The sequence below is a fragment of the Tursiops truncatus genome, chromosome 4 (genome assembly GCF_011762595.2).
Source record: "Tursiops truncatus isolate mTurTru1 chromosome 4, mTurTru1.mat.Y, whole genome shotgun sequence".
NCBI lineage: Eukaryota > Metazoa > Chordata > Mammalia > Artiodactyla > Delphinidae > Tursiops > Tursiops truncatus.
The window spans coordinates 126,301,658-126,445,836 of NC_047037.1; the positions used below are offsets into that span (position 1 = coordinate 126,301,658).

At 37.8% G+C, this 144,179-nt stretch overlaps 1 protein-coding gene across 1 annotated transcript; it reads right to left on the bottom strand.

Moving 5' to 3' along the window:
• Positions 1 to 43,559: 43,559 nt before the first annotated feature.
• Positions 43,560 to 94,823, bottom strand: ADAMTS5 (ADAM metallopeptidase with thrombospondin type 1 motif 5). The gene is made up of 9 exons (XM_019922266.3): positions 94,358 to 94,823; positions 92,177 to 94,038; positions 80,792 to 80,924; positions 68,740 to 68,907; positions 60,046 to 60,329; positions 58,406 to 58,589; positions 57,857 to 58,032; positions 55,736 to 55,911; positions 43,560 to 50,253 (listed from the first exon to the last, which is right to left on the bottom strand). The coding sequence occupies exons 2-9, from the start codon at positions 93,284 to 93,286 to the stop codon at positions 49,686 to 49,688; spliced, it is 2,799 nt and encodes a 932-aa protein (XP_019777825.2). The 5' UTR covers positions 93,287 to 94,038; positions 94,358 to 94,823; the 3' UTR covers positions 43,560 to 49,685.
• Positions 94,824 to 144,179: the final 49,356 nt, after the last annotated feature.

Below are 144,179 nucleotides of genomic sequence, written 5' to 3' on the forward strand. Positions count from 1 at the left end.
AAAATAACCAAGCATAAAATCTGAATAAAATGGGTTTATTAGTAGATTAGACAAAGGTGAAAAGCAAATTTGTCAACTGGAGAGAGATAGTGGAGAAATTTCCAAGAATGTAACAGAGTCCATTGGATGGAAAATAGAGAAAATAGGTTAAGAAAAATGGAAGATGGAGAAAGCTTAAAAATAAGAAATTGATACCTAAACATAATAGTAAAAATTCAGATGACCAAAGTTAAATAGAAAATTTAAACCCCAGCAAGCAGTACAGATAGTTACATTTAGAGACATGACAATTATTCTGAAAGATTATTTCTCCACATTAACAATAAAAGCTTGAAGAAAGGGAAATGATATATTTAATATACATACTGAGAGAAAATATCTGTCAGTGAAGAATTGTATGCTAGAAAAATGACGGGAATGGGAGCAATAGAATGAGCTTTTAAGATAAAGAAAACCTGGAATAGTTTGCCTACAATAGACAGCAGGAAGGAAAACCTCAAATGTGTAGTTTAGGAAGAAGAACCATCATCTCGGATGGAAGTTTTTTTCTGGGGAATCGATTAATAATTTCAATATTAACATCAATGATTCCAGATATATAAAAAAGAAACAACATTCCAGTTGCTTATATGAGAATAGCATAAGTTTGATACCAAAATCTCTCAAAAAGAGTGAATGAGGAAGAAGATCTCAGGCCATCTTAGCCATGACACTGATGCAAAACATTTTTTTTTTTTTTTTTGCGGTACGCGGGCCTCTCACTGTTGTGGCCTCTCCCGCCGCGGAGCACAGGCTCCGGACGCGCAGGCTCAGCGGCCACGGCTCACGGGTCCACCTGCTCCGCGGCATGCGGGATCCTCCCGGGGCACGAACCCGTATTTCCTGCATCGGCAGGCGGACTCTCAACCACTGCGCCAGGGAAGCCCTAATTTTACCTTTTACATTTAGAGTCATAATCCATTTTTAATGAAAGTTTGGAGATGTGAAGTGTATTAGGGACTACATTTTATTCTTTTGCATCATGATTATTTGGGTCAGGGATCCGGAAGGGTTTGGCAAGATGGTTCATTTCTGGTCTATGTTATCAGCGAGGGCCCCAGAGCCTGAAGGATCTACTTCCAAAATGGCTTCTTCACTCGTGTGTCTGATGCTCAGGTTCCTTAACCTAGGTCTAGAAATTGTCATAATGTCACTTCCTTCATACTCTACTGATGAAAGTGGTTACAGGAAAGCTCAGATTCAGGGGAAGGGATCACATCTTGATGGAAGGAGTGCCAATAAATTTGTGGCCATCTTTTATCCACCACAGAGTGATATTGTAAAGATCATTCTTTCCCCATTGAATTGCATTAGCATAGTTATGATAATTTAAGTGAACATTTGTATGTGAATCTATTTCTGAAAGCACTATTCTATTCTTATAAAGTTAAGTATATACTTACCATATGACCTAGCAATCGTATTTTTCAGTTTCTTCACAAGATAAATGGAAAACTGTACTAATATAAGTCTTTCCATGAATGTTTATAGCAACTTTATTCATAATTATCCAAAACTAGAAACAACTCAGATGTCCTTTAACCAGTGAATGGATAAAGAGACTGTAGTACAGCCACACAATGAAATATGTATTTAGCAATATAAAGAAAAAAAAACTATTGATTTATACAATATAGATAAATATTAAATACATTTTGCTAAAAAGAAGAAACCAAACTCAAAATACTACATGTTGCTTGATCCCATTTATATGGTGTTATTGAAAAACAAAGTTATACGGACGGAAAACAGATCTGTAGTTGCCAGGGTTAAGGAATGAGGGGAGATGTTGACAACAAAGGGGCAGCATGGGAGAATTTGGGGGGTGACAAAACTGTTTTGTATCACAGCTGTAATGGTGGCTTCATGACTTCATTTTTCAAAAGCCTTTGAACTGTATACCACAAAGAGTGAGCGGATAATTAAAAGCCAACTACAAAACAGCATTATACAGAATACTGCACTGTAATTAGTAAATTTGTTTCTCATAGAGGTGTGGGTTAGTAATTCTGAAACTATTTTCTGTGTCTATGATTGAAAAAAATAAGTAAATATTTTGTAGAAAATGAGAGCTGTTTCTTTCTTATTGAGAAAAAGGTTACAGAAAAGTGAACCCAGGCTTCCCTGGTGGTGCAGCGGTTAAGAATCCGCCTGCCAATGCAGGGAACACGGGTTCGAGCCCTGGTCTGGGAAGATCCCACATGCTGCGGAGCAACTAAGCCTGTGCGCCACAACTACTGAGCCTGCGCTCTAGAGCCCGCGAGCCACAACTACTGAAGCCCCGCGCACCTAGAGTCCGTGCTCTGCAACAAGAGAAGCCACCGCAGTGAGACGCCCACCCACCGCAACAAAGAGTAGCCCCCACTTGCCGTAACTAGAGAAAAGCCCACGTGCAGCAACGAAGACCCAACGCAGCCAAAAATAAATAAAATAAATAAATTTATGAAAAAAAGTGAACCCTGTGGTATTGCATTGGAGTTGGAGATATCTGTATGAACTTGTATACATATATATATTTAGCTCTCATTTTGTACAGTATATTTACTTATGTTTTCTATATATATGCACACAGATAAATAGATACAGAAGTAAATGTAATGTGTGTGTATGCATAAGTTAGTATACCTACACATATCTTCACAATACATACTACACTGAGAGGATCTAAAAGTAATGAAAACCCGGTAGCAATAAGTACACTTGGAGCCCAGATCTTGATTTCTAAATACCATTCTGCAATAAAAGGAACCAAGCCTCCTTGATGAAGTAGTTGATTGGGCAGGGAAAATTTGAGATGTACTTAAAACATTTTGTGGTACCAGAAAATAAGATAGGTCTTTAAAATATACTAACATGGATTAATTATATAAATATAATTTTGAGCAAACAAAGGTATATTGCAGAATACATGCAATATCATTCTATTTATAAGAAGTTTAGAAACATTCAGAAGTGAACATATTGCAAAGGATGCAAGCATATGTGGTGATTATCTAAAGAAAATCCAAGACATGATAAACATGCCATTTTGCATGCTAATTTAATTCGCTAAAAAAAAAAAAAATCATTGAACTTTCAACTGCTTAATAGCTTTCATAATCAGGAAGACTTCCTTTATCTCACGTACATCTTTCCACTGTTACAATTAATTCCATCTGTTTGGGTTCAGTAGCTCTAGTGAGTACATCCTCTGAGTAGTAGCCAAGCTTAAAATTGAATATTCATTTCAGCTTTCTTTCTCTAGAGTAAAAGATTAATAATTCCATGTCTTAAAGATCATGTTCTCTAATCATTTAACCATATTTGCATTTTTCCTCCGGTCTTCTCTGAGTTTTCCTTATGATATGGCTTGAAAACCTTGTTCTGTAGAATGCTGTGAAATTGACTACTCGAGTATATGAGTATACGGTGTTGGTGAACTCTTAAATCCTGTGTGCTATAACCTCTATGATATGTTTGCAACCCATATATAATGATTCCAAATTCAATATCCAAAAAAAGTTTTTAATAAGGTAGCTCTCTATTCCACAACTGCTCAGATATACCCAAGCCTTGTACAGTTGAAATCTCTCACTCTCTCTCTCTCCATTTTCTCAAATATTTCAGAGTATCATCTCTATCTATGTAGACAGCCCTTTTTTTCCAATTCAGATAGTTTGCAGTCATGGACACATCTTTCTATAAAATGTGCAAATAATACTATAATAAATATATAGAAATATAAATTCTACTTTTTTAGAGCATGTAAGAATTCATTATTTCAATATTTTCATATAATTTTATGCTTATACAATAAACTAAAAGTAAATTAATAGATACTGAGAGCAAGATGAAAATAATAATTACACTAGAGGTACTAAAGTTACTAAAATCAGAGACACATTTAAAATTTTTCTCTAAGTTTTATAAAATCTCCTGGCAAATAAGTGTATTAGATTTCTACTTATACTATATATTTTGATAATAATTTAAAGAGTGTTTATTATATTGCTGGTATTTATCTTCTTTATCCAAAATAAATGTAAACATGCTTTTATTCAAAATAATGTGATAAAAAATTGGTATAGACGATCTTACTTACAAAGCAGAAATAGAGACACAGACGTAGAGAACAAACGTATGGATACCAAGGGGGAAAGGGTGGGGGTGGGATGAATTGGGAGATTGGGATTGACACATATATACTATTGATACTATGTATAAAATAGATAACTAATGAGAACCTACTGTATAGCACAGGGAACTCTACTCAATGCTGTGTGGTGACCTAAATGGGAAGGAAATCTGAAAAAGAGGGGAAATATGTATACATATAACTGATTCACTTTGCTGTACAGTAGAAATGAACATGACATTATAAAGCAACTATACTCCAATAAAAATTAAAAAAAATAATATAATGAAAGGTAATGAAGCATCCTGGATTGGGTCCTGAGATAGAAAAAGATTATTGGAGAAACTAGTGAAATCTGAATGAAGTTTTTAGTTTAACAAATCAATGTCTCAATGTTAATTCATCAGTTTTAACAGCTGAACCACGGTTGTGTAAGGTTAACATTAGGGAAATCTGAGTGAAGAGTATATGGGACCTCTCTGTATTTTCTTTGCAACTCTTCTGCAACTCTTCTAAAAATCTGGAACTATTTAAAATGAAAAGTTTGTTTGAAAATAATGTTATGTTATTCTAGAATAAAATCTTTATTCCATGTAATTGATATATATATTAACTTTTACGTTTTTTTTTTTTTTTTACTTAAAAGGAGAAATTGAGTATGTTTCTAGAAATTCAGTTTCTAGGTGAATTATTTAATATTATAGCTTAATGGAAACCTTCATCTAGAGATTTTTCTATTGTATAAACTTATCCTACATAGTGTAAGATAATGAGTAGGCATTTTTAGTTTTGAAATAATGCTTAAAACTGTATTTTCTGAAAATTGGTTGACAGGTAATGTACTTTTGTAATTAGAAGTCATATAATATAAATGTTTCTTATTTCAGCAATATAGAACATATAATTGACTATGGAAGACCTAAATCTACTTTTGATGGAAAACATTTTAGGTGAGTCCAGTTATATATTCAGGATAAAGTTCCCTAAGTATCAACTAGATCCTCTATTTGGGGCCAAATGAGTGGTACAGATAAATGTTGATGTTCTTTAAGATTTTAACAAATAGATATGTAAAATGTAAAAACAGCATATAATTTGAGTGTGATTTCCTAAAGCTTAATAAGCAAGTCATTTAAATGAACTTGGGAAAAATCAAGTAATTTCTGAGCCTGCGTTTCCCTATTTGTGAAAAAAGATCAATCAAATATATTGGAATTCTCTGATATGCTATGAAGATAAGTCCAAGAGGGTGTTTAATCACTGCATGAAGATTCTATTTAAGTATAAACAATAAACTAACTGATTTGTAGCATTTGCAAATAGAAAAGAGAACTAATATTTTATCACAAATGCTGTGTTTTTATTCTACTACTGGTAGTAATAATAATACTAAAAAAATAAAGAGAGGGCAATTAGATTTGCATGGTTTCAATGTGTGTTTATTTTTAAAATTAATACTACACTGAATTTAAAGCAAATAGACTCTGAAAACTTGTGAAGTGAAGTTTTTCCTATGTTTATGGACATTTATGTTGATTCACAAGCAGAGCTGTTTTCTACTCTAGGGCGTGAAATGTGTAGCACATCACTGATTGGCTTTAATTTTTGTCAATGTACAAATCCCAAAGTGAACAACCTACACTTCCAGAGGACAAAGCCTTTGAAATAAATTTGTGTTCATCACACCCTGTGGCACAAGTAAAATAATCCTAAAGGTGAGAGAAGCTCAGTGAACATGATGTTCTCTTGTATGGAATGCATTCCTTCATATAACTGATTAGAGATTTGTACTATTCCTTTACTCTGGTTACTCCTTTCTCACACTGAAGCAGTGTTTCTCAGAATGGCTATCCAATCAGGAGGGAAGAACTGGGCCCTTTCTTAAATGCTACTTCCACCTCTGGTTGGCCAAGTCTGTAGTTCACTGCAATGAACTCCTCAGTATGTGACCACTTCCAATAAGACACCTTGGTAAACTCCTGATAACCCAACTTTTCAGTCAGACCCAGGAAGCTTCCTAAGCCTTCTCTTAAGAAACTTTAACTCTGGTCATATCTCATTGCAAGTCTGCCTGCCTGTCATATCAGCATTTAAAAAATTAATTTTTAATTTTTTATTGAACTATAGTTGATTTACAACATTGTGTTTGTTCCAGGTGTACAGCGAAGTGATTGTCATACATATATAATTCTTTTGCAAATTCTTTTCCATTATTGGTTATTACGAGATATTAAATATAGGTCCCTGTGCTAGACAGTAAATCCTTGTTGTTTATCTGTTTTATATATAGTGGTACATATTTGCTAATTTCAAACTCCTAATTTATCATTCCCTCCCCTGCCTTTCCCCTTTGGTAACCATATGTTTGTTTTCTGTGTCTGTGAGTCTGTTTCTGTTTTGTAAATAAGTTCATTTATATCTTTTTTTTTTAGGTTGCACATATAAGGGATATCATGAAATTTGTCTCTCTCTGACTCACTTCACTTAGTATGATAATCTCTAGGTCCATCCATGTTGCTGCAAATGGCAATATTCCATTCTTTTTAGGCTGAGTAATATTCCATTGTACATGTGTGCCACATCTTCTTTATCCATTCATCTGTTGATGGACACTTAGGTTGCTTCCATGTCTTAGTTATTGTGAATAGTATATAAGCATGTTTGATACATATCTTTCCTCTACTTACTTGCATTTGCCATCATTTGCTTTACCTCTCCTCTGGCAACGATTATCAATGGCCTCAGCTAAGACCTGTGAAGTCTTGGAAGGCTCATGAGCAGTTGGCTCTTCCACGCTGCTCCTGTCTGGTACTAGGTCCAACAACCACAACCTCCTTGCTGGAATTCCTGAATTAACTCCTTACATTTGGCACTTGAACTTTATCCAACAAGATTTAAGACAATTTGTAAAAGAAAACATAACATAAGGAAGAACAATTTGGAATAGGAACAGAACAGAGGTCAACAACGAAGAGCAGAAAGAGTAAATGTGACAAAGTCCCTGAGATGATCTGATTATTATAATTGGGCACAGAGTTTAATTTGCCTGGAAGCAAAGAGATTTAAGCTAGTTTTGTTTATATAGTCATAATAATTTAAATGCTACAAATTCACTTGTGGTGGGTTTTTTCTTAGAAATCAAATGTAAAATAGGTGTTTGTATAAGGAACATTAAGTTTCAGTGGTGAACTACTATGATTTTACAAAAATCTCTAAAACATGCTTAAAGAGATGATGTTTTTACTGGCCTGAAGGCTGAAAATTATGTTATAAATTTGTTAAATATTTTCTATGTCAACTAAATTAATAACTTTTAGGTCTCTTATTTTTCAATGATCTAATTAGTCATAGAAACAGGACTTTGGGAACCTAGATGAATGGGTGGGTGACATGCTAAATAGACTCTTTAATGAATGACTTATATGAGTAAATGGCAGGTCCTGGGTCACAGTAAATGTTGTTTTCCAGTTATAACCTAAATCAGAGAGATCCTTGATATTGGTCAAATTCAGAACTGTAATTTTAAAAGTAACAAGATGTGAGTGAGCAATTCTGTTATTTTGTTGTGAGATTTTGAGAGCGGATTTCTCATCTCACTGGAGTTAAACTCACTCTGTCAAGATAGGAGTAGCAGAAGATGTTTGTTAGAGCAAGTATTTTCTTTGAAGTGGGTAAATGTAATCCATAGAATTAGAATTAGACCTGGGTTTGATTTTAGTTCCATACTTGCAGATCATGAAGCATCAGAAAAGCAGCTGTCTCTGGCTGTGTCAATGAATGGTGCAGCTCCTGTAAACATCATTCCTAAAAGGGAAAGAATAGACATAATTTAGATCAAACTTTATATGAATATGAGTACTAGGATTTGTGTTGGGAGACAGGGATAAAATGGATGGGATGGACAGGGGTTGAATTTCATGATTCCATAAACTCTAATAAGGAAACATTACAACGCCTATTTTATTACAGAACATAGTGAATAATGTTTCCATTTAATAAGCTGTACAGTTAGGGTGAAAAACTAAGGGCATACACTTAATATGTTAATGTGCTACAGATTAACACACACACACAAACACACACACACACTGAATTTCCAGTTTTTTGATTTTGATGTTATGTAATAACAAGACCACCCAAAAGGTGGCACTAAAAAGCAGATAGTCATTATATGACCTTCAAGTAAACGTAATTTAATGAGAAAAAAAGACAAAAGAGATGGTAGATACACTTCAGTTTTGTTTTCTGTTTAAATGCATGAGTCATCTTCTTAGCAATTTATAGATAATAAACAGTAGAGATGCTGAGGAATGGCTTCTATTTTCAGTCCAACATAAAACATTTAAAATTGATTTATATTGTAGCTGTATATGTTTAATTCAATATCTTTCAGCTTTTGACTAGTGCTTTTTTTGGCATCAGAAGACATTGGCATTTGTAGGCTAATTTGATTTTCTTTGGAGTCATGCTTCTACTGTAAACTCCAAATGGAGAGATGCTCTTATCTGAATCCCAATTTATACATTACTGCATGTCTATGAGTTATAGAAAATGCTAGTAGAAAATGTTATCTTCAAGCTGATTTTTATTTTTTGCTTTTTGTTGTTGTTTTTGCCTGTGTGCAAACAACCAAGTCATAGTACAAGAAGATTAAGAATATAATGCATGTATATTGACACACATTTCAAATTGCTAATAAAATTTTCTATGAAAAAATTGCAGTAGTTACACATTCTAATAACTGACAAAAATGTATTAGTATCACTGCATACGAAAGTAGTAGTTGTAGTACAATAACAGTAAAAAGAGCCTGTTATAAATATTGATGACAAGTATATTTAAATAAATAACATAAAACAATATGCTACTTTTGTGGTTATTTGGGGGATGCAATAAATTGTACCGCACCTACCCATTCAGATTCTTTATCAGTTAAGAAATACAATGAAGGAGTCAACATATGGAGGACAAAAAATCACTCTTATTACAACTAAAACTGAAATTAGAGAATGTGTTTTGTGTGCGGGAGAATGTGGGCTTCTGAACACTGAGCCCCAAATGTATACAAACGTACTTAACTTGTCTCAGGAGTGCTTGATGGCGCAGGTTCTCTATATGAGAACAGAGCTGGCCCACAGAGAAGTAAAACAGAACCTGTGCGCAGCTGTTTCTCAAGGGAAAAAGAGAAGGAAGATGCTGGTTCCACTGGCCCAGGTCCTCATTCCAAACTTACCAGTTAGATCGGCTGCTCCCAGTTAGATAAGCTGTGTGGGAGCGAGTGAGAGGTGAGGGAAGCTGGGAGTATGATAAAGCTGAATCACTCTCCACCTAGAAGGAAGCACAGGGAGTAAAGAAGTATTTCCCATCCATCTACAAATGGTCTTTCTAATAAAGGTTCTTGTCCACTATGAAATAGTCTTGAGTATTCCCTGATAATAAGGTCCTGGAGTGATGGGGAAATTTATCTTGCATAATGTCTGTTCTCACAGAATTCTCCCTAATTAAGGAGAACACATGGATACTTGAATCAATGAAATAGCAAAACATGACAATTGCTAGCTCCCAGTTTTTGTTCTTCTGGAGGCTCAAGGTAATTTGGCTGTAATACATCAGATACATTCTAGGTCATCTTTATTGGTCAGCTTAGCTCTACATCAGTAAGTGGTAGCCTTTCATCCATGCTGAGTAGGGAGCTCCTAGTGGCCCTGGGCTCTTGGCCTTAAGATTTCAAGATAATATTTCTATCTTTGCTATCTTCCATCTGGTCTCTGACAGCAGGAGATATAAGTGGGTCTACTCAGAGAGATAGTCACAGGTCTCAATTTTTTCCTATAGGTAGTAATGTTTCAATGTGAAACACTGCAATGTTTGGGTTGAGAATTTCCCTTTCTATACCAGTGAAGCTGAGATGATTATTACAAATTTATTGTGATAGAAACAGTAAAGCTCACTAAGTATTGTGCTGCTCCTCTACATTTTATGGTCTACTTGCAGTTAGGTTAAAACCATAGGAGCTGAAATGAATTGAGTCACTTATAATCAGAGGCAACGAAAATCCTCTGCACAATTTTCTAGTTTCTCTCTTTGCCTGCCATAGCAACTGAGGATAATGCAGTACCAAATATTAGGGCTCCTGTTTGCTGGGATAACTGGGAGTTTGTTCAGTAGAGCTGCCAGATGACCCACATGGGAGTGAGAAATAAACTTCTGTTAAGTCTCTGAAATTCAGGGATTGTTTATTAATACAGCTTGAATTAGCCAATTTTGATCAATAATTATCAAGAGCCTTAAATATAAAAACAATCCAAGTTAGTTTGTAAGTTTCACTGGAGGTACTATGATTTTATTTTATTTTTTAAAATTTATTTTATTTTATTTTTGGCTGCGTTGGGTCTCTGTTGCCGCACGCGGACTTTTCTCTAGTTGAGGCGAGCGGGGGCTACTCTTCATTGCGGTGCGTGGGCTTCTCATTGCTGTGGCTTCTCTTGTTGCGGAGCACAGGCTCTAGGTGTGCAGGCTTCAGTAGTTGTGGCACGCAGGCTCAGTAGCTGTGGCTTGTGGGCCCTAGAGCGCGGGCTCAGTAGTTTTTGTTTTTTCTTTTCCCCAGAAAAGGATATTTTTTTACTCAAGTAACTGCAAATAGGAAACCAGAGGGTGGGGCCCCAGGCTGGGACAAATAATGGTTACCTCCCCTGACAGAACAGGGGAAAATGTGGCCCCTACACTGGACGGTCAACACAGGCCCCCCTCCTTACTCTGCTGCAGCATCCTAGGGGCAGGTCTCCACCTTCCCTGGGACTGGGGTAGTCAGTAACCCAGCCTGCTCTGCCCCAGGCCCCTTCCCCTAAGAGCATCTTGGGGGAGGCCATGAGGATGAATATTTGGCACTGCTAGCAGCAGAAATGATGGATGTCTAAGAATGAAACATTGAACAAAAAACAACACAACTGTCCAGAGATAGTTTGTAGAGAGGAAAGATGGAACCAGAACCTTGGGAGGTGGGGAGGAGCAGAAGGGTGGGAGTGGGCAAGGGTAGCTCCATGTTATTAGTGTCCTGAGTGAGGGAAGGAAGGGGAAACCAAGGTCTAGAGTGGAAGCAGACAGAGCACATGGGCTAAGTTGCTCCACGGCATGTAGGATGTTCCCGGACCAGGGCTTGAACCCGTGCCCCCTGCATTGGCAGGCAGATTCTTAGGCACTGTGCCACCAGGGAAGCCCACTGGAGATATTATTATTTTAGCAGAAAGGATTCAATGGAATCCTTTCCTTAATGGTGAAATTGTATACGTCTTCATAAATGTGAGGTGATAGAAAGTTTTTAGAAGGCAGGTAGACTTTGGGATAAGTTGAGAAATTCGTGAAGTCATGTTGAGCTGGGGACTCTCAGAAAAGGTGTGGTATGGCAAAACTGGCTTGGGTGTAACAAGAAGTTCCAGTTATATTTATACAAGATGAATTTATAGGTGTGATGGGTCTAGAGTCAGAAAACAATCTGAGAATCCACATGATGTCTTTGAGGAAGATGGGGAGTGGAAGTGGAAAGTTGAAAGCAGTAGGCAATAGGTCAGGAAGATGATGTTGGCAGTGATACAACATCTCAATAAGATGATATTGCACCTAATTAGCTAGTGTCAGAAAAAAATTGTATTTTGATGGGTACTTTATAGCTACACTAATTGATTTCCTGGAACATTCAGTGATAGGAGAGAGGGAGAGAGAGAGAGAGAGAGAGAGAGAGAGAGAGAGAGAGAGAGAGAGAGAAGGACCAGATATAAAGTATTAAAAAAAGCTAATGGCATGATATTGGAAGATCAGCATTCGTCTCTGCAGAAAGAGATGATGAAAAGAGGAACTAATATTAGGTTGGAGATGAGTGATTCACTCTGAATAAATTTTGTTTGAGATCATGGCAAGCACAATGGACAGTAGTATATATTAAAAAAAAAACACTAACATTTAATTAGAAGTGAGAACAGGAGTTACAGATTTGGGATTAATGCTGAGTGGTGGTGATTAATGCCCTAAGATTGTAATTATAGAGAGAGAAAATCATCTTACTGAGGGTCACTATGTAGAGACGAATAGGCAAAGGGTTGATGACTGAGGACTGTTCATGGTAGAAGAAGGAAGACAAGTTCTTAAAGGATTGTATTGTGTCTTTTGTGACCAGAATATCTTGTGCTTTACCATATGCATGTTGCCTTTTTTCGTTACAGATACCTATGAAACCATGTGTAAGTGTTTGCAACTTTTATTCCATTTGATTCCATTCTAGGAGAATATCTGCCATAATAGTCCTATCATCCTCCCATTTCTTGTACAACTTTCCATTATTTTTGTCTACATTCATTTACTCAGAGAATATTGTCAAAAATGTTTTATATTTCTTCTTTGACTCTCTTAATCTTCATCCTCTTCTTCTATAAAACCAATTCTATTGGACTGCCTTATACTCCAAGTGTGCTTGATGTATTAATATATGAAGTGTTGTCCCACAAAATCCAGAGCTTTGTGGACATCTGTTGTTTTTTCATTGTTTCTATGAGACTTTACAAATTGATTGAATCAAGAGAAACTTTACATAAATCTAGAAAGTTTTATCTGTTTGTCATTGAAATACATTTGTTATAATTCAGGCCTGGCATCTTTAGAGAGTCCTGAAACTCTACAATGTCTTGGTAGAAAGAAGGTTCCCGTGTTTACAAATAGAATGACTTAAAATATATTCCATCTAAATCTTCTCTGTTATTTGGATCTGTGTAACAGATACTGTATGCATTATTTCTGAAAATATTTTATGTGTCTTCAGTCAATAAAACATTTATTGAATGTTTTCATGTGCTTGGTGTTCTCCTAATCACAGAGAAGACAAAGATGAATCAGATAGAGTTTCAAACTCAAGGAACATAACCTGCCTTCTAGAAGGGGTGGCATACCAAGGAATAGAAAATGATATTATAGAGTGATAGATTTTGTGCAGGAGGGATGCACAGAGTGACTACTGTGCTAATACAAAATAGGATCAGCTCCCCTTGGCAGGGAGGGTGGGAGTGTAGGAGTTTGTCTGGTAAAATGAGGGCAGGGAACAGGAAGGGCATTTCAGGCAGAGAAGCAGCTGATGCCAGGGCCAGGAGATGAGATGATAGTGCTGGAAGGACCTGTAAGGAGCCCAATATGCTTGTAGCACAGGGTGGTGAGAGATGAATCTGGAGAGATAAGCAAGAGCCAGATCATGATAGGCCTCGCCTTTTCAATTGTTTGTTTAGTTACAGCTCACTCTTTTCCAGAAAAGTTTTCAAGTGCCTTGAAGGGCTGTGAATACCATGCTGAGACCTTGGACCTCTCCCAAACATGATGGCAAGTTTCAGAAGGGGAGCAATATGATCACATTTGCACTTTAGGAAATAATTGTCTTCTTATGGGAGAATGAACCACAAAAACAAAGTCAGAGGCAGAGGGGCCAGTTAGTAAGTTGCTGCAGTGTGAGGGGCTGAATTAAGGGAGAGGCTTTGGTGATGGAAAGAAGAGATATAAAGTAAACACAATCAACATGGTGTGCTAGTAAATATTTTCTCAGTGAATGAAGTGTGACTAATTAGATATGTGTGGTGAGGAAGAGGGAGAAGTTGAGCATAAATGACAGGTTCAGGCTTCGGAAACTTAATGGGTGACAAGAAAAGTCATTGCTTGGGTAGTGAATGCATTCCTTCTGAGTTCTTTGTGTTCCTGGGAATTGTAATTGTTGCGTATGGATTAATCTTAACTATAGAATAAACACAATAAGAGTAAGCCAGTGTCTTTCTTTCTTTTTCTTATAATTTTCCAGCACCAACAATAGGATTGATCACACAATTATGACTGATCAGTTTCCTTCATTTAATTGATTACAATGTAATGAATCCAGCATATGGTGCTGTTCATCAAAGAATGACTGACAGGTCTCAACTGACTATCAGTTGGGATTTTTGGTTGCATGCAATAGAAAGTGATTTTGACTAACATGAACCAAAGATGATTGTGGTGAATTACTGGAAGTTCTCAGCTTGACATAAAGTCTGGAGAAACAGGCTTGGAAATCAGCAGGTAGAAAAACAGATGCAGAGAACTGAACAAGAACCACGGGATAAACCACAAGTTTCAGTCCCTTTGTCTGCTTAATATTCAGATTCCAGAGAGTGCTAAATTATCAGTAATCTTGAGTAACATCTCCACTGCTTAGCTAGGGGAAGGTTGGGCCCCTAATTACAGCCCCACAATAAGGGAAGGGGTAATTCCCCAAACATTTAGAAATCACGGTGTTCTTAGGAAGACAAAAAGGCTGCTCACCAGCCTTTGTAAGTAAATTACAAATGTAAAATGTAAATAATTACAAATGTAAATTGTAAATTAAATGTAAATTACAAATGTAAATAATTACAAATGTCCAAATCAAGCTGGTTTGAGCTTTTATATTTTCTGTTTAGAAAAATTCTTAAAAACAAAAATGAAATTTTGTAAAGTATGGGCATGAGAAATTCATTTTCTGGCTAAAAGGAACTCAGATCTTTTTCAATTTAGCTACTCTCTTTGACAAAGGATTTACTCTATTATTTAGCTTCTAGAAAGTGAAACAGATATTTTAAAAATAGTAGGACATAAGCACTAAACTAATGAGACACAATAGGAAATTCTAGAATTGGAGGGAAATTTTATATAGGTCTTGCAGAGAAATTTGAATAGGTAGGGGGCGGAGTGGGAAAGAAAAACATGTGAGAAAAGGGAGGAACACACACAGAAAAAAAAAATTCAGTCTTATTTGGATAAACGTATTTGGATAAACTTCAGAGCAACCAAATTTCTTCAAACCAAATCTCTAACTCTTGAGTGTCCGGAGGAAACACCCGCCACTAATTACAGGACTAAGGTATGGAAGAAGCCACTTCAGGCTGTGGAATCAGTCATCCTGATGGTGGCTTTTAAGATGTGGCTGTGGTTGTTTGTTTGGTGGTAGAAGAGAGTTTAAATTTATTTCCACTGGCCTTGGTAGATGTTGATATTTCTTTCATCTCTCATCTTACTCCAGAGCTAGGGAGATAACTGTGCCAACTATGGCTTTGTTTGGTATGCCAGACAGTCCTGGTGCTGCAAAGTCAAATCACCCTGAAGGATGTTTATGTAAATGGGGGAAGAAGTTTTGCTTAGAGATCACTGTGATGATTCCCTACACTGTCCTTTTTGAGAAAATAAGTTAAAGGGGCTGGTTTTATGACTGATTCTGAAAACTCTGTAAGAGTTTTAAGTTGATGTGTATTTGAAATCACAATTTTGATGATGTCTCTATTTTCTTTCATTTCGAATAACTTTTTTTAAAGATTATAAAAATTTCTCTTTTTCTGCAAAGATAAGCTCAATTTTGAGATGGCCCATATTCCTTTGTAGGGTAAAATAAAGATGAAACATTAGACATGATGGGTAAAAAATACTTTTTGAAAATCCAACTAGCATTTTCTGTGAGAAATGTGGTTATTATATTAGACATGTTATATCTGGCTTAATAAATCTGTACAGTTGATATTATAATTTTCTCTAGAACTTTTCAGTTTTTCTTTTCTTTTTCCAAGCTAGCAAGATGTCCTAGACAGTAATGAATTATAGTTCATTTATTTACTTTTATTATTTTACTTCTTGTGGGTGTGATTTTTTTTCAGTCTCTTGGTAGAAAAGATGATTATGGAAGTGCAGATGAGAAGGAGTAATTCTGCAAAATTTGGAAATCATATAGCAGAGCTGCCTAAGGAGTAAATTTAAACTATTTTAATTTGTCACACAGAAAAAAGACCTGACATATTCCTCTGTTTCTGAAATGTTTTTCTATCCTTACTGCTAGGAGAATTAATACACTGACAGGGGTACTATTGAGCACATTAAACATCAATTTGTGAGCTGGACTAGACAATTTCTTAAACTCATTCCAAAAATGAATACAGTTGTTCCTAGGTGTCTGTGTGGGATTGGTTCCAGGATCCTCGTGGATACAAATGTCCGAGGATGCTTGGATCCTTTTTATAAAATGATGTACTACAGTCAGCTCGCCATATACATGGTTCTGAATCTGGGGATACTGAGGGCCGACTGTATCTATGTTACTGGTGTTGTCAAGGTTGTGGTCAAGGATGTGAGCCAGACTGCCTGGACTTGTTTTTTTTGTTTGTTTGTTTTTAATTATTTTTCTTTTCTTTTTCTTTCTTTTTTTTTTTTTTTTTTTGCGGCACGCGGGCCTCTCACTGTTGTGGCCTCTCCCGTTGCAGAGCACAGGCTCCGGACGCACAGGCTCAGCGGCCATTGCTCATGGGCCCAACCGCTCCACAGCATGTGGGATCCTCCCAGACAGGGGCACGAACCTGCGTCCCCTGCATCAGCAGGAGGACTCTCAACCACTGCGCCACCAGGGAAGCCCTTAATTATTTTTCTGTTTGTTTTACTTTGTTTTAAGTTTAAAAAAATTTTATTTTATATTGGCATATAGTTGATTAACAATGTTGTGTTAGTTAGTTTCAGGTGTACAACAAAGTGATTCAGTTATACATATACATGTATCTATTCTTTTTCAATTTTTTTTTTCCCATTTAGGTTATTACAGGGTATTGAATAGAGTTCTCTGTGCTATACAGTAGGTCCTCTTTGGTTATCTATTTTAAATATAGCAGTGTGTACATGTCAATCTCAAACTCCCAAGATGGCCTGGATTTGAATATCAGCTCTCAACCATAGAATCAGCTACCACCCACAAGTTGCAAACAAGTGGTTTTCTGTAGAGCTATAACCATATATACTAGTTGATGCAGAAAAATCTTGAAATTTCACTTTATCAGTTGGCTTTTCATTCGATGGTTCTGGAGAGAGTTAGAAGTATTTGTGTATGTCTTGATACTACCAGGCTATCTAAGAGGAAAACTTTGGTTGGTTTTTATAATGCTGCTATTCCAATCCATTTCACGTGGAATACAGTTACAGCAGAAACCACTTTGCGCTAGCTGTTTTGTATAGCATAGTCCACTACTTTATAATACGGATGAGATGAGCAGGTGGGTGGAGATCAAATGGCATCCAAGATAGACCCTCATTTGTCTTGTGAGTCTTTATTACAGTCTGGGAAAGAGGGTGTGATGGAGGTGAATATTGAGATATTGCCCCATAAATGGCAATCAAGATCCCTTCTGATGTGGGATGTAGAATGTTATGCTGGTGATGAAAACTTGGTGTTTCTTCTTGGTCAAATTTTTACACGGATTTACTTTAGCATTTTCTTAGTCATGTCCACCCTCCTTTCAGGCTGTCATTAATTGAAGGTGATGAAACACATGTGATAACTTGGACAAATTCCTTGAACTAAATTAATTCAGACTACCATTGGCAATAAAATTGTGTGACTCTTTGTGCATTGGGGGATTATTTCAGGAGAGGTTTGAAATGGAAGTTACTGGACCCGAAGCCATTTTGAGCTCTCTACCAAAATCAAAAGTTTTATTCCCTGAGAAAAGCCTACAAAATTGTACTTTACTCAATTATATTTCCTGATAATTTTTCATGGATAGTAGGTGTCCCTGATCTTGTAATAGAAGAATAGATTCCCAACTACAAAAAATTTGTCAGACACAGTTTTATTCCAATATGCAATAAGTGGACTTTGTATGATTCTCTCTATAGTTCTTTTTTTTCCCCCCAAGGGTAGTAGGAGGAGTGGAGAAGGAATTAAAATAAGTGAAATAAGTCACCATAAGAAAGTTTTAAAATCTTGCCTTATTTTTAGAATTCACATTTCTTGTGTTACTGCATCTTGATTTGGGCTGGATAATACCAATGGCACTTTTTTGGAATCGGAGAAGTTTATACCTATTTTTCACTCTGATATACATATCAAAACTACTTAGAACTCTCTAAATTTTTGTCATGGGTTCATCATCTCTTCATGCAAAAGTGAAAACATAATTACTATAGGGCAACACATCTGGAAACTGAGTGGCAAGATCAGGTTGAAGCCATGGAACATTCCAGAGAGGCCAACATTCTAAATAAAAGCAGCTTAAACTCAGAATGCTCTTCAGTAAGGATGATGGTTTTGGCTTCTGCAGTGACCTCATTGATGATCTGCCATTAAGAAGCTTTCAACAAGTAAATTTTTAAAAATTTGCCCTTTGGAAAGAGGATGAAGAGTTTTATTAACAGTAAACATTAGATACAGCTATTCACTTAATTCAGAGTGCTTTTCAGATAGTCTCACATTGTCATTCTTTGCTTCTAGCACTACATTGTTCTATATAATCGTCATTAGCCACGTGTGCCCATTGAACACCTGAAATGTAGCTACTGAGACAGAGAAACTGAATTTTCAATTTAATTTAATTTTAATTCCTTTAAATTTACAAATTGAACATCAAATATCTCATGAGTATTTTAATATTAATGATATGTTAAGATGGTAATATTTTGAATGTATTGGTTTAAATAAAGCATATTATTAAAGATTTCACCCGTTGCTTTATACTTTTTTGTCGATGTGACTACCAAAATATTTTAAATTACATATGTGGCTTGCATTATATTTCTATTGGACAGCCCAGTTCTACTTTGTACTTGTTAGTGGCTCAAAGATGTCTAAATTACCTAGATGCACAATCTCTCCTCATTTTCTCTCACATAGAGTGATGATTATATATCTGTTTTTCATTAATTGATTTATAGGTCATTCAAGAAGAAATGACTTTGATTCTTCCATGTAATTTCCCAGTTTCTTGGAGAATATCTTGGGTTTTTTTTCTGAGAACAAGTTCACTATTATCAAATAGTCAGTCACCAAATGTTCCCCAGTTTCTTTCTTCCTTGACTGTCTTTAATTCTCCAGCCTAACACATGCCAACAATTGTAAGCACGTTGTCAGAATTTTTTTTTTTTTTGCTTATATTTTCAATTAAATAATGCCTCCAAGATCTCTTAATTTAATCTGCTTCCATCCAGCTAGTGTATTAGCTCCTCTAGATTTCTGAACTTGGCCTTAAACCTCTGCTCTCTCCTTGTCACATCCCAGATCCTTTTGTTGATCCTGATTTAAATTACTTCCCATGGTTTCCTCAAAATACTGCTTCTTAAGCAATGTCTTCCCAATTTCACACCCGGATTCTTGGGATCCAGGATATATCAGACTGGATGCAAAAGCACTGTTGCCATCTTACACCCTTCCAGGTACTGCACATAGCACTGTAGAGGATGACAGGGCTTCTGATCTCATGTGACCCACAGGCTAGTGGGAGAGGCCCAAAATAAACACTTGTGCTTTTTCCAGGCTGCTGGAACCTGCCTTGCCTGCAAGCACAGAGAGGGGAAATGCCTGAGAATTTAGTTCTCCCTGAGAACAGCTCTTAGCCAGTGGCTGATATGTGGGTGAATATAAATACTCCATCCCTTAATCAGGACAACTCTTCCGTGAGACTTCATGGAACACAAAGTGCCTCTGAGTTATTGAATTTAAGTTACACTCTGTGGAGCTTTCATTGCTACCACACACTTTCTTCCCCTCCTTCTTTTTCTGGATCCACATCGTCACTTGTATCCTAGAAATATGTCAAAAATATTGCTTTCTGAAAATTCCTCATCTCCTTATTTGATTCTGGGGAATCCAACCCTATGTCAGTAATCTTACTAGAATTGGTTCTAGGAAGCTGACTCTCAGGATGAGATCCTGGAATTGGATCACTCAATGGCCAGATGGCAACAGACATCCTGTTGTTTGTGGTAAGTGAAGGGGTGATAACCTCTGGCCTGCTGTGGCATTACATTTGTTGATACTTTTACCTGCTGTGAATTGGGAAGGGATGCAAGTGAAAGGGGATTCACTGAATTATACAATATCTAAAGAACTGGATAGTTATGATAGTTATAAGAAATATGGATGAATAAAAAACAATGTCCTACTGTATAGCACAGAGAACTATATTCAATATCCTATGATAAACCATAATGGAAAGGAATACTTTAAAAAGAATGTATATATATATATATATATATATATATATGTATAACTGAATCACTTTACTGTACAGCAGAAATTAACACAACATTGTAAATCAACTATACTTCAGTAAAAAAATATTAAAACGGAAACAAAGAAAGATGGAGCTGTTTAGTTGCTGCTAATTGATGTACTGGAGAGAGAAAATACTAAGCCTTGGTTGGCCAATTATCACTTCATGGGGGAGGAAGAGATCAAGAATTCTATTTTATAGATGTTTAGTTTTATCCAAGGAAGATTTCAAGGAGAGGTTTATGTGACTGTAGATGAGGTCAAAGCTAGAGATATAAATTTTCAAATCATTGCTATACACATGGTTGATATAATTTATATTAATCAGAGTTCTTAGTACCAAACAGCAAAAACTCGAAGAAACCATTTCAAGAAAAGAATATTGAATGGATGTTGGGTAACTCACAGAATTGCCAGAGCGGCTAAGAATGAGGCTCAGGAAATTGTCATGAACAAAGGAATCCGGAAGCTAGCCAGAACTGCACAGACAACGATAAAGCCACAGATCCTGTCCAGAGAGGACACTGCTACCACCACCACTGTACAGTTTGGTTTCTCAGATTATACAGCCTCCACTTCTAGCTCTGATTCCTGGATGCCACTGTAGGCACCACTGCTACTGGTGCCCTGGAAAATGGATGTAGCTGCAGCTGGCATTGGAGCAGATTTCCTGTCATCTCTGTTTCTGCATCTCACAAGCCCCAAAGTTGAAGAGTGGTGGATTCTTCTGATTGGACAAGCCTTGGCCATGTGCCCGTGGGTCATGCACCAGCCACCAGTACGGTATGTGCCTTCTGAAACTTAGGAGTATTTTGGACATTCAACCATGTTATTGCGTGTATCATGAAGCTCCTTCCTTTCTATTGCTGAGTAGTATTCCATTGTACTGGTATGAAAAATTTGTTTATATTTTAAAATATCCTTGTCTTCATCAAGTTCTCAAATAGTTTTTTTTCTATGTTTTCTTTTGGAAGCTTTATAACATTAGCTTTTAGGTTTATGATCCATTTTGAGAAAATTGTCTATATGGTATGAAATAAGTGTTTTTTTTTCCTCCAGTGAAAATTAATTAAAAAATCATCATGCTTTCCTTGTGGCACAGTGGTTGAGAGTCCGCCTGCTGATGCAGGGGACACGGGTTCATGCGCCGGTCCGGGAAGATCCCACATGCCGCGGAGCGGCTAGGCCCGTGAGCCATGGCTGCTGAGCCTGCGCGTCCGGAGCCTGTGCTCTGCAACGGGAGAGGCCACAACAGTGAGAGGCCTGCATACCGCCAAAACAAAAATAAAAACAAAAACAAAACCATCAAAAATATAATAAAATGCATTATTTATTTCTGATTAAATAAAACATGTTCATTGAAAAGAATTTGGAATACCGAGAAAGACAGAATCATGAAAACTAAAGTCATTCATTATTCAACTACCTAGAAATAAAACTATTAACATTTTTGGAAAAAGAATAATAAAATAAGTGTTGAAGTTCATTTTATTCCCATATATATATTCAGTTTTTCGACCATAATTAGTTGAAAAATTCCTTTCTACATTGTTTTTCCTTAGCACATACTGAAAATCAAATGACTGTATACATGTGGATATATTTTTAAGATTTCTATTATATTTCATTGAGCAACATGTTTATACACTTGAAAACACCACCCTGTCTGATTACCAAAGCTTTGTAATAATCTTGAACTCAGTACAATTTCTCCAGCTTTGTTGTTTTCAAATAATTTTTGTTGGCTATTATGATCCTTTGAAATTTCAACCAGATTTTGAATCAGTTTGTTAATTTTTATTTAAAAAAGATCCCTGTTGAAATTTTGATTGGAATTATCAATAGATTGATTTGGGAGAACTGATATTTTAATTTGTCTTCTAATCCATGAGCATGGTATATCTCTCCATTTATTTTTCTTAATTTCTTTCAATAACGTTTTATAATTTTCACTATAGAAATCTTACATGCCTATATTTATACCCATACCTAAGTATTTTATGTTTTTATGCTACTGGAAATGATACTTAAACATTTTATTATTCCATTATTTGTCACTAGTATATAGAATTATAATTGATTTTATAATATTAGTTTATAAATATTGATCTTTAATACTGTACCCTGTCACCTTATATTATTGTAAACTTATCAGGATGTTCTAGGTAGAGTTTTTGGGTAGATTGTTCTTTTTTAATGTGTGCTATCGTATTGTCTTCAAGTAAAGACAGTTTCCTTTTATTCTGTTTGCTAAGAGCATTTATCATGAATAGGTGTTGAATATTGTCAAATGCTTTTTTTTGCTTGTTTATTGAGATAATATATTGTTTCCCCCTTTTTCTGTTAGTATGGTGAATAACCTTGATTGCTACTGAATTATTGTTATATTTTTTGGGGGGTGTGTGTGTATATATCTTCTCATTTTTGTTTTTTTCTTTGGATAAATACCCAGAAGTGGAATTGCTGGATCATATGGGAGTTCTATTTTAATTTTTTGAGGAACTGTTTCCATAGTGGCTGCACCAATTTACATTCCCAGCAACAGTGCACAAGAGATCCCTTTTCTCCACATCCTTGCCAATGCTTTGTTTACCATAAAGTCTGCTTCGCCTGATATTGATGTAGTTATACCAGCATTCTTTTGGTTGATATAAAAGTTAGTGTATCTTTTTCTTTCCCTTTACTTTCTGTGCTTATATTTTATGTATATCTCTTATATAGGTATGTATCTGGGCTTTGTTTTTTATTGAGTCTGACAAATTGTCTTTCCACAGGATAATTTAGTTCTTTTAAATTGAGGATGAAGATTGGTAATATCTCGATTTTTAAATTTTTTTTAAAATTTTATTTATTTTTTTATACAGCAGGTTCTTATTAGTTATCCATTTTATACATATTAGTGTATAGATGTCAATCCCAATCTCCCAATTTATCACACCAGCACCTCCCTGCACCAGTTTCCCCCCTTGGTGTCCATACATTTGTTCTCTACATCTGTGTCTACTGAATTATTAACCAAACTTGCATTCTTGTGATAAATCCCAATTGGTCATTCTGTGTTAATTTTTAATTGTTTTATTAGATTTGCTAATCTTTGGCATGGATTTTTGTGTTTATATTTATAAAGAAAATTGGTAGTTTTCTTATAATATCTCTGTTTTTGGAATCTGAGCAAAACTGGCACCATAAATAAGTTGGGAATTGTCCTCTCCTCTTGTCATTTCTGGGTTTATGTAAGATTATTATTTTCTTCCTACAATGTTCAGTAGAATTCACCAGTGAAGACGTTTGAGCCAAACAATTTTTTTTTTGGATGCTTCTCCTTTTCACTGGTTTTCAATAATGTGATTAAGACATGCCTTCTTTTGGTTTTCTTTGTCTTTATCCAATTTTTTGAATTTCCTAGATCTGTGGATTTATAGAGGTATTAGCCAAAGAGTGCAAAGTTTCAGTTACGCAAGGTAAGTCCTAGAAATCTGCTGTACAGTATAGTGCCTGAAGTTAATAATACAGTACTGTATATTTAAAAATTAGCTAAGATGGTAAATCTTATTTTGTGTTCTTATCACAAAAATAATAAGAATAAATAAAGAGGAACGTTTTGGGGGTGATAGGTATGTTTATGACATAGATTGTGGTGACAATTTCATGGGTATATACTTATCTCCAAACTCATCAGGTTGTATACATTAAATATTGTTGGTCAATCTTACCTCTATAAAGTGGTTTTAAAGACATTTTGAAGAAATTTTGGCCATTCTTTTTTTTTTTCTTTTAATCTTCCTTTTCCTCCTCTTTTCTGGAAGTCCAATTGTTCTGCAAGTAACTGAGGTTCTGTTTATTTAATTCTCAATTTTTCCCCTCAGTACTTCAGTTTCCATTTCTATTGTTCTGTCTTCAAGTTTATTAATCCTTTTTGTCTTGTCTCTAATCTGCTATTAAGTCCTTCCTGTTAAATTTTCCTCTCAGATATTATGTTTGTGAGCCCTGTAAATTACATTTTTTTAATCTGTCATTTCTCTTCTCATTAGGTTCTTATTTTCATTTAAATCCTTAAGAATATTTATAACCTTGTTTTAATGTATTTGTCTACTAGCTGCATCATCTCTGTCATTTCTCAGTTAATTAATAAGCAATAGTCCTCCTGATTATCAGCTATGTTTCCCTGCTTCTTTTCATGTTCAGTAACTTTTTATATGATTATAGACATTGTAAATATTATGCTGATATGTATATGGAATTTTCTGTCTTCATTTAAAGAATATTGAAGTATATTTTAGCAGGAAATTTAGTTGCTTATGGATTATTTTGAACTTACCTTTTAGCTTTTCTCAGAGTGACACAGAGTAGCCCTGCAATGAAGACTTCTTCTGGGGTCTCTGTTGAATGCCTCAGGGGTTCAACAAGGTTTCTTCCATTTGGGTAGTCGATACAAAATAGTCCCTCAGCCCTGAGTGAGCTTTTGATTTATTCAGTTAACAGCTCCCTTGTAGTTTATTATTTTTGCCCAGTTTCATAGGCATTATACCCTATGCATTTCTTAGTTTTACCCTTCACGTATTGCTTAGTATTCAGCCAAATTATCAAGAGGCCCATGCAGATTCCTGGAGCTATTTCTTTGGGAGCTTTCTCAACTTTTGTACTCTGCCCTGCATATCCAGCTTTCTCAGCCTCTTCGAACTTTAGTCTCTGCCCCAACAATTCAGCAGGACTGCCATGCTTTGCTTGGACTCCTTTTCCTTGCTTTGAAATTTAAAAAATGCTTTCAGGAAGAAAGTTGCAGTGATCATATAATTCACCTCATTTTTTTCTTTTCTCTCAGGTAACACAGTCCTGGACTGCCAGTTGTCCAATGTCTAAAAACAGTAGTTTTGCGTATTTTGTCAGTTTTTATCATTGTTTATAATGAGAAGGCAAGTCCAGCTCCTGTGACTGTGTCACAGGCAGAAGTGGCAGTCCTTTGTTAAAATTTTAATCTATTTTGAAATTTAAACCTGTGTTGAAACAATAATTTGGGGTAGTTTATTTCCAAAACCCACAGGCTCCTCATATATGCTGGTCTTAAGTGGAATTAGTAACAGAAGCTTTTATTTAGGGAATCATTAGATAGCTCTGACTGTCAGTATCACAGTATGGTCTCAATTTTGAGGATAAATAAAGGAGAATAAAACCTTTTAGCAAACAAATTTCCAAAAGCAGCCTCAAAACAGCTAAATGTGTTCTGTTTGTTTCAGTTTTTCATTTATAGTTTTAAGAGTAAAATTCATGTTCTCTAGAATGAGTTAGTACCGCTGGAAGTTTTTCATGCCTCTATCTTATTTTATATACTAGAATAATATTCTCGCATCAGATTCCAACACAAATAAAAAGGCACGAAAAAATCAGAACATCAGCAAAATAATCCTGTATTGCATCTAAACTTCTTTCCTCTGTTCATGAATATTTTGCCATGCAGGTAAATAACACAAAAGGACCAACTAAACATTAGTGCCTCTTTCCTGGAATATAATGTATAAAGATGAGTTTCCTGGCATATAATGTGTAAAGATGAGTTTCAGTGTTACACTTTGGAATCTTTAAATAGTGTTCTATCCCCAAACAAAACTTTAAAGAGTTCCCTTGTGGTTCAAAGTGATGTCTAATCAATGCTTCTAACATTTGTCACAGTCTCATTTTGATTTCTTTATCTGCTTTCACTCCTTATGTTCTATCTGTTCTTGCTCCAAATCAGACCAGCACATCACAAAGACAGCACAGGGCTTTGTGGCTGGAAAATTCCAGGTTTCCTAGTGAGGACCCGAAGTCCTATGTACTTGGCGAGTCCCTGAAACTCAAAGTAGTGTTAATTTTGGTCAGTGTCTGTGGTGGAGAGGAAGCCAATAGCGAGGTTGGACAATGGTACCATGCTTGCCATAGAAGAGCATGCTGAAGTGACATGGAAATGTGAAGTGTTGTGAGGACATGAATAAGGACCTGATCCCTTTGAATCAATAGGTGAAAGGATGTTGTTAACAGCACTGGCAGGTCATTTTACTTCTAGTCATGAATTATTGATCTCTTCCTATAAAAATGCAACAGGGCAGGTGACCACAAATTTTCTAAGTAGTTTTGGCATCATCAGCTTCTGGTCACCTCTCTGTGTATGTGTTTTCTTCCACAGGTAAATAAGCTAACTCCAGCTGTTCTGGTGTGTCAACTCTTCCAACAAGCTTGGTTCTTAGCTCTGATTTGACTGCATGCAATCCAACCACTGTCTCCAACATAATATTTAGTTTGACTTCTCATTTCCTAGGTCCATAATACACATCATAGATTCTTGTGTGATTTCAATATATTTTTATTCAATTAAGCAAGCATTGAATCAACACTCAACTTGGGTCAGTAGGACAAAAGATGATGCAGTATTTGAAAACATTTACAAAATATACACGGTACTATTTTATGTGTAAAGAATTTTATGTGTAAAGAATTATCATTTTACTATCATTTATCAATTTACTTAATAAATTATCATTTATGTAGTAACTTGAGGTTTAGAAGTATCTTGAGGTACTTAGAACATGGTAGGCATTAGCATTATCTAGGATCAGGATGTAATATTCTGATCATCTTCTCAAGTCTTCTTACATCTTTGGTCAACATTCAGGGAAGTTAACAGTAAATGATTATAGGTTGAGCCAAGATGTAAAATTGTGGTTTAAAGGATGGAGATGTGACCATTTTCAAGGCATTTTTACTTGGAAGTCATTATTTTTCTGTCTGGCTGCTTTTTTTTCCTTCTAATTTTCCTATTGCTACTAAGTTACTTACCTTAGTTCAGAGTAATGCTGTCAACTGATAAAAAATGCACAACGTGAGAGTTGCGAGTTAAATTTTATTTGGGCCAAAATGAGGACTCTAGCCCAGGAGACAGCATCTCAGTTAGCTCTGAGAAACTGCTCCAAAGAGGTAGGGTGGGGAAGGTCAGTATATATGTGATTTTGGTGAAGGGGGAGTATATGTAATTGAGCACATTTTTTTGTGGAAGGTTTCTGCTAGTCTCGGGAAGGTTACTGCTAGTTAAGAGGAGTGTACATCACCATGAAGGATGTTAGTGCTTTTCTAAATATGAGGAGATGCAAGAATTGGGCTCATAAAATCTTCTCCTGAAAATATCTAACTATCTGAAGACCTGTTCTGCCAGTTTCTCCCAGAGCGCAGAGTGCCTCATTTCTGCTCTCCACCTGAACTCCTTTCAGGGGATGTTGAAGGTCAGCAGCTGCAGCAGCACATGATTTAATCCTTGTAGAGATAGATGGCAAGTGCCAATTTGTAGTTGACAGTACTTTCGTACTTTTTGCAAAGGTAATAAGAAAGATACAGAGACATTAAATTTTAAAAAAAATGAAAGGGCATGGTGTGGGAACAAAAACTAAAAAGGTGAGCACAATTGGGGCCTGGGGAGTTTGTGGAAGAAAGGAAGTCTAGACCCAATTTTGTTTGATGTTTTGAGTAAAGCTTTATCATTGTGTACTTCTTAATTCGTCTGGATAAGTCTAGTTAGTACTCGAATTCAGTTCATTGTAATCTCATTTTCGTTTTGTGACTTTTAACACTTACATTAACAATAGATTTATCAATGTGTTGGTGTCATTTGTGGACACCAATTTTATGGAATGATCTACATGGACGTAAATTTGGCTTTAACTTCTAAAGTCTTTAATTCTCTCAGATACACACATATTCACATTCAATTTAGGGAAAACTATATTTTTTAAAGTTTTGTCACCGGAGGTCACAAGAGTTAAGCAATCATTCTTTCCCAACTTTTCCTTCTCATATTCTTTCTGTTTTACTCAGTGTGCCTCTGTCTCTCTTTAGTTTTACTCACGAGTTGATTTTGTGGGTATATTCAGTTTGCCGTTCATGAAATGTGACTGGAAGTGAAGTTCCATTAGAAGTTTAACACAAACATGACTGGTTTATTTCAGTGTAAGCCCATCAACGAAAGGTGGAAAAAGTTCCAAAAAATTCTGTTTGCTGGAAAATTTGCTAATAAGCTTTTCGTTACTCGAAGGCTTGCTCACAATGTGGGATTTGGGGGTGGGAGCCTGGGTGGAAAGAAGACAAAATATAATAAACACAACAGAAACTCACTGGCATCAAACTGATTGGAGTGCATTGGGAAAACAGCTTATGAGAGAACTATGAAAACAGGCTTTGTACTTTGTAAAGTGGAGCGTTTCAGAGATGCCGATTATAAAGATTGGAACTAATAGCAGTGCCCCAAAGTGAGGTTTCTGTTTCAGGCCTGTGTATGCACATTTTATTCTTCATTCATAAAGAAATCTTAGTTTGCAAACAGGATGTATACCAGACCCCTCAAGGATCTAAGAATTTCGTCTACATAGAGAATTAATGTAAACACATGCCGTTCTTTTAGAGTGAGAAAAAGTTAAGCTAAAATGAAACAAATGGCATTTAGCTTATCTGACGTTTTACAATTAAAAGGAAAAAAATGTATGAATGGAGAATCAGATTTTTTAGTAAAAACATATTTTAGAATGTTTTCTTTTGGGGGATTTATTTGCGTCCATTGGTTGACTCCACTGTGAATTTAAATAAGTTTTTGGTGTGTTCTTGGTTTATTTGACTTTTGATTTTAAAAGGCAAGGGATAAATTTCAGTCTCTAAATTTGGAAGAATGTCTTTGGAGTGAGGTCCTTCCAGTTTCCTGGAGGAAGTGGCAATTAACTTGGCCCTTAGGGAAAGGGCACAATTTCAATAACAAAAGGATGGGGTAGAGTCGTTCCAGACAGAGGGGATGGTATCTTCGAATGCAAGGATATGGGTAGAGGGCCAAATCATTTTAGATGAGTGAGGTGGCCTTATGGTGCAGGACAAAGGCAAAGGGGGAGAAAAAGTGTGAAAATTAGGCTTATACATGGCCTGGAATGCCAGGACTAAGTTTTTTTTGGATAATTGGCACTTAGTAGACATGGACAGTTTTAAGTATATCGCTCCATGAAGAGAAAGTGGGTAAGCTAGAAAGGAGAAATGAAGAAAGATCAAAAGTTTACAAAGCTATTCCTCTGTGCTATATATTATATAGGAATGTCAAGTTTTCCATTATGCAAAAAAGGGAAACTAGGGCTCAGGGATGTTGGAAACTTACTGAGATCTGTAGGTTGAGCATTTGGAGCCAGTGTTGTTGAAAGAACAGAGCCTAAGGTTCGTCAGTGACAAGATGCAAGAGATGCTTCAGATCCTGTGATCTGGCATAAGGCATAGAGAAGGGGGCAGGGATACTAGTTGGGAGCCTCTAGCCTGAAACTAAGTAGATATCATACATTAAATCTAATGGTACAGAATGGAAGGCAGACACAAGAATTCTAGTTGTATTCTATCTTTTTCTGATTATCAAAGTTAATAGGATTTTAGGGTTAGCACTCTAGACATGCTTAATAATATACCTCATCTTAACTTCCCATGAAAATGCCCATAATGATACCCAGAGTGGCAGTAACACTATAAATTAAACACAAGAAGAGAACAAGGGCAGAATTTTCTCTAATTGCATCTCTGGCATCTCTGGTGTAGGGGATTTGAAAAGCTTGGTCTTAGGCTATGTATGCTAGGTTCCAATCTCTGAACTCGGACAAGAAAGAAGCCACCAGAGCAAGTAGGTGCATTAACTTCTGAATTGTAAGTGTACTCAGATCCAAACTAATTCAATCCAGAGCCCAGTTCTTTTCTCACTTCTTCTATATGCATCTGTTTCTCTCTTGACATTCATTCAGAGATTACTAGTCTCAGCACACAAGAGGCCAGGAAGTAGAGGAAGCTAGAGGCAGGCAGAGATGAGAAGTGGAGCACCCTGAAGATTGGAGAAGGGTTATGAACTGCATCTGATTCTCACATTGTCATAGCAACCTACTCTTAGTGCTGAAGAAGATGCAAACTCACCAGGTGCCCACCAGATAAATCCCTGCCATATGCCACAAGATGAGCAAGGCATGTTGTTCCTTTTCTTGGCTTTTAGGTTCAGAGAGACAAACTCCCGAAATTCAAATGGTTTATGGAAAGGGCTGGTACTGGTTGTCCTCTTCATTGCCAAAATCATGTATGGATAGTCGTCAAACATGAGTATCTAAAAACAAAACTAACCAGAGCATGCAGCCTATGATAAGAAGATACAGAATTAGGACTGAGAACACTGCCACAAAGATGTGCAGAAATACTTTATTTCCCTGGATGCACAATAAATCTCCTGAGGAGATTTTAAAAAAATACCAATACCTGGACCTCAGTCCCAGAGCTTCTGATTTAATTGGTGTGGAGCTAGGTCTGAGCATTGGTATTTTAAAAAGTGCTTCCAGGTGACTGTAGCAGCTGAGATTGAGAACCACCAAGTTAGAGCAAGAACGGCTCTCCACAAATAATTTCCTTTCACTTAGTCTTGGTCTCCTTATCTGGTAGAAGAGAAATCTTCAATAAGGCAATGAATCATTGTGTTTCTCCTTCCTTCTTGGAAATGCTGTTACTTTCCTGTAATGTTTATACTGTAAAATCCTCCAAGGAAATACATATCCTTGTGACAGCCAAACAGCAAATGAGATAAACCAAAATTGCTTCTAATTGACGATTATTTCTTTGTGTCTTTTTTACTTTAGAATGTATTGCCATTCCAAGATTGGTTGAGTTCAGACTGATACAAAGCATTACTAATAAGGACAAGGACTTTGAACTGGGTCCAGTGTACAGGGAAGCCTATTGGACTTTGCTTATAGCCACAGATCCCAACAGCTACCTGAAGACCTGGCATTACCACCAAAAAGAGAAGTGAGAGTGTAAGCCTGGACCACTTTCTCCTAAACTCCCTGGCCCTCAGGTGCTTCATCTATATGATGAAGAGGGTGAATGATATGATTTAAAGTTCCCTTAATCCTCTAAACTGTACATTATATTATTATTCCTATTATTCGATATCAGATTTCATTAGCATTGAGGACAATAAATAAAACAAAAAACATATTTTACTAACTTTTTAGCAGTTATTTTAGATGTCATGGAGATTCCATCTCAGAACCAGGTCTCTGATGAGGTGAGTGAAGAATTTGTCAGCAACCCAAAATTTAAGGAGGGGGTGGGGTGTCATAAAAGATTCAATAATCAAGGAAAAGAATATCTAGTATTACATTAAAAAAAATCAGAATGAATGCAAAAAACCTATGAGAACAAAGCATCGACAATCTACATAAAGCCATTGCATTTAAAAATTTAGATTTAGTATTATAAATGAATATCTATAGTGTTTGTCCAAACTAATATTCAAATATACACTCATGCAGTCATTCAGACAATAAGCTGGCAGTGATTGCAAATATAAGGATTTGAAAACATGGGTTTTTGCCTTCAAAGGACTTATAATTCAATGTGGGGTTGTAAAATCAGTGAGGTAGGGAAAGAAGCAAAAATAGAAGAGTATAATAATATAGGGACCCAAATGTGGGCATTTAGAAGACATGGTAACTGATTTTGACTGGGAGTGTGTGTGTGTGTGCACGCTTGTGTGTGTATGTGTGTGTGTGTGTAGTAGATCTGTACAGTCTTCATGAAAAATACGACTTTTAACTGCAAAGGGTTTTGTTGGGAGGCATGATGGAAAAGCAACCAGGCTGAAAGAACAACGTGGCAAAAGGACAGACACTTGGGCACACAAAGAAAATTCAAGAAAAAAAAGGCAGGTTTTGTGGCAGAATTATAGGTGCGTATGATCAGATATGATAGTTGGACGTGTGGCTGGAAAAATTGGTTGGATTTGGAATGCTATGAGTAGCCATCATCTGCTGGATCCCAGAGTCAGGCCCTCTAGGGTGAAGAACTGAGCTGTAAATACTCTTCAAAGTGCGGAATCCCCACAAATGAGAACCCACTGTGTTACTAAATGCAACAGTGTTTTGGAGGTTTGTAGCTCTGACCTAGTAAATTTAGCCAAGAAGATTTAGTTAGACATCCAGGAAAAACATGCTGCCTCCAGAATTTAGCTTTGAACTGACAAAAAGGAATTATTCACTCTCCGATCTCTGTCACGTGCACAGGGAGTCAGAACCAAGGTAACACATTTTTATTTTTTAATTTTTTTTTAAATTTAATTTTATTTATTTTTTATACAGCAGGTTCTTATTAATTATCTATTTTATACATATTAGTGTATATATGTCAATCCCAATCTCCCAATTCATCCCACCCCCCACCCACTTCTCCCCTTGGTGTCCATACGTTTGTTCTCTACATCTCTGTCTCTATTCCTGCCTTGCAAACCGGTTCATCTGTACCATTTTTCTAGATTCCACATATATGCATTAATATATGATATTTGTTTCTCTCTTTCTGACTTACTTCAGAGATGGTCCTCAGTTTTGATGGCTTGTGTGTGTTAACATACCAGTCATAGCGTATCACGTTTTGCCTTGAGCCAAGACTGACTCTTATGATTGAAAATCATTTCTGTGTGAGAAAAACAAAGCACATCAAAGTGCAATCATTTTTAAAATTGTACACTTGCTTCTAAAGATGGAGTGTCTTTGGCCTTGACTTGAAAGCTGTGGTGTTGAGTCTTTTAGGAGGTGGAAGGTAATGACTTGGAACAGCAGAAATAAACAAGAACCTCAGGAATCCTTCTGGTTTGGCAGGATGGGACCCAGTGGCAAGTACACTGTATATATCTAAAAATGAATAATAACTTCATGAAAATGTAAGAAGAATTTCATAGTGTGTCCTCCCCTAATCTTACCTGCTCTTAACAACGTTTGTGAACTTCCCTCTCTCTCTCTCATTCTTCCTAATCTCTCAGATATTGTGCGTTGTGGCTCATTTTTGGTTTTGACCATATTTCTAGCTATTGTGATATTGGTGATTTCCTTTCTAAGTTAGGAAATTGTGGTTGAAAAAAAGAAATAAAATTTTTTAAAAGAACTTTTTTAAATTTAATTTTTATTTTATATTGGAGTAGAGTTGATTTACAATATTGTGTTAGTTTCAGGTGTACAGCAAAGTGATTCAGTTATACGTATACATATATCCATTTTTTCAGATTCTATTCCCATACAGGTTATTACAGAATATTGAGTAGAGTTCCCTGTGCTATACAGAAGGTCCTTGTTGATTATCTATTTTATATATAGTAGTGTGTATATGTTAATTCCAAACTCCTAATGGATACTTCCCCCCTCACCTATCCCCTTTGGTAACCGTAAGTTTGTTTTTGAAGTCTGTGGGTCTGTTTCTGTTTTTTAAATAAGTTGATTTGCATCTTTTTTTTAGATTCCACAGATAAGCGGTATCATATGATACTTGTCTTTCTCTGTCCAACTTAGTTCACTTAGTATGATTTAAAAAAAAAACAAAAACGTTTTTTTCCCTCTGTGGTCAATTAGAATATCATTTGGGCTATTTTGAATGCCCAAGTTTGAGAATGTGTATTTTGGCATGAATCTTCATATATAAGCCTTTATCTAACTCTTATTCTTAAACAAAAAACCAATATCTATAGCTAGTGACTCATGGAAAACTGAATTCGGATTGTCTGTTGTACTACCATGTTTTTGCATTTCCTAGAGTTTTTGTATTTCTAAAATTCCTTAGAAATTAAAACATGCTCATTTACAGCAGTTACTGTTTAAATATATATGTTATTTGCACCTAAAATAAAACATTGTTTAAAAATGCCCTTGAAGGAACAAAACTTTCATTCTTCTCAATTCTTTTCACTTGGCTATATGGGAAACATTCCACTTAGCTCATTCAGAAAATGTGCAAACCTGGCTTTGGGCACAATACTCATTTTCTAAAATGGATGGACCAGGGCTAGTTTCCTCACATTTCTTACAATCGGTTGCATGTGGCTGGAAGTCAGACTAAGGGTGATTTATAGTAATTGCCTGTCATCAGTCTATGCCATGCTTACCTGCATAATCCACCAATTGTCCCGCAAATGCCCAGAGCTCATAACCTACCTAAGGTTATTTGGTTCTTTTATGAAGAAACACACACAAAATGCCAATGTTCCAAAATGAAGCACTGGCTCCCAGCTGCTGCTGCTCCAGCTTTCATAGCACTAGGGAGAAAAGAGTCACAGACATGTTGACTCACATCTAGTTAGAAAGTAAGAAGTAGTTTCTTGAGAATATGTATTCCACAGGCAAAGCAGGGTGGGAGTCATCTACTATGGTGGTATCTCTCAACCTCAACACCATTGACATTTTGGATGGGATAATTCCTTGTTATGGGGGGGTGGGTCTGTACTTTGAAGCATCTCTTGATTCTACCCATTAGATGCCAGTAGCATCTTGGCCCCTGCACTGTGACAATCAACAATATCCCCAAGCATTGTCAAATATCCCCCTGGAGGAAGGGGTGGATTTCCCCGTAATAAGAACTACTGTACTAGGGAAAAGTAAAACTAGGCTTTTATAACTGGCCAACATTGTGTCATGAAGTATACAGTAGTCTATAGGATGAAAGGGAATAATAAGATAATATTTATTGAACATACTTACAAGTTATATATATATATATATATATATATATATAAAACACATATACATATTTATATATCCCCAAAGCATACACCGACAGTTCTGGAAAAAGTCATTGGGGAAGGGTAATGGTAAAAATAAACCTCTACAGTTATGGTACTTCTAGAGCACCTGTGTTTGGAAGAAAAATTAGAGTGTGAGATTGGTAGAAACTTTTGCCTACATTGGTTTTTACTTTGACCAATTCATTGGTTTTAATTCTATTCTTCTTGTTATGTAAAATAATTATAATTTTTCTTCCCCATGATAGCCCATCAACTATTTGAAAACATATACTATTTTGTTCTAAAGTCCCTTTCCAACTTTTTTTCTAACTATACAAAATAAGACATAGTTTTTTGGGTTTTTTTAAAAATAAATTTATTTATTTATTTTTTGGCTGTGTTGGGTCTTCATTTCTGTGAGAGGGCTTTCTCTAGTTGCGGCGAGCGGGGGCCACTCTTCATTGCGGTGTGTGGGCCTCTCACTATGGCGGCCTCTCTTGTTGTGGAGCACAGGCTCCAGATGCGCAGGCTCAGTCGTTGTGGCTCACAGGCCCAGTTGCTCCGCGGCATGTGGGATCTTCCCAGACCAGGGCTCGAACCTGTGTCCCCTGCATTGGCAGGCAGATTCTCAACCACTGCGCCACCAGGGAAGCTCTAGGACATAGTTTTAAGTTCCTTCAGTTTTCCAACTTCTTTCTCCTAAAGGAGCTTCAGTCTGTTTATATTATTTTTAAATTAGTATTCCCAGGATTGAAATGGGAACTTTAGTCAATGAGAAATGCTTTTGTCTCAACAAACAGAAAATTCAGTAAGGATTTAAACATTCAAAAAAATGTTCTCACAAAACAAGTATTCCAAAGATGGTTGATTGTTGGCTTTGGTTCAGCTTCTCAATGACCTAGTCTTGTCTGCCCTACAATTGTTAACATAGAGCAAGGAGGGAGGGTGGCATATGTTAACATTAACAGTGTCTGCAACATGCAGAATAGGAGGACAATCATTGTATGTAACTGTATTAACACACTTCAAGAGTCTTAATTTCTCTTCCGCAACTATATTACACGATTGACACTGTATTTAACTGTATCAGAGAAACTGTGACACTGCAATACAATTTCTTTGTCACCTATATGCACCTTGGCTTTAGGTCCTTGAGGAATTGTGAATTATTTACTATTGCACCCTGATATCATTACAAGCTATATTATTTAAGTGATCAGTAAATATTTTTTAAAACTTATCAGTGTATACCAAATATATTCTAATCTTAACAGCAAAATTTTCACTCGCAAAAAGTTGTTTATTAGAACATTTCTATTTATGACATATTTATTTTTCTTTCTGTTGCATTGGATTTCTTGTTTAGCTTCAAAGGTCCATGAATTCTCTAGAAATTGTACATAATATTTTGTGTGCACAAACCATAATTTTAATCAGGGTCTTAAAGTGGTTTTTGTCTCAAGAAATTTAAACTTCTTATACAATATAGGTTAAAAAAAAGATAAATGGAAGATCAAAAGAAAATTACTCTGAGAGAAAAATTATTTTCAGGAAAATAGAACAACCAGAAAGGGCCTATTTTGGAGAGATCTCTGTCTTCCTATGACCCCAAAGTAAAAAAAAAAAAAAAAAAAAATTGCATCTGCAATGGTAGTCATAGATTTCATGTCAAACTCTGTCTCCGGACTCACATACTGGAGTCTTGTCTATGTCAAAATCCAAAGAAGGTTTAGGACTCTATCTCTTCTGGATTATAAGAATAAAAATAGTGGGCTACAGAAATATTCCACCAATATTGAAACAGTTTTGTTCTTTCATTAGGAGAAAGATGCAACATACAAGCTGTGCTTTCTATAAACTCCTGACCCCTTTTCAGCAGTAGATGCCTTTTGAAGTCTGTGTTGATGGGTTCATATTGATTCATCCATAGTCTCTGACTAGCCTTCTGTAGGACCAATGGCAGAGGAACTGATAGGATTAGGAGTGAGGTCTATCACTTTAAAGGAGCTAGAACTTGATGGTGGCTGCATTAAATAGAGCCAAATTAAGGTGTTATACACATTTCCTAAACAGCACATTTCCTAAGTCTTCATCCTCCTAATTAGAAGGACTTTACTTCCTTATGAAATGACCTGCAGATGACTGAACAATTTATTATTCTATTGTATACATCTGGCTTAATATATTTTAGAAATGAAATATTTATTTATTCAATTCCACATGTACAGCTGATATTCAAAACTTTCTTTGAAATATTAAATTTGAGACCTCCTTAAGTCAGACACTCGTGGTCCACAGAATGACAACTTTTTAGACACATTGAAATGTTTTTTCAGGGAAAAGCAAGCAGAGTGGGAAAACAGCAATAACAAAAACAAAGCAGAACAAAACAAAACAAAACAATAAAAATCAATTCCTCTTCCCCAACCAACCAGAAAGATTCCCCAGAGTTAGGGCTGGTACACCAAGTTAATTACAAGACTGTGTGACTTATTGTCTGTAAGTCACTGATTTTGTACTCAAATGAATATAAAGGATAATGATTTCCACTTAATTGTTAACTATTATGCCTTTGTAATTCTAAACATTGTTGTTTCTGAAAAGAAAACTTCCATATATTTGTGTGTATAAATGACATGGTTGCACAGAAGAATTAACTTTAAAAGGTTGATAAGTACAAAGAACAGCATATTGTATAATCTTTCAACTTTGGATGAATCAAGGAAGGATCTATGAATGTTGCTGAATCACGCATTGTGAAAATTTTAATTAGTTGTGTTAAAAAAGAATGTTCTGGGACTTCAAAGTCTTTGCCTTAAGAAACCTTGTAGATTCCACCTGGTTCTCTGTAAACACCTACTCTTGGACCCCTGAGCCACCTCATAAGAAGACTGACCACAACCTGCTGAAAAGACCATGGGGAAAGGCCTGAGACTACAAAAAAAGGAGGGTCCCAGCTGAGCCTGACCTTCTCATTGTCCTTGCCAAGATACCAGGCATGTGAATGAACCTATCTTGGACCCTCCAGTCCAGTCCAGCTACCAGATGAATCTCATCACATGACACCAGTTGAGGTGTATCTCCCAACTGAGTCCTGAGTCACAAGATCATGAGGTTCAAAAAACTGTTGTCTTAAACCACAAAATTTGGGGATGGTTTGTTAATAGTAATACAAAATCAGAACATCCTTATTAAAATTTTAACTTATTTGATCAAAACCTTTATTTATTTATTGCCAACAAAAGATTTCTTAGCTGCATTTTGGAAAACATTTTTCCAGGCAATAGATTTCTTTATTCCATGAACTCCTATCCCTTTTGCCCCTGTTTTTAACCTGTTTTTGCTTGTTCTTATCACTGTGGCTACAGGTTCTCATTTCCCAGCAAGCTTTTAGCTAATCCTGTCCTTGAGTCAGGGTGTATATATGGATCACTGTCCAGCAGCCCAAGTGACTCCATATCAAAGTTAGTTTAGATGAGGGTCTGACCTCAAGCCTTTGTGCCCGTTCTAGCAGGTTGGACTCTGTGTTTTTCTTGTGTTCCCCTTTCTCATAATGTAGTCCCAAGAACTGGTTCTTAACCTTGTCCATTCTGATTAAGGGTCTAAACTGGTAGACTTTCTAATACTCCACTCTAGATTGGGATCTTTCCTTGTTTTCATTTTCTGTAAGTGCCATATCAAATTGCCAGACATTTGGCAGCTTAAAATAACACTAATTTATTATCTTACAGTTCTCTAGATGTCTAGGTTCAGCATGGCTCTGTTGGGTCTCTGCTTTGGGTATAACCAGATTGGAATCAAGGTGTCAACAGAGCTGCATCCCTTTCTGGAGGCTCTGAGGATGACTCTAATTCCAGGCTCCTTCATATTGTAGCCAGAATCCAGTGTCTTGCCGTTGTAGAACTGAGGTCCCTGTTTCCTTGCTGGCTGTCAGCCAGGGGTCATTCTCAGCTTCTAGACACTGTCTACATTCCTTGGCTTCTGGCTCCCTTTCTCCATCTTCAGAGTCAGCCATGGTGCATGGAATCCTTCTTTTGCTTGGAATTTCGCTGGCTTCCTCTTCTGCCTTTCTTTTCTCCTTTTAAGAGTTTATGTGATTACTTGAAGACCCCCAGTTAACCCAGGATAATCTTCCTATATTTTAAGTTAGGGGAGTTAGTAACATTAATTCCATCTGCAAAATAGTTTTAGAGCAGTACCTGGATTAGTGTTTGACTGAATAATCAAGGGATGGGAATTATGGAGGGGTATCTTTAGAATTCTGTCTTTTCAATATTCCATCCTAGGAACTAAAGATCTGTCTTGGAACCAAGGAGCTGAGTTCTTGCTACCACCCATCTACCCTGGCTCCCCTACTTCCCTGGCCTAACCCTGGCTTGCCTTTTGTCTAAAATGTCAGTGTTACCTGTTTAAAATATTTTCATTACCATGTTTTTTCCCCACTTGCTAAGATAACTTTGACCATTTTCTGAATCCCCTTAATGATGATTATCTTCCTGGATTGCTATCCATTCCTTCCTTCCTTCCTTCATTCGACAAGTACTTATTGAGTACTTATTATATGCCAGGTACCTTCTGAGAAGCTGGTGATATGGTAGTGGAAAAAACAAAGACTATGTCCTTAAAGTATGTGCATTTGTATAGATAGAGAGATAGATCATCAGACATATACAAATGAGTATGTAATAAAATTTCAAGTGATTATAAGTGCCATGAGGAAAAATGAAGGAAGGATGGTTCTCTTTGATTTAGGGTAGTCAGGGATGGCTTCTCTGAGAGACAACATTTAAGTAGAGACTTGAGGGAAGATTAGAAGTAAGTGTTTATAAGGGCAAAAATGTTCTATGCAAAGAGTTCTGCTCAGTACTTAGTGAATCAGATGGGAGGTAAAGCAGCTGGACCAGGGTGAGGAAAACAGGAAAGGAAGTCAGAGGGGAGGCAGGAACCAGATTTTTGGGGGCTTTAAAAGCCATGAAAAGGACACTGGTTTTTACTTTGAGTAAGGTAGGAAGGTATTGGCGAATATTCATCCAAGGAGTTAAATGATCTGACTTACGGTTTTGCATGATCAGTCTGGCTGCTGAAGGAAGCAGGAAACACCATCAGGAAGCATTTGTTATCATTCAGGGTGGAAAATGCTGGTGGTTTGGACTTAGGTGATCGCAGTGGAGGAGCTCAAAAGCGACTATTAGCATCATCTCGAGGGAAGGGATATCTATTGCTTGTTCCTGTGGACTAATATTCTGTCTGACATACCCACAGTGGTCACAGCTCTGGCCACTTCTTCAGGGTTCCACCTAATGGGCTCTTGTGTCTTTTGTATCTTCTGTCTGATAACATCCAGCTCTAAGTGAGCTCCCATATTCAAACTGCCTAAAACAACACAACTAAGATCCAAGGAGCCCAGGACGGGCACAAAGAGTTGCGCCCCTCCCGTGAAGCTCCATTTTATGCGTGTTTCTTTCTGGGATACCCCTGACATTCCAGGCTTGCACGTCTTGGTGGACCAGGGATCTCCCCTTGCTCCCCTATGGGATTACACTTCAGTGGCTCTCTGTTTTAAAGCTTCCAGGGGTGGTGCCGTTATTCTTTGGAATATTCTCAGTATTGTATAAGTTCTTATCTGAGGGCAAAGTTGATTTTTGGAAAGAGCCACAAGTAAGTCCAAGTCAAATCTGATGGAGAGGCTACATCAAGCGGCATGATCGTCTTTTAATCAAAGTAGAGTGGATTGTGATTGGCGGAATTCCCAAACCTCATGGAAGCTGTGTGTTCTTGCAAATCCCGAGGTGCTGTACCAGCCACTGCTCCTAGATGTCCTCCCTGCCCTGCCCCTTCATGTGTCAACATCCTATCTACTTGCTGACTTATAACAGTTAAATTTTAAAAAAAATCTCCCCTTTCTAGGTTCTCATCAAATACACTACCAGTGTTCCCACAGGTACCCCAGTGAGTCTTTGAGACATTTTCTACCTGAATCGGGAAGAAAATCAAGGAATGGATGAAGCCCCTTGTGCCATTTCCAGTCAGTCCCCTCCCCCCAAATATAGGTGCAAAATACATGTAAGTTCCTCAGGGCCTCCCTCGTCCTTTCAGGGCTCTTGCAGGCCATTACTCTGATAAACGACTTTTGGTGAAAATGTGGGCTCCTTCATGTGTGCCCACCCCAGACTAGGCTGTGAGGTTTTTTTTTATAAAAACTTTGGTAAAAGTAAACATAAAATTACCATCTTAACCTTGTTTTTTTTTTCGGACGCGCAGGCTCAGCGGCCATGGCTCACGGGCCTCACTGCTCCGCAGCATGTGGGATCTTCCCAGACCGGTGCACGAACCTGTGTCCCCTGCATCAGCAGGCAGACTCTCAACCACTGCGCCACTAGGGAGACCCTATCTTAACGATTTTTAAGTGTGCAGTTCAATAGCATTAAGTAGTTTCATTGTTGCATAATCATCACCACCATTATCTTCATTGCAAAACCGAAACTGTATCCATTCAACAACTCCCCATTCCTTCCTCCCACCAGCCCCTGGTAACCACCATTAATTCAATTACTATCTCACATAAGTGGAATGATACAGTATTTGTCCTTCTGTGATTGGCTTATTTTGCTTAACATGTCCTCAATGTTCATCTACGTTGTAGCACGTGTCAGAATTTCTCTTTTTTTAAAAGGCTGAATAATACTCCATTGTATGTATTATCATATTTTGTTTATCCATTTACCTGTCAATGGACTTTCGGGTTGCTTCCACCTTTTGGCTCTTATGAATAATGCTGCTATGAACATAGGTGTACCAAAAAAAAAAAAAAAAATCCAAGGAACAAGAAAAAACATCTTTGAATAGGAAAGAGATAGTAAAAAGGCTCAAGACTAAAGGGACACTCTGGATAAATTCTTTACAATGTCTAGTAGGTACCAGACTTATTTGGAAGATGAATAGGTTAGTGGTCCCCAACACTTTTGTAGATGAAAAATTCTTTACACCTAAAACTAGTTCAGTTACTGTTTTGGGGGTGAGTCTACTACAAATGATTAAGAATATACTTTCCTGCTTTCCAAGATCTAGATGCTTTTAATAATAAATAACAACAACAAAAGCAAAGCAAACTCCAATGAAAGCAGAAATAGGGAGGCAAAGTGCTATGGGCATATAGAAATAAAAACAGAAATCAATATTATGGCAAAGTTAATGAAATTCAAGTCAGAGTGAGGTTCTGGGACTGCTTACTATCTTTCTCCATCCCTGGGAACTGCCCCAGTTGGTGAATCGTTCTGGAATTCGAATCTCTTTACCTATGAGATGGATATGGAGGAAAATTGGGAAAAACAGAGCTATGCTCCTTTGCTTGTGTCTACATTAAGACATATATATCTTTCATTCCGTGGGAAAACATAAGTTTAATTGAACGGATACAACAATAATATATCAAGAAAAACCCTACAGAATCTAGGAATTAAAGATGGTTTGGACTTTTCAAATGTTTATTGCTCCATTTTGAACCATCTTCTTTGTTCATTTTACTCCTAATCTAAAAACTACCCCCAGGACCATTTTTACACCTTCGACCTTGCCTGAACCAGCTCATTATTAGCGTGAAGGAGTTTGTAAGATTAAATACCAAAGTTTTTTTTTCCCTCTTCCAGCCATTTTACTAGTTTTCTACATCAAATTCTCTCTCCTTAAACAATAGTTCTTTGTACACTCTAAGCTCTTGTCTCTACTCTCACTGCTTGCCCGATTTTCCAGTTTCCATGCCATTTTAATAGGAATTTTAGGACCACTCTTGCTTTTACGCAAGGGTCCACACATTAGGACATCTAAATACTTCCCCTCATCTCCCCAATCTCACACATTCTTCCATCCACCCTGCAATCCTTCCCTCAGACTCTTGGTCCATATGGATTTAAGACTCCTAGTGCTTTGAAAAGCCAATAATTGATAATAAATATCTAAAGTGATTATAACAGTGCCTGGCACTTGGTGACACCTAGATGACCATTGACAGTTATGATGATGTGAGAGCCACCTGCAATATTGGGATCTTAAGACCAATGCCATAGGGGTCATGGAGAGAAACACCTGGGAGAAAGTTTGTGACGTGTTCACCCAGGGCCTGACCCAAAGAGATGTTCAACCAATCTTAACCAAATTATTATATACCATGCTTTTAAATGTTTAAGCATTTTAAATTATTTCTTTCAAAAGTATACATCCTACCAAGAATAAAATTTAATGTACAATTCTGAAATACTATTTGATAAGAGAGAGAAATTCAATGTTTGCAATATATACTAATAGTAATGATTTCAGGTTTAGAAGGAATTCTTGTCCTTCGGAATCCTAATACTATAAACTTGATACCAAATATTAATAAATAGGCTTTTGCTAGTGGATATCAATTCTTTTTGAATTTCCATGCATGCATTATTATTTTGGCTCTTTAGTTTTATATCTAGAATATGTTCATTTTTAAAAAAGAAAGGATGAAGCAGGTAGATTATATTGCTTGCTGCTTCTAATTTAACACCAGAAGTTTGACACTAGACAGACTTAGCAGGTGGTAGTTGGTAAGAAGAACTTGAAGCAATATAGTTCATTGTATTTTAAGAGAGAAAAAGTATTAATTGTCTGTGCCAATGTGAATGAGGAATGGGAGAAATTATAGAGAACCTAGGGCTTCATTAAGACCTGGCTTGGTCCAATTGCTGTTATGAGAAAATTAAAAATAAATGGACAATAGTTTCCACCTCTAAAACATATTATATGCAGTACATACTTTAACCTAGTTTACAATTTACATTTATTATGCCCAGTGAAACCACAAAGCCAATGTTTAATTTTACAGTTTAAAGTCACACATAGGGGAAATGCTTTACAAAATAAGATATTGTTCCTTAATGAAAAATATTACAGTATAGGTCCCAAAAGTCTCAGTTCAAGTGGTTTACGTGAATAACAGAGTTGTTGTGGAATGCAGGCTACAAGACACAGTAATGCTTTCAATAGTCGTTTCAGATTTGAAATTTGCCAAAGCTGAAGAGACATTTGAAACAAGACCCGTCTTAGTTTTCCAAGATTGTTTTTGGTTTTCCAACAGCATTATATTTACTGAAAAATGCCAACACTTCTGGAAATTTGAGTGTAAAAAGCAGCTTACATTTTACTGCTTGTATACAGCACGTAAATCTTCAATATTTTACTCTACCTTGAAAGCATCTTTCAAGATTTAAGAATCTCAGTTCTACCTATTTTTATTACCTGACTTGATTCACAGACTCTAATATAGAAACCAAATATTCGTGCCAGTGCCTACATCAAATCGAACATATTCCCGCAATCTGTTTAGTTATCTGCAGTCTATTTACAAGCAAGTGCATGATTTGCTCTGATCAGTGTGTCACACTAAAATGTAAGCAGTATTTGTTGACTCCTACATTTATGTCATGCTGGAGTGTGTGATGCAAAAATACCATCCGGAGACTTTCTTAATCCAAAGTCTAGTTTCACAAAGTCACACAGAGTATTATATTCTATCCTAGATATACTCAGCATGGGGTGAGTGTTTTTCATATGTTGTGAATTGTTACAGAAAAGATGGAGATATAGTGGCCAAGTGTATGTGTGAACATAAAATATTGCAAAGCTTAAAGTCCAGCTAAATATACACAGAAGTTCCTTTGTGTATAAGAAACAGACAAGTTTCTTTGAAAGGAACGCTGATGGCTTAGTATGTGATGGAACATGACATCTAAAAGTGGGCTACACCAACCTGATGCTCTTCAAGTTTGGACGTCACATTAAGCATCCTCAATGTACATGTAGCTTATGTCACTAAACACTGCCAATCTGAATCACCATTAAATACAATTTCCCAAACTTTGAGTGTCAAGTTGTGCCCAAGCTTGACAAACTGCTTAGAGTTCTTTCTTGCAAATTGAAAAATCATGTAGAATAAAATAGTAACTCAGAAATACCACACTTGGCAGTTGGTCACTGAAAATGTTAGCACCTTGATAAAGATTACAATTGTTCATTGGATGTGCCAAAGGAAAAGTAAAAGAAAAAAATGCCCTGTTTTATTTATAAATCACAGTTTTCCTCACAGTGTTAGACTTGGGTCACTCTGATGTGGCAGTGCCTTATAGGATGATGGGCCATTATTTATTTTTTTTCATTTGACCTATGGCAGTACACATGGCTCAGCCAGTGGAGCTATGAGATAAGGACCACAGACAGCAAACTTACTCTTAGTGCTAGAATATTAAGAGGGTGCAAGTAACAGGGTTAATGAATGTGTATGTTTCAGTCCTACTCCATTTTAAAACCAGCGTTTTCTAACAACAGATTCCTTTATCTTTTCTACAAAATCTGCATTAAAAATTATGATATAATGGCACCGGAAAACTATTTGCCAGGTTGAAAGCTTTTCTGATCTAAACACTACGTATATTCTCATTTTCTGGCTCACTAATGCATGGGTTGGTGTTTCAATATGTTCTCATACATTAATTGAATAGAACACAAAATTATGTGGTATAGACTGATGTGTTTCATGTGTTATAACTTGAGCAGTCATTTCTGTAGTTCATGATAACAGGGAGCTATTAGAAAGACTGTATTTTTCAGTGGGCTATTGAGCTAAGTTGATCTACCTGTTTGACAACCTAAAACTACATGTTGTTGACAAATGAGAAAAATAATAGAGAAAACATGTAAATTCCTTTTCTGTGTGTCTATATGATAGATCACCTTGACCCTGTACTTGGTTCTATTATAGCTTTGGATGGCCATTTCTGTCTTCAAGGTCATTCATTTACTTTGTACCTTTGAAATGTTAAAAAAAAGTAAGGTGTTTTTATGGCTTCAAGTTTAACTACTAATAGATTACTAATAGTCACCAATCATACCAATGAGATTTCATACTCAGCCATAAACTATTAGCAAAATCCAGCCATTATTAATTTGAATCTTATTTCACAAACAGTGAACTCTAAGTTATAGCACAAGTCCTGAACTTCTTTGACTCTGGCTGTTGTCCTCACCTAAACCATTACAATGACCTTGTCCAATGAGGAAGGAGTAAAGGGGAGAAACACCAGAACCAGAGATTAATCTAGTCAATTGTGTATCCAAAGGTGCTTTGCCTTATTGCTATGACCAGACTGTGAAATCATAGTCAGGAGCAAGCTGGTGTGCTCAGAGGTGTCCTTGCTTGTCTCAAGTCCTATTATCCCTCCAAGAGATTAATTTGTAGTAGTAAAAAGTCATATTGTATCAATGGAGATCCCAACCTTGGTGAAACAGTTATGACTACAAACATTTGAATCATTTAAATCCACTTTGTTTACTCTCATCTATAGAATCTTAAAGATACTAGAGACTGAATGATACTAATTTTAAGGAGGGTTTCTAGAGCAGCAAAAGACATTATTTGGTTTTATTATCATTGATATCACTTGGAGGCTGTGATGTATCAACAGCTCCTTGTCCAAAGTTCATCAGTGAAGCTCATGGACCTGATTTTGAATTGTGTCTTAGCTTCTATGGGAAGCTTCCAGGCTACCTATGTATCTTAGTTTAAAACTTAGACCTTAGTTGCTTGAATAAATGCTTTTCTTATCTGAAGCTTGGAAAAATTAGTATTAAATGGAATCCAAAAGACCTATTAAAATAACTACAAGTGATGAACACTACTAGCCATGGAAGATTAAATTTAAAACTTACTTAGAAAGAAAAGGGATAGTATCAGAATAAGAATACATGAGGAATATATACATATATACCTGTTTCACACAGAAAGCTTTCTGTAAAAAAAAAATACAAAAGCAACCAGTGCCGTATATTATGTAAACTCACAAAGTGTACTTTATACACAAACATGAAGCATAAATTAAAAAGTAGGACAACAGCAAAACATCTTAAATATAGAAGAATTTGCACATATTTTTGTTAAATAAGAATAAATAATTTTATCACACAAATTCACATACCAGTTGCAAAAACAATAAATTACTTTTTTTTTCAGTGCTGCAACTTTTTTTGTTTGTGATTAATCCCTTCATTCTTAATGTGCTAAAACTGTTTCCACAGGAAGGCAGAGGAAGTTGAATTTGCTGAATAAATTAAAACAATGTCCTTAAAGCTCTAAACAATAAGGGAGGGCTTCGTTTGACTTTTTTCTGTTCCCAAAGAAATAAATGCTATTTTCTTCTGGGCTCCCTTAGTATTTAATGAAACAACCTGGAGTATTTAGTTTTGTGAGTGAGATTAGATTCTTACCAACCTGAGCATTTTTAGACAAGTTTTTTTTTTTTTTTTCTTTTTAGGAAGTAGCCCCTAGCATCCTGAATCCTACGCTCTATTCAAGATGTAACTATGGAAAGGTAAAAGGCATAACCCAATGTGAAACTGAACTGAATTATCTTCATTATAGAGGATTTTCCCTTTGCTCATCATTCTCTATGTCTACCAAACACTCCATTTCTCTGAATTTCAGTTTCCAGTCTATAAATTTTCTCAGGAGTTTAGACATACATTCCTTAGTCAGTCTGTTGATACCCATACCAAACCAAACCAAACAAAACAAAAAACCCTAAAGGAAACTCCTTAAAAGCATGGAATAGTGGTTTATTTGTTCTAAGCTCTCTAGGGTTGCTCCCATGAGAAGTGTAAAACTTTAATATTTGGGGAAAAAATGAATCATTGGTAAATCATATTTAAAAGTCTATGAATACAGTATGGAGAAGCAGAGTAGGACAAAATCATGTTTGCTCTTCAATTATTTTTTAATGTTGCTGTCAATATAACCACAAAAGATAAAAAAAAAAAAATTGTCATAGTTTAAGTACTTGATTCAAGTTATTCTGAATACTGGAAAAAGTAAAGTTGGTCCTTCTCTTAATTCTCTCTGCATGGTCAATGGTCGGTGTGATTTTTATTTTTAATTTTTTTTTCTGACTGATATGAATAGCTTTGCTCCCTGTCCCTGATATCTGGTACCTTTATCAAATGGAGGTTACCAGTCTTGTATAGGCCTCCTTTTTCTAACTGGTAATTTATTAAGAAAAAAGGACCACATCTAAAGCAAAGTCAGTCTATGAAAATCCAAAGGATGATTAACAGTTTTGATTTCTTAATGATTTCTTATGAAAATACTTAAAACAGTGAGACATCCATTCCCCTGGTCTATTGAAATGAATGTGCTATATAGCAAGATCAATTACATAATCCTCTTATATTAAAAATATCTTATAATAAAAATAAACTCTCATGAGCATAAGGAAACTCAAACAATAGTTCCCTAATATCCTTATATGCAAATCTTTACAAATAGGCACATTTGGTATGATTATTATAAAATTTTATAAAAACAAGTAGCTTTGTGATATTTCACAAAGAAAAAGAAAAACCAGATGAAATGAAATATCTTAGGTTTTCTGAGCTATGGGGTAGAGGGATGCAGTTTACTGTCTATGAGATTTTTATGCAGATGACTGTAAAAGTTTTCCATGTCTAACTATTCTAACTCACAACCTAGCTAGACAGGCTATGGAAATAAGAGCAGACTTTGCAAAGACCATCACATTTCATCACTCAAATACTTACTGGTACAACCAAATGCTTTCTAATTGGGAAAAATCTTAAGTACAGTATAAGTATACTTGGATTAAGAAAAAAAGACAATGCAAGGAATTATTGCCTATGGTGTGGAAACAGTATTATTAATACTAACTATTTTTTTTCACTAGCCACATTAATGATAACCACTTCTAGATATGGCTAACTACCAAGTCAACAAGAAGTACAAAACATTGTAGGTCCTACAGAACCCTTGAACAAAACAAACAAGCAAAAACAAAATGCATTTTAAAGGCTCGCTGGTAAGAGGTATACCAGTGTTGAAGGTGATAGAAAACTCTTTGCTGTGTGTTCTGAATGTATATTACACATTGTGAGATATCAGATGGGAACCATAGAAAGAGAAAGCAGTTGTGAAAATATAACTTGAAAATATGGTGAAGCATGTATTTGTTTTCTTTTTAAATTCTAACAGGAGGAAACTAATTTTTAGACTCGATAACATACACACACACACAAACATTTCTTCTACCTCCTAATTATGCATTAGTTTGGCTGGCTGCCTGAAAAAATACAGGCAGTCAAAGGCTTAAATAAATGGACCCCTGTATGTATTTAAATGACTAGATATATTGAGCTTCTTTTTTCTTTTCAGAATTTCTCAGAAGATTCTTGCTGTCAAAACGGTTTTTGACGAAAATTTTATCTCCTGTAGTCTAAACATATACTAAATCTTTCTTAAAACAGCAGCAAGTTCTTAATTTCCAGTAAAACATCCACAGCTCTTTCTAGAAACTGGAAGGAGTGGAAACAGCTGCAGACCTACTTTGGTCAAACACTTTTTTATAGAAATATATATATATATATATGTATATATATATATATTTTAATAGAACCAAGTGATATAAAGTGACATACCAAGGAAGAATGTATTTACAAACAGTAAAAATAAGCTACTGTGTAAATAATATGCACGAAAATGATTACGATGCCTTTGCAGACATTCTGTAAGAGGTAGGTGACAAGGGGGAGACTGCTCTGCCATCTTCAAATGTCCCCTGATCCTACATTCATCAGTGTTTTTGTATTCTTGTAGGCCCAGGGGATGTTCAATAACTCCCAAGTCTTTCTATATTCCAAGGTCACCACTGTCCCATGAAGCAGTGCACATCTTTATTTGGTCGCTGAGAGCAGATTCTGCCCATAATCGGACTCCTGTTGACAATGACCCTGAAGTGTGACTTTCCGTGCTTTCGGTTGACCTCGTGTTCACCACGACTGTGTCAGTGATGAATCATCCAGTTGTCTTTGCAGAAGATCATAACCACAGGCTAACATTTCTTTAGCAAACATTGCTTAAATGCAGAAGGCCTCTGAGAGAGAAGACATCCCTTTGCTAACTTCCGGTTTCCATCCTGGCACTGCACCGTCCTGGTGTGCCAGCCCGTGTCACAGGTTCTAGAACAGGCGAGCCAAGGGCCCGTCACCCACTGCAGCTGTGGAGTAGGCGATCCCACTTTATTGCTGCTGTCGCTAGTGACAGAGTTTACTTTTGGAGTGGACTTCTTGGGAACAAAAAAACTGTAACGGACATCTAAGGCTTTAGTTGGGTCTGTTGCAAGAATCTGTACGATTAGAATTTCCTTCGTGGCTGAGTAGCCCATCCCATGTAAGAAGTCATCCCTGTGGCTCCAACCACTATAGTTCATGACTGTTCCATTGATGTCAATGATGGTTTCCGAAGTGGAGATCATGTACTTTCCATTGATAAGGTACTCACCGTTTTTCTTCTTCAGGGCTAAGTAGGCAGTGAATCTAGTCTGGTCTTTGGCTTTGAACTGTCGGACTTTAATGTGAGTCGCGCCTTCCGGGATCCTCACAACATCAGTGTAACCCTTGCTGGAAGCAGGAATGTCCACAGGGGAGAGAGAAAAAAAGAAAGGGGAGGAAAGAAAAGTAAGTAAATGCTTAACAAACGGATAAACAAATAGAAATTCTCTAAAAGTCTCACCTTACCTTAATATAAAGTTTTAATGTATTAAAAAGCTTCATTTTAAATTGCCTTCAAAAATTAATTTTCTTAGAACAAAATAAAATTGCAGTTAGACTATCACATTGTATACATTTGTATTATGATGTTCAAAATTAGGATGATGTTAGCAACCTGCCTTGGTTTTAAAAATTATACTACCTTTAGTTAAAGATTTACACAAAAATCACACATCCTTATCAAATCTTATCATCTTTACAAAGCTACTTTAGGTTTTTTCTGGCACAAAATGCCCGTAAACACAAACCAGCAAAAATCTACCCTCAATTAATCTCATAGAAGTCTTTCAATGAACGTTCCTCAAGCTTGTTTGCATATTAAGATCATGTGAGGATCTTTTAAAAATTCCAAAGCCTACACATTTAAATCCCCAGACGCCAGAACAGTTAAATCCCCATCTTTCAGGATGGGTCATAGGCAGCAGTCCTTTTAGAGTTCCCCACACTGTTCCAAGGTGCAGACTAGTTGGGAAACCACGGATTTAATTATTTGTTGGGCTATAGACAGGTTAGAGGCTCTGACTCCATTTCTACTAAAACTCTGGATTTCCTGGGGCAAGACAGAAAATAGAACATAAAATTCTTTAACTGCGTAACCGTAGCTTACCAGAATCATCAAAGGACAAAAGAATCCTTAATGCCTTAGCAAATTTCCCTGAAAGCTTAGGGTCTGCAAAGTGTTATGGTCAATTGAGCGATGCTTTATGGTGAGTGACATATGAGATAGATCTCTAATGACCCATCATCTGCTCAGGAAAATGGGCAAAGGCATAAATATCTCTGATACCCATAAGGTTGCAGAAAACACAAGGACAGAAAGGTTAATTAAGCACCAAGGGACTAGACCAGTGGGGAGGAGTCATCTTTTGCCCAAATCTTTGCCTAAGTAATTTCACATTAAGGTCCTCATATGTTTTACTTTCCTAGTTATTTAAATGGAAACAAATACTTTACTTGTGCAGTTTGACGGATGTGTGTGAAATTTAATTATTCACTTCTGAATTCTTACTAAAGTTTAGAGGATACGGGATAACGGATTCATATATGTAAAATCCAAATGTGTTACCCACTCAAACATTTCCTCTGAATTGGAGACGAGGCTTATCCCCAGGGAAGGCCCCTTTCTATTGGGCATCTGACCTACCATGATGGCCAGACAGGTGTCAGAGCTTCCTACTGTGTTGAAGAGAGAAGACGCAATGCTGATGATGTTGCTTATCTATTCAATTTGATTCATTAGCTTTTTTTTTTTTTGTTGGTCGCACCACTTAGCTTGCAGGATCTTAGTTTGCCGACCAGGGATTGAACATGGGCCCTCAGCAGTGAAAGCCCGGAGTCCTAACCACTGGACTGCCAGGGAATTCCCTAATTTGATTCATTATCTTAATTTTTCTAATACATTTGGACTAGATTCTGTCAGAGGATTTTTTTTTTTTTGAAGTATCTAATATTAAGAGATGAGATGTTTCTACAATGGCTTCAAACAAAGCCAGGAGAAAACATTCCATCTTACCTAAAAAGTCTATAACGTGGAGATGTTTTAAAGTATTTGCACAAGTTCACTCCAGAGCTAATGAGTGGCAGTTCTAGGCCTCTCGACTCACACTTTATGCTCCTTTTACCACGTCCCCATTGCATGAATCCCTTTCCTCCAACAACTGTACTTCATAACAGTTAAAATAAGTTCTGGTGACGTTCAGAGTTTAAATGATACCAAACAGAGTGTCAAGAAAGCGAAGAATATAGGGTAAGGGAATTAGATGGGAGAGCCTTTTTTTTAATCCTGTTCTTAGAGTCTGACTCATGTTCACGAGAATCGCTGGGAACTCTCAGCACTGCGCAGGCCTCAAACTGAGCTTCCAGAGCCACTGGGAAGTATGAGGATTCATGCCCTGATTTCTTTTCTTTTTTTTAAACATCTTTATTGGAGTAAAATTGCTTTACAATGTTCTGTTATTTTCTGCTGTATAACAAAGTGAATAGGCTATACATATTCATATATCCCCATATCTCCTCCCTCTTGCGTCTCCCTCCCACCCTCCCTATCCCACCCCTCTAGGTGGTCACAAAGCACCGAGCTTCTCTCCCTGTGCTATGCGGCTGCTTCCCACTAGCTATCTATTTTACATTTGGTAGTGTGTATATGTCCACTCTCTAAACTTCGTCCCAGCTTACCCTTCCCTCTCCTCATGTCCTCAAGTCCATTCTTTATGTCTGCATCTGTGTCTTCATTCCTGTTTTGCCCCTAGGTTCATCAGAACAATTTTTTTTTTCTTATATTCCACATATACGTGTTAGCATAAGGTATTTGTTTTTCTCTTTCTGACTTACTTCACTCTGTATGACAGATTCTAGGTCCATCCACCTCACTACAAATAACTCAAGTTATTGTTTCTTTTTATGGCTGAGTAATATTCTGTTGTACATACGAGTCACATCTTCTTTATCCATTCATGTGTTGATGGACACTTAGGTTGCTTCCGTGTCCTGGCTATTGTAAATAGTCATGCTCTGATTTCTTGATGTTTTAGTAAAATAGGTTTCCCTTTGTACTCTTTATTCATTTTCTTTGCACCCTTCTTGGTATCATTTACACTTTAGACATTAACCAGCTTCCTTGGCTACCATGAATGAATGCAGATGTTTTCATATAACTATGAAGTATGACGTGTGGCTGGCAAGGCAGGGGAATCTTCTTTTCTTCAGGGCTAACTCCCCAGTACAAGAACAGTACCTGCCATGAAGGAATACATGCATTCTTACATACTAAGCATGCTGCCATGGAAGGGACATTCTAGTGGGGTGGGGCTTAGACCCCCAAACAAAATATGTGACAATATTTGTTGATTAAGAGCTGTGAAGAAACAGAGTAAGAAGATAGAGGAACGACAAGGATGGGGGAGAGATGCTCCTATTCACTTATGGAAGCCACCACCTTTTTGGGGGGCGGGTAGTGGTGACATTTAACAGACATCTAAAGGAATTCTAGAGGAAGCACTGCTTATTAAGTGTTAAAAATTGTTCCAGGCAGAGGAAATAGTGCACATGCTGCCACTTGCCATGTTTGAGGAGTGTTGGGAAGTCCAGTATGTTAGCGCAGAGCAAGGGAAGTGGCCAGTGTAGAAGGGACTCAGAGCGGGGCAGAGACCAAATGTTTTAGCATCTCACAGGCTATGAAGAGATCTCGGACACTGACTCTAAGTGAGAAGGTAGCCATTGGAGGGTTGAGCCTAGGAATGCCACCATCTGACTTAGGTGATAAAGTGATGGCTCTCTCTGCTTTGTGAAAAAGAGTCTGTGAGGGGCCAGGGGCCAGGAGACCCGTGGGAAGACCGCTGGATTTGTCCAGGCAAGAGACAATGACTACCAGATGGCAGTGCTTCTGCTTGTGCGGTAAGGGGCAACCAGATTCTGGACATATGTTGGAAGTAGGACTGAGAGAATGTGCAGATGGATGGATGTGGGGTGTGAGAGAAAATGAGGTGTGAAAGATGACGCCAAAGTTTTGGTACTAGGCAGTAGAAGGATTGAGTTGCCCTTTACTGACATGAAGAAAATTGAGGGAGGAGTAAATTAAAATTAGGATCATATTTGTGAAGAGGTTTGAACTTAGTGCAGTAGTTTAATATGCATTATCTCATTTGGTCCTCACAGCAACATTCACTTGCAAGATAATTACTATTATTTCCATTCTACTCTCAAGGATGCTAATTGTAAAGAAGTTGAGTGACTCTTCAAAGATCACATAGCTAGTGAATTACTGAGCCAGAGCGTGATTGCAAATATTCCAGCTCCAAGATCAATGTTCTCTTTTATCGATCACACTAGGCCAAGATAATTTATATAGGATACTCAAACAGGTCATTTGTACCACATACTATAATCTTGGTCAAATCAATTTGCAAGCAGTTATGTGGGATCCTGCTTGTTGCTATCATGAATGTCTTCCTTCCCCTTTTCAGGTGACATCAAATATGCGGATATTTGTTGTAAATAAAAAAGCTTAATGCTAAATTTAGCATTATAAAAAGAGGTTTATAAGTTGATGTAGGAAGGATACACAACATACAGTACATAAGGTAAGGTATTATTTTTTAAAAAAATAATTTTATTTCTCATTTGGTTCCTGAATTTTTACCCTTCTTTCTTTTTTGGTTTCTTTTTTTCTTTTTTACAAATGGCCTGTGCATCCTATTTTTATGACCTAAGCTATAGCCTCTACTTTGGCATTTATCAGCCAAGTAAAACTGGGTAAGTCTTAAACTTTCAGAGTCCCAATTCCCTCATTTGTAAAGCAAAACGTTAGACTGGATCATTTCTAAGGAGCCTTGAACCTTTGAACTATATTAAAACACAGGATATAATTGGACTTGCAGGGGTTTTGACCTAGATGGCCCAACACAATTAGATGAATAATTATTATATCACTAGCAAATAGGATTAGTAATGCATATTTTAATACAGAATAAATTCTCCAGCCATACTTTTTTTTTTTATCATATCAAAGGTCATTTCTAGTTTTTTACATTACCATGGCATGCGATTGTTTTAAGAAATTCTTATTGTTGACTTGGTTTGTATATTCCTCTCCAGTTAAAGACAACACAGCACATATATCAGGAATACAGGTGAACCTGACCAAGACCACTTAGCATAAGAGTGGTCTGGTGAAGAGGAAAAACAATCCTGCATTCCAGCAGACTCTTTAGCTGACTCAGCCATCCTAGCTGATAGTATAATATTTCACGCCAGAAAGTGGTAAAGCAAGAGTGTAATCAGGACCATAAGAGGAAGCAGAAAACTGACATTATTCTTTACAGAGTAGATATAAACCAGGATAGCTGTCTCAAAAACAGGCTTGCCATCTACACTACTGCAGATAACTTACATTTTGCACTGAGAAATGTTTTCTCAATAAAACTACAGCCTAATGAGAATGTATTTGTAAAAAAACAAAACAAAACAGTAGTTACGTTGGAAACCAGCCATCTCTTCCTAAATGGTGTTTCAGAAATAACAGATCTGCAAGATATGGCTAAAGTGGAATGTCACAGATTTTTTCTTTGCCTTTTTCACACTCTGTAAAACCTGGACCCACGGCTACTGCAGTTAATCTGCTCGCAGAGGTGCCATGGATTTCCAGTCGGCATGCAGAGCTCATTTCATGTCCTCTCCTTCCCTTCACTTCTCATATTCATAATGTGTAACTAGGTCCTGGCTAGATGTCCTCCCACAGATAGCTTATGATGTAACACAAGTTCTCCTTTATCAATTTTGCAAGAGTCTAAAGCTTCGTTCAGATCAGATAAGGGCAATCGTTCTCTCATGTTACCTTTTTTTATTGAAGGTTCCAATCACCTTTGTGCAGCTGGAGTTGTCTCCTCCACACACTCCGCACTTGTCATACTGCAGCTTCGAGCCAATGATGCCGTCACAGCCCGTCCTCACGCACTTTCCCCGGACGCAGACGGAATTGCTGTATGGCCTGCATTCCGTTCCATCGGTCACCTGAATAATGAGAAACACGTTAGCAGGGGGAAACACTTGGGCCTGCGTAGGTGGGTTCTCTGATAAAATTGCAAGTTCTAATTTGGGAGTTTTAAGTTTGATTGGAATGGCTAGTACTTTGGAAACTAAACAACCAATCAAAAAAAAAAAAAAAAAAACATAGTTTCCAGGAGTATCCAACTGAAAAATTCTTGACATATTGGCAGAAAGAAGAACTGGGATAGATTGGGGTTATGCCCTTTCTCTCTTCTTTATCTCTTGAGCTTAATTCCGAATGTGTTAGGAGACCCGAGGTCCTAGTCTCCATTTCTGTGTGGGTAACACGTTCCCATGGTATAGTCTTGCCTTTTTATTGCTAGAAACAATCTTTCACTTAGTGTGGGACTGTCTGTCACTTGTGTGGAGAGCAGAATACGAGCAGGCTCACAAACGCAGACATCCTTTTTGTTTACACAATTGTTTTTTGTTAATTAATTTTATAGTTGATGTACAATGTTGTGCTAGTTTCTGCTGTGCAGTTAAGTGAATCAGTTATACATACGCATTATATCCACTCTTTTTTAGATTCTTTTCCTATATAGGTCATTACAGAATACTGAGTATAGTTCCCTGTGCTATACTGTAAATTCTTGTTAGTTATCTGTTTTATATATAGTAGTGTGTATGTGTCAATCCCAATCCCAATTTATCCCTTCCTCTCTCCCCTCTTGGTAGTTTGTTTTCTATATCTGTGACTCTATTTCTGTCTTGTGCATAATTGTTATTACTATAACAAAATTGAAAATCTACACTGGACAGTCACAACCTTGTAACGGTTGGAAAGCATTCCCTATTGTGTTGAACTGTGAGACACTGAAGTAGAGACAATTTTGTGTAAAAAAGAAGTCTGGGAAGGTCAGAGAAAAGTACTTACTGGAAGAGACTGAATATTTTTGAAAAAAAAGAATTAGCATATATTTAATAAGCTAGTTACAAAATACTATGTATATGGACTCAGTGGTTTGTGCATATAAGTATGTATAAGTAACATATATAGTCATATGTGTAAACATACATATTTTGTATTTGTGTATATACAAAACTCTTTCATATAAGTGTGTGTATATGAGGGTGCATATGTGTATAAAGTGAGGTAGGGTATTCTTCAACAGGTTAACAGCTCTCTAAATGATTATATTTCCAGGTAATATTTTTGCTTTTATCTCTCTATAATATTTTTAAATGAAAATGTATTATTTTTCAATAAAAAGATAAAACATTTTAAATGTTACATAACTTGGACATTAACTTATTTTTCAATAATATGTCATAAATATCTGAAGACCAGTTACAGAGATGGTTTTAAATATAGCACCTATTTGCAAATTAGATAAACTGTTTTAAACTGCCGCATAATGTTGCTTGTGAGAAATGAAACTTCAATAAGTTAGAAAACGCTCTTCTGTGGAAAACAAGGGGTAATTTCACATGCATATATTATAAATGTGTATAACTAAAAGGACATTGATTCATTTTAAAGGTGCAAGACATTTTAAAGTCTAGGTCAGGGATGATGATCTTGAATCTATCTTCATGAATCACCAAAGAAATTCTTCAGTAAAAGATGACAGAAAAATAGAAAACTTTCTTGTTTTATAGTCCCCTTTACAAATGTACCTAGGGAATACTATTTTGAAGTTAAGTTTGCAATTCACCTTCTTGACAGAGAGTTACACTTTTTCAAAAATAGCTTTTAAAACATTTACTTGTTCTGTTTACAAAATCCTTTTGATTTATTGTAGCAAGTTTGAAAATATAGAAATTACAGAGGTGAAAATGAAACCTTCCAAAACCTAGCCACCCCCCCAAATAATGACTGTTTACATTTGGTATGTGCAGGCTCCATTCTACCAAATAATTTCCACCATGGACGCCTACTGTTTCTGGACCGTCTGCATGCAGTTACCTTTGGAGAAAACACTACGTAGTAGCCAGTGCCCTTAGCTCTGCAGGTCAGTTTGCACACATCTCCTGGCAGGATGCCTGCATATTTGGGAACCCATTCCACAAATGTTTTGACTCCTTTTGCATCAGACTGATATCCATTTTTGGCCTCACACTGCTCATGACGAAAAGATTTACCTAAAAATCAAGCATGTCACATTATTACTCTCTCTGTTCTGAAACTTAGATATATTCTTGTTCATTTAAATACATTTAAGGAGATGATAGATGATATATTTTTTTTCCAGAGTCTCTCTACACCAGTGTTGAAGGATTTTTATCTTCAACACAGAGTTGAAAACAGCAATTATTTTCTTCCTACTCCCTGAACACTCAGTTGTTTATAATAATAATTTAAAAATCACTCATGTATTTGTTATTGATTTGCATACTGGTGGAACTGTGCAGTACAAGATTAATAGGCTATTTCTCCAGCCTCCGCTATTTAATACTGCTAGAATACAAATTACACCCGACACATGATGGTTGCTGACACTTGGGAGCAGCGTACCATTGGCTGGGCAGGGTAAGACACTGCAGGAGCGGTAGATGGCCCTCTTCCCTGTGCAGTAACGGCCATTGTTTCTGGGCGCGGGGTTATTGCAGTGGCGATAGGCAAACTGTACTCCTCCCCCACATGAGCGAGAACACTGGCCCCAGGAACCCCAGGATCCCCAGCTGCCATGGCTCGATGTCTAAAACAGAAAATAGAAGATATTTTAACTGAGAAGGGAGGAAAACATTCAAAATGTACATTTGGAAATCACATGCATTCAATGACTCAGTGGAATGTACATTTGGAAATCATTTGAATTCAGTCGCTCGGTGGACACTTCATCACAGTTAAATTTTCACTGAATTTAACATGGTCACAGGTATTGAACACTCTGGAATTACAATGTGATTCCAAATCTTGGCAATCCACGTTTTCTGTCCCCCACCCCCCAGCACTAGAGGGTCTGGACACTTCACCCTAAGTACTGAGCACACTGCAAGGGTTGCTCGTGGCTTCTTTGGACCTTCTGATACCGCACATTTCTGTTAATAACCACCGAACCACGGTTCACTTTGTGTCCACCCTGATATTGCATCTTTAAAGAACTGTGTGATGCTAAAGATTCTGTATGATTCCAGGTTGATTATGCTTCCATCTTTTCTCCCTCTTTAGCACTGAAGTTCTGCAGTCCCTTTGTTGACATCACACGTCCCACCTGTGACAGATCCTCTGCCACATGCATAAATGTATCTGACCTGGGCTTGGCTTCATTACACCCTGTAAAGAGGAAATGGGACAGATGCTGAAGAGCACCCACATCACAGGGAATGAAGAGTCCTGTTATGACATCCCAGGTTTATTGCTATAGAAACACGGCAGGCAGCAGGAAGCTGAGAGACTCCAAAAGGAAGATACTAGAAACGCCTTTGCTGAGGGGATTCCTGAAGAACTTCCTCTGGTTGTATGTGTCACGGTATCTGCGTCAGGGTATCTGAGGATGCTTGCTTGTGTGTTAGTCTTGAAAGGCACAGGCAACACGCCTATGGCAACACTCTTCTAGGGACTTTGAAAATGTTATGAGTGAGAGGGAACAAATGCTTTGCTTGGACCTTGACAGTGAAGGTGTCAGTTGTTGACATGAAGCTGGACCGGGTGCATAGGGAGGGAGGAGGTGTCTCCCTGGAGCAAGTGTGGCTATTATAGTTCCTAAAGTTAGATTAACTTGCCATGAGGGGGAAAGCGTGACCATTTTGGACCAAAGCGTGACCATTTCACCAAGTATGCATGAGGACCACGTATCAGCTTTGCTGTTACTTCCTTACCGAATTTAAATAAAGGTATTCCAATAACTTTACGAGCAGTTTGAAAGTAAACTCCCAAGCGGTAATTTGGGGCCCTACGTGGGGTCTCAATTAGACAGAATCTGGGCTGTCTACTTATTTGCTACAGGATATAACCTGAGATCTGCATTTTCTCCAGTAATTGACAGCTGGGGATGGCTCTTGCAGGTAAAGGAGGGAGCTGTAAATAGATCCCTCAAGGAAAAATATTTTAACTAGGAAATAGAGCCTTCTGTGGCCAGTCCCCACAGGTGTCACAGGAAGGTACATCAGACCTTAGGTCTCCAGGCCCTGCATGACAAGAAAATCACTTACTGAATAATATTTTTTCTTGGTCTTGTCCACACACTTGCCCTGCAGGCAGATCCTCCCTTTTCCACATGGTGTCCCTTCCACGGCTGGCAGCTTCTTGGTCAGACACACCATCTGGCCCTGGCGCACCACGGCGCACCAGAGGCGGGCGCACACGTCCATCCCGGGACACACCGAGTACTCGGGCCCGAAGGTCAGGTTGCACTGCTGGCTGGCGTCATAGGTCTGTCCCGGCAGTTCCTCGGGGCCCAGGATCTGCTTGCGTGGCAGGTCTAGCAAACAGTTACCTAAAAGAATAACCAAGATTGACCACTGTTCTGTGTTTCTGTTTCAAACCTTGAAAATTATGGATCTGAAAATGCAAGACTCCAGCTGGTGCTGAAACACGATGCATCTACAGATCTGCAGTGTGATGCCCTGGGGAGGGGACTCCCTGTGGATGAGGCTGAGCGCCTCTGTGAGCTCACCAGCACCCACTAGGATTTCCCATGGATGATGTGCTCTGGGGCATACATAATGATGTGCAGTGGTTTGATTAAATAAAATTATTTCATAATAATTAGCTGTGAAAATAGTCATTGTGCTGAGGGACTAACAGAAACTGGGTTGGACCTAGAGGAAATAAGATAGTGGGTATAATAACAATAACAACAACAATAATAATAAATAGGTGTTTACAACTTTGAGAAACAGAGTTTGTCCTTGCACCCTTTCTATATCCCTTTCTCCACTTCCAACTACCCCATTCTTTTTTTTTTTTTTTTTTTTTGCGGTACATGGGTCTCTCACTGTTGTGGCCTCTCCTGCTGTGGAGCACAGGCTCCGGACACGCAGGCTCAGCAGCCATGGCTCACGGTCCCAGCCACTCCGCGGCATGTGGGATCCTCCCGGACTGGGGCACGAACCCGTGTCCCCTGCATCGGGGGGGACCCATCCCCCATCCATGTCACCTTTCCATTAATTCCATAAGTAATAAACAAGTGGATGCCTCATTCATTCCTGCACTCAACCAGCATTTGCTTAGCACCTACAATGTTCTAGCAAACATACTAGATATTAGGGATACAGAAAAATGACCCAGATCTGCCCCTAAAGGTCTCCCAATAAACTGAAGGAAATAAAGTCTTTCTCTTAGACTGAAAGAATTTTAATAAAGAGCTTTCAAGCATCACATATCAGGAGCAGTGGGAGGAGAAAAGAAAACATCTTTGATAACTTGGGACTAGGCCCATTTTTTTACTCTTTGCATCCTTTTTCTCCCCTTTGTATCAGTTATTGAATGCAGTTGATATTTGTTGGGTCTTTGGAGTGTGTCTGTCACAAACAAGTTGGTGCTCTCAGTACGTAGTGATGTGGGGATTATAAAGGGATGGCGGGGGAGGTCAGTAGAAGCTGACATAGAACAGTGCAAATTCAGAAGCTGAAATGTGCCTCACCTTCCCCGAAAAGCTTCCCTAAGAAATCCCTTCCCAGTGAGTTAACTCCTTCAACTTCTTCTCTTCATACAGGAGCTTACATATTGCCCATCAGTTCTGGTGTTTTTCTGTCTACTTGATTTTAAGATTTACACACTGATTATTAACAATACTAAAAATAATTGGGGCTTCCCTGGTGGCGCAGTGGTTGAGAGTCTGCCTGCCGATGCAGGGGACACGGGTTCTTTAAATGTATTAGCTTATTCAATCTTTACGAGAACACTATGAAGCAGATTCTTTCATTGTTTTATTTTGCAGATAAGGAAACTGAGGAATATAAAGATGGATCAGTTACCCAAGGTCCCATAGCTGTTAGGGTTTTATGCTCAGAGGCCCATCCTGCCTCTGCTGAGCATGTGGATAGATTGCTTATTTTATTGCTAAAGGGCAGGCATGTGTAGGGATCCTTTAAATGGTAGCTAAAGGAAGAAACAGTTGGTCTAAAGTTTAATTCTGGCAAAACACTAAATGGCTGAGTGTTCTTGGCCAAATTAGTTAACTGCTCCCTAATTTATTTTTAAGATCTGTGAAATGTTTCTCTCCTCACTGTGACACTGGAAGGGTAAAATTAGCTCACAGAGCTATAAGGGGGGACCAGAAAAATAGAAAACAATCCTATTGGTACTATGCCCAACATATTTAACAACATTTCAGATGTATTCAAGTCATTCTTTTTATTCAACAAAAGAAAACCATGTTTAAATCTTACTTTCCACTGAGAAATGGAATATTCAGCACATTTTAAGTATACTGCAAATGTTTTTACAACTACACTCAAGTTTCTTCAAAGCGAATACCTTGAAATTTGTCAATCTGTGTTGGAGGCATTATATGAAAATGAATAAAGAGCAAAGTTCCTACTTAACTTCTGAGCCAGAACGTTTGAAGAGGTAAAGCTTCTTAAGGCAAGCCAGAAAAAGCATTAAAAATCAGTATCCAGCCAAAGAGAACTTGGGGAGAAAAACATTAAGTTAAAAGAAAAACATCAACAGCAAGTCAATAGGAAGGAATGATAGTAAAACCTCACTAAGCTTTGTTTAGAAGATAAAGTGAGATGAGGCCCTTTGGAACTCCGGGAAAAGCATTATCTTCCTTGCTACATAAAAAAGAGCCTGTGTAAACCAGGGAATGCATAGCGGACTGCTGATGGTAGAAGACTGTCAACAGATCTCTGAGGCAGCAAGAATGCTTTCCAGTTCTCCAAAAGTGCTGTTTGAAGAAACTTTTCTCTTTTTTTAAATTTTACTGAAAAGCACAGACTGTAAGACTGGGTAACTAAATATTAGCTGGGAAGTCTTTAACATGTGTGGGTGCATGTGGCATGGGTTGACCTCGTTTCTCCCATGCTGAAATAACTCAGCACCTCTCCGTGGATATGCGGTCACTGATACCTCCTCTACCTCCCTGATGATGTATGATGTGTGAAAAGAAACGTACAATGCAATTTGGAATCGGCTTATGACAAAGGAGGCTCCAAGATGTGGCCTCTCTTTATGAAGCTCAATACCAAAGTATAAGTTTTAAAAATGTATAACATATTTACTTGGCTATTAAAAAAGAGAGATATCTTAGCTCTATGGTTTTCCCTTAGAGGTCATTTGGAGATGAACTTTTCTTACTTAAAATAAAATGACTTATTCAGATTTGCTATTCATTTATTACTTTAATGCTCTCAACATTAGGATTTGTTGCTGCATTAGTTTCTGTTAACAGTGAAATCTACAGTCTATCCATTCCATCTATGTGTTGAATTATGTCCTTTGGCAATAAAATAGGTACAGACAGTGCTACCAAAGGGGAGACTTGGGCCAAGGGACAACCATAAAAAAATCAATATAAAGCCTGATTTCGAATCTCACGATATGAAATATTTAAGATTTAAGTAATAGTGGGTCGGATATACACTTTTCATCTAAAAAATATGTACAATTTGGGGGAGGGCTGAGAGAGGAAATTGATCAGTCTTTTAGAATCTTTTATATTGACCTCTAAAAGTGTCCAATCTATTGTTGACTTTTCTTAATCTGTTTTACTTTTATTCTCAACCATATCTTCACATATTTTAAAATTTATCTTAGCCTGAAATCCTGTCTGGGCTTTGCTGCTGACAGTTTGTCTGTTTATTCTGTTCCACAAAATTGCCAAGTTCTTTTTCCTTTTCTCTCCTCCTCTTTCTCTCCCTCCCTCCTTTCCTTCCTTCCTTCCTTTTGTTTTAACATTCTGCGTCTATAGATGGATTGTTTCTAAAAGAAAGACAATGAAAATGTGTGCACATCACATATTTGGTTTCACCATCCATGTTAAGTTAAATGCTAAGTTAACTGTTAGGTTATAAGTAAAGTAGAAAATTTAAAAAGTAAGAGCCAGTGATCTGAGATGGATAAATAAAGGAAAGAAAGTGGTAGTCTCTCTATGGCCACAAAGTACACTTGGGGTGATGGAAGGTATGCCATGCCTCCAGGAAATGGAGCAGAAAAATCTTTGTTTTTTTATATCTGACTTCTAGCACTGTTTGTCTTTCATATTAATGATAAATGAAACATCAGATGAAGGTTGGTTGTTCTTTATTCTTCTCATTCCCCCAACCCGCCCCGTTTCTAGCACTGTAGTTATTTCTGTCTTCTCTTCCTTTTTAATACACGCACACTGAAAATAAGAATTGGCCCAAACAGGGAATCCCCTGGTGGTCCAGTTGTTAGGATTCTGCGATTCCACTGCCGGGGGCCGGGTTCGATCCCTGGTCAGGGAACTAAGATCCCGCAAGCTGCATGGTGTGGCAAAAAAAACAGAAAACGAATTGGTCCAAATATCCTTGGCCTAGGAAAAATCAATGAATATACCTAATGAAACTCATTCAAAGAAGGCTCACAACATTGCAAAGTTTCTTCTTTTAGCATCATCTCCCTGGTCTTGCAACTCTTTTCTAAGGTCTTTATTTGCATGTTTAAAAGAGTCACTGATGCATTATGGGTTCAGTGACGAATAAACTAACTTGGGCAATGACAAAGGCACAGACAGTGGTTGCTGACCAAAGTAATTCAAGGGATCTGTTTGTAGTACACTGTTTAGCAGATGTGATGCCAAGGAAATTCGATTAAAAATTCTCTGTGTTAAAGGATGAAGCATAGCTTTTTAAACATATGGGTCACTGTGGACTTAAAGAACATGTTTTACTCACAGACCATGTTAAAGAACATATTTACTGTGAAAATAAAGAGAATACCATCATGGGCCTTGAATTTTATGAGTAGGGCCTTAAAAACTGAATGTTAAGGTCTTATTACTAGCTTCACTGTCTACACTTAACAAAAGATTCAGAGAATTGGTTTTCTAATACCACTTTCTCTCCAAAGTTCTGTGTTCAGTAAGTGGCTGTAAACTTAGCTCTTGAAATATGAATTTTTCAAAGCTGTCTTTAGATTTTCCTTAGCAGCCTGTGTCTTGGGTGTTCTTGAGCTGTGTCTGCTTAGGCAGTGGTCCTTCTTATCACCTGGCACTGTGAACTGAGGGATCCAGCAGACAGGGCTATTGTTTTTGGCTTCATGGTTACTAAACATTTGAGAAAAGAAATTTAATAACTGTTTTTGCTGAACAGTTTCCCTGCCAGTGCTTACCTTTATTTTTGAGGATCATACTCCTAGCCAGCTTGCCTAGAGCTAACTTGTATAAACACGGCAGGAAGTCTGCAAGTATCTTGGCCAGGCTGAGTTGGAGGAGGTAGTCTCCATAAGACATGGCTTCTTCCTTTCTGAATCACAAATCTGCAGGCCCAGTTATTTTAGAATGTGCACACTGACTTTTCAACCATAACCTAATTGCTGCATATTTCTTGTTGGAACTAAAACGGGAAACACTCAATATTAGGAAATTTAAATTTGGCAGTGGTAGAGTGCTACACATGTCTGGCTACTTATGGCTAATAATTTTAAAAACAAATGAAATGATTCAAATTTAATTGTACTCTAAGACATCATTTCTCCAGCATTGCTGGAGGTGGGAACAAGACAGATAAGCTATTACATAAATGGATTCTCTAGGTAATGTAGTCTTTAGACACCACCTAAAAATTGTATCCATTTTGTGAGACTATCTACCTAAAAACATCAATAGCTTTGCTGCCTTTTATATGAGTGTCCTAATTTAACCTTCCTAAATAACAGAAAATCACTTCTTTTCTGAGTATCAATTATTGTATCCTGCTGAAATCTTGAGGGATTTCAGCAGGATACAATAATGGGGTAAGAGGGTTTCTGACCTTCTGGAACATGGTGCCAGACCACTGTGCTTTTACTGTTTCAGGGCTACTTTTTACAGCTCTCTGGTTTCTCTCTTATTGTCAAATGATTTTACTTCTTTCTCTCAGCTTACCTGTCTGGCATCCCCTATGCACCCAAGTGACTAATTTTTTTTTTTTTTTTTTTTTTTTTGCTCTAAATAGTTAGTGGCCTAGAAAATTAGAACAGAAAAATAGTAGAACTATTTCTACTACATATGAATGAATGGGCTCTGCTTGCAAATGTGAGTAGCTCCCTACGCGTAAATTGAAAAGGTTTGATGATATGATATCAGCTTAGTCTTCGAACAAAGATGTATTCTGTTTGCGTTTTTGTTTGTTTTTCCATCATCTTGGGCTTTGACTGTCCCCTTGGTTCTCTCCTAAGATCTGGAGTTGAAATGTCAGAACTGCCACCATCTGAAAATCCTGTTGATTAGTTCCTATTGTCATACTTTGGCTTTAACTGACTTAAGTCAGCTTTTGGTTGCAATCTAAAAGTTATTAAATTATTTAAATTCAAGTGTAAATGACAGTGCTACAGAGAGTATTGTAGCTTCAGTTCTGCGTCTGTTTTGAAATGAATGTAATTGAACTTTGCCACTGTGTCACAGCTACAGTGCCTTTCTTAGATTCTCATCATTCTGAAATTTCTTTACTCACTATAGGCTACTGATAAAATTGAAGTTTTTGGTGGGATGGGGCAGTTAAAACACAAGACTGCCTAACCAACACATTCAAATGTGAGAGAGCCTAGGCATGATGAAAGGAATGAATGAATGAATATATTATGAGAATTTCCTGTCCGACAAATGTTGGTAACTGAATTTATTTATTTATTTAACATATAAATGGGGAATTCAGATGTGATTTCCTCAGTGCAAATGAATAAGACCTATTTCTAGCAAAAGTATGGTTTTGGCTGTTATCTACCATGAGATCCTTTGGAGTAGACACAGAAAGATGTATAAAATTTGTTGTAAAATTTAAAAAAATCTGAGTGTAGATTCTTTTAAATACAGAGATAATGTTTAAAAAATGAAAACAATACTGGGAGCGTCTTTACTGCATGGAAAGTAAAATCATGAATTCCACAAACATGAAATAAATGAATCATTCCAGAAATATGGCAATAGGAACAAAATTCTGCACAGCATTGTAATTAGCTGACCTAATACTTACACAAGGAAAAAAAAGTTGGTTCAATTTTAGCCATAAGTATTTGCTGCCTTAGCAACTAAATCTGTTCATTTAGTGATTCAAAGTTTAGCTCAACCTTTTGGAATGAGTAATGTGTGATTTTGAAATGAAATATTAATGTTATTCCATTTTTAGGAAACTTGAAGAAAAACAGTAAAAGTAATACTAAGAGTGGAAACTAAGATTCCACCCAAGAGGAACGTTATTAGATATGGACTTGATCAATGTAGGTAGGCAGGTAATTAGGTAAGCATTCACTCCAGGACTCTATCAGCATTTAATCAGCATTTTAAACTGGGCTAACTAAACAGAAAATTACCACTTTATATTAGTCTAGGAAAAACCTAATACATTGATTCTTGATATTGTTTCTGAATCATCAAGATATTAGGCCATCATTTCAACTAACAAAGAACATTTATTTTGTATTAAGGGAAATTTTAAAGCAAGATGGGTGTGGATTGTTTTCAGGAATAGTAAATGTAAGTAGCTGAGAGTAACTAAAGCATTACCAGTTCACCATTAACGTAGCAAAAATGAGTTTATGAACATTTTGGCTACAAGATAGCAAAGAACTGTGTAGTGGAATTTCTTTTTGTCTGAAAAAAACTGAATTTATTAATTGTTGTGTAATTATGTAGCCAAAGCTCAAGATGGCCAACTCACTATGAAGTTACAAAAAATTCAAGCCATAAACTTTGTGGAACAAGGAAAAACAGCTATTGGAGATTCTGTTTATCTAACTTTGAACCATACATCATGAGATAAATTTGTGAACAATTATCATGATCAAGAATTTCTGTCACATTCACTTCAACCACCAGTTTTAGAAAGAGACATGTTTTAAGAGAAAAAAAAAAAAGGAATGAGAAGATGTCCATTTCTGTAATATGAGAAACTTGAACTCTGTGGTCTCTGAAGATCTCTTCCAACTCTACCTCATCTCTTCTCCTGTGTTTCTAATATTTTAAGGTAACAAGGAATGCTAGGAAATTAGCAACAGCTTGTTTCAAAGATTACTTAAGGGTCAGAATTTATTATTTCTAAAACTGTGACTTCCTTAGTATTTTTATATAATTTACAGCACTAATCCTAGATTTGCAGAACTTAATAAAATGTGCTGTGCTCTTGAACTGTACTTAGGGGATAAAGCCAAGGATTTTCTTTTGAAATTCTTAAACTGTTTTCTCACCATTCAGATTGATTTTTCTATTCCTGTTCTGCAGTTTTCACTCCACTTTCAGGAAAACAGGCTGTCAGGATGAAACCAAACTTTTTAGTGAATGCAAATCTAAAGAGCTTCCATTTTTGGTTTTATGTCGCCATAAAGAGAATCTGACAGAACTGTCACCTACATTTTAACCACACCCCTATAATAAGGATGTAACAAATAATTCTGAGAGTCATATTAATAGCAGGGAAGCAAGATTATCTGCCAATGTTCTCACAGTAAGCTAGTGGTGAAAGAGGGAATAAAAGCCAGGCTTTCAGGGCACTGGCTAGGCATTCTGTGTGGTCTCCCACATTGCTTCTCTTTGAACTTTGTAATTCAAAAGCAAAAATACCATTGCCATAATGCCACTGAGGACGTTGGCATCACACACAAACAGACAGTCCCCTTGTTCCTTTTTCTGACACTTTCTAAGCAACCACTGTCTTAGAGGGTAAGGTGAACATCACGAGGACATAATGAAGTACAACTTGCAATAATTCCAAGTTTTGTTTCTGAGCCTATGGAACTATACATACCATGGCCATCATCCAGGAATTCTGTGATGGTGGCTGAGGTGCATTTGGACCAGGGCTTGGATGCATCAATGCTGGTTAGGATGGAAGACATTAAGCGCTTATCTTCTGTGGAACCGAAATTTTCTTCACAGAATTTGGAATCGTCATGAGAGAGGCCAAGTAGATGTCCTAAGGGACAGAACAAATGAAGTGCAAATAATGAGTGATTTTTGTATTTCTACTTTTCTGTGGCAATTATACTCGCACTTGACTTTTTTCCTCCCAATTGTATATGAGTTTATTTTAACTGCCTTTTCACACAGAGCCTGGACCCCCAGGTAAATTAAAGCTGCATGTAGTCAGAGTGGTCACTTCTGGTGAATATTTAGAGGAAAACTGAAAAATTACACTAGAGTAGATGTTCCTATAATCCATCTGGATCACACATGCTCAAGGATATGTAGAAACAGGCCTTATTTAGAATCTAGAATTTGCAAGGCAACTGTGGGATTATGTCATAGCCCTCACTACATATTATTTTGAATGCTTGTCTAATTTTCCATCTTCTCTGACAAACTATAAGCCGCAGGAGATCAGAGAGCATCCCCCAGCCTACCCCCGCCATCCACTGTTGAAAAAAATCTGTATTTAACTCAATGTTCTGCAAGTTACAAACACTTAATAGATGGTATTTGAATGTCAGTGACTTCTATTTTCTTGGCCAAGTAAATAGGTAGCCATAAAAGAGATGACTAGAGGAGAAAAAAAAAAAAAGATTTCAAGTAAACTTCTGTTTCCATGCATATGTAAGCTTGCTTCACTCCCATTTCTTTTAGTTATTTAGTGAGTTGTGAAGGTATACTAGTCCCACAAGTAAATGGTATATTTTGAAGATATACTCACTTACACTTAAGAAATGTCTAAAGCACCAAGATGCCCATTACAGAGTGTTAGCACTTGGAGAGAAAGAAAATACTGAGAAGGTAAGTGATTGTCCACAACTACTCAGGTGGTGCTTGTGCTTAAGTCTACCAAACACGCTCTGTGCAATCCCACACTGCCTTTCCCATTCTATCAAGCTAGGTATTATTTCACAGAGTACATACCCCATTCTTATAATCTGACTAAATTTTTTTGATTACATAAGATTAATTTTCACATAGTCTAAAGGTATAATGCATTCTCCAATAAATTTAAAATATTGTTGAAAAAAATCCAGGACAACAGTTTGGAGAGACTCTAAAAAGGTAGACAAGTCATCCTAGTAGTGTTTTCTGCAAAGCTTTATAGAATCATACACAAACCACCAAAAAAGAATGTGGAAAATACCACAGAAAAGTGATTACTGCATTCTCCTTGGGTTCCTAAATGCCAATGGCAGGAACTTTGTCCATTCTGCCAAGAAAAAGTCCAGTGAGCAACAGTAAAACCCAACAGAGATGAAATTTTTTATGCCAAACTACTGCTGGCCAACTTGTTAAATCACTAACACCTCATAACAAAATTGTCCACTGAGCAGCTGGTTGATGTTGTGGTTGAAGTTAAGTGGCCAGGGCTCGGTGACCTTCTAAGGCTCCACATTTTGATGCTATTTATGCAGTTATGTACTTCAGTAGCATTTACTAGGCTAGTCAGTTCTCTGTGGGAAACCCTCTCACCACCACTCACTTTCTATTTGGTCAGGAGCATAAATGCCCATCATAGTATGTAAAATATCTTCCAAGTAACATGCAAAAGAAGACTGGAAGCAGCTCGTCCAATTTTGGGGTGGTATGTTGAGTTTTTCACCGCACTCACAGAAGAATAGAACCTTTCATTCATGTCCTATTCAAAACTGCTAGAAGTTACTTAGTACATCACACACTGTTGAGAATATAGAATGTTTATCAGCTAACACTGTGGCATTAGTGTGGAAGCTTCATACTTGAGTTTTTTCCCCCCTGGCATAGAAGAGAAAGGGAAAGTGGCCTAAGGGGACCTCTATAATATGAATCCAGGTTTTCTACTTTAAAAAATGTGATCTTTGCACTCGATTTCATAAGATATTTATATTTATTTAATGGAGTAATAGTCTTTTCCTCCAAATGTATCTAAATAAATAGCACTTTTTATATGCCTTTGTATTACTGCATCAAGAGATATTCCCTTCATTTGGAGGCTAAATTTTAGATTTCCGATTTAAATACAAGCCAGGTGGTAAACACCAAATTCGCTTTGAGGGACCTGGGAGAGTACCTCCATTTTTTCTTTTATACAGAATGGTGAAGGCTGTAATGTTAAATATCAATCATCTAAGCAAAGCAATTTATTTTAAGATATTTTGGTCTCTTTTAATGAATCTTTTGGCATGCTCTCTGGCCCCTAAATTGCTAATTTATCAATGTAATTTACTTGTTGCTGAAGATACATACAAGAAATGCTTAGATGGCCATCAGAAAAAATTGCCATTCTGGGCATGAACACATCTCAGTTCCACTTTAGCAAGAGCTGAGACGAGATGTGAATTTTGTAAGATCTCCAAGAGTCAGTCAGAAAGGGACTGCCTGAGGGTCAGTTGAGAGAGACAGACTCCTTGGAGGGAGGAGGAAAGTTCTGTTTTCCATGAAGAAAGCTTGTCAGCTGGCTGGGAGAGGTATGCTCTCCCAAGGACAAAGAGAGTCATGGGCAATGTGAAGAACGTTTAGGCACCCAAAGAAACAGGCAGCCAGTGCCACAGGAGCTGGAACCAGGGCACAGCAAGAGAGACCCATGTGATTTCCCTTCAGGAGCTGAAGAGGAATTGAAATGGAAGAACAATGTGAGTGATGTCTGGAAGCTCTTCTGGAGAGACGTGATAGGCATACTAAAGGCTGTGAGCGGCCAAAGAAATGGCATTTTCAAATGTGATTCCCCCAATCATTAAGCTAGGACACCTAATGTCAGTCTGAAATCTGCCAATATCTTTGAACCCTGAAATGACAAGTTACATATAAAAGCATATGCTATTTTCAAGGGACACTTACATTAGAGATCACACATTATGATATTCAAAGCTTATTAACAGAGAAAATTCTGGAATCTAGGAAATTTCAAATGTAATGTCATGGCTGACAACAACACATTTTAAGGAAATGCTGTGAAGAGCTTAATCAGAATTTATCACGATGTCACTGATTGCCTAGGAGTGACTTTTCCAGTGAGAGACTGTTCCTAAATCATCCACAGAAATGTTTAAAGATTAGAGATTAAGGATTTCTCCCACAAGCAGCCTTGGGCAGGATTAGTGCAGCTGAGATTTAAACACGTGTGCCACAGAGAATAAAACAATGTTGGAGAAAATGTTGACAACTTCTAAAATAATGTATTGTTTTTTAATCAAAATGTATTTTATGATGAGTTTTTAGAGCAATGCAGACCAGAGTTAGTTGAGGGGTGAGGTCTTGGAGGAGTCAGGGCAAGGGGTTCCAGAAAGCCACAGAGAAAGGCGATTCTTTCCCTTGAAAGACAGAGGAGATACTTCTTTCTCTAGTCCAGGTATAGGAAAAGAGGAAGATTCAAGTCAATTTGGAAAAGGTAAAGGAAGAGATCTGAGGAAGTTCAACCAAGCTACCTTAGTAAAATAGGATGTGAAAAATCCGAGTGAGAGGACAGGGCTGATATGGATTAAGGACCACAATTCAAGGTCTGGGTTTAAAGCAGAGGTCCCAAAGACTCACTGCAAGGAAGCATTAGCATTTGTATTTGGAACCATTTGTAAACAGTAGACATGCAAAAGATTGAAGAGCGGTTTGTTGGCCTTAATGAAGTTAGGCAATCTTATTTACAATAATATCTTTCTTAGTGAATCTTTAGTTCTTGACTCCTGTTATTGGAAGCCATTTCTCGCCTAAAATCCCGACAGAATTAAGGACTAAACACAGCTATGTAGTGGGTGAGTTTGTTAATGGCATTTGTATATTCACACACTAAATTTTTTTTTTTTAAGTATTACAGAAGTCACAGTAAAATTTAGAGAGTAATGCAGGGGTCCAATTCAGTATTTTCCCAAGTGATGCAGCCTCCAGAATTGTGTGTTGCTGTTTGAAATCATTAGTAAAACTCAAGGTGTAAATTAAACGGGCTTCTGTATAAAATACTGACCTACTATTTTTTTAAAAAATTTTTTTAACATCTTTATTGGAGCATAATTGCTTTACAATGGTGTGTTAGTTTCTGCTTTATAACAAAGTGAATCAGCTATACATATACACATATATTAATAGATATTAAATCATGTCATAAATACAACAGTCCTGCTGAGTGCCCGTCACACAAAATAACCTCAGGAAGGAGTTTATTTGAATTATGCTAAGGAAATGGGTTTCATGGTAAATTACATTAAAGCAAAGTCTGTAGGGTAGGAGTCTGAGTTTAGTGTTAGCTCAGAAATAGCAAACAATTAGTCTCCTGATAATTTTTCTAGGACAGTAATCGTCTTTTAAAATTGGTAAATGGGTGACATTTCATTAAATAAATTTCATCTTGGACATTCACAATGTAGATTTAAAAAGCATCTTGTCTCCTTAAATTCACAAGTGAATCTGGTGTTCTAAAATCTGAGATAATGGACACCCGGGTAAAGACACATTACTTTAAAGGAAAATGTTGGTTCAGCTTCTTATCCAACTCAGTTATTACCGTACAACTAGGGATGACTTATAACATTAACCTCAGGAGGGAAATTGGGTTGTTTTTCTAAACTTTGGTCTGTACATTGAACAGAATTTCAAGCTCTTGTCTCCTGACCCCAAACTGACCAATAGACAAGGAGACACAGCACCACATCTTTAAAAAATGTCACAAGAAGCTCTGTCATGTGTTTACTTAAGAAAGCACTGCTCAGATGAAGCATCTGTCTCTTAATGACGTGATGTTTTTATTTTTACTTAATTTTCCAGTTAAGATTATTGAGATGCAGGAAGGTCTTGCCAGAGGTTGAAAAGAGAGTCAAAAGCTCACATGGGATCAGAATCTAGACTCCTTGGTGAAGGAAACCAGGAGCTCCAATAATTGGATCCTACGTGTCTATTCAAACGCAAATCCTTATGTAGCAGTGATAAAACTTTTAAAACTTCCATTTCAAAACATTAAACATAAACGCTAAACGTTATATCAATGATGTAATTTAGAAGGAAGAAAACAAATTTTTTCACCTTATAAATAGCTGTGTCAATAACCTTTTGAATCAAATTCAGGATTATCTCCTTCAAAAGGAACACTAGTAAACCATTATAGGATAGTGTCCAAATCTTGGGCTCTATAGCCAGATGAACTGGGTTCAAATTTTCCCCAAGCAGTATACTAGTTGTTGACCTTAGACAGGTTTTGAAACTTCTCTGTGTATCAGCGTCCCCTCTTGGGTGACTCATTAATAGTACGTACCTCATGGGATTTTGTGAGGCTTAAAGGATATAAAAGATGCAAAGTGCTTAGAATACGTGCTTGACAAACATAAATACCCAGTGATAGTTAGTTAACTTCATTGTTCTCACTAATATCTTGGTTTTGTTATAACTTTACTTATGGGTATTCTAGTCTTTGATAAATTTTGATATTACTAGACACTCTTGATTTGTGAGAGAAGGCAAAATTTTCTATTCATAAAGGAAAAATCACTCATTAAGTGTGTGATATATTTATTTTATGCCACCTTCAACTTGTTGGCTTTCCACACACATGACAGACAATCTACAGGCCTCCCCTAGAGAAATACGAATTGGGATTTGATTTAAAAACAAACCAACTGATACTAAACGCTAAATCTTTCAATGCTGCCTCCGGACATGGAGCAAAGACCTATTCCCACCTTTCATCTGGGGGCCAAGAAAGACACAGTGTGGCATTGCTCCAAACTGGACAGAAAAAAACGCTCAGTTCATGTTGATTAAAGCTATGGGTTTGAGGGTAAATACCAAATTTAAACCTAGCTTCCTTTTACCTCACATCTCACAGTCAGTCCTGACATCTGATTCTGTGCACTTGGCTTTGGTGTATGGTGTTTCCAGGGCCTCTGCAGCTTTTCAAAACATGGGTTCGTTTAATCTAATCATCGGTGGGAGCAGAGTCACATGCAGATCAACATAACCAGAGAACCGCAGAGAATCACTCCAACTGCAGCAAAACATGTGCAGCCATACTGTTGTGTCTCGACCACTTCCTAAGCCTCCAGCTGAATATTTGGCCCTGACACTTTGCCTGATTTTAGCTTAGGAAGCATTTTGGAGACTTTCATGGTGGAGAGATTCACTTAGCACATTTTATAATCAACTACTCTAAGGTTAAGCTTCGACCTGTTTGCAAATTATGGATTTCATTAGTCTAAATAAAATCAGATTGCTCCCCCTAGCACATTAGAAGCTGGCCTAACATCAGTAAAATTATTATGTTGGGAGAGCCATGTGTACAGCAGGTGAAATCTTTATTATTGAAAGCTGATAATAAAAGTTTGACAAGTTAAAAATATAAACTCCAAATGTAAACTTACATTCACTTGAAACTTGCTACAGTTCACATTTGGATTGTAAAAATTCTTACCTCCACCCAAGGTCCAGGGATGGGGGACTGCGTTCTTGATAGTTTCAAACAACTTTCTTAAACGTCCTAACAATTTACTCAGTGTTGACGTGCCCCTCACATAGCAAGATGGCAGGCAATTTGTTACTGTCTAGGCAGAGTCTAGACGCATCAAACTCTATTTTCCAGAAGCCTGTATTGACATCAGTTGACTATGCATCTCCAGAATCTAGCTCTTTTTTTGGAAAGAACTAGCAGGAAAAGAGAAGTGCTCCCGTTTACACGTGGCACGTGAAGAGTCACTTTTCAGAACTGTTCATTTAAGTCACTTCATTATGACTTTAACATCATGGATAGAAAACGTACAAGATAAGGACTTCAGGCTTGCCTCTGTTTATTGACATTTTACATAATTCTCAATGTAGGGGCATTTTTTGATGAAGGGAGTAAAAGAACAAAAAAACTTTTTATTCAACTATAATGACTTTGTATTTTAAACCACTATGTACAGAAAGAGGAAGCAGTGAGTGGGACATTCCATGTGAAATGGAATTTAAATCTGTTAATAAAAGTATTAATCAAATATATCATTTCACTTCTTATAGAAGAAATAAAGTAGAAAGATCATGGGAACAGCCTGGAAATTTTCTCCACAGCTTATGTTTTGAGCACAGGAATGTATTTACACTGTATGCATGAAGCAAATTGCTCATTTTGGAATGGACTGAAGCGAATTCAAAACACTCTGGCAAAACTGAGGTTTCACAACGTCATTTTATCACCATATGTAGCCTGGATATGTAACCTCCAAATTTGGAAAGTAGTAAATGTCTAATAAAAGGGAAGGGAGGAAATTACATAAGAAGAACAGAGTAGAATTAGAATCCAGAGCATAGTTAATTCAAGCTGATGGCTTCAAGCAACAATCTAAAAATAAAGCGCTAGAAACAGAATAGCAAGCTGCACTACCCAAGATCACACTGGCTGCAGAAGCAAAGCTCTGTAATTGTATACAGATGATTAGGAAATATTTTGTAAGGTTATCTTTACAATTTTTAAGGCTTATACTTTATGACACATGTTCACAATATTTAGGCGAAAAGTGAAATTAAAGAAAAATAAAGCAATTAGAAAACAAAGTGAATGAAAGCCAGATCCCTTTATAAAAGGGAAATTAAATCCATATCCCCCTATTCCCAGACCTTAAATTTCTCAGATTAGGGCACATGTAATACAAAAAGGGAAATTAAGTAGGCACTGTTTGATTGGAGAATGAATTACAGAGAATTCTAAAGACGTAAATAGAAATGATCCAAACAAGAAATTAAAGGGAACACAGAGCATAGTCAGACATCAAAGAGTTAGGTATGATTTTTTTTTGCAAAGAAACCCACATTTCTCCCACGTTGTTCTCTTATAAAACTATGTCCACTATTCTTGTATTATTAAGAAATACCGTATGCTAACACATATATATGGAATTTAAGAAAAAAAATGTCATGAAAAACCTAGGGGTGAAACAGGAATAAAGACACAGACTTACTAGAGAATGGACTTGAGGCTATGGGGAGGGGGAAGGGTAAACGGTGACAAAGCGAGAGAGAGGCATGGACATATATACACTACCAAACGTAAGGTAGATAGCTAGTGGGAAGCAGCCGCATAGCACAGGGAGATCAGCTCGGTGGTTTGTGACCGCCTGGAGGGGTGGAATAGGGAGGGTGGGAGGGAGGGAGACGCAAGCGGGAAGAGATATGGGAACATATGTATATATATAACTGATTCATTTTGTTGTGAAGCTGAAACTAACATACCATTGTAAAGCAATTATACTCCAATAAAGATGTTAAAATGAAAAAAAAAAGTTCTTATTGTACATATACAGTTTTAATAAAATGTTCTCATTAGCAACTGGCTTCCTACCTCTCTGACTGCTGCCTGCCTGCATAACCTCTTGGTTTAGGAACTCAGGAGGGCTGGGAAAGATGATGCTGGAAGGTTCTTCATTCCAGTCCAGTTGCCTTGGGGATCAATGCAGCCTCAAAGAAGCTGCATTTACTGCCACAGTGGTTTTTTTACAAAGAAACCAGAGGCTGTCAATGTGTAAAAATGGATCACTAGAGGATTGAAGGAACAGCCCTTCCTTCATGGAATCTGTAATCTCTTTTTCACAAGGTCAGGATTTAGGGCTCATGATCTCATGGGCGGTCGATGCCACAATTCCACTCTGTTGCTTCTTTCTTTCTTCTTTTTTTTTTTTATTGGAGTAAAATTGCTTTACAATGTTGTGTTAAGTTTCTGCTGTACAATGAAACGAATCAGCTCTATGTATACCTATATCCCCTCCCTCTTGGACCTCCCTCCTCCCAGATTCCCCGCCCCACCCACCCCCCACATGTAGGTCACCACAGGGCACCGAGCTGAACTCCCTGTGCCATATAGCAGGTTCCCACGAGCTAGCTATTTTACATGTGGTAGTGTATTTATGTCAAACCTAATCTCCCAATTCATCCAAACTTCCGCTTCCCCACCTGTGTCCACAAGTCTGTTCTCTACGTCTACGTCTCTATTCCTGCCCTGCAAATATGTTCATCTGTACCATTTTTCTAGATTCCACATATATGCACTAATATATGATATTTGTTTTTCTGTTTCTGGCTTACTTCACTCTATATGACAGACTCTAGGTCCATCCACATCGCTACAAATGACCCAATTTTGTTCTTTTTATGGCTGAGTAATATTCCATTGTATATATGTACCACGTATTCTTTATGCATTCATCTATTGTTGGACACTTAGGTTGTTTTCATGTCCTGGCTATTATAAATAATGCTGCAATGAACATTGGGGTACATGTGTCCTTTTTGACCTACCTCCCAGGGTAATGAAAATAAAAACAAAAATAAACAAATGGGACTTAATTAAACTTAAAGGCTTTGCACAGCAAAGGAAACCATAAACAAGACAAAAAGACAACCCTCAGAATGGGAGAAAATATTTGCAAATGAATCAACAGACAAAGGATTAATCTCTAAAATATACAAACAGCTCATGGAGCTCAATATCAAAAAAACAAACAACCCAATTAAAAAATGAGTGGAAGACCTAAGTAGACATTTCCCCAAAGAAGACATACAGATGGCCAAGAGGCACATGAGAAGATGCTCAACATCACTAATCATTAGAGAAATGCAAATCAAAACTACAATGAGGTATCACCTCACACCGGTCAGAATGGTCATCACCAGAAAATCTACAAACAGCAAATGCTGGAGAGAGTGTGGAGAAAAGGAAACCCTTTTGTACCGTTGGTGGGAATGTAAATTGATATAGCCACTATGGAGAACAGTATGGAGGTTCCTTAAAAAACTAAAAATAGAACTACCATACGACCCAGCAATCCCACTACTGGGTATATACCCTGAGAAAACCATAATTCAAAAGGACACATGTACCCCAATATTCACTGCAGCACTGTTGCTGATTTCTCATCATTCCTCTACTCAGTGTGAGATGAACCAACCTCTACCTACCCAGGGCTTAGAACTTTTCTTATGGAACTTCTCTCACTCTGAATAATGGTGATTAATTACTGGTGTACTTTTTAAGTCGTCTCTGTGTCACTACAATGGTCTTGAGTATTTGAGTATTTGAACTAATTCTTCTTAGCTTTGCTGCAAAATCAGAATATTGCCTTAGGTGGCTCTTGTGTTTCTCCCACTTATTCGTGCACATACAGAGATATGTAATAAATATCAATGAAGGATCAACGTTAGGCTGTATTTTTTATCAGTGAGTTTAATAGGCATGAATAAGAGAGAGGTGAAGACATAATCCCAGCCCCAAAGCTCAAATGGCATTTGTGTTTTTAAAACACTTGCAGACATACCAGGTCTTCTAGTGCAGCCACCAGAGACCCATGCCTCATTCATTATTAGTTCACTTTCTAGGGAAGAAATGGAGACTCATTGTCTGAATCTCTTTCCTGAGATAAAAGAGACCATGGAGACAGAGCTGGGATTCCATCTTGAAGCTAAAGATGCTCAATTAATAAAGTATTAAATTGAATTGTTGTCAGTGATGCTATTGGACAGTTATTTACGTTAAGATGTTATGTTTGTGTTTTTTTGCTTAGATGGTAAGAAGAGTGTCAGTCAAGAGCATTAAGATCATGATTAATACATGTGAACTGGCATTTAAGTGCTGATTTCTATTTTACTGCTCCAATATACTGACTTATACAGTTACACTTTTGATGTGAAGTTATTTTAAGTCCCAAAAGAAAACATAGCAGCCAAAAATCAACACATTGTGAAATGTTCTTTGCCTACTAAAATTATGGGAAAAAAGTTTAATTTCTATTTTAAAATTATGGTTTTAGCTTAAGAAAACAATCTGCTTAATAAAATACAGCAAAAAAGTACAATAACTATCAAGCCATACTTTGCCTCCAAAAAGATAATGCTAAAATGTGACATATTAAAAAGTAAATGAACTACCGCGGAGCGGCTAGGCCCGTGAGCCACGGCCGCTGAGCCTGTGCGTCCGGAGCCTGTGCTCCGCAACGGGAGAGGCCACAGCAGTGAGAGGCCCACGTACCGCAAAAAAAAATTTTTTAAAAAGTAAATGAACTAGTTAATTAAAAAGATAAACAGAAGTGTATATGGATATAAATAACAGCTGGTATCTGTAACTTACCCAACTTGGTCCCTGAAATAATTCAATGAAATAGGCATTATTATGCCTATATTTCAGATATGAAAACTGAAGCTTAGAGACTTAAAATAATCAGACCAGCATGACACAGGTAGAAAGTACTTTAGCAAGAACTGAGCCCAGATGGGTATAATTCTAACATTTAATCCTAAGTACTAAATTAACTTCTTCTATACCTAGTAGCTAGGTCAATTATTAGGAAACACATATTCCTAATTGCTGGGATATTTTTCATATTTAACTCAGTCCTAAATTTCTAGTTTTAGGATTTAGATGAGTTTCTTAATGTCACCAGGTAAGTGACACTTTAAAACCAACCCTGGTAACTGTTAGGTTTTGTTTCATTTGCTTTGCTATTAAAAACAAGACAGGAATGTTGTCCATAATTTATTGATTACCTTCTCCAGGAGCTGACTGTTATCACTCACAGTGGAATAAAGCCTGATGAATTTCTGTGCAAACTGATTAGCCCTGGATGAATCAATAGAGTAACTTCTAAGGCAAACATCTCTGCATTCCATTGTCAACTGTGACAAATTTTGTCTGAGTCCTTTATGGATGCTTCAAAAGACAGTAGCACTAGCGAATTTCTCTTAAATTTTTAAATGGCACTGACAGAAAGGAAATAACTTCTGTGTATGCCTGACTTTGTTTTCCTTCCCTCTTATTAGTTAACCCTAAAAGTACAAATGTAAACAAATGTAATCCCCAATGCTGCATCTGAACCAGGAGAAATCTGGAATTAATTGCCAAGTATTTTGGTTCCTGTTGCAGCTGTTACAAGTGTTTGATTTGGCCAGGGAAGAGAAAAGACACTGCATACCAATTTCGTGAGCCACGGTGAAGGCTGCATGGAGACCATCATCTTCAATCACAGCACAGCTGCGCTCGGGAGAACATATGGTCCCAACGTCTGCCATTCCCAGGGTGTCACATGAGTGATGCCCACATAAATCCTGCCCAGGAGAAAGAAAGAAATCATTAAAATCAATTTACATCCAGAAGGAGCCACCTTGTAGAGCCACTTGCTCACTCCAAATGTCAACACTGGGATCTGTTTATGGTATCACCTGCTCAGCTCTGGAAACCTTCCAAAGACAAACTAATAGCATTGACTCTTCTAAGCTTCTCTGGGTCCCAGAAGCACAGAAGGGACTCAATTACATTTTAAAAGATGTCATAAGATTGTGGCTTGTCCATTACAATAGCAGTCGCAGCCTTAACAAAGCTGTACTGTGTATATGCAGGTACATATGCCATGGATCACTTTCACATACAGTCACGCTTAGGAAAGCCTTAATATTCTGACCTAAATTCCTGCTAAATTTATTAGAAGCCAAGTCTAATAATTTGTTTTCCATCACAGGGGCAAATTGCAATCACCTATTTATGGCAGAATATAAATTTCCCAGTAATTTGGGTAAGAAACTAAATTTTAATCTATAAGGGTAATTCCTCAAAAGATCATCTCTTAATTGCCAAATTAAGTTGTAATTTCATAGGTTGTGTCTTCAGAAATGTATACACTCTTTCCCACAGTGTTTAATGTAGTGTTTTTCAACCTGATCAATTCTCAGAAAATATATGTAATATACTGTATTTATATAAATGAGCATACATGTTCTCCTGGAGAGAAATTGCATAGCTTTTAAGAGATTCTCAAAGGGGAACATGATCACACCTCGCTAATGGTTAATATGATCAAATTAGATGAAAGAGACATCAACAAGACAATTTTAAATCACGAAGCATATAGAGAAAATATAAGCCAAATTTTTTGACATGATAGATTTGTAATGATAAGCTTTCCATTAAGTGCTATTTGAGTATTAATGGACATTAGACTTTCTTGTATTTGACTCCTGTTTTCAATGAAAATTAATTGACAGTATATATATTTCTATCCAAAGCAAAAGCCATAAGTGAATAACTGCAGAAGAATTTAAAAAAAAATTAATTACTGTGAAAAATGACTATTTACTAGTTGAAATAAGTGTTCTCTCTGTTGCAGTTATTATCTTTGTATCTCCAACTACCACAATGCCTGACTTATAATAGGAACTCAACAAACATTTGCTTAATTGAGGTGAATTCTGACATATAGTCAGATGCAATGTAGACCTCACATAATTTTATTTTTTACTTTTTTTTTTTGATGACATGGAGCTAATATTTTTATTCTCCCAGGACAAAGAGAAAAGATAGTTATCCTATACAGATTTTTGCCTTACTGAACATTGTCACATACCTTTAATATGCTGTATGCTAGCAAGACCTCAACAGACTGCAGGAAGCCAGCACGAGATATTACTACTACATAACTAATGCCGCCTAGTCAATGTCAACACACTCTTCTAACTTTTCTCTGCATAAAAAGCTGCATAGAAGTCCAGTTAAGGTGAATAATATTTAAAAGGGATACCCTACGATCTCCCTAGTACATTTTCAGGTCCTTATTGTGTTCCGTATATTATGAGATCCCAGCTGTGATGAATTGCACTGTGGCCGCCATATTATTATAGCTGCAGACAGTAGAAATCTCAGCCAAGTAGCCTTGGTGAATCCAGTCACCAAACCAACAATAGCCTCCCAATGTCTCCTGGGTATCCTCATATGTCATCCATGGGATCTCAAATTACAGCTGTTGAGAACAAATTAGTAGTTTTTAAAATTGAAATTGGAACACACTTTTGCATAACCATCAGTCTTTGAGATAATTATATAGTACAATACATGTTTTAATCCATTTTTCCCCCAGTCATTTTAGTAGCTTTAAGACCAAAGGCCCAGGTCATGGTTTAAGTGAACTACTGGACACTGTGTGTTATTTCTGCACATGCATATTTTTTTAAACCGTGTTTTATGTTTATCTTCACAATTTGGGGTTCAAATAACAAAACCGAAGAATTGTTTCCCCTTCTTACTTCATTAATAAGCTCGGATGAACAGCCACAGCTAATGGAAATGGCCCTCTTGTTCTGAATAGAGTTTAATGTGGATTCTTAATCTCTCTCTGTTTACTGCTAATCAATTGCTCATTAGAGCCCATCAAACCTCCTTGTCATCCTTGAATTGCATTAAATGCATTTGGTCCTTTGCCACGGAAATTTGTACATGTGACAAAATAATGAACAGAAGCAGTTATTTTTTTAATCACACTGATTAAACCCTTGACTGCATAGCCACAGACTATATTTCTGTAACTGTAATTATGTAAACTGGCAACCTTTCCACTTCACTCATGCAATTTCAAACCGTGGCAGCTCAGTTATGGTTTCTTCCTCAAGTTATACAACGAATGCCTGTATTTCTTTGGGAGGCAATGTTCACTCCATTACATTAAAACTCAACTTGTGCATCAAATTATTAAGAATACAGCACATCACATTCATGTCTATTTTTTGATGGTGATTTATAACAACATTTACAGGTGCAAACCTTATTTGAAATTTATAGAATTTTTTTTTTTTTTAAATTCAGAGAAAGGGTAAAGACACCATTGGGGCAATAGCATTTATCTATCTGTCTGTCTGTCTCTCCGTCTGTCCACCCATCCATCTATCTTCCAAATCTGGAAGCAGGGGATACTAAAGAAATGTAAATCACATACAGTAGCCACATAAGAGGCAAACAAAATAAAAGTGCTCCCAAGAATTCTTCTGCTTAGTCAGTGTAAATCTGAAGAGAAGTTATATCTCTGCTATGTTAAAGATGGTTCTTTTTATGCAGGATTGATATCTTATCATGATATTGATATCGTGTAGACAACAATGCAATGGAGGATTTAATAAAATGTAAGGGTTGCAAGAGCATGCAGAGATTTAACTGGTAGGTTTGTGGTGTGGTCCTGGCCAGAAGCCAGGACTGGGACATTGTACCTAAAATAGAGCCGAGATAGTCAGCAAGCCCAACGAAGACTTGACAGGGCGGTCACTGACATGGTGACTAAGGGTGGTCATTTAGAGGATCATGAATATGGCCGTATCTGTGACTTATCGTGAAGTTTAGGAGGACTCACAGTACATCAGATCTATTCTTGTGGATGGAGTGGGGTCGGGGAGGGAGCCAGCAAAGTCTGCTACCTTGAGAAGCAGGTGCCCAGAAGCTAATACAACTTGGAAAATCCCAGTGGTCGGTACTGGGTGGGGAAAATGAACCAAGCCGATATGAGTGTGCAAAGTGGAAGGCATAACAGGAGACGCAGGATTTCTAGTCTTGATGGGAGATTGGTCTCTCAGGCAGCATAAATGCGCTGAGGGAAGGAAGGAAACGTGAAGGCTGATAAGAGCAGATATCATCACAGCTGTGGTAACGGCAGCCAAAATGAAGGCAGGGTAACTTGTATGGGGGAATCTGGAGTTAAATAGCAGCATCTTCTATTTCTGCAGATATTACCCCCTGGTAAGGACAAGCTCAGAGCTCAAGGGAAGGGCAGAGAAGAGGGTTTAACTAGCCTCAGGTATCTACCTATCTGTCTACCAGATTCCTAGTGAAGAGGGATTTAGGGTTACCTAAACAGCAGCCCCCAATAGCAGAGATCTTGATTTGGACCTCAGCAGAAACTACATTAATAGGGTCTGTTAGGCCAACCATGACAATGACCCATGTTCTGCAGTCTCTGTCCATGCTTCTGGATACAACTAGGTAACACAAAAAACATGGAGCTCTGCTGGATTAGGGACCAAGGGATCCAGGTACACTTATTCCTAAAACAATTATTGTGTGTCCACAACCTGCCAGACACTGTGTGAAGTGCTGACAGTGTGGTGAATAAATACAATAAGATCTGATCCTGACCCTTAAGAAACATCATGATCTAGTGAGCAAAACAAGACATGTCAAGAAGGAAGCAGATTGAACGGGTTGCTGAGGGAGTTCAGAAGAGGAATTGCCAAGCTCTCCTTGGGGGAATCAATAAAGGTGTTTCAAAGGAGCTCACTGGATCTTGAGGGATGAAAGGGAGTCTGACAGTGTTAGAGGAAGGGTATTCAAAAAAGGAAAGACTCGTGAATATATCAGGGGTGGGAAAAGGCAGGGTCTGTTTTGGAAATGACAACATGTTTCTTGTGGCTGGAGTACAGGATAGACCTGGTGGAGGATGAACAGGGGAAGCTGGAAAGGTAGCCTGGGCCCGGAGTTCCAAGATAGGGAACTTATCCTGGTAAATATGAGATAAGAAGAAGAGAAAGGAAAGATGGAGCACATTGGAGATTGAGGGGAATAGATGCTCAGAAGAGTCGTCGTTCTGGAGAATGGAGATGGAAGCTGAGAAGAGATAGTGATGCTTTAAATTCAACTCAATTAATTAGATTCATTGTGTGAATTATTTATATGCTTTGAGACTACTTTCCTTCATCAATAGCATTAGGAACTTGGACCAGGTGGTTTATGGGTTTGTTCCAGCTACACACATGTTGAGATTAAGGGAAAACACTTCAATTAACAGATGGAGAAATTAAAGCTCAGGGGTCATTAGTGTCCAAAATCAGAAGCTTGAGACTGGTGGAGCTGCAATTCAAACCTATATCTAAACACTCCAATTCCCGAACTTACTTCACCAAGGTGCAGTTAAATCATCACCTGTGTTTCCCCCGACATTACTCTTATCTTTTACATTCATAATCTCTACTTGGTCAAGCAAATTCCTTGGTTTTAACAAATAACACAGTCTTTCTCTCTGTGGTATATATGGTGAAACTCAATAATCTAGAGGCACAGAAAAATACAAAATGCACTGAGAAAGAAATTGCAGAAAGCAAGAAACTGGAAGTGATGGATAAGAAACCTGGTGACATCATTAACTTGCCTGTCTCTCACCTGCCGCATCAGATCAGTCACTGTAAGTCACTGACTCCATCTACCAAATGCCTCATGTAGATGTCCTCTCTTTCTTGTTCCTTCCATTGTTCCCTCCTGCCTGGACTATCACCTAAGGTTTCTAAATGGTCCTTTCGTCTCCTGTGACTTCCCTACCTATATGCTGCAGTCAATTACATTTTAGAACCCAGATCTTATAGGATTCCTCCATTCCTGCAAAACTTAAAAGGCATGCCAACCTCAGCCTGGCATTTAAAACCTTGCACAATGCAACCCAGGCTTCCTTGCCAGCTTTAACTGCACCTTTATGATCCATTTTGTCCACTATTTCCTGCATATCTCCCCAACTTCTTTGGCCCAAACTTTAGCCCCAATATTCCTCCTGCTAGAAGGGATTAATTTACTCAAATCCACTTCTTTTTAACACTTATTGACTCGACCCCTGTCTCTCTACTTCTAATGCCACTGCTTTAGTTTAGACCATCTTGAGTCTCTCCTTGAAGATTACCGAAATAGTCTGTAAAGGCTCCCGCAGGCTCTAGCCCAACTACTTAGGCCAGAAGGCTCATTCAAGAACACCCCTCTGATCACTGCTGCTTTCCTTCTGATGCTCTTTCCATAGACTCCCACTGAATTTAATTTACAATTTAAACTCTTTATGCTACCGACTGAATCGTGTTCCCTGCCACTGTCTAAATTCATGTATTGAAGCCTTAATCCCCAACGTGACTATATTTGGCGATTGGGTCTATCAGGAGGTAATTAAGGTAAAATTAAATCATAAGGATGGGGCCCTGATCTAATAGGATCAGTGTCCTTTTAAGAAGAGATGCCAGAAAACTCTCTCTTACCCCTGCCCCCTCAAACACACCATGTAAGCACAAAGTGAGAAGGTAACAGTCTACAAGCCAGGAAGAGAGTTCTCACCAGAAAGCAAATAGGCTGAAACCTAGATCTTGAACTTCCCAGCCTCCAGAATTGAGAAAGTAAGTTTCTGTTGTCTATGGAGTTTTGCGATGGTAGCCCAAGAAGACTAATACACATGGAATAGAATTTCTTCTATAAGCTGGTTGTTATCATCTTCTCTAGACTAACCTATCACCTTTCCACTCTCATACCATCTGTCCTATCATACCTAAACCCCTATATTTCCCAGAATTACCATGCTGCCTCTGGGCCACTGCACTACTAGTTTGGTGTGTCTGCAATGCCTATTTCCTCCTTATAGATCTGGTTAATTCTCCTCTTTCTTCCAAATTGAACTCAGATGGGTTAGGCTACCTTCCAATGTACTTCCATGACATTTAATGACCACATTTATTACAAAAGTCATCACACTGTATAACAATTATTCATTTCCTTGTCTGTTTCCTAGAATAGGTTCTTTGGAAAGGGGCTACTTTTCAAACCTCTTCATCCCTCTTTGCCTATTAGAAGCATACTGAATGTTTGAATAAATTTGCTGTAATATTTTTATTTTAGAGATCACTAGACAGGACGAACTTCCCTCTCAGCCACCTGTCAGCTGTTACTCTGAGAAGTTTATCTCTGTTTCTCTTTGTATGAATGTCCTTATCTGTCAACTTATGATAATGTCACTATGGTTGTAGACCGCTGAAAGGATTAATTATAAAATGGTTTATGACTATGGATAGCATCTTATGAAATGTTCAATAAAAGGTGGTTGAATCCAAATCAAATCTGCCCATCCTTCGAGGACCAATTCAATTCTACATTTACAATGAAGCCTGTATAAAGATACACAGGCAGAATTGATTCTTCCTTCCTTTTTCCTTTCTAAGCCTTTGTTTATAGCTTAGTTACAGCATTTATTAGCGTTTTCCTAACATTAGCTGATTTATGCATATATCTGCTTCCTCTCCCCTTGTGATAAGCTGGGTTGGGCAGGGACCAGGTATTTTCCATCTCGCTGCTTTCAGCTCCCTAAATGAGTGTCTCACACTTAGGAGATGCCCAGAGGCAGGTGCTGAAAGTGAGGAAGACAGTATGTCCTGTGTGCTGTGGTTTACTGTCTCTCATATAATAGACTTCAGATTTTAGGTAATATTCTTCACAATTAATTTAGATATAATTTACTTACAACATTATATTAGTTTCAGGTGTAAAACATAATGATTCAATATATGTATATATCGCAACCTGATCACCACAGTAAGTCTAGTTAACATCCATCACACACATAGTTACAATTTTTTTTCTGGTGATGCAAACTTTTAAGACCTACTCTCAGAAATTTTCAATTCACAATTTATTATTTTTGTTATTAATTAATTTATTTATTTTTTGCGGTACGCGGGCCTCTCACTGCTGTGGCCTCTCCCATTGCGGAGCACAGGCTCCGGACGCGCAGGCCCAGCGGCCATGGCTCACGGGCTCAGCCTCTCCGCGGCATGTGGGATCTTCCCGGACTGGGGCACGATCCTGTGTCCCCTGCATCGGCAGGTGGACCCTCAACCACTGTTCCACCAGGGAAGCCCCACAATTTATTTTTAAAATGTCAACTTGAGCTGCTGAATCTGCTCCCAGTCTTCCCATTTCTCAGACATTTAGCCTTCTATTGGTTAGAATTGACCTATCAGCTATGATCCCTTGATAAGGGCTTGCTTTTGAATTTAAATGGGATTTGAACTCAAATATGTGATTGAAATAGTCGATTCAGTCTACAAGCAAATAAGAAAAAGCACATCCGTTTCCTTCTTCCAAGCTTCCAGTCTTCCTCTAGGGCCCCCTATTGTCATAACCTTGCAAGGAGCCAGCTGTTAATTCTGGGTGGAGTCCCCACCACAGCATTATAAGGCAGAATGCAGATTAGGAGTTTGGGATTGACATGTACACACTGCTATATTTAAAATACATAACCAATAGGGACCTACTGTATAGCACAGGGAACTCTGTTCAGTACTCTGTAATGGCCTAAATGGGAAAAGAATTTGAAAACAATAGATACATGTATATGTATAACTGAATCACTTTGCTATACACCTGAAACTAACACAACACTGTTAATCAACTATACTCCAATATAAAATAAAAAAAAAAAAGGCAGAATATAGAAGTGAGGTGTTAGCTGACACACAATTGCCTGTTAACTGGCACACTGATGATTAATGAAAATGAATGAACCTTTTCTATTATGTAGTCTCGTAGCTGGTTCAGTTTCAATCCAATGCTTTCAAGCCATGAAAAAGTAAAGCTTTCATCAAGCTTTGTTGTGCAGGGGTGAGGGAATGTTAAACAGACGAGGTTGGGCAAGTTCAGGGTGGTATGGTCACAGACAGGAAATGTTAAACAATTTCCCACTTTTTTTCTCAAGCAGGTAGGTGTTTTGTTTCTAAAGGAGAGTGCATCATCTCCAAAATGGATTTAGGAGTGTGCCTTTAAGGAAACTATCTTAAAAGAAAAGAGGAAGCCAGGAACCAGAAAAGGATTCTGGAAAGCAAACATAAATCCTGGGGAGATCAGATTTCTACTGTTTGATGGTAGCAGTGGTATGAATTCCAGCGTAAGTGCCACTCTGGAATGAAAATGGCTCCTCTTGCAAAAAAGTGACTGGTGCTATATTTCCCTAATTAGGACAGCGCCTTGTGCTGGGGTACAGTCCTGACAGTGAAGCCTGTTAGTTTGATAAATGAATTACTAGCACTATTCTGCTGATTCCTAGACATAATGCTCAAGGTGCCCTCGGCTAGACAACATGGGTGGAAAACATATCCTCACACATTTGCTTCATGCCTGAAAAACAAGTAATTTAGGAGAAGACATCTGGATACAGAATTTGAACAGTGCTCAGAGCCCATCAAAACATGGATTTCATGGCTTGGCGTCTGGCTGCTAAGCAACGTACCTCTTACATTCAAAACAGAGATGTAAAAGTAGATCCTGCTGCCAACTCCGGGTATTTCTCATTGAAAAAAAAATAGCCATGAAAGTTTTTCTTTAGGTCCCAGATATCTGATTTCCATGAAACTGAAGATCTCAGATCATTTCTCCCCTAGCTCTCTTGGTTTCCACATTCTGAAGTATTAGGAAGAGATTAACATTATATTTTAAAGTACTCTCAAATGAATGCTACATGAGTCTTGTAATATTTTCCTCAGCCCCCTAATTAATTGCATTTTTAAAATTAGGTGCATACATTCATAATCATATGCTCTTCAAATATTTGGTTCTCATCAAGTTAGATGTATATACCAGAGGGCCAACCACAAACTAAATGAGATTTACTTTACTAAAAGTATGCTTCTGCTTGGCAAGGAGGCCAGGGAGGGCCCATGTAAAATATTTTCCATGTGTAGACTAGTTTGAAAAATGAATGTTCTTATAATACTTATTAAAATTAAGATAGATGTTAACTTATTTCCCCCTTGCTTTATCTATTTAAAGGAACTGATATATTTCAAAGCTTGGAAAATAGGAATCGTTAACTACCCAAACAAAAAACAAATCCAGAAAAAGCAACAGACAGATCATTTTGAATCACTGACTAGTTTTCCTTTTTTTTCTAAGAAGCAATTAGGAAAATTATGGGGCAGGAAATAGGGAGTATTGGGGTCTTCTATTAATGTTTATGGAATGTGCATTTTTATTCCAAAATGAAAGTGAACCATGAAAATGTTCAAAGTGAACACTTTGCAGTAGTATGCCTACAAAAGTATTTTTTCTTCAGTCTTTAGAGAACTTCCTTCCATAAACTCTCTGAAGCCTCCTTCTTGGCAGCCCCTAGTGATGTAGCAAAGCAAGAAATCCAGACATGGAAAGTTGTGAACCAAAAAAAGAAAGAAAGAAAAAAAAAAGACTTGGAAACCAAATAAAAAAGGGATAGTTTTACAGGAGAACTTCACTTCATATGGAAGGCTACAAAAATGAATGTTCTTCCGTTTTAAAGATTAATGTTGTGCAGAAAAATTAAAGGATGGTTTCCAGGAGATCACTTCATGAAGAGAAAGGTTTTCCATTGTACAAAGCACTGTGCGTTGCCCACTTCTCCCTAAACTGCTGCCCTCCGGCATCTTTATTTACATGTGGTTTACATCTGTGTCCACCCTGTGAACCACAAGTGTTTCTCCACTCCAAATTTATCAACACTTTTCCTTCATACCAGAGGTGCCTTAGTAAAAATAGGAGAATTAGGTGGTGGAGCTATGTGATTCTGAAACCTCCTGCAAGCCATCATTGAATTTCCTGTCCTAGTTCTGGTTGCTCCCTTTGCACCATGATTTTGCATAATATTTCAAAGCTTCTAATCCTTCTCTCTATCCTGGATGGATCTCAAACACTTAAAGAATGAGCTTTCAAAGTCCATTCTTACCAGGCATGTGAAAGCATGACTCAAACCTGCCAATCAGAGTACAGCTATGAAAACTGAGGCTCAAAGCTCTGAGCAAAACAAGCTCAAAACCAGTCCAGACTCTGTATCTGAATGTCACACTTTTGTGACGGTCTACATAGATATTGTGTTCCTCCCAGAACCTCTGGGCCTATAAAGATCAGTGTTTTTTCCCTTCCTGTAACCCCCTTCCTTAAAAGAGGGAAATCCTGGGAAAACATTCCTTCATGTCTTGACTCTGCCCAGATCTTTCCGCACTGGGGCTTCAGAAACATTCATCCAAAACCCAAACATGCAAGCTGGATGTGACCCTTGACTGGCAGCTGTGGAGGACGGAGCAGTTCTTGCCATGCATTGGAGGACTAGGCAAAGGAGTTGCTAAGGAACCTCAGAAGATTGGGTTTCTATATCCTCCTGGCCATCCCCAATCCCTTCCATCCAAGGAAGCAAGATTCCACCAAGCTGGGTATGTAAGAACTCCATTAGGAAGCCAGACTGGAAAACAAGTCCTTCCTTTGGAAAGCCTTCCCTTGACTTATGTCTTGAAAGGGGTTCAAGTAAGAAGGTATGGACGTTTACAAAGGAAGATGGTGGGTAAAAGTGACTACAGTGAATGAATCATCAGCCCTTGCCATTAGGTTAGACAAAGTTATATCTTTGGGTTCATTGGAAAGTAGATGATCCCTGATTCCAAAGACAAACTTGCTTTCCCCCTTTTCTCATTTAACGACGCACATTTCCCCAAGCATTCTAGCTCCATTTTACCACATTTACGCATCTATGACTGCGTATCTCAGACTGGAGACATCCTGCCTGTTGGATTGATTGTGTGAGCAGGTCTTGGTCATTTAAGGCTTGAATTGCTCCGGCTCTATCCCGAATACGGGAGCAGATCTGGAGGCTGGCTGGGTTTCCTGCAAGAAGCAGGGAAGAAAACCCATGGGGGCAGGCGGTTTGTGGGAGAAACAAGGCTGTCAACAAGGCTGTCCCGTTGACCTACCTCCGTACTCCGGGGCTTGAACCACTCCCCCAGGCGGGACCTACCTCCCGAGTAAACAGGATGGCCGCGTCGTAGTGTTCCTCGTGGTCAGCCCCCAGCTGGTTGTGCTGGTGCTGCCATTTGCAAAAGTTCTTGAGCGTGGCGGCCGCGTTCTTGCTCACTTCCAGGCTCTTGTCTTTGTCGCCCAGCACCACCACCTTCACCACGACCAGGCGGATGTGGTTCTCGATGCTGGCGTGACTGTACAGCTTGTTGGCGATGGAGGCCAGGGTCAGGAGGTAATGCTGCAGGCCCTGGCCGTACATCCGCGCCATGGACGCGTCGGCCACCAGGAGCAGCTCCACCTGGCGGGCCCGGGAGACCGAGCGGCGCCGCCGCCGCCGCCTCCACCACGTCTGTGGTCTCTGACTCCCATCGGACGAGGGAGCTGACTGGTCCGGGAGCTGCAGGGCCAGCGCCCAGCGTCGGTCCGGGCTGCTGTGCGCCGGGGGGCGCTCACGGGGCCCTGGCGGGGACGTGGGGGTCTCGCAGCTGGTGCGAGGCGGCAGGGCCTCAAAGCTGAAGCCCTCGCGGGTGTAGACGTGCAGGATCCGCGCGGACCCGTCCCCGTACACGCGCCCGGCCTCCGCCTCCGCCCAGGGCGCGCGCAGCAGCGGCTTCAGGGTGTAGCGCGCGTGCTTGACCGCGAAGAAGCCGTCGAGACCACCGCAGAGGTCAAAGACAGCCAGAGAGCGGGGGCTGCCGTCCACCGTACCCCGGTAGAAGCAGTGGCCCCGGTGGCGCCGGGTCGCGTTCGGCCCGCCTCCTGCGGGCACAAAGCCAGCGGCGCCCACCGAACCATCCCGCTCTAGGTCCAGGAGGAACCTCCGGCCGCCCGCGTAGATCAGGTAGCCCACCTTGCCGCCGCCCGAGTAGAGCTGGTCGATGTTCTGCACAAGCCCGTGACTCCTGCGCTGCGGCGCCAGGGGGTGAGGGTGCCCGGGAGGCTCGGCCGGCTCCTGCGTCTCCTCCCCCTGCCGCCGGCTGGGCTGGGCGGCCGCAGCAGCAACCCGAGGCTGCCCGGCTTTATCCTGGGCAGGTGCCGCGGCGGGGCCGGCCGCGACCGGGGGCAGGCGGAGCGCGCACAGCAGCAGGGACGCCCACCCGAGCAGCATAGTGCGCTGCCCGCGGGGAGGGGCTGCGCGACGGGGACTTTATGGGGGTTTGTTATTCGCTCTGGAAGTTACCGGGGCGGGAGGTGGGGACACACATACACTTGCTTGCAAGGTTGAGTCAAGTGTCGGAGGGAGGGGGACCCGGCAGCAGCGCCAGCCTGTCCCGGCCGCGATGCCAGCGTGCGAACTTTTCTTTGTTGGTTTGGAAAATGTTTGGATTCGTGCTCCCGAAAGAGGATTAAAAAAAAGAATAAAAGAAAAAAAAAGAAAAGAAAAAAGAAGAGAAAAGAAAAAGAAGCCGGGTTGTGGAGAAAAGGGGAAAAAACCCAATCCAACCCCAGCCAGGATTGGGGCACCGAGAAAAGTAAGGAAGGTGCCGCGCACCAGGCGGGCAACTGGTGCGTGCTGCCTCCAGCCCCCTTGCTGCTCTGGACCCGCCGGCAGCAGGGGTTCCAAGCTCCGGAGCCCGCTTCCTTTCTTATTTTGTGGGTTTCCTTGACTCTACTGGAACCGGGAGGAAGGGAAGAAAGAGAAGAAAAAAAGCCATAAAAATTAACAGAAAATTAACAGAAAAACAGAAATGCAAGGGGCGGCCTGCGGCGAGCCAGCGAAGCTGCGCGTCCGTGTCCCTTCTGATGCAGTGTCTTCCTGCCCGCCGTCATCCCCAGTCGGCCGCTGCGAGCGCGGAGAGCAGCGCGAGCGCTGTGAAGATGCGAGGAGGTGGAACAATGAATTTATAGCGGCATGCCATCCTGCAATGGCAATTTCAACAATTCGTCACTGCAAGCTGCCTCTTAAAGGGAGAGCTTCCCCCACCACTCCCACCCTTCCTGGTCCGCGCCTAATCAGATGGGGGAGGGCGGGCCTGGGGGGTGATCGAGGAAAGGGCGACAGCGGAGGAGGAAGGGACCCGGTGAGGTGGAAGGAGGGTGGGGGAGGGAGCAAGGGCGAGGGGGAGAAAAGTATTTGAGTAAGAAAAACAGAAGATTTCTTTGGCCTCATTTAAAGCCACAGCGGCTGGGGTTTGTCTGATATTTCACAACCAATCGGGGTTGGCTAACCTCGGCTTACCTCATCTCCTGACGGGGTGTTTTGGTATGTTTTTAAAGTTACTGAGACGTTTCAAGTCTCTCTCTGCCCCCTTTTCTCCTGCTTTTCTTTCCCTCGGTAGGAAGTTCCTGCAGCACGTTTTTGCCCTGTGCACGCCGGTGCGCTCTGGCCTCGTAGACCTTGCCAACCGCATCCCTCAGCCAAGGGCTTTCAGCTTCCCGTGCGCCCCCTCGCCCCGCTCTCCCGGTACCGGTTTCCTCCCTCTGCATCCCTCGGACTCTTCGCTCTCGTTCTTGGATGCACGCTAGGTTCGGTCTTCGGGTGACTAACTTTTCCGAGCCACCAGCAGAGTGGCCGCGCAGGCGGAGAGCCGCGGGCGCTTCCTGGCGCGTCTCTGCGCCCCGAGGGCTGCGTGTCCCCGGGACAGGGCCGCGGGAGGCCTGGGAACTCCGTGCCTTTGTGTGCGAGCCGCGGGCTCCCCGCTTCCTCAAGCGCGCCTTTCATCCTCGCCCACGATCTTTCACTTAATCCCGGATGACTGGAACTTCCTTTGCTTTGCTTTAAGAAGGCAAGGGCGGGAGGGGGGGAGAGTTAACTCTTGAAGGGAATTGCGCTTATTTTTTTTTTTTCTCCCCATAAGATTAGGAAAAAAAAACAAAAAGTGCCCACACTTTTCTTTTATTCCTTCGTCTAAAATGATATTTAAATGATAAATACCCATATATGTATTTATTTCTCCTAAAACAACCACCACCACCCTTGGCCCTGACCTACTATCATTCTCAGAAATTCCTTTTAGGTGAAAAAGAAGACTTTGGGGGGGAGGAAGGGCGCAGGCTGGTGTTTATTAGTATCTGAGTGGTATTGTTACTGCTACTTGGTTTCTCTCTCCTCTTTCTTTCCTCAAATTATCAACTCTAGTAGAAAAGAAGGAAAATCCTACTTTCTAACCACTACTGATAATGGTTAGAAGGTCTACCGTAGGGACAAGAGTACCTTCCTTCCCCATTATTCCAAGACGAATTAATGAATACATTATTGAAAAATTAATCTGCTATATAGTTAGCACATTTCTGTCTTTCTACCTTTGTTTAATTCACAGAGATGCATGCCAAGGATAGCAGGGGCACCTCTGTGCACTCCAAGCTGCTGGTGGTTTTTGTATCTTTGTTAAGAGATCTGATGACTATTTCAGGGAATCGGGAGGGTCCTGAACTGGCTTGAGGTCCTCCGAGTAGCAGCGATGAACCCGGGAATCCCAGAGCTGCCCAGCAGTGATGCCCATTGCCCTGTGCCTGGAGCACCCTCTGGAGTCACCTGGAAGGAGGGGTGAAGCGTGTTTTGAGAGTTAGTTCTCACTTATAAATGAACTGATCATTGGGGTTTCTGGACCACCCAATAACTTCTAGTGGATTCTGAAATACCTCAAGATCTGGGAGGAAGTTCTATTGCTGAAGGCCATTGCCTTTTAATTCCAAGACCCCTCAGTCTCTCAGTGGTCAGCTGTCCAAGACCAATACTACCAGTTGAATATTTTGAGGAACCAGAGACATTCAGAAACAGGAAATAAAGGAGAACCTAGTTCCTGAAGTCTTCCTGTTCCCCCAGTAGCCTTCAAGTTTGTACTGGCCATTCTCTCTTCAGGGGTCATTGCCTGTGCCTTTAGATAGGATTTGTTATTATTATTATTACCAATTTCAGTAAAAAGTAGCCCAATATTCGTCACTAAATACCATCTCTAAAACAACTTGGATTCATTAATTTTAACCCTTTCATCATTGTTAATCTCAAAGGATCCTTTTGATAGAGAAGCAGATGGCAGTGGTGTAAATTAATTAATTATAATTATTTGAATTCATAGATTTCATATAGTTAGCATTTAAAGAAATTCCAAATGAATTTTCTTCTTAGTGAATGAACATCTTTCTCCTCTCTCAGAAACACTGCATTTCTCACATGAATCATGCCTCTGAATTTTATGCCTTCAATTTTAATTACATAATGATATTTGTACTCAGGTAGATTATTCAAAATTTTAGAAGTATGTTGAAGAACAAGATAGATACAGATAAAGCTCCAAACATGAATATCAAGTACTAAATATAAACATAACCACATATTCACAAGGACAGGAACTAATACAGCTTATAAATTTAATGAGTAAATTCTTACATATTCAGAACATTTCTAATTGGATATAACCTTTTTCTTTTTCTGTGAAAGTAACTTGGGCACTTTAGGAAGTTCATTTGGTAACACTTTAAAAATATTACCCTTGTGGATTAGGATGAATATTCCACAAATGTTCCAGAAAAATTAATGTCAGTCTGTCCAATAATATACTTTGCACTGGCTAAAAGTAGCCCGTGTTTTTATTTTCTTTTTAAAGAAGAAAAAGAACATGTATGAGGAATCATGTTTAGGGGGACAATTTGCTACTTCGTTATTTCATTATTCCAAGTGACAGTGTTACTTGTGCATATTTAATGAGAAGTTTCCACTGCATTTCTAGAGTATATGACCACACCTGATGTGTAATTTTACATTTCCCCAAAGGAAGAGAGACTTTCTACTCCAGAATGTTACAAATTGGAAATTATTTTAGAGATTATTATCTAAGAGTTGAGACCAAAGTGAGTTGCCTGGGAGTCAAAAGTCCACTAGTGGCCAGCTCTCCTGCAACCTAAATTCCTTCCTCCTGATTTGATGGGCAATCCACAACCTCTCTTAAAATCCACCCAATGTAACAAATATCTGTCGAGGTCCCACTGCAAAGTGCTCTGGAGGTTCTCTGGAGACATATGAAAATGAATAAGTCATGATTAATGTTCAAAGATGCTGACAGTTCAGAGGTGGAGCCAACTGTACCAAGAGATACTTGGACTGCAAACTGGAAAATGCAAATAGAGAGGGGAAAAAAGCAAGAGAACAACTTCTGCAGGTGCTTTGAGCTGTGTATTTCCAGTACAGCTTCATTTCATAGGATGTGTATATTCTTGTAAGTAGTATTTTCTCAAATTTCCATTTGCTAAAGTGTCATTTCCTCCCCTCCCCCATCTATGATTTTAATGCTAAAAATGAGGAAATAACTGACAATAAAATATTCCCCTCTAGTCAAACACCTGTTCTTTACCTCCCAAGTAGGAGAATGGCAGCCTGTCAACTCTGTAATAGTTTTCCTTTCCCACATCAGGATCCCTACCCTAGGTCTTGCTGTATTTTGAAGTCCCTGAGTATCAGGTCCCTGAGTGGCAGGATGCTGGATGCTGGGAGTGAAGCAGCTCCACTACTGCTTGAGGCCCTGTATGAATGCTCTAAAGATTCTAGGTCAGCCTTTTCCTCAAGTGCCACTCAACTTTGCAAATTCCAGTTCTCAGAGGACTTGCTTCAAAACCAAAGGTTATTTTAGATACCTCATATAAATGTGTAATCATGCAGGATTTGTTCTTCTGTGACTGGTCGATTTCACTTCACATAATGTCCTTCAGGTTCATCCATGCTGTCCACATAAAATAGTCAAACTCATAAAAGCAGAGTGTAGAATGCTAGCTTCCAGGGTCTAGGGGGAGGGGGAAATGGAGCATTGCTCTTCAAAAGTATAAAGTTTCAGTTATGCGAGATGAATGAAATCTAGAGATCTGCTGTAAAACATCGTGCCTATAGTTAACAATACTGTACTGTATGCTTAAAAATTTAGTGAGGGTGGATTTCATGTTAAATATTCTTAACATGAATGAAACAAATGAAAACCAAAGGTTACACTTGGGGAATAGGGAAAGGAGTGTATGCTATCTTTGATATGAATCCTAAATTTTTAGAGGGTAAAACTACTACCTAAACTATGATTCTCTTGCGGTATGCGGGCCTCTCACTGTTGTGGCCTCTCCTGTTGCGGAGCACAGGCTCCAGATGCGCAGGCTCAGCGACCATGGCTCACGGGCCCAGCCGCTCTGCGGCATGTGGGATCTTCCAGGACCGGGGCACGAACCCGTGTCCCCTAGCTTCGGCAGGGGGACTCTCCACCACTGCACCACCAGGGAAGCCCTATCCTTCTCTTTTTTCCTAACCCTTTACCTCCCTCTCCATCTCCTCCTATAATCTACAATGGTGTACACATCAATGTACATGCACGATCTCACACATATTAGACACAACACACAGCAGCATGTGTGCACCTGTGCACATGCTTCGCCCTAACTTGATTTCCCATCTAGGCTGTACTGATGTGACAAGGGGATAGAATGTCTTGAGAAAATAGGAGAGGGTATTATGCCAGCTCTTCCTTTCCCCTTGCAGAGAAAACTTTCTTGAGACCTTCATTGTAGAGATTTTATTTTTTTAGGGAAATATACCACACTTCTGATAAAACTCAAAACCATTTTCTCTGGTCTCTGCTTAGGACATATTACAGAATGGTCTATCTCTTGTGACAGATAACATATGCTTCAGAATCAGTGTTATTTAATTTTATAAAGAATAAATTTTGGACAAAGCTAGATTTTCATGTTTTTATATGCAGAAATTTTATACAGTATAAAAGTCTTAAAGTGAGTAATATACATGGTATTATTTAAGACCTACAGGTGCTATCTGTAAAGTAAAACCAACAAGTGTTTTTATGCTGACCAGCTGTGAAATGTTGTTTTAGCTTTTCTCACACAAATATGCACATATTACTTTCTTTTATGAGTTACTCAAGTCCTTTTTTTTTTTTTCTTTATTTTCCAAAAATCATCTCAAAATCAAACGTTACTGGAAACACATGGAAAATCAGGAATTTCCAGCCTAGAGTAATTTAAAACATTTGAGGTTTTTATTTTTTCCTTCATGATGACAAATTTAAGCAAAGATTTCAAATTGCGTAATGAGTAGTTGTTGCCATCGTAATTGTAGCAGGTAAGAATTGTTGTTCCATAGCCCTACAACTAGTTTTTTTTGTTGTTTTTTTAAGTAAAGTTTACATGGTAGCAACACTTTGTTCAACCTCTGCAATATCACAGTCTCCTTGGAAACCAGTGAATCTCTCCTTATTAAAACTATTTGCCTTATTCTAATCAGTAAAGTAAGAAGCGGAAGTTAGTCCAAACAAAGCTGATAAACATCAATTGGTTCCCGCCTCACTCGCCCCTGGCTAGTAAGGAAATGAAGACAGTGGCTGCCTAATCAATAAGCTTACCTTCCACCCATGCTGCTGGTTGCTTAGACGGTTTAAGAAAGAAATACAGAGTATCATTTCTCATGATTATCCATAGACTAATACATTCCTGTCCAACACATACTTTTCTTAGACAGGTACTAGCAGGTGGAAGGAGCAGTTATCCTGGTTATGATCCTACATGAGGATGGGGGTGCAGGTAAAGAGCTTGCAGTGTTTCCTTATTTTACTTCACAGGTGTCCCTCTTCCTATACCCCTCTTCCCAAGCCCCGAATCATGGCGGAAACAGGAAGTAACAATGCTGCTCTTACTTATTGACTTACTGAATAAAAATTTTATTCTCAGTTCCAGGAAGGAGCCCATTCATGACAATCACCATCAACTCTCCCTCTTTTCTTCTTCCAGTTAGTCCATTCTGAACCTGTTGGAAACTCCCCTTTCACCTCTACTGACGTGACCCAGGGTCCCAATGAGGTCGTTATCTCTCATCTTTAAGAATAAGAGTAGATGGGCTTGAGGCAGCAGGAAGAGAAGAGGAAATAGAATTTGATCGTGTTATAGTTGAGGGAACTAATCTTTGCCCAAATTTTTCTGTATTTGTCCCCAAAGCCAGACTCTTACTTTTGCTCCTTCATTTTTCTCATTTCGGTATCCTCTTTCAAGCCATCTACACCCTTTCCAGTCTATATACGTGATGAAGAAAGATTCCCCTTGTCCTTCAGGCATTTGGGGCATCACATTCTATTGAGAACAGAGCTAGGTAGGAAAGAATGAGGTTGCGGTGCTGTCACTCATGAAACTCAGACCTACATTCAAAATCATCTTCTCAAGGGAGTCCTCACCAGATCTGTCCACAGTCATTATCAGACCTTGATGGTCCATGTCAGTTTGGGCCCAAATGTTTTAAGTGACTGTTGAATTATACCTGAAAGAGCTCTTTTGACTCATGACTTTAGAATTAATTACCAGTAGTTGGTTGTGAATTACTAAACACATATTTACAATGAACTATATCATCTCTAGCCTGTTTTTCTGCATCTCAGATCTTCATTTATTTCTGCCACAGCAGTAATCAAATCGGTCAGTATTTTATTCACCTACTTCCTCGTGAGACTTATTTTAGAAAAGTGGGTTGAGGAAAATGATGCAGGTTGAAACTACATAAGGCAGAGGCATTCACAGCAGGAAACTATCAAGTATGACATAAAGAAAGCCTCTCACATACGTTCCACAGCTAAATTCTACAGAATTTTCAGAAAATCTAAAAATAATTTTTAAAAAATTAGTAGTCAGAGGATTAAAGGGTAAACTATGCCAACTGGACTCTCTGCTAGCTATCAGCCAAATAATTTATTCTCCAAAAAATGCAAAACAATGTCTTGAGACTATGAGGTGTTTTTGTTTTTGTTTCTCTCCCTCTGCTCTATCATAAACCTTGTGTTTGCCTTTGATCATTGACAAGTTTAATGGTTGGGTTCCTCCTACATAAGTAAACTTTTTGCATGCCAAAGATAACTCCATGTATCAGAATTATTCTTGGCCTCTTTCTCTTCCTTCTTTCTCTTTTTCCCTCCCTCCCTCTCCCGTTCTTTATGTCTGTTTTTTCCACTAGAATGCATGCACCATGAAAACAGGACCTATGCTTATCTTTATCACCTTATAACTCCAGTTTCTAGCTTGGTAACTTGCAAATGGGAGGCATGAATAGATACATGGTAACTATGCAAAACATCTATGTTAACTATTTTTTTAAAGTATTTGTGCGTGTGTTTTTTGATATTTGTCTGTCACCTTTCTTAACCATTCTTTCTCTAATAATAAAACCACACCTTTTCAGGGAGCCCTAATCCACATGTTTGAGTAAAGCTGATCCCATTTCTGTCCCCTTCCCACAGGTCTGGGCACTTGACACCAAACCTGGCAGCTCAGACCTGGCCATAGAAATTGGTCCCAGAAAGAGCTCTGCCCATTGTATTCTCACTTGGGACATTTGCCCAGGTCATTAGGCAAATATACTTTTCTTTCCATGATCAAAAGCTATAAGGACCCTGTACTAAAAACAGAAATCTAACTGCTGTAAAACACTCACAAATTCTCAATGTTCTCACACAACTGAAGTTTATTCTAAGTGTATAATAAACACCCTCAAATTCTCAGTGTTTTTACGTAATCGTATTTTCTCCTTCGATATCACAGTTCTTTGTGGGTTGATGGCAGGTGGGAGGCCGCTCTGTGCAATCAATCAAGAATTCAACCTTGTTTCATCCTGTGATCCTACCCCATTCTTCACCTGTTGCCTCTGAGGCTGACTTAGAAAGGGAAGAAAGAGACGGTAGATAAGGCATTCTTTCTTACTTGCCTCTTCCAACAGTGGCATACTTCATTTCTGTTAACAGTCCATTGGCATAACTAGCCATAGGGAGTGACCCAGATGTAAGGCAGAGGGAGGCAGGTGTGAACCCAAGAAGAAAGGGGGTGAAAACAACATTTAGTCAGTCTCTGATAATTGCCATTTATCTTAGAGATGCCACCAATGGAAAAAGATTAAGAATGAAGCCAAGCAGGGGTGAGAAAGAGAGCAAGAGGGAGAAAATAAGAAAGGGGAGAAAGAAGACAGTAACATTAGAAACCTTGAATTCACAATGTCAATAAAATCTTTATTTTTGTTTATGCTAGTTTAATTAGAAATTCTGTCACCTAAAATAGAAATAATCTGATGAACACACCCCTGTTTTGCTTGCTACGCTATATGTAGGCCTAAACACAATGCTTTGCATATGGTAGACAGTCTAAATATTTTTTGAATCACAGATTATAGGAATGAACTCTCAATATTAATATATTTTTCTGATGTTAGCTGTCAAACTTATACTAATAAATGCATCACACAGTCTATCATTATATTTCCTGTTATTCTCTTTCATGTCGCTGATGTGTCTCATGATGATCCGTATCAAAATTTTCAACACTTTTTATCTGGGTTGATTCACTTATTGCAGAAATTTTCACATTTATGATTAGTTAAAACTGAGACTTCAGTTGTACTTCTTTGATTCTAAATCTGTTTAATCCTATTAAACACTGCAAATGTCTGTGAAATTCTGTAATGTAAGGACACCTAACATCCCTCTGATGTGTGCCCTGAAGAGATGCTTGGCTCCCTGCCCCCTCTCTGTGCTGACCCCACAGTGTGGAAGGATAGTCATCGCGGGGCTTTGGTAATTAGAGGAAACCACCAGAGCCAAACATCATAAGAAAATTCTTCTACCAAATCATGAGGCACGAGAGTAGCAGAAGATTTACTTTGTGCCTACTTGCTGTATGGTTGAGCACATCCCTCCAAAACAACAGCAAGAAGCCAAAATGCCCAAGTTTCTATCTCAGCCCAGGCACTGTCTGTGATCCTTTGTAATTTAGAAGTCACTTAGACCCTTTGTTGCACCTGTTTTTCATGTGCCAAACAGTGAAGATTGTAACACTTACCTTCCTGGGTTCTTATAAAGATTAAAAGTTTAAATATGTATGAAGTGCCTGGTGCACAGTAAATAAATAATATATTACTATTATTATTATTATCCCACTGTGGCAGTTGCGGATTTAGTTTTAACTCTTTCATGTCCATTTATATTTTGGCTCAGAATGTGTCTCTGACTGTCCTGAAAGGAGGTTTTGAAAGAACATCACAAGGCTGTGAAGAATAAAGATATTTAAAACATTCCAGGTGCTAAATTTGGAGAAAAGCCTGATGCAAAGTGGAAATTCCAAAAGGGTTTAGAGAGAAGTATCTTCTAATGGTCATTATTACCTCTGGTGTCTGAGTGTACAGTAAAGAGGAATTAAAAAAAAAGAACTTTATTTTTTCCATTCATGTCTTCTTGTGTTTATATTCCCTGATGGTGTTGAAGTCATTTGTGTGCTTGTTTTTTTGTCCCTCTGCCACGTGCTAGACTGCCATCATAGAGTATAGGGACCATCACCCCCATCTACACATACCACCAGATCCTTATAGTCTCTCGACAAACATTTGCTTTAATTTATTTCAATTAAATTAATCTCCTTTAATCCCACAGGGTTTAAGTGAGGAGAAATAAAGCACAAAATATTTAGTTTCTGTTTCTTTTCTATAATCTTGATCTCAGTTCAAGGAAAAGAGAAATAATTGTAACTTATGAAAGCAATCATGACCATCTATAACTCAGTCTAGTAGAAACTTCTAGAACCCCATGTTCAGAAGAGAATATAAATGGTGACAAAACGGTACAGGTTTTTGGTACTTGAGGGAAGACTCAATGACACTTATCTTTCCCATCACATGATATAATATATGGGACCCTTAGGGTTGGTGGACATAATATTCACATTTCCAGTTTCTTGGTGGTTCCTGGAAGAACTTAGTTACATAGTATACAGCAATTCATAATTTGGAATGTGGTCAGCCTAGGTAGTTGCCTGGTATTTCTGGTTCTGGGTTTTGTTTGTTTGCTTTGTTTTGAAAAGTCCTTATCACACAACAAAAAGCTAAGGTCAAGAGATTAAACCAAAAATGAAAACCACAACTTTTTGTTTCTTTAAAAGAAGCCATCCAAATCCACAGAATGTGACCTTATTTGGAATTCGGGCTGTTGCAGATTTAGTTAAGATGAGGTCATACAGGGTTAGGGTGGGTCCTAAATTCAGTGACTGGTGTCCTTATGAGACACAGATACAAAAAGAACAAACACACAGGGGGAAGATGGTTATGTGACGATGGAGGAGATTGAGCAGAGACTGGACTGATTCAGCAGCTATAAACCAAGGAAAGCCAAGGATTGTGGGCAACTACCAGAAGCTAGGAAGAGACAAGAAAGGACTCTTCCCTAGTGCTTTTAGAGAGCATGTGACCCAGCTGACACTAATTTTGCACTTCTATCCTTCAGGATGTGAGAAAATTAATTTCTGAGCCAAATGTTTTGACCCCAAAATAAAAAATAATTAAAAAACTGAAAACAGGCATTTATTGTCTGTTATTTAAAACAGACGTTTCTTCAAAGGAGGTCACTAGTATTATTGGTGGTAGAAGTGAAGAGAACACAAAGTGTAAAGCAGTTGTACTTTAAGACAGAAAATAAAATGGATAGATTTGAGAAGGGAATTCAGTCAAGGCTCAGATCTACCATGAAAACAATTTCACTTATGTTGCCCAGAGGTATAAGAAAAGGAAATAGTTGGGACAGTGACTCCAAGTGATTTATGCAATGCAGTTTACTCACCAGTGAGATAAATATTTGGAAAAAGCTGCAAGATGGCAAAATGTATTAGGTACAAAAAGCACACAACTGTGGGTCTCCATTAAAATAAGGTTGAAGAGAAAGTCAAAAGCGCAAACAGAACTACAAACGGTGAAGGCAAGACAGTGGCAATTGGACTCAGCATGCCTAGAGTAAATGTTGGTTTGAAACTTCCCGAAGCATTTTAGTTTTTGACACTTGTGAAATCAACAAATGCCTTATTTGACTCATTGCCCCAGAAGTGTTCTCTTGAAGTGGAGAAACTCATAGTGGAGAAATAGCATGTTCAATAAAGAAAATTTCTTCCTAAATATTCATTCATTCATGAGATGGATAGGAAAACACAAGGATTTAAGGAGGCCAAGGATAAACTGACTCATTTACTTTTGTGGCAGAGTAGCATATTTTGGGATTAAGACTCACTTGTTTTCCTGTTCTGTCATTTCCCAACATTAAGGGACTTGAATAAGAACTGCCTTAATGTTTATTGACGTTCCATTAAAAACAGTGTAAAGCATGGTCAAATTCTTTTATTTTTTTCTTTCAAAAATGTCCACAAGTACTTTGTGCTAAGATGGCATTTTAAAATGTGGCTTCTCAATGTTTTTCTTGGCATATCTATAGAGTAGAATACTTTGTCTATACTTTCTTTTTCTTCATGTTTTTGTTGAAACAAGGGGAAAAAAAATTTCCATCCTCTAGAAAGCAGTGAATCTCAAAAATTTTGAGATCCCTTTGTCCCTTTAAAAATGATTGATGACTCCTCAAACTTTGGTTTATGTGGGGTTCTCAGTATATGATTATATCTACTGATAGTTAATAATAGAAAATAGAATTGAAAAAAATATTTGTTGATTCATTTGTAATAATAATAAACCTATTACATGCTAACATAGGTAATATATTTATTAGAAATTAGAAATCTTGAAAATAAAAAATGTATTTTTAAAGTATAAAACTATTTTAATTACTTTCATTGTTCTGGGCCTAGGTCTTCATTTATACATGTGACTGAATGACAACACAGAAGGGCAATGCCATTGGGAAAAAAAAGTTTAATTTACTCATAGTTCCTTAGAAATGACAGGCACAACTTGCATCACAGGACCACTGGAGGAACACCAGGTTTTAGTCAGGAAGCAGAAGCAGGAGCTTCTGGAGGGCCTGGAGGGCCAAGGCTATGACCTTTCTCGGGATTTTCACAGGAAGGAGGCAAGGCAATGCAGGGTCAACAGTTTAGGAATATCTAGTTTGTGTAATTTCAGTGGGCTTTGAGCTATAGGTGTGGGCTTCAGTTGCCTGGCTTTAGTTCCCTGGGATGATTAAGGCAGAGGGAATTGTCAGCTGTAGTACAAAGACCAGATAGAGGATCTTCTGTTGTATGAGGGCCACATGATAGAGGAGGTGTGGCTTTGTGTTGGTTGGTTTGCATATCAACGGTATGCTCCCCAGCTGAATCCCTGAATCACCTTCTACCTCTAAGAATCTGCTAGCCCTGGGAGGTGTAGTCTCTCCCCAGCCAGAAAGGTTTTTCTTAAGATGTCAAGACATCATAATATACAGAAAAAAAAAAAAAAAAATATATATATATATATATATATACACAAAATACATCCATAAACTCGGCATACAGTTGAAGATAGTAATTTAGAAGAAGGTATTGAATTCATCAAGGTGCATCTGTCTTAGTTTGATCAGGTGGCTTTATAGAATACCAAAAACTGAGTGGCTTATAAACAACAAACATTCATTTCTCACAATTCTGGAGGCTGTTTAAAATCAGGGTCCGGCATGGTCAAGTGAGCCCAAGAAAGACTCAGTCACATTAAATAACATTCTGAAGGTCACACATAGCTAATGAAGTGGCAGAGTTTTTTGAACTGAGTTTATTTTATTCCAATTTTGTAGTTCTAACCACTTTGCTATACTCTACCATATGAAGTGACTTACTTTAAAAAAAGGTTAAAAAAAATCCTGTTCCTTCCTAAGCTCTAGATAGAAGCTTGTTAAATAAATACCTTTCTAAATGTTAAATTTTAATGATATATTGGAAAATATTCATTGACTTTCTTTTCTTTTTGCTGCTCAGTCTGTGGTCAGATGGGCCACAGACTTCTTATTGTATTCACACAAGGTGCAAGGGAGCTCTGTGGGGTCTTTTATAAGAGCACTAAACCCATTCATTAGTGTTTCACCTTAATGACCTAAACCACTCCCAAAGGCCCCACCTCCTAATGCCATCACATTGGGCATTAGACTTCAATATGTGAATTTTGGGAGGACACATTCATTCAGACCATAGTAACATCATATAGAGACAAAAGAGCAGGCAAAAGATGTGGGTATCAATCAGGAAGGATCCAACAGACTAAGTGAACAGAGAGGATGGTTGAGAAGAAGTATATAAAGGGAAAATATTTTATGTTTCCAGAATTCATTAGATCAAGAGTTTACTCTGAGTATCAAAATGAATTAATAAAAATAATTTCTATTTGACTTATTACTCTTAATCTTCCTAACATAAAGGATTATATAGTAAAGGTTACCAGAGTGAGGGGAAACCCAGATAAATATTTAGCAGACTTTTGGTCAGCAAAAAATAGGTAACAGAAAACAGTGGGTTAAGATCTTAAAAAGATAGAAGGGAAAACATTGTAAGCCTAGAATTTTATACCCAGCCATATTATTTTCCAAGAATGAGGGCAAAATAGAGATCAGAAAATTTTTTCCAAGGCTATGAAACTTTGCCATCATCCAATAGGCCCCTATATAGGAATGGTTAAAGTACAAAAAATAACAAGAAGAAAGGTCAGCACAGAGGAGAAGCATAGAATACAAGATAAAATGATAAATGCAAAATTGACATAATATGTTGATTAATATACTGAATTTTGACATAATGGCAAAACAGCACATTTTGTATGCTTTTTCTTAAAGCATTTATCTAAAATAATAAAAATGGTGGAATTTATTACAAACTTTAATAAAGGAGCCAAACTGAAAGAGCTCTCAAGTGACTAAAGATGGGACAATTTCAGCAACAAATGAAGTATTATTGGATTATAACCCAGAATGTATAATGAATATCCATGAAATCATGTGGATACAAATATACTATTGAAAAAGTAAAAAGAAAAGAGACAAATTTCCCGCACAATATGTCAATATAGTGCCCCTTACGTAGATGGAGCTTAGCTCTCCAGCCCCTTGAATATGGGTTACACTTAGTGATTTGTGTCCAATGAGTAGAATATGGAAAGGAGAGAGAATGCCTACAAACTCTACCGTGCCAGGTGATCCAAGTCAATAATCCCAGTGATAAGTAATGTTGATAGTAAATATCCTTGATACGATGTGATGAGAATGATACTTCATCTTTCATCTCTATAGTCTTTCTTCCAAAAACCTATAACCTCAGTGTAACCATTAGAAAAACACATTGAGAAAGTGGAGGGACTAATGTTGCTAAGAGCATAGAAAGGAAAAGAAAGAAAGGGGAATTGTAAAAAAAGCCCAGAAAGGCATTTTAGTGAAACATAAATGTAAATATAGAAAAAAAAAAGAAGAAGAAGAAGATGAAGGCTGATTCAGGCTCAATTGGAGGGACAGGTAGAACTAGTGAACTTGTAAATCTTTAACAGTGAAGCGATAGGAGACAGAAAATGGTCAAGAAATGTGTGGCAATATCCAAACAGGATTTAACTTCAATGTTAAAAAGAGAAAATTGTCCTGGCCAAGCTGAATGGAAAGACAAAATAAACAGATTTTGTGAATGGTAATGGTGTTTTTATTGAGGAAACCAAATTAAAGTTTGAGTGCCTATCCATGGGACAGAACTCAGACTAAGTAGGTAAGACAGGGATTTCTAGTATGGTTCATACATGAAGCTAAGGGGAAATAACTCCATTTTTAATTTTTTTAGAGTAATCCACAATGTTGTAAAGAAGACGAGCCTGAGTATAGAGTCACCATAGGGAGCCCCAGGTCCCAGAATCCAGTTTCCTCTAAAGAGGAAGCTTAGAAGAGATGCTTTGACCAGATAGGGGTGTGGTGAGAGAATTCCTAGAAATTACTACAGGGCAGAGCTGAGGGCTATTTTGCATCAAAGAGATCATTCTTTCCCTAAGTTTTCTCTTGCTCTAATACTTTCAATGAAGCACTTGTCTTAACTACAGGTGGTTTCTCACTTACAGCAATTTGACTTATAATGAGTCACATGCTCAGTGCTCTGCCAGTTACTCAGAGCCCTGGCAGAAGGCTAAACACAGCTACATCATTGGCACTGTCTGCTTTCTGACCTGCATCAATACATAAGACCCTATGGCTTGGGTCCTTGACCTCAGATGGCCTCCTGATGGCCTCTACAGCTCCCTCTGCCTGGGTTCTCTTTGGCTTTTGGTCTCAAACACTGTCAGTAATCAATGACAATAATGTAGGATCCAGTATGTAAAACTTTTCTCTCTAACTTCGAGTACACGTTCCTTCATTTGGTATCAATTGATACCAATACCAAATATTTACTGAGCACTTACTACAGGACAGTCACTATAGTAGTCACTTTGGCTAGGTGAGTGTAATTAATCAAGAAATCTATGACAAGGACACTATAAATTGTATTTGCTTATAGGTGTATTAAGGTTTGAAAATGATGTGTAACTTGGACAAAGCCAGAGCTGTTACATGGCAGAGCTGGAACAAATCCAAGTTTCCTGACTCTAAATCTTATTTACTTATTGTACATATATTTTCCCTCCTCAGGAGGACCTTAGTTGTTCACTTTTACCCTTAAAATATTTCTACCAGTTATATCCTCAGTAGAGACTAGGTATTTTTGTGAGTCTTGTTACTGTATTGTTCACATATACTGACTCTATACACTGTTAATACTATACTATTCACTGCATACTTTTATGATTTAATGACCAATAATTACTTTTAATAGAGAAATGGATAATTTTCCAAAAAATTGAGCCTCAGCTTGTTGATTAAAAATATCCCCTTATTAACATTATATCTGAAGGAAAACCACAGTTAAATGGAATCATTTAATTTATAGCCCAAGTGAGTGATGAGCTATAAATTAAAGGACTGTCTTATATTGGTCTAGGAAAAAAAACAGAGTAGAAGACAAAGTTTTTGAAAGAGAAATTTCATCTTCATTTTTGATTCTTGGATATAGATAGTGTGAAGTTAACCTAAGATCAGAGATTCAGAAATCTAGCCATTTCCTTGTACCCTGTGGTTGTCCTTATCAAGGATAGCTCTTGTTGGTGATTCTGATGGTTTAATATTCAGAGGTGTGAATGGACTGTCTTCTGAGATCAGCTTGCTGTCTACCAAAAGAGCCTCAGAGAAAACAAGCTTTGGTGAATTTTCATGGTCTAAAATTGGATCATTAACTTTGCAGATAAGAAACTGTGTCTTTCATGTCCCTAGCTCACCCTCTTTTCCATGCTGACAATCCTCCTTGAGATGTATAATACTTTTCTTGGCATTTTAAATTTACTGATAAAACCAGCGGCTCCTCTAGTCCTGGAAAACATTTCAATCCCTCTCATCATGTGTTGAGTCTAATAACGGGCCCAGCAGAGAGTCATCTCTTGTACTGTCTACAGTAGTAAGTTTTAATATGTACAAACATAGAAATGTGTGTACTCCCCCTTCTCCATACTACTAAGTTATTTCTTTTAGAGAACACTTAAAAAGTTTTCTAAAATAGAATAAAATACAAACAATTATTCCTCATGAAGATTTATTGGTAAACTATATGAATTATGTAACATTTTAAAATGTTGAGAAATACATGATAAAATTAGTACCCAGAACATCTTAATAGTAAGGCGTTTATAATTTTGTGTATTTTATTCTAGACTTTAATTTTATCAATTGTATTTTTATCATATAGATTTTTTTTAAATGCTAAAAAGCTTAGAGTTAAAAAATAATATTCTTGGGCTTCCCTGGTAGCGCAGTGGTTGGGAGTCTGCCTGCCGATGCAGGGGACACGGGTTCGTGTCCCGGTCTGGGAGGGCCCTACATGCCGCGGAGCGGCTGGGCCCGTGAGCCCTGGCTGCTGAGCCTGCATGTCTGGAGCCTGTGCTCCGCGGCGGGAGAGGCCACAGCAGTGAGGGGCCCGCGTACTGCAAAAAAAAAAAAAAAAAAAAAAAAAAAAATATTCTTATGCCTCCAGACTCAGTAGTTCTACTCCCCAGAAGCAACTATTTCAAAATGTTTACCTGTTTCTTTTGATATTTACTTCCATATTTCTAGGTGGTATGTTAATAATGTTCTTCTTATTTTTAAATTGAAGTATAGTTGCTTTACAATGTTGTGTTAGTTTCAGGTGTATCTCAAAATGATTCAGTTACACATATACATACATATATGTGTGTGTGTGTGTGTGTGTGTGTGTGTGTGTGTGTATTCTTTTTCATATTCTTTTCCATTATGGTTTGACTCATCATCCAATAACTTCTTACAGTGGCTAGAGATTGATCTCCTCCATAGCCCTCCCATCCATTTCTTCTCCCTACATGCAACCAACAGAGTTAAACAAAATCTTAGGTGAACTCAGTAGTTTGTGAAAGTCCTATTTTCTCAATACATAGGAAGCAAGGTTGTTGGCTGAGAGTGGAGAATATGAGACAGGGTGGCCTAGGAGAGTAGGAGAATAAATTGGTTAATCATTTCATTTCAGTGTGTTCTTGTGATGGTATGGGATAGAATGTAAATACATGTGGCCTATCTTGCAGCTTAAAGAACAACAAAAATCATTTTTATCTAAAAATGAATTTTTGTTTAGCTTAAATTTTATGCTAAATTGTATATCTTGGCTAAAAATAAATAAATGTATTATGAATTCCAAAGTTGTGGCATTTCTAGTTGAAGTAAGCATATTCACCTTTACTTATCATTTAAATCGACTAAAGGCAGACTAAGTTTGATTATAATAGAATAATTGTATTGATATTTTTCCTAAAGTTTCCTAAAGTATTGATATTTTTCCTAAAGTTTGATTATAATAGAATAATTGTATTGATATTTTTCCTAAAGGACTAGGTCTGGGTGAAACCCACCAAAAATATAAGTGTTTTGATTATTTAGGGATTTGAAGTAGCCTGTTTATGAGGTAGCTTGCTGTGCTAGGAATAGCTTGGCCTTGGGGTTGAAGAATCACGTGTTTGGTTTGAATCTCAACTCTGCCAGGTAAATTTCCTCATCTGTTAAAATGTCCAAAATAATATTTTTCTTATCTATTAAAATAAGAAAATTACCAGTTTCCATATCTATTACAATAACATTTCCCTTTTAGCAATGTTGGGTGGAGTAGAGGTCATTTTTATATAGTACCAGGTACTTTGGAGGCCTTTAATAATTAGAAATTGCTCTGCCTCAGAATTACAGAATAGACATTCTATGGAGTATCCCCCTGGAGGATATGCTGAAATTTAAACTCTGCTCAGGATCAGGATACGACCATTTTTACATCCATGAAAATAAACCATTCACAGAGCAAGAAGGATGCCAAATACCATGTATGTAATTCTTGCTACACAAAGCTTATTCATTATTTCAGTTTATCTTCTTTTGAACCAAGACATCACACATATGAGGTGCTTGCCTGTGGTCATTTCTTTCATTGATCTGTGATGCACTGGACATTTATAGATAATTGATATAAAAGAATCACCATGCCCATGGACTAAAAATGATGATGGCTTTCATGCAAAAAAAAAAATATTCGGGCTTCCCTGGTGGCACAGTGGTTAAGAATCCACCTGCCAATGCAGGGTACACAGGTTTGAGCCCTCGTCCGGGAAGATCCCACATGCTGCGGAGCAAATAAGCCCGTGCGCCACAACTACTGAGCCTGCCCTCTAGATCCCGCAAGCCACAACTACTGAAGCCCACGTGCCCTAGAGCCCATGCTCCGCAACAAGAGAAGCCACCACAATAAGAAGCCCGGGCACCGCAACGAAGAGTAGCTCCCGCTCTTCGCAACTAGAGAAAACCCGCGCGCAGCAGCGAAGATCCAACACAGCCAAAAATAAATAAAATAAAATAAATTAAAAAAAAATGTGTTCGGACAGCATATAAATGTAATCAGTATCTCACTGTACATAAATATATCAAGGTTTGTCCTGTATAAGAATTACTAAATTAGAAATGCAGTTTCGTTAAACTTCAAGGTTAAGTTTGAGCCTGGAATTTTAATGAACTGCAACAGATACCGAGTGTGCCTCATTATCCTGTAAACGTATTGGAATGCACATGTCAATAAACCATTGTTTATTTATTTATTATGTATTTTCGTTATACAGTGATAAAGTCTCCCAAAAATGCATCTAGGGGAGGAATTGCATATGGTATGTCATTTATATTTAAAGCCAAAACATTTCAACGTCAATCAATCATGAAAATGTTATCCAGTTTCATTTGTGCTCCGGGAGATAGACTTTCTTCTTGACAGTTGATTTACCCCTCGTTTTAACAACTCTTCATATACTTCCCTTGCACATTTACTACATCCTCTATCTAATCTACAACCTCTTGACCTACTATCTCTCCTTTCCACACTGTCGACCCACACAAAAAAGCAAACAAAATAAAACAAACAAATATAAAACATTAAACACTCCCAGAGTGACTCGTTTCCTTCCTCACCCTTTTTGTACTGCGTGACCTTCTTAAGGTCCTGGAATCCCCCAAACTGAACATCATTAGCCCAGAGCTTGGACAAAGTAGGTGGACAGTAAATATTTATTAAGTGAATGAAGGAATTGTGTCAACAGCCCCACAAATTCCCCCTATTATTCTGTTTTCGGTTAATAGCATTGGCATCCATTCATCTGTTGCAGAAAACAACAACAACAGCAACACAACACAAGGATTCACCCTCATTCCTGACTTTAATTTGGTCAGCAAGTCCTGGCAATTTGATCTCAAAAATAACTCTAAATTCATCTCCTCTTTTCTGTCACTTTTGTCATATTATCTCACCTGGGATGTTGGGGTGAGACTGATCTCATCTTTGTCTGACCCCATCCTAGTTTCTTTTCTACATAGCTTCTAGGGTGAAGACATTAAAACATATATTAAAAACCATAGTTCATGAATCCCTATTGACTTATTGCATTAAATATCTTGAGAGTTTCCCATTTCTTATATGAATAAGTCTGATATTTTCAGTACCATATAAAAGTCCATCAAAACAAGGCCCCAGATTATCTCTTCACTTCACTACTAGCTTTTCTTTCATTCATCCCATATTGCAGTCAAACAGGATTCCCCTCTTTTTTAAACACCCCTTACTCTTTCATTGCCCCTGCACCTTTTTACTTCCCGTTCCTGCCAGTTTAATAAGCGTCTTTCTCTTATTTATCTGGATAAGATGCATTTAACCTGAAATTACAGCTGAAAAATTTTGTGATATGCACTTGACTCAAGGAGAAACCAGTCTTTCCTCTTTTCTGCACCCACAGTTATTTCAAGGGGTTGTAGTTACTCTTGACATTCCTCTGGCCCCCATGATACTGCTCATCTCTGTGGAAGAATTCATATCCTACTCTTCTTGTACCTGTGTTAGTTTCCTGTGGCTTCTTTAACAAATGATCAAAAACTTGGTGGTTTAAAGCAACAGAAAGTTGTTTTTTCACAGTTCTGAAGGCCAGAAGTCCAAAATTAGTATCACTAGGTCAAAATCAAAGAGTTAGTAGGGCTGCACTTCCTCTGGAGGCTTAAGGGGAGAATATGTATGTTTCTTGCCTCTTCCAGTCTCTGATGGTTGTCAATATTTCTTGCCTTGTAGCCGCTTCACTGCAATCTCTTGGTCACCTTGCCTTCTCCTATTCTGTTTGTGCCAAGTCTCTGTCTCCCTCGTATAAGGATACATGTGATGGGGCTTAGGGTCCAATCCAGGATAATCTCCTCATCTCAAAATTCTTAACTTAATCACACCTGCCAATAACTTAAAAAAAATAATGGATTTTGGGAACCACTATTCAATTCACTACAGTCTATTATGACCTCCAAAGTTTCATGTCCATCCCACACACAAAACACACTCACACCACCCCAACATTTCCAAAAGTCTCAACCCATATAACATCAACTCAAATCTCATCCCCTAAATTATCTAAATCAGGAATATATAAGACTCTAGGTATGATCTATCTTGAGGTAAAATCCTTCTCCATCTCTGGACCTGGGAAACTAGAAAACAAGTTATCTGTTCCCATAATGTAAGGGTGGGATAGACATAATCTAATAGTTATAGAAATTTCCATCCCAAAAGGGAGAAAATGGAAGGAAGAAAAGGGTCACTGGTTTCACACAGTTTTGAAATCCGGCAGGACAAATGAGATTAGGTTTCAAGGGCTGGGAATAGTCCTTTGAGGAATAGAGGCTCTGGTTTCTGTATCTATGGCTCCACCCTTTGGGCATATGGTTCCAGTCTCTGTGTCCATTGCTCTAGCCTCTACACACATGGCTCTGGCCTCTAGAATCAAGGATCTAGTTTTGGAGTTACATTTCCTTTTCTTGAGGGGTGACACATGTTTGCATTTGAGTAATTTTATCATCCTCTTTCCTGCTTCTAGGATTTTGGGAGTCTGACAACCCTCTTTCATTTTGTCCTGCCTGTTTCACTGTCAATGCAAGCTGACAGTTTTTTGCTGGTATAACTTTCTTTAAAACTGTTGTGGTTCTCTGGTGTATGTCATGAGGATTCACTCCATTAGACAAAAGTGTTCTCCAAATACCTTTCCTGTGTAATCCCATTTCTATTCCACCTTCTGCTGAGATGGCAAAGGAGATCCATGAGTCACATGCATAATCTCTTCACCACGAGCAAAAAGTTGTCCAGCCACACTTTAGTCCTTCTCTCCAGAACACACTTACCTAACAGTGAATCTCCTAATTTTAGCATCTTTTGCAATCTGGTTGAGCTGAGAATATTCCCAGTTATCAAGTACTGGTTCCTTTTTGTTTAATAGTTATTTTCTCAATTTACCTCTTTCCACTCATATTTTACTACAAGCAAAAAGAAGAAAACAAGTTGCATCTTCAACATTTTGCTTGAAATCTCATCAGCTAAATATCCAAGTTCATCGCTTACAAGTTCTGCTTTCCACACAACTATAGGCCATAATTCAGCTACATTTACTATTGTTATATAACAAGAAATGCCTTTCCTCCAGTTTCCAGTAACATTTTTCTCATTCCCTTCTGAGGTTTACCAGAAGTGCCTTTAAACATCTATATTTCTCCCAGCCATTTGTTTAAGTCAATCTAGGTTTTTCTATCATGTCTTAAAATTTTTCGACCTCCTATCCACTACCCAACTCCAAAGCCACTTCCACATATTTACTTTATTTGTTACTGCATCACTACGCTTCTTGGTACCAAAATCTGTATCAGTTAAGCTTCCACCAGAGAAACAGAATAACGGGCTATATATGCAGTAGGATATTTACTGTAAGGAACTATTTTATGCAATTATAGGAGCTGGATATGTCAATCCAAAATCCATAAGGCAGGCTTTCAGGAAGGGCAGGATGAAACTCTCAAGCACAGTCTGAAGCTGCAGTCCCCAGGCAGAATTTATTCTTCAGGAATGCCTCTTGTTTACTCTTGTTTACTTCTTCAACTGATTGAATCAGGCCCACCTAGATTATCAAGGATAATTGCGTTTGCTTAGAGTCAACTGATTATAAACTTTAAGAATCAGTTACTAAAGGAGGTTACAAAAAAACCTTCACAGTAACACCTAGATCATTGTTTGATTTGAATAACTGGGACTATAGCCTAGTCAAGTTTACACATAAAACTGACCATCACAATACTCTAGAGTTAGGACAACTTCTAACATGTAGCAGGCTCTCATTTTACTTATGCTGAATAAACAAATGAATGCTGCCTCACTCTATGAGCTATACCTCTGCTCTACATGACTTTCTGTAGAGCTTGGATTCTATCGTTAGTTTCATGTCATCACCAACATATTTCAGTCTCTATGACCATGCCATTTCCCAGTCTTGGATCAACCCCACTGCACAATTCTCTTGTTCCTAATCTCGACTGACAGTCATGATGCCTTGCGCACTGGTATAGAAAATCTAGTTAAGATAGGAAAGTGGCAACAGTGAGTCCCAAATATTTAATAGATAGAAAGGCATGAAAATTTCAAACAGATTTATTTTTGCTCATCAAAAATGTGTTTATTTGAATAATCCCATCTCAGTTTATTTGAAATTAGTCTATTCCTCCTATTAATTACTATTCCACATCTTAACTCCCTCCCCAAATTATGAATCTGAGAAGTTAGCTAGTGATTGTCACTTCCTACACACAATTTTCCAGGTTCTCCTAGAAAACTTCCAATCAATCAAACTGAAGTTAAATCCTTAAATTCCTCAAGATATGAACTATTCTCAAGTTAGTATTCTAAAATATTGCAAGTACTCCACCTAAGTTTACCACTCCCTCAAAGTTGAAATTCCCACTCTGCACTCTTTGAAATCACTTTCAAAATAAAAATAATGTATTATTCTCTTTTAGTTCTCCTACTTCTCATAAATTACCAAAAATTACCAATGGAGACTTGGTTTGTCTTCTGCACGTTTGTTCAAGTCCCTATAAACCAATTCACCAGGGCTAGACATTGTAACACATTGAAAAGCTAATGTCCTTTGCTATTTTTTCACTAATTTGAGGCTTCAGTTTTAACTAAATGAATTTACTTGAGTTTAAAAATTATCCTCTTTGATACAGAAAATGAAAATAATGTATAAGATGAGTAGTTTATTCTACACTTTGAATCCCAGCTCTTATATTATACAAATCAATTATGTATCTCATCTCTTTGGTTCTTACTCAGAGTATAAATAGTTGTTGAATGAGTGAAATGTTTTTATCATTTCTCAAAATCCTTAGTTTTGTGCTTAGTTTTTTCAGTAGTTTTCTCAATTGTAATTTATCCCTAGTAACTTCTCTCTTTTATGTTTCTTCTTGGCAAATATTCAAGTACCTAAGAGTTCTTAGCCCAGATTTATAAATTGCCTTAAGCATATCAGCATTTTCTTCTCCATGGGCATAATTTTTAATTACTTACTTAGAATTTCACTTCTGATATATCACCTGCCCTCTTAATATTTCCTCCCTTGTAGAGTTCCTATTCATGTGGTCATTCTTATATATTTTTTCTGAACTTTTAAAATTCCTGGTCACTAAATTTAGAATTTATGTTTGAAAGGGTAAGATGCCAGGCAATGTGGATACACTAAGCTGTGAAAACTTCTAATTTCAAATTGGGTCAACTACCCAGGGAACTCTTGATCTTGTTTGGAGTGAACATTTGAGTCAGGTACATTCTGTAGAATATTTTAATCTGAGTTTCTGTTAATTCACTGGAAACATGCCAAACCATGTGTTGTTCCTGATGTGTTTTTCTACCCTGCCTCTCCCACTGTTACCCATGTTCATCTGACCATAAAAGGCCTTCTAACTAGGGCAAACCCATCCATGTTTGGGTTCCTCAAATATTTCAAGCTATTTTTCCAACTGTTGGGGTTTGGCAAAGTCTTGTCAGCTTTTTATCAAGGTGGTTATTTTTTTTTTCTTTTTAATTTTCAAATCCAAGTGTATTGCCAGGGAAATGCAGTCCATATGTTTCTTATTTATACATAACTCATAAAATAGTTTCTAATAATTATCTTATATTCACGGTATCTGTGGTATCTGTATGCTTTTCCATGCCTGTGCCTTGATCAATCCGGAAATGTTTCCCCTTTTGTATTTTTTTATTTATTTATTTTTTGCGGTACGCGGGCCTCTCACCGTTGTGACCTCTCCCATTGTGGAGCACAGGCTCCGGATGCGCAGGCTCAGCGGCCATGGCTCACGGGCCCAGCCGCTCCGTGGCATGTGGGATCCTCCCGGACTGGGGCACAAACCTGTGTCCCCTGCATCGCTGGCGGACTCTCAACCACTGTGCCACCAGGGAAGCCCTCCCCTTTTGTATTTTAACTTAAACATTTTGAACCAAATTTGAAACTCAGATGTGCCAGAAAATTGAAAGGTTGGCAAAATGTATTTTTCATTTCTCTTATTACCTTTAATAGAAATGAACATTTCTCCTTTTGCCTAATTCAACAAAAAGTTAGGTCCTTTCAAGTAACTAACAAGTAATACATGCAAGTAGCACGTGAGTAATCAATGGGGAACAAGTTCTCTGTATTGTGTCCTTAATTGCTAGCCCCATTTATTTTGGAATTCCCCTTTTCCACTCTCCTAAGAGAGACTTTTTCCAGAAACAAACACAATGCTAGTCCTCAAGTAGAATTCACTGAACTTCCTTTCATTTTTTCATCTAAACTAAAAATTTTCACTTGTACTTTAACCTTACTTCTAAAGTCACCAGCACTTGTACTAAATTTTGACTTTTTTTTTCTCCCTTTCATCTTAATTTATCCTATCACCCTTCAACTTAACTTCTGTCCAAAGTGTGTGTCCTCTGAGTTTACCTCTACCTCATCACCATACTGCTGCTATGGTTCTCACCATCAGGTCTATTTGAACATGACCTCTTGTGTCCCTCTCTCTCTGTCCCTCATCCAGCCTCCATGCTGCTACCTGAATGTTTGCAGAATTGTGTTCGGTGCTTTGTATGAAGCTCAGTTAATTTGTCCTAATCCCAAAGACAGAAATGTAGGTTTAAATCTCCACAAATTTTATAGGAAATAAAATTTCCTATTTTAGGAAAATAACTGGCATCCAGTGATCACTATTCAATATTAGCTTGTGTATATTTCAAATTTCTAATGAACAAAATCAAATCCATTTAACTGTGACATTATACAATTATAACCCTAGAAGCTAAGTTCAGGGATAAACTTCAGCTACCTTTCAAAATTCCATAGAAAGTGAGCATGGTATTGTTTATCCATCATCCAGCCAACAGGAAAAACACATTTGAATGATGATCATTCTGGGAAGCTTTACTAAAAGGACTGTTTGCAAATAAGTAGGCAAGGTGTGGGCAATCAAGGGATAGTGCACAGTAACTTGGGATAATAACAGTGGTAACTGTTGGGTATCTGGTATGCATGACAGAAAAAAGGTGGGATCCATTTCCAGGACCTGGGAAAGAAAGAGTCTACAGAGAGGGCCACCTGGAGGAGAGGAGCAGCGACCTTTGGTTGAGTAATGCAACCAGCCTGAGGTAACCCCACAAGAAGGCTGCTTTGGAGGTAAATATATAAAATTTACCTTCCTCCCCTTTTTGACCAAATCCAGCAGAAGGCAGTGAGCAATGGTGCCCATTAATATAATCCATACAGATTAGCCTCCCCAAAGAGAAAGTAGAGTGAAAAGGATAGGAAATAGATTTGGGAGAATAATCAGAAAATTATCTGGGACAAATGGAAAGGGCCATCCAAAGCCCCTGTTTAGCAAAGATACAAAGGAGACATAGTGTTGACCAAACTTACTGAGCTGGATTGTTCTAGGTAACTTCAACATCTATGTAACTCATTTATTTTGGATACATTTCTCAGGTCTTGCTGGTTGACATCTCCTATTGCTTGTGGACAATGACATGTATGATATCAGGGTAATCTCAGGTTTCTAATCAAGAAAAGGGAACATAATGCTCAGTGTGAATATAAGTCTGAAAAGGATGATCCTTCTTGAGGATACAGCCTCCAAACAATGTCAATATATTGTTTCCTACCAGGTTGTATCAAATTTCTTTGGACAACAATCCTCAGGTCCAGTTCTTGCAGGCATCACTCACTCACTGATCATTCATGACCCTTAAGAGAACCTCTTCTGATAGAAAGAGCATGAGATTAAAAGTTACAGCACTCAACTGCAAATTTGGGTTTGGTTCCCAGAAAAGCCATTTAACTTAAGATTTATTAATGAGTTACCTACCTTGTCATTCACCCCTTTATTTTTATTTGTTTATTTGTATTACTCAAAGTCTATACATTCTTTTATTTTTAATTATTGAGGTAAAAATATGACACAGGTAAAACTCTTTGAAAACTACAAAGCCTTTTGCCAGTACTTCCCAATCCTGGCCCATTATAAACATTCATGCAGTTTATTTGTTTATTTACTTATTTATTTTTATTGAAGTATAGTTGACTTACAATATTATATCAGTTTCAGGTGTACAACATAGTGATTCGATATTTTTATGGATTATACTCCACATAAAGTTATTACAAAATATTGACTATATTCCCTGTGCTGTTCAGTGCATACTTGTAACTTATTTATTTTATACCTAGTAGTTTGTACCTTTTAATCCTGTTCACCTATTTTGTCTCTCCCTGACACCTCTCCCCTTTGGTAACCACTAGTTTCTTCTCTGTATCTATCAGTCTGTTTCTGTTTTGTTATATTCATTCATGTGCTTTATTTTTTAGATTCCACATATAAGTGAGAATGTACAGTTTTTGTCTGACTTATTTCACAAAGCATAATACCCTCCAGGTCCATCCATGTTGTTGCAAATGGCAAAACTTCATTCTGTTTTATTGCTAATATTCCATTGTGTATATATATACAACATCTTTATGAATTCATCTGTTGATAGACACTTAGGATGCTTCCATATCTTGGCTATTGGAAATAATGCTGCTATGAACATTGGGTTACATATAACTTTGAATCAGTGTTTTCATTTTCTTCAGATATATACTCAGGAGTGGAATTACTGGACCTTAGGGTGGCTCTATTTTTAATTTTTTGAGGAACCTCCATATGTTTTCCATGGGAGAGGGAAAGGTCAATCTTAGAAGAAATCTTTTTCTGTAATATCTTTATACATATTTAAATGTATAATTAATGTATTATTGATTAAGAAGTTTTAGTTTTGCACTAATTTTTAATAAATCAGCCTAATGCATATCTGCTAAAGTAAAATGATATTAGAAAAAATACTCCTTCTATACTTGTGATGAGAGGAAAGATCAAGGGCATCTACAGAGTAGGTGGTTAGCTCACAGTTTAATTTCACTTGTGAAATAACAAGTAATCTCACAAAGTTTCACTGTGACAATTTTAGAGTGATTCCAAGCTTTTGTTTTAGCTAAAGCATGACAATATTAGACTTTAAGTGATTCAACTTTGAAGCAGAAATTTCTCAGTATGACTCTTTTCAAGGATTTAAATTGGTTTAGTGTCATGAGATTTCAAGATGAGGCTCTAAAACCTGGTGTCATTGCAACTACTTATTTGTGTAAGTTTGTATTTTCTCAAAAACACTATAATGAGATAAAATACTTACTGAGGTTCATGTAAGATGGAAACACAATCCACACAAACATTTTCCAGTGACTCAACACAGCTTCATTTTCTTATTGGTTGACTGCTATAAATTTTAACTTAACAAACTTATACAATAAATACTGCTTTTATCAGTTTATGAATTCTAGTAAGTGTATGAGTGAGATTTTATTTAGTAAACATTTTCCTTTGCTAAAAAATAAAATATTTGCTAACTATTGATCTTAGTCCTTGGAGAACCATGTTGTTTAACAAACCAAAAAAGGATAAACGCACATCATAAGTTGGCTGGTTGAGACTTCATGACCATAATTGCATTCTTCTCTTCCAAAATAAATTCTCTATTTTCCCATTTCTGTCTCAGGTCTGTCTATCTTCTAATCTATTTTATTTCATATGTTTCCCCATTTGTGATGCTGGTTGTCTGCCTACTTCTTTAGGCAGTCAAGTTTTGCTATAGAGAGGATGGATGTCTGGCTCACTAACTGATTAATTTGTTCATTTAATACTTGTTTGATCCAGGCTCTTTTCTAGGCACTGGACATAAAATGATGAAAAATAATTTAGAGGATCTTGTACTCAATTATTAAACTTCAGTGGTTAATGTCCTTCTCTTCCTTTTAGGTTTATGTTGTTGTCATTGCTATTTTAGTGTTCTTTTCTTTTTCTCTCAATATTCCTTCAAGATATCCAGTCTACATTACCTTCCTAAATCATCTAATAGTATTCCTTTAGAGAAAGAATTGAGACTTGGATTCCTGGATTCCTGTGCAAGTAATTTATTAATGAAGCGATCTTAGGAAAAACTTTTAAGGGAATGAGGAAAATAGGATGGACTAAGGGGAAGCTAGGCAAGCATGGTATTTGGGAGAGGTCTAGACTGACCCATAGGAAACTCTGGAACAAGAGTCACATCACAGAGGTTGTCCTACCCAGAGGCAAGGGGGATGGACTGTTAGACCCCAGTTCTATTTGTCATTGGCTATGAAGCAACACCACAGGTGTGTGTGTGGGGTGTTTAACCTCCCAAGCAACGCCAAGTGAGTCAGGTCCCATCCTCTAATGGTGATCTTCTGGAGAAGGGAGCTGGTGTGAGCTGTTAGCAGCCAACCACTACAGCTTCTGAAGGGTGAATACAGTGGCTCAGTAAAAGGAATCTGGGTAGGGCATCAAAAACTTATAAACAGTTTGGAGAGTGGATAAATTTCACTCAGTAATAAAAATATATTTGAGAAGGGCAGGTAACTAGTAGAGACCAAAATATACATGTCATTTAACAGAGATCTTGGAATTTGAGCTCCCAGATAAATCTTTTCATTGGAAAAACATCACTTCCCGTGATCAGTTTCCTCCTAAAAACTTCACCATCTATATAAAATAAAGCCAATGCTATGTCTTCACCATGAAATTGTACAATTACTGCACCAAGATGATTCCTATGTCCAGAGCTATGAATATGTTAGACCATCCAACCTACAAGCTCTGTCATTACTTCATCCCACAGAGTAACATGGGTGCGTAACCACAGGTATGCCATGACCAGGCCCCAAATGCAGCACCCACATTGCTCTGCCATCAGCTACCACTAATGATCAGGGAACAATGGAGTCAACATGGTAAATCATATGTTGTCACGGTCTCTGAAGGAACACAAGCCCTAAAATTGGTGATGGTCTTTGGCATGTCTTCCCACATTCCAGACACAAGTCCACACGTTCAGGCAGTAGTAGACATTGAGAAGTCTCTAGGAATTTGTGCCTTTCTTATGACTCCATGGGCTTCATCAATATACTTGAAGACCTTCTAAATTCACCATTCTGCTTATTACCAAGCTGAGGTTTCATAAAGTATGGGTTGTAGAATTGGGGCTTCACTAGACTTGGCCACTGGGTCTAGGATCCCACTAGGCATTTCCTACGGGGAAGAAGAGCTCATAAATTGAGTATTGGACACAAACTGTAGTAAAAACTGACCAGAATACTAATGTTCCCCCGACCCTCCCACACAAAGAAATCATATTGTAGAGTTTTTTTCTAAATCCTACTTATTGGCCCAAGTCAATAGTCTAAATGTATCATATCTGGACTACTAGAACAAGTTTCAGTTAGATCCTCACAAGCTTCCACCATGCTCTGACCAGCTAGCAAAAACTTCATCAAGACTAAATTACAAAGGAATAATGTTTCTAGGTTGCAAACACTGCTAAGATACCACCAGCTTTTGCCTCTGGAACAGCATACTAAAGGGACTAACCAAATTGTCCAAGATGAATCATACTGGGCTAAGGTACACTTTTGGACCAAGATGCCACTGGACTGAACCACAACTTGTAACATCCACCATGCCATTCTTAGGCCAACCAGGCCGCAAGCAGAAGCCAGAGGGCTGACTAGTTGCTAAACAGCAGCACTAGACTCCATGAATCTTCAATAAATGCACAAAGGAATATGCAAGTTCTGACCACCAAGACTAACACACAAGACTTTATTATTGGCAACATCCAAAAGAGACCTGTTTCAACTTTGCCCAGCAACAGGCCTTTAGACTAAATGGATGCACTTAGCCTTGCAATGATCTGTGTACTGCCTTCCCCTCAAACCAGGCTCAGGTTCAGGTTTGGCAGGTAAGCCAAGGCCTTTGACCGATTTCTTCTTGCCAAATTCCTGTCCAAGGAAACTCTGCTTACTCTTCCCCTAAAAGGAGTCAAGGCACTAGAATTGTAGTCTTCCTAATAATATCTTTCCAAGGACTTAATTTTGGATTTACTGTTTCTGCAAATTATGCTATTGCAAGTCTCAGATCAGAGGAAAAATGTATCTAGTATGTGTAATTTTCACTCTGTTCTTTTCTTTGGTCAGGGATGGGATCTGGAATAATACCTGCTTGGCAGGCTTCTCAAATTATCTGTTTAGGGTTGTTAATAGCAGTTCTGCAAGAAGTTACTCTCTAGTAAAAGAAAACCTCACTGATTCAAATCCCCAGAAAACAATAGCATAGTAGTGTCAGTTATGTGCTGCATGCAATGGGGGGATGGGATAAAACACTGAATCCATAATGGATCTTGTCCATAATGAGCCCACAGTCATGCTCAGAGAGAGCAAAGGCACGTAAGTAAACATGCCTCACAGGGTAATCACAGTGTCAATTGGAGGTGAACATCCAGTACAATGGGAAATGAGAGAAAGATGATTGCTTTCAGCTGGCAGAATCAGGAAAAGGCTTAGAGAGAAAATGTTAAATGTTTTAAAAAAGATTTTTGGTTTAATTCTCTTCCAAGTGTTTCTTATGAACACCAAAATTATTCCCCTAGGACAGTTTTCATTAAAGAGGCAGCAATTCCTAAGACAGAAGAATGGAGAAGACCACAAACCTGAAATTGGCCCCAGGTACATCCATCACCTGATAGTGCCCAAACAGGTGGGGTGGTCTGTCTAGGGTAGTTGGCTATGTGATCAATTAGTACTTTTCTCTCTGTGGACAGAGCTTCCCTATGATGCCCTTGGGAACTGGTATCTGAGGCCCCTTCCTTTGCTCACTGTCTTGTACTGGATAGTTATTTCCTTAGCAGATGGCTTGATTTAAGCCATTATAAACAGTTTGTTAAATCCTGTAAGTAACATTTCCATAAGGGAGACCAACACTCCAGGAAACTCCAGGCCACAATGATTTCTCAAGTCTGTCCTTAATCAATTTAACACTTGTGGGCCCAGAAACTCATTGGGCTAGTGTTTCTCAAAGACAGGCTCTGGGTCACTTGCCATGAAGGCAGTTGAGGTATTGTTAAAAATGCAGATCCCAGAACCTTACCCCAGGAGTCGGAATCTCTACTGTTGCACCTAGAAATCTGAATTTTGAGAGATTGCCCTGTTATTTTATTCACACTAAAAGTTTGAGAACCTCTACCCTATTTTATTAAAATTATCAATTGGCAATGTATCTCGGGTAAGTCAATTGATTCATTCATGTCTGATATTTGTCATGTTACATAGGGGGTATTCTGTTTCTATTTGCATTCCAGGATGGCTATGAGGTAATACATGGAGAGACTAATTCTATGCAAATAAAGTATATGTAATTATTGAAAAAATCGACATCCATCCATATGTTCACCATATTTCTCCTAAGCACTGACACTCTCACCAAAGTCTCTCTTAAAAAATAAATGTACATAATTGTTCACACAAACTGTCAGCTCACCCGGACTTCACTTGTGAGTAGAGATGATCCTAATGAAAACATAAAGAGATCAGCTTTTGCTTGTATCGTCTTTTGTTTCTGTTGCCACAGCACCTAACCCCCTACTCTACTTTCTTAGGTCTGCCCCTTCAGGTGCAGGATGAAAAGTCTTATTAGTGCTACCCTTTCCCTGGCTGGAAATATTTTGCCAACAAAAAAAGTCCCTCCTCATGATGCCAACTAGTTAATCTGATTAAGTAATGTGCACCAAAATGTTTAAAACGTGGCTTTATTTTTCCATTTGGATAATGCCCTTACCTTGTTTCCTAACTTTCTGGTGTTTTTCACATGTGAAGCCATGGCAGGCTGTTATGAGAGTTGTTTGAAGGTCAAGGAACTTTTGACACTTTGGCCATGACTGAGGCTGGTGACTCTATCATTAGCTTCCAGAGAGGGTGAGAGCACTGCTAAAAGCATATCTGAAAATGAATGGAGTCTACAGGGCAAACAATCATGACTGTCAAAGGAATTGAGAATGGAAGCTTTGGAATCAGATTAATTGGGTCCTGGATCTACCCTTGTGATGTTGAAATAATGAAGTTCTTTCATCTCTAAAAATAATCAATTTTCTCTTTAAAAAAATTAGAATAGTAATACTTATACACATTGTTCTAAGGATTAAATGAAGTGCTTAGAACAGTATCTGGCACACAGAAAAAAACTTGAAATGGTAACTAATTTTATTCTTGCTGAATACTCACAAAAAATCTATTCATAGAAATTATATAAGCCTGACTTTCACAATTTTAGAATCTTCAAAATAGGACTTGCTAGGAAAACCAAACAAAACAAATTTTATTATCAATAAATACTAGTTTCTTCCTAGTTTGGAAGTGTAACTTAATAACTATCTAAATTTGGTTCATATTCTGATATCATAGTCAGATATTCATAGTTTATGGATAAGTGGTTTATGAAAAATTTCTGTGAACTTATCCCCTCACAAAATACTAAACCATTTATTTCTGGGTGTGACAATGGTACTTTCAAAGAATTTTAAAACCAAAAAAATATTGTTTATCCCATCCATCCTCTCCCTGTTTTTGACTTTCTAGTTATACAACTAAAGTGTTGTTAAGGTATTGAACATGGATATTTTATGGAATAGAGGCATAATTTTATGATGTTGAACTTACTGACAACATAAAATCCTATATGTGTTCATCCCCTCTCTCACTTTCTTCTCAGATTATACATAAAAAATTGGAATTTGGAACCATGTAGAATTCTCATATAATCTCTACTCAAATACAAGTAGCAGATGAAACTTTCCATTTCTATCCAAAATGCCACCACCGAGTAGAAATTGAAGGCACTTAGCAATGAACATGTTTTTACTACTGAGAAAAATTTCTACATCAATGAAGCAACAATAGCAACAAGTTTCTAGTTAAGTTCACTTCAAATTTATGAATACCTCATTTTCTAAAGAGCGGACTATTAAACTGTAGTTTTAACAGACAAGAACAAACTTGACTCCATATTGGATTTATTCCTTTAGCTCTAACCTTTGTGCTCTGTGGCCTATTCTTAGTCATGCTTGCTCTGCTCCTTTTGTAAAAGAATGTTGCCTATAGCTTGAAATATACAAGATAGCCCCTTCTCAAGGCTCTGCTTCCCAGACTTGACCTTTAAAGGAATAACACTTATTGTTCATATAGAGATAAAAATTTTCAGAACAGAGGATAACATTTGTTTTGTTGGAGGTTTACAAGAACATCATGACCAGACCTAGGTGGACAGCTGCAAGAACAAAGAATTTTGACATCCCCTCCAAGATCTGGCCGGCACCAAGAAGTTTGCAACAAACTCTCCCCTTTTAGTATAGCAGAAGTCCGAATTTTAACTTCGGTAAAATGATTCATTGGGATACCAGTCCACTATCTTCTCAGTCCACTGGCTTTCCAAATAAAGTTTCTATTCCTTGCCCTAACATCTCATCTCTTGGTTTATTGGCCTGTCACTTGGTGAACAGTATGAGCTTGGAGTAGGTAACATAGTCATAAAGTTATTAAGAGAATCCAAATTATGACAATTCAGATCACATTTTGACCTTTTACCATGAAGATGCAAATAGGAAAACTCTGTTTAACAATTGTCAATTATAACAATGTCCCTAAAAAATAAATATTCTTATCCTCATTATGCATTTAACTAAACTGATGATCAAAAAGGTTTCATCATTGTCCTTGGTCATACTTGTAGTCAATACCCCAATTCCTTCTGATGCTAAAACAAGGCTTTTCCTCCAATGGCCCTTCTGCCCCCAGATTAGTGAGATGGAGTCAGCAGGGGAATGTTTTCAATGTGGTTTCTGGGAAGGTTCCTGCTCCAAATATTCTTTCACCAAATAATTAGGATGCTTGAAATTTCTCCAAAGTATATTTACTTCTGTGAGTCTTAGGGGATTTTAATTCATTTAGAATCTCACACTAAAATCCAAATGTACTTAAGGTTAATGTGAACTTTATTAGCTAACATCCTAACAATTATTGATGAATGGCTGGTTAGAGCTACTGTGAAGTAGGAGAAAAAAAAAAAAAATGCTGAATAGGCAAACTAAGCAATAATGAAAACTTGTTACTTTTGCTACTTAGAAGTTATACCTTTTTGGTTGTTGTTTCTGCCTTTGCTATACAGCTTTTAAAACATGGAATTTGAAGAACAAAATATCTTGCTAAAGTGGAATGATTTGTAACATTCACATTTTAGAAGGGCAGTTGGATGTTCCCTTTGATGGAGTGTCTTAAAGAGGTGGGAAGTAGGCCTTAGGAAACATTCAATGGTAAACAGATGGCACTGGCCTGTAAAAACCACAGGGATCTGGAAATATGTTCTATCCCTAACTCTTGCACAAGCACATTAGCAATGAACATGTTTGGTGAGTTACATGTCTGGTGAGTTACAGTAAAGGCTGCGATTATTTTGAAAGGAATAGTCTTGTTACAACTGTAGGGGTAATGTATATATATGAATATGTGTATTTGTGTGTGTACATCAGTGTGTGTTTGAAATCTGAAAAGAAATGATTTTATTTACAGATTTTCTGGATACACTGATGAAATACAAAGGGAGTGGAAACAATTATTTGGATGATTTTAGCTAAAGTGCTAATTTTACTTCAAACATACAGTTATTTCAAAGTAAAGAGGCAATTGCCTTAATCCCAAATTCTTTCATATGTAGACCTTCACAATACATGGACTCAATTAATTGCTTTTCAAGTGAATTATTAACGATAGATGGTGATGGAAACTTTCACCAGTAGCAAAACATTTTGAAAGAGAATCAGATTTTAAAACTGAACTCTTTTAATAATAATGACCTTGGGTTTTGGACTGAAAGAATTCCCAATTGATAGAAATTTATGAAAACATTCACAGATATGGCTGTTTTGAAAATGTCTTGATTTGGTTAAAAATCATAACAATCATTTTTATTTTTATTTTGAAATACTTTCAAACTCTCAGAAATGTTGCAAGAATAAAACAAAGACTTTTTTTTACCCTTAACCATTTTCCATAAATCACTGTTTGATACTCCATCACCTATGAATACTTTAGCATATAATTTCAGCAAAGAAATTGTCCTACATAACCACAACCTAGTCATCAAAATTAGGAAATTAACACTGATATATGACTACTGTCAATCCTCAGATCTCATTCAGGTTTCTTCACTTGCCCAATGTCCTGTATAACAGAAGGAACCATTTAAGGATAATGCATTCCATTTACTTGTTGTGTCTTTTTAATCCCCTTCAACCTAGAAGAGTAGCCTAGTCTTTCCTTGACTTTCATGACCTTGGCACATTTAAAGATTACAGAAAATATTTTTGGGTTTTATCCCTAGTCCCCCAAATTTTTTCTGATTTTTTTTATTGTTAAACTCAGTTTTTCCATTTTTGGCAAGAATTTCACAGAAAGTGTAATTTGTTCTCTCATTGCCCTATCAGAAGGTACTTGATCTCAATTTGTCCCATTACAGGTGATGTTAACTTTGATTACTCTAAAGTTACTTTATTATAAAGTTATTCTTTCTTTCTTTGTAATTAAATGTTTGTGTGCGGGGGGGGGGGGGGAGAGGGAAGTAATTTGAGATTGTAAGTATTCCATTCTTCATTAAGTTTTAACCCACAATTTTAGCATCTATTGATGTTTCTTGGATTAATCATTTGTTATTCCTGTGATTGCCAAATAGTAAATTTCAAATTCCACCATACCTTCTAAATTTATTAGCTGTTATTCTACTGTAAGAAAAAGTGTTCTCTTTTTTCCTATTCTAAATTTTCCCTTTGAGTTGAAAAAGGTAGTGTTTTTTTTTGTTTGTTTGTTTCATATTTTTTTCCTAAACCATGTGGTAGGTTGCTGTTATGAAGACAAGAAACTTGTTCTAAGTTGTAGCAGAATTCTCTGAGTCTCTGATGTATCTGCTGTTGCTCATTAACACATATGGGAATGACAAATCTTCTCAGAATATGGGGATAAGAATAATTCTATAAGGACACTGTGGTTTTTATTGTTAGTTCCTTTGCTACATTTATCTACATTTTCCATGTATAAACACAAATCATACATATGTAGAGTAAAAAAGTAAAGTATATTAGTTTTCTATACTGTATAACAAATTACCACACACTTAAAATAACTCATGTTTATTTCTCACAGTTTTGTGGATCTGGAGTCCCACACAGCCTTGCTGGGCTCTATGATTCAGAGACTCACCAGGCTGCAGTCCAGGTGTTGTCTGGGGCTGTGGTCTCATCAGAGGCTGGACTGCTAGGAAAGAATGTACAGTTCAGCTCCCTCAGTTTTCTGGCAGAATTAGATTAATGGCAGCTAGCTTCTTCAAAGCTAGCATGAAGGAGGAGAGGGAGAGGGAAGGAGGAGGGAGAAGTGGAGAGACAGAGAATCTCTAGAGTAAGTCAGCTAGCAAAGAGTTGTGTGTACTGTAAAATAATCACAGTAGTAACATCTCATCACCTTTGCTTTATTTTATTCATTAAAAGCAAGTCAGGGCTTCCCTGGTGGCGCAGTGTTAAGAATCTGCCTGGTAATGCAGGGGACGTGGGTTAGAGCCCTGGTTCGGGAAGATCCCACATGCCGTGGAGCAACTAAACCCATGCCCCACAACTATGGAGCCTGCGCTCTAGAGCCCGTGAGCCACAACTACTGAGCCCGCATGCCACAACTACTGAAGCCCACGCTCCTAGAGCCTGTGCTCTGCAACAAGAGAAGCCACCGCAGTGAGAAGCCTGTGCACTGCAATGAAGAGTAGCCCCTGCTTGCTGCAACTAGAGAAAGCCCATGTGCAGCAACGAAGACTCAATGCAGCCAAAAATAAATAAAATTTAAAAAAAAACCTAAAATTTCTGCTCTGTGAAAGACACTGTCAAGAGAATGAAAAGACAAGCCAAAAACTGGGAGAAAATGTTTCCAAAAGACATAGTTGATAAAGAACCATGTCCAAAATATACAAAGAACTGTTACAACTCAATAATAAGACAACCCAATTTAAAAACATGGACATAAAACCTTAACAGACACTTCACCAAAGAAGATATACAGAAGGCAAATATGCACATGAAAATGTGCATATATCATCATACACCATCATGTATATGCAAATTAAAAGAACTATTAGAATGGCTAAAATCCAGAATACTAATACTATCAAATGCTGGTGAGGATGTGGAGCAACAGGAGTTCTCATTCATTGCAGATGGGAATGCAAAATGGTACAGTCACTTTGGAAGATTGTTTGGTGGTTTCTCATAATGTATTTTTCCTATACAGCTGGATTAAATCTGCTAATTTTGTCACAGGATTTTCATTGTTTATAGATGAGAGAGTCCTACATTTGATTGTGTGTGTATATGGGTGTGTCTGTGTGAGGGACTGTGAACTCTGTTCTTATTTATTAATGGGAACACATTGTGAAGCTAATGAAGCTTGACTTTCAGAACTTCCCTTACATTAACATCTTCCAAATCCCTCTACCTAATTTTGTATTCAAAATTGCATATTCTTTATTTTTTTGAAAGAAGACACCCATAATTATATAAGCAACAGACCCCCAAAACTTGTATCACCCCTTGAGTTGAGCATATTAATATTTCTCAACTCAAAGAAACTCTCACCATGGAAACTGTGATATTGATTGCAAGTCTAAGGACATGGAAGATGCCATCATGATGCTGCAGTGGTACCTCTTAACTCTAACACCCAGTACCTACTCACTCAACAGGGAGGACACAAAGCAAGAGTTAGCCATGAGATAGCAGTTTATGAGGTAGAAAGTGGTTGTGCCCTGGATAAAGTCTTGATCACTGGAAGATTCTTGTGTCTTATGTTGATAGATCCTTTTCATTATCATAATGAATTATATCACAGTGTATTAACTTATAGAAGTTAATTATACTGCATGAACTCAATTTTTACTGATCATAGAAAATGAATTATATATTTGACTAGTTTCCTGTCCTGTGCTGTAAATTTCACAGTGGTTGGGACTTTACCTTTTTGTCCATGGTTCCTATTAGAATGTGAAACACATATTTAGTAATCAGTCATTATTTGTGAAATACATGAGTGATCTTTGAATTAGGTTTTCCTAGAACAAATAATATTATTTGTTCAGGATGCATTTTCTATACACAGCAAAGTGTCAGACTCAGGAAAATTTCATTTCTTCCAAAGCTGATTTATGATTAGTTTTGCTGGTTAAAATCTGGATTAATTTGTTTAGATAAATAATGGCTATTTCAACTTATTTAAAAAATTATAGGCCCTATCTTACTAATGATCAAGTTATCACATATTACCAACTTTGATTCAGAGATAGCAAACAACCAAGCAAAGAAGTACTATTTTTTATTTTATTTTTATTATTATGTAAGTTTCAGGTGAACAGCATTATAATTTGACATCTGTATACACTACAAAGTGATCACCGCCACAAATCTAGTTGCCATCCATCACCATACGGTTGACCCCCTTCATCCACTTCACACATCTTCCAATCCTCTGGCAACCACTAATCTATTCTCTGTTTCTATTGAGTTTGTTCTTGTTTTATTTTGTTCATTTGATTTGTTTCTTTTTTTTTTTGGATTCCACTTATAATTGAAATCATATGGCATTTATTTTTCTCTGTCTGACTTATTTCACTTAGCATAATACCTTCAAGGTCCATCCATGCTGTCACAAATGGCAGGATTTCATTCTTTCTTTATGGCTGAGTTGTATTCCATTTTGTGTATACGTATTTATACACCACATCTTCTTTATCCATTCATCCATTGACGGACACTGAGGTTGCTCCTGTATCTATCTTGACTATTGTAAATAATGCTGTAACAAACATAGGCTATACCTATGCATATACCTTTTGAATTAGTGTTTTCATGTTCTTCAGATAAATACCTAGATGAGGATTAGCTAGGACATATGGTACTTCTATTCTTATTTTCTGAGGACTCTTCATACTTTTTATCATGGCTGCACCAATTTACAGTCCCATCAACAGTGTACAAGGTATTCCTTTTCTCCACATCCTCTCCAGCATTTGTTATGCCATTCTAACAGGCATGAGGTGACATCTCACTGTGGTTTTAATTTTCATTTCCCTAATAATTAGTGATGCTGAACATCTTTTCATGTGCCTGTCAGCCATCTGTTTGTCTTCTTTGGAAACATGTCTATTTAGGTCCTCTGTCCATTTTTTAATTGGATTGTTTGTTTTTTTGATATCAGGTTGTATGAGTTCTTTATATATTTTGGATTTCAACCCCTTGTGGGATACTGACTTGCCAGTACCTTCTCACATGCAGTAGGTTGCCTTTTTATTTTGATCGTGGTTTTTTTCACTGCACAGAAGCTTTTTAGTTTGATGTAGTTCCATTTGTTTACTTTTGCCTTTGTTTCCCTTGTTTTTGGAGTCAGATCCTCAAAAACATTGCTAGGACTGATGTCAGTGAAGTTATTGCTTGTGTTTTCTTCAAGGAATTTTATGATTTCAGGTCTTGTATGTAAGTATTTAATCCTTTTTGAGTTATTTTTTGTGTATGGTGTAAGAAAGTGGTCTAGTTCCATTCTTTTACATGTGGCTGTCCAGTCTTCCCAACACTATTTATTGAAGAGACTGTTCTTTCATCATTGTATGTTCTTTGCTCCCTTGTCATAAATTAATTGTCCATATATGACTGGATTTATTTCTGGGTTTTTGGTTCTGTTCCATTGATATCTGTGTCTGCTTTTGTGCCAGTATCATACTGTTTGAAATCAGGGAGAGTGATACCTCCAGTTTTGTTCTTCTTTCTGAAGATTGTTTTAGCTATTCAAGGTCTTTTGTAGTTCCATATAAATTTTATAATTATTTATTCTAGTCCTGTGAAATATGCCATTGGTATTTTGATAGGGTTTGCATTGAATCTGTAGACTGCCTATCTCCATTTCCTTTAGTTCTTTTTCTGAGGTTTTGTCTTGCTCTTTCAACCGGAATATATTCCCCTCTCTCACTTTACTTAAATCACCACGCTTGTTTCTATGTATTTGGTATATCAGCTATCTCTCCCAAACTTGAAAGAGTGACCTTGTTTAGGGGCTCAAAGACGCAACCTGCCTGACCACCAGAGCAAGGTGCTCAAGGTGTATCCCCTATGTGGGTTGCATGTGCTTTCCTGAAGCTGTGACTTCCATGGGGTGGTGATGGTGAGGCTGACCAAAGACTTGCTGTGAGGCCCAGCTGCTGTCACAGGGCACTGGTGGGCAGGGCTATTGCTTGGTCAGCTATGAGGCCTGGCCAAGGTGCAGAGGTAGCCAACATTCTTGGTTGGGCACACTCACTGGTGCTAATAGGTTATATGGATAATTTCAAAATGATGCCTGCCAGGTCCAATATTAGCAAGGTAGCATCGGACCACATAAATGGCTCCCACCAGTGACTCTGTCCCCAGGAAGCATCCCAACTGGTTCCTACATCTCTGGCAGATGCTTCAAGATTAGTAAGTGGGTCCCCTTCACCTGTGGTCCATGTGCTTTTCACTCTGGTGTTTTTGCACTGGTTTTCATGTTGAGTGAGTCTATTCACAAGCCCTTTAAGAATGAGTTTTTTGTTTGTTGAAGTTGTATAGTCTTCCTGGATGTATTCCCTGTTGGTTTTCCAAGGCAGATGTTTGAGGGGCCCAGCTCTCTGCCTCTCCTCCCTGTCTAGATGGTGTTCTTTTACCCTTTGCAGTGGAGGTTCTGTTTATCCAGTTTTCACATATCTTTCTGAAGGAATTATTCCATATGTAGATTTGTAGTGTCCATGAGAGGAGGTGAATTCAGGATCTTCTACACTACCATCTTGAGCCCTCTTTCCAAGCAAAACAGTTTTGGCGTAAGAAAAAGAAATTTACAAAATCACTTGAATATAGAGTAAAGTAACCCTGAAACATAAAAGATAATATATAATGCATGGCTCCAGAATAATGCCCACTTAGGTTTCAATAAATTCTACTCTTGTCCAATTTGTATATCTAAAACAAAAATACAAATGATATTGTTTAGCTTGAGTAATGTATTTTATTTTTATTAGAACACATTTTTTTAGTTGAAAAAGGAAAAAAACGAATAACAACTAGAGGAGTTTTAATTGCTAATAAAGGAATACCACCTGAAAATTACAGACAAGCTTTAGATGGGTTAGATGATTTGTTTCCTACCCCATAAAATGATGACTTTTTCCTTTTAACACAAGTCTTTGGCCTAACTACAGGTTTCTGCAATATAATCAAATGATGCTAGGGCTTTTCTTTAATGGCCCTGGCAGCATTCTGTTCATGAATTTCAGGGAGCTTTTATTTTATTTTTTGTAATTTTTAAAAATTTATTTTTGCTGTGTTGGTTGTTCATTGCTGCACGCGGGCTTTCTCTAATTGCAGTGAGTGGGGGCTACTCTTGGTTGCAGTGCGTGAACTTCCCATTGTGGTGACTTCTCTTGTTGCAGAGTGCAGGCTCTAGGTGTGTGGGCTTCAGTAGCTGCAGCACGCAGGCTCAGTAGTTGTGGCTCACGGGCTGTAGAGCGCAGACTCAGTAGTTGTGGTGCACGGGCTTTGTTGCTCTGCGACATGTGGGATCTTCCCAGACCAGGGATCGAACCTGTGTCCCCTGCATTGGCAGGCACATTCTTAACCACCGTGCCACTAGGGAAGTCCTACTGCACGTTAAAATAATATTGGAATATACATTTATATATATAAAACTGGGAAAAATTACAAATCCAGCTAATATCAAATGTTGGGATGGTTATGGAATCTATCTGTCTGGATCAGCTAGTAAAAATCTATGAAGATGAATAACACCAAAATTTTGGTGGCTAAAAACACAAAGGTTTATTTATAGCTCAGGATGCATGTGTATTACAGTGTCAACAGCAGTCCTCTGTTCACTACGCTCAGAAACCTAGGCTGATAAGGCACAACCAATTAAACACTGTTGATCACCATGCTAGTGGGAAAAGGAGAGCTCTCTGGGCAGAGTGGGGATGGTATGGATTTGGGATGGAGGCATGGGCTTTGCAATGGCAAATAAATGACCTGGCACTTCTACCCATGTTTCATTGGCCAGAAGTATCCATCTGTCCCCAGCCACATTGAATTAAAGGAAGCTTCATATATTTCTGGTGGAAGTGAAGACTGCTGTACCCATTTTGCAGAGCAATATTTTCCATTCTCTTCCCAATGTTAGTGACTTTTTTCTCCCTTTCAGACTGAAGACAAACATCTCTTAACTGCTCTCAGCTTAGGTTGCTATAGACTCTCAGCTCTGTGACCTGGACTACTATTCATTGCATTAGACCATCTTAAAAATAAGAAAGGTATCCTTGCATTGGAACTACCAATACCACTGATGCAAGATATTTGTACCCTCCTAGATCTTAAAGAATGAAACTTGTTTCTTTTGCAGTTAACTTTCTTAAAGATGTCAAATTTTTTATTGTAAACAACAAGAAATTCAAAAGAAGCACATCTTACATATAGATGTTTCCTAATAATATACAACAAGCAGTGATATTAAGCTACCTACTCTTGCTTTAAGATTGGATCTTCGTGTTCATCTGGGGACACAGTCACCATGAAGCCAGAGAATTCAGTCTTGCCTAGCTTCTCTGTGTCCTTGTTGCTGTTTTTGGTACTTAATAGGTTCCTCCCTTTTCTCCTAATTTGCATGATTCCTATCCACTCTGTGGTTCATTTGCATATCATCCCAGTGTGACTCTTAAAGAATGATTTGCTTAAATTGCTTGTGGTGAAGAACAAAGCATAAAAGGAAAATTATTTCTAGCGTGAATCTTCTCTATTCATATTACTGAGCAGTATTTGCTCTAAGTCTTAAGGATATAGTCCAAGGAAAAAATTCTGTCTGTGGCTGGTGGCCCTCAGATGCTCAGTGAGCCCTTGAAATACACTATTGTGGAGTCTGTTTCCTCTTGCTAGGAACTAATTCCTTTGGAATGTCAGATTGTCCCCTAGGCTGATAATTAAATGTAAAAATTAGGCTTCAGGGAAGTCATGAAAATAAGAGTAAACAAGTTCTTGACTTTTTCCTTAGTGTTCTGTATCTAGAAAAAGCATAGTTTATTTCCTTTAATATCTAAAATTTCTAGATTCTAAACTTTTCTATTCTCTTTTGACTGTTTCTTTCTAATTTGACTATAAGCCCATCAGAGCTAGAGACATTTAGTATTTGTTTTATACTACATATCTTGTACCTAGAAGATATAAATATATGTTCATTGACTGAATAAATAAATTACTGTTCTGGTTTCAAAAAGAAAATGAAAATTCATTGGAGCTCTGTGTATTCAAGAACGTAAATAAGTAATAGACAGGGAAACTGGAATTTGGGAGACTAGAAAAAATATAATGAATCAAGGAGTTGTTACTTCCAAGGACATATTGGCTAGTTTTTTGGGTTGAATTTTGTACTACCCCCTCAAATTCATATGCTGAAGTCCTAGCCTCCCGTATTTCAGAATGTTGCCTTATTTGGAAATAAGGCTGTTGCAGATGTAATTATTTTAAATGAGGTTTTATTGGAGTAGGGTGAATCCCGAATCCAATATGACTGATGGCCTTATAAAAAGGAGAAATCTGAACAGTCAGGCACACAGGGAGCACTCCATGAGAGGATTGGAGATGTACTAGTACAAGGAGATGTACAAGTCAAGGAAGGCTAAAGATTAAAAACCACCAGAAACTAAGAGTCATGGAGTACATTATTCCTCACAGCTTTCAGAAGGAACCAATCCTGCTGACATCTTGATTTTTGGCTTCTAGACTCTGGAACTGTGAGGCGATGAATTTCTGGTTTCTAAGCTGTCTAGTCTGTGGTATTTGTTACAGCAGCCCTGGTAAAACAATATAGTCAGTCGCAGTCACCTTATTTTTTTTAAAGTTGATAGAAATGCTTAAGCCAAACTCAGTAGCTCAGGCAACATTTCCCCTTTATATTCTGATTCAATTAATTCAAGAAAGAGACTCTCTTTTGACATATGCAATTAGAAAAATTTAAGTAATGGCTGGAACATTTACTACTGAGATACAAGGTGTGTGTGTGTGTGTGTGTGTGTGTGTGTGTGTGTGTGTTTGTGTGTGTGTAGGGGAGGGTTATGGAAGGGAAAGTGTTCCTAACTAAGAAAGCTGGGTGAGTTCATGAAATATTTCCATTTCGGAGGTACCAGTTTCCAGAACCTAACAGGTGCTACTCAAAACTTTCACATGATGAGGTTATGGGTAACAAAACATGTTTTACCAATGCCTTATCCACTGCACTAATTTTAAATTAAGAGTCTTTAAATTCAGTGGGGATCCAGGGACATTCATACTTAATGTAAGACTAGGGGTCTGATAACCTTAAAAAATGGGAAAGAGTTCAGCTGCTGAATCTTGCCTGAAAGACAAAGGCTATGCCAACTGTTGGGAATACATATTCTCTTACCTTCATGCTTTTCAACATGGAGGGAATCATAAGATAGGATGGGGAACTAATCTCTCAGGAGACTTAGTCCAGCTGAAACACCATCCCCTTAAACAAGTGAAGGATAAAGGGTGAACTAATTTTAATATGGTTTCTATAACGAATTTCTACAACAAAATTTACTTCCTCTGATACAGATGGGTCTTTGATGCCATAAAACAATAAAGCACATATCAAATCTGAAGTGATAGAGGAGGGAAGTTTTTTATACTTCGTTGAAAGAACTCAATTGATGGTCAGTTTTTATTCTCTTTGCTGAAGATTGGAAAAGCAGCAGTGACGCAAAGCTTAGCATTTGAAATGAGGCAGAGAGTGGAAGCTGTTTACATGGCTTTTTTTTTTTTTTTTTGGTACTGTTGCCTTCCCACATCCTACTCTGACTCTTTTTAAACTTCATGTTGGCTATTCAGGTCAAGGGAACATTTTTAGGGACGCATTAACCTGTTATGGAGACGGCTGCCCTTTGGGGCTTGTGTGGGAAGGAATGCCTCAGCCACAAGAAATTTCTGTTGGCATTCGTACTAAGACAGCATCTAAGATCCTTCTACTCTTCAAAGTGTAGTAGAACATGTATTTTTAAAAAAGCGTACTCATTCATGAATACTTTGGAATAACCCTCCACTTAACCATTTAGGGCAGGGAGTTTGTACTTCACAATGCAGCGGGAAGATATTTGTGACCAATCTACATTTGTATTCATTTTCGTTGAAACAGATATGACATGACCACTCTAATTTTGTAACTATGTGCTGGCAGAACAATTCTTAAGTTATTAGCAAGATCTATGAAAAGAGTAAAGGTAGAAAAAAATGATATATGTAGAATCAAGAGTAAACAACGTCAAAGGGAAAAACCACAGGAACATAGAATCACTGGCTTCAGTCATTGACCTGGAGAATAGACTGCCCACCCAAATGTATGGATTCATTTATTCTCCTTTTATGAAAATGTGTGAACTTTATTTTGCTTTGTTAATTTAAATATTTGGAATTATTTTTTTTGTTTTTTCCCCTCTAGAGATAAAAGAAAAATCATTTACTCTGAAGAGTAACTATAAATGAGTTAACAGACATACATTTACCCAGACTGAAATTTATTTCTGTCGTTCTGTTTGTCTAAATAAATTTATAAAAGAGGTATCCAAACCAAATGTTTCCTCTGCTGTTATTAGTCATCCAAATATTTGCGTTCTTGTTGAGTTAGGGCTTTCGTCTAAATAGCTTTCAATATGCTAAAATAAGTAACAAACTATTAAGTCCTGGGAGAGCTTTTTAATTAAGAATGTTAATTTATCATGCAGTGGTATATGTTAATTAATAATTATTCAAATACAACCTAATTGAAATGTGTTTTTCAATAGTATCACATTTACTAAAGTATTTAGATAGTGTTGCCGAAAGTAAAAAAAAATTCTCATTATTTTCTTACATTAAAAAATAAAAGCTTTAAAATACAATACAAAATAAAACAAAAGAAACTCTTTCAGTTACTGTAAACATATAATTCTACATATATGGTAACATATAATGCTTTTCTGTATAATTTTTACCAAGAGCCACTATTATAAATTCAGAGATGTGTTTTTTCAGAAAATGTTTGGCCTTAAACTTTAAATTGAATAAAATTGAACTTTAAATAAAAATGTCACCTGAAAGGATGCCAGTCCTCAATCTATTGATATTACTACATTTTTACCCTAATATATTAATTGGTAAAAATTACAAAAATCTATACAAGGTTGAAGTTCCTCTTCGAAAACATGGACCAGTGAAAATACTCAGGTGGTGGTGGGACCATATATTTGTAGGGAGGGAGGGTCTTCAGGCCTTCTGAAGAGGACTGCCCAGCTGTCATCCCCACATCTCTATCAAGGTGCTTCATTTTCCTGAACCGCCCCCGCTAAATCAGCAGAGGAATGACCATCATTATCTGCCTTGGGACTAAAAGGCCAGTTTCATCATGACCTTTATCTCTGAGATGTCAGCCATTTCTAATCTCCCTAAGGAGTGTGCACTACTATTCTATCACTATTCTGATTCCATCCCCCACTCCCTACTTCTATCTCTCTCACTCAGCATTACTTTTATCCTTCCATGGTCTTCTTGACACACCCAAATTTCATATGTCCTTAACCTTTTTATAAGTGTTTTCTTCATCTTCTTGCTCTGAAACCTGGCTCATTGCTGATTCCATAACTTCTCCTCTTGTGGCATCAAGTGGCAGCTGTATGGCTCCAACAAACTTAGTTTCATGGCCCTAGAGATGGAGTAGGTGTGCTCTTCACTACTTTTGCTTCTTTGAGACAATTCTTACTTTCTCCTTCCTAAATTCCCCCAGTTTAAATTTCAAGTCTTCAAACTAGAACACTATTTGCTTTTCCTTGGGCAAGTGTCTACTGATCCCAGGATAAACCCCCTTCATTCCTTGAAGATATTAGCCCCTAGGTAAATGTTACTCTCTCCAAAATACTCCTCTCATAATATCTGTGAAAAACAATATCTGTGTAGACCTTTCCATAGATGGGCCTCTCTGTTTTTGACTTCCTTTCCAGTTATCTTGTCTCCACTTACTTCAGCCACTGACTCTCATAGCCACAATTTTATTGTTAGAAGAAACTGCAAATTTTCAATACTATCAGTTTCAAGTGTATCACATTTTGGCCCTCACTTCCTACCTTTCTAGCTCCTTCCATCCAGTACCCTGACTCTAACAATCCTTTGACCCTATGTAGACTTACAAGCCATTCATTCTACTGCCTTTTCCTTGCCCCATGTCCCCTAATGTCAGAATGGCTACATGTTCTGGTTTTCATGGAAGACTTTTGTTCAGATCTGTTATCTCAGCATAATAATTAAACATGCTCTAGTTCAGACAATACAATATATGGTTACTCTACTTAGTGTTCTCACTTCCCTTCTTACTCAGCCTAAATTCTATAGTCAACTAAAAACATGACTTTGCATATACTTTTCAACTACCTTGTCCCTCTTTCTCATAATCAATACTTTGGCAAAATCCCAACCCTGGTTAAATCCAACTCTCCAAATACTTTATACCTGTATCTGCATCTCAATGTGGTTGGAATCAAACATAGAACTGTGATGTCTGATCTCATATTAAATTCATGATTCTTAATTTCAAGGTGCCCCTTATTTCTGTCAAGTAATCATACTATATTACCCTGGCCCATTTATTCTTCCACTCTCCCAGATGATAATTTCATATCTTTTCTCTCCTTAAACTTCTAAATATTCTTAACCCATCTTCACACTGAGCTGGTGATCTTCTATTTCACAGAGGAAAATGAACCAATCAGAAAAGAACTTCCACAAAGATTTATACCACAAGGGAGCACCGAACCCTTCACCTGTGCACTAGACTCCACCCCTTCTCACCTACAGGATTCTTCTTTCTCTGTCACATCCCAGACACAATCTACTTACAAACAGCATCAGCTTATCTTCAGAATAATCTTTCCATCTTTACTGCATCTACTCTGATCCAAGATATTGATATCTCTCAACTGGACAATTTTGAATCACTGCTCTTTTTTGCTCCAACACACATCTTCTAGACTGTTTGCAGCACAGCTGTTAAGTGATATTGTTAAGATATAAGTTACATTATACAATTCTTCTTTTTGAATCTTCCCAGTGGCTTCACATTTCATTCCAAATGGAAGCCAAAATTAAATAATAACTTACAAGGACTTGTAAATGTCTGTCTCTCCTTTTCCCTTCCTGATTTTAATCTTTCACTATCCAATTCTTGTTTATTACTCCTCATTCACGTTGGCTTTCTTGCTGCTCCACAAACACTCCAGGAATTTGCTTACTTAGGGATTTTGCATTGGAAGTTCCTGTCTCTCAAGTAACTTCCCCTTCCTCCCAAATGCCATGGGACTTAACTCACAAGGACACCTTCCCTGTGAGGCTGCTCTAGTCTACTCTTCTTAAAATTGAAGTCCCCATCCCAAGCGATCTCCTTAACCCAATTCCCTGCCTTGTTTTTATCCATAGGACCTATTCTTTATCTCCTTTCATAATCATTTCTTTTACTTAGATGATTGATAGTTACATATTTTATGTGTATGTATATTCTTTGTTTCTGGAATTCACTGATGACTTTCTATTAATTGAGGGAATAAAGAACATTATTTATTTATTTATTTATTTACTTATTTATTTATTTATTTATTTTGTGGTACGCGGGCCTCTCACCGCTGCGGCCTCTCCTGCCGCGGAACACGTGGGATCCTCCCGGACCGGGGCACGAACCCGCATCGGCAGGCGGACTCTCAACCACTGCGCCACCAGGGAAGTCCAAGAACATTATTTTTATGAACACAAAATCTGACAGTATGGTGGTGAGGAATATGGCCAGAAAACTCACCTCCTACTTACTAACCTTAAAACCTTAGAAAAATGTATGACTTCTCTGATGCTGTTTCTCCATCAGTCCAAAGGAGTAAGACAAATATGCAGTTTATTTTTCCTTTGTTATTTGTAGATTAAATACAAATGTATGTATAATATTTATCATAAAACTTGGTAGAAATTGGATTAATAGTAAACATATTTTCATTAATTGTTAAACATTATTACCGAAATTTTGTCTATTAGTAAGATGATTAATATATTCAGCCTATATTTCAACCTTCATCACATCTCTGAATCATTTCTGTGGCATTATTAGATTATGATTATAATGTATAAATCTAAAATTGGTAGAAAATCAAAGCTTAGCAAATTTAAAATTTTACTTTTATTATAAGCTATGTTGAAGTGTAAAATTTCAGTTGGTTTGATGTCTGCAGAAAACACTGGGAGAAAAAAATACATTCTTTATATAACTAATTCAAACACCT

Coding starts and splice junctions, on each gene's coding strand:
- ADAMTS5 (XM_019922266.3), bottom strand. CDS start 93,286: ATGCTGCTCGGGTGGGCGTCCCTGCTGCTGTGCGCGCTCCGCCTGCCC. Junction 60,330..68,739: donor ATTCCTGGATGATGGCCATG/GTATGTATAGTT, acceptor TTATTCTTTTAG/GTAACTGTTTGCTAGACCTG. Junction 55,912..57,856: donor ACGTAGTGTTTTCTCCAAAG/GTAACTGCATGC, acceptor CTCATTATTCAG/GTGACCGATGGAACGGAATG.